Below are 132,308 nucleotides of genomic sequence, written 5' to 3'. Positions count from 1 at the left end.
GGTAAGGAGAGTGGGGACGAGAAGAGAAGGAAAGAAAATTATCAATAAGACAGGGGAAAAAAGAGGGAGAAGGGCAGAAAGGCTGGAGAGAAGGGAGAGGTGTGACCAAGTGAGGAAACAAGGAAAGAAAAACATAATTCTAATGAGGAGAGAGTGGGAATATAGAAGGGAAACTGAAGATTCGCTTTGGCAAAGGAGAAGAGAAAGGTAGAAGAGACACGAGGGATGGGCCAAGAAATGTAAAACACAGCAAAGTGTATGAGGAAATGTTAAAATTAAACAGGGAGAGGACTCATACTGAGGAAAGAGGGATGTAGCCATTTTCTTCTGTGGAAAATGTGATAGTAATAACTGTTAAAATATGTCAAAACACTAAAACATATAAATATATAAGTTACTCAGTAGGTTAGATTTGTACCCAATCATGCTGGGCTCTCTCTTCAACTGAAAACATGTCCCCTCTGGCAGGCACCTGCCATTGCCCTGTTCCCAACATCCAGATGGAAGGGTAACTTGATCACAAAAACATCAATGAAAGGGGCATGTAAGTGAAAGCAAAGATGCAAAATATTCCACTCTCCACCCCTGCCATCTCTCATCTTCAATCTCATCTTTGGAGAAAATTTCTCACTATGAAAGACTGGTTGTGTAGGGTGGAATTCATCTCACATGACTTTAGATGTCCATGAGGTAGATGTCACCCTAGACTACCTTTTTTCCTAGTGAGAGAAACAGACACTTTTAAGGAAAAAAATCACTAGACCTATTTTAGGAGCTGCTGTAGGGTTACAATAAATCATTAATGGTGAAAGAATTGTAACACTTGTTCAGACCTAAATGTTGGGATCTGTGGTCAGATGAATCCCATCCATGAGGACTACCAGTGTGGCAGGGTGGCTGCAAAAGCACAGGGGCAAAGCCTGGGACTTCGGTCCCTAGGTTGCATATGTAATACTACCAGCATCAGAGGATTCAGGGAAAGTTGTCTTCATTACTGACTCACAGCTAGTGAAAATCTTAAAAAAGCCCATAGAGTGGTCTCAGGCAAATAAATTTCATTACAGTACAAATGGCAAAAAGGAGGGAAACTGAGCTGAACCCACTGAACCCAATGCCCCAGACTTGAACTGACATCAGTGGCAACAGCATTTCACTATGTTTTAGGTGGTGGTCCTTCAGCCCCAAGGAAAAGGAACAAAATAAGTCTCAGACAATCTTCAGACAGGGCAAAGGCACAAGGTCGAATGGCATTTAAATTATTTAAAGAATTAAATTTAGAACAACTTGAAGACCCTCAGCAATTTGCACTGACAGCTGGGGCATCTGGGGGGGATCTGCCAGCTTATGCAGAGAGTTAAGATGCAAATAAGGAAACTTCGTAATGACACTTAAGATGAAGGTCCCCCTAAGTCTCATATCCTGGTTGGTTGGAGTTTTTACAGACTCTTACTCTATAATATCTCTAAGGTACCACCTTTCCCATCCTCACATAGCTAACGCTCACATTTGGGCTCAACATCCTTCATTTTGATTCTGCTTTTCTCTGATTTTGCCTGGCTCATAGCCCTCCAGGGCGATGTGCAAGGCTCACCTCTGTAGTTTCTCATCTGCACTGTGTTCCCAGCACTATATATTCCTTTACTGACCTTTTTAAGTTTCTTCTCTTCACCTTCCAAAGCCTATGCCATAGGTCTACCATACTTCATCTATCACTTATCATTTAGTGCCTAGACTGGATACCTAGAATTGGTTGCGTTTCTTAATCTCAAATACCTCTCAGTGCCCTTCCCCACTGTATGCTTAATAGTTTTTCAAGCAAGCGCACAATAAGTAGAACTGATATTGTATTAGTTTTATGCTTTTCTATTTGCCTACAGCAATCTGTTGTCTTTTCTTCTACTACATAGATTTTAAACTGTTTGGGACATGTTCAGTGGTTTCATCTGTGTTTGTGCAACACTTCACACTCAGGGGCTTAACCGATGACTAGTGCTTCTAGCCATTACAGAAAAATAAAAATACTGGTAAACTATATTAAACATAATTCTCTTACCGCTTCAAGAAAATATTTAGATTTGCTGTTGCTGAGCAGGATCTCTATTCAGTTTTGGATGAGAACTGAACTAAATTCTTTTGAAGAGTACAGGAGGCTTCAGTACTTGTGAGATTTAATGAGATTTCACAGTACTGTAAAATTATGACCAAGGGAAGAGCTTATTTCTCATTCCTGAATAGGATCTTGTTGGTTCATTCTGAAATGCAGACTTCTGAGTGCAAATGATGCCACTCAGCCTCTGGGATTTTGAACCAATGCTCTGGCCTGAAATACTGCTCATTGTGAGGTGCAGAAGGAATGACCAAAAAAAGAGCACAATAAAAGCCTGTATAAACTCCAGAGAGCCTAATTCCTATCTGTTTTTCTGAAGTGAAGTCCTAAGAAATGAAGAAAAAAAAAACAAACCAAAACCAAAAACTAGAAGCCATAAAATACTTAGAAAAACTGAATTTTGACTCTGAAGTGCTTAGTGGCTAAGCTGAGTGTATACGATTGTGTACATCTATTTTTCCCCCTGCAATATTGATTTTGAAGGCAATGAAAGCATTTTGTGTTCCACTGATCAATGCCTCCTGATTATATTGACTTACTGTACATCAGCTCTAGTCTTCCTTTTATTTCTATCTTTTTAGCCATAAACTCTTTATTAATTTTCCATTTACACGTAGTAGCACGGGTACTGAGAGAGGAAATGTAAATATGCGAAAAGTCCTGTTCATCACGCTAGAAATGAAAAGCATTCCAGCCCCTACAGTTTCCCTGGGTGGTGCAATGTGCGAGTTAGAAACTGAAGAATTACAGCCCCGTGCAGGTTTTTGAAGGGCATATTTGACTGCCCACTTACTCTATTAATAGATCTGCCCCATTTGGAGTGCAGCTGCAGTGTGCTGATGAGAAAATGCCCTTTTTGCTGTTGATACCCTGTGTAAAAAGGATCCAGGCAGCTCTGCTCTCATTTATTCTAGTAGAAATCTCAAGTGGTTCCTCTGAAGTCAAAGCTTTATTCCAAGTACACAGTGATACTCCACTCAATTTAATTTATTCCACTTTGGCACCATGACACAAATTAGCTCTTGCTGCTGACACTTTGTTGTTAATGTTTTCTTCAACTGAGGGAAAGGGAGGTTGATTTTCCTGAGGAAGAATCAGGAAGCAAACTGCTTTTAAGAGGCTTTTTCCGAGATGAGCTGGCTCTGAGAAGGTTCATGAGCTTGGGCATTGCAGATAACCTGCCCCGGAGCCCCAGCTGGCGCTCCCTGCTCTTGCAGCGGGTACCTAGGTTAACGTGGCTGCCTGTATCCAGGAGCGTGTGGATGCCCTGTTAAGGTAGAAACAGCAAGGTGGAAACAGCAGTACCAGTGTAAATCAGGTTTTCCTTTATCCGGAGTATCCCAGACCCACATAAGCCCAGCCAACATCGAGATGATCATATGGCAAGAGCATCGAGGAAGATGAGGAGCAGCTCGATGCAAAAAGGCTCAAGTCTTCAATCAGATCAGAGCGCGCCATAAAAAAACCCATTGAATAATTGAGTGGTGCAGGTTATGGTGCTTATATTAAGGATATATATGAGTCTGAAGAGGTGGAATGGAAGTTGTTCTGGACCAAGTTTGAAATAGGTTTTCTGCACTCTTTGGAGGTATATTCGCTGCATGGTACCATCACACACTTGTGGTCCTAACACACAGCTTGTTCTGGATGTGCACTTCACAGACACAACAGCTTAAATATCACACAGATGGATCTTCTATTTTACCTATTTTTCTGATATTTTTTCCTATTCCTTTTCCCTTGTATCTCCTTTTTATGCACAACTCCCTCTCCTACATCCTTAGGCTCTCCCTCCTCCCTGAGATGACATCCAGAGTCTTTGCTGAGCAGTTTCCCCCCTCTGATGAGGGTGCACACATCGTTGACTCTGGGACACTAGTGCCACCAGAAAGAGACAGCCCTTTAGGAATAAACCCCATGGTTATCAGTGACTCTGTGACCCGAGGGTACCGCAGGGTTGCACAGCCAGTGTTCTGCAGAAGCACCTTCTGGGATGAGGGGGAATGGTGCCAGAACAACACCCAGCAAGCTCTGTCCATCCAGCAAAGTATTACCCGCTGCTTGCTTGTGCGTATGTATGTTCATCCGATTTATCGCAAAGCTCATTTTATTTAATTATCTGAGTGTTTTGTCCAGGGACAGCACTGTGCCAGGCCCACTGTTTTATAAAATGACAATGAACCATGACCTGTGGCCAAGGGTTGTTTGTGCTCCTAACACAGAACAACACTGTCACTATCCAATATTAAAATAATTAGAGGTTTGTGCTTTCATTTTGCTGGTTTCATGCAACACTTCTTTCTGGTTTTGGCTGAAAGGCATTTCTCATACTTGTGTTTTGTCACTGGGGTTTGTCCAAGTACGTGCTCAGGGTGAAGGTGAATTAGGAGCTAAAAGCAGTACCCACTGGAAGATGCCCCTATTTACCTGACCAAATGGGAGAAATGTTATTTCTTCTGGTGATCCTTCTTCTCCCTTCCTAGCTCACCCTGAACTGCCCTGGGTCTCTCAGGAAGCCTTCAGTAATGAAGTGCAAATATTTGGAATATACTGAAGAAATATGGGTTTTGTCAAAAAATGCTCATTGCATTTTTTAGAGCTGTTTGACATTGTCTGTAGTCCAGGGTGGTGTTTTTGGTCAGACTGAGAGACACGTGGCTTGGCTGGGTAACCTGTGAGAGATTAAAAACTCCCATGTGAGGCTGAGGCACCTGGAGCAGCGACTCCCACCAGAATGAAAGAAGAGGGCAGCAGCCGAGAGGTTAGCAGCGATCATTGAGTGTTTTGTTATTGCAAGAGGGACCGTCCTCTCATTAACCATGTTTTGTGCCAAAAGAAAAAAAAAAGAAAAATCAATATTAGTTGTGCGTGCAATGTTTCAAACATGTACATGAGGCCAGGTTTGTAGCCATAATTACTGCTTGCTAGTAAAAGTACTTACTACTCACTTTGCCTGTATTGCAGAAACTGATATATGTGGAAAAATTGGCTAAGCCTTTGGAAATACAGCTGGTCTTCAGATCCTGAGGTCTGTCTGTTTTTTCCAGCTGGTGCTGGCTGGTTGAAGAGAGGACAATCCATCCCCTTGCTGGGGATGGCCGACTGTTTGGAACAGAATAGTATTTTAAATCTGCACGTATCTTATGCAGCAGAAGGACCTGAGGCAATTAGGGCAATATTTCCCAAAGTGGGAAGTGCCTTTGGACAGTTCTTAGCACTGCTTGAGTTTCTGAAAGTGATTCTCTGCTTGCACAGACAACTGCATCACAAAATTTTCCCAGAAATGAAGGAATCCCCATCTTCAAACTATTTATACTTTTCTGCTCCTATGTCCACTGGAAGGCAGTTTCAAGGCTTTTTTGAGGATGAGGGGATGTTGAGGAAGGTGGACGGCAGGCACTTTTGTTTGTTGTCTAAATTTAGGTATCAAAAGGAGACATAATTAAAGGTCTTTTCTGAAAAGGTGTGAACTGTGTCTCCATCCTTGGAGATATATCATCTCCATCCTTGGAAATATTCGAAAGTCATCTGGGCACAGTCCTGGGCAGCCTTCTCCAGGTGGCCTTGCTTGAGCAGGGGGGTTGGACCAGATGACCTCCAGAGGTCCCTGCCAGCCTCAGCTGCTCTGTGATCGTGTGGCTCTGTGAAGGACTGTGATATATCAGAGAGGGATAGCAGCACAGTGCTGGCGTGGCTCAGGGCCAGCTGCACTGCCCTTTGCACTGAGCACCGTGGTCACGTTAGCAGCAGTGGCACTGTGCTGCCGTGGGCTTTGGTCCCTGGTCCCTGTAGCACAGCTGGCTTGGGTCCGCAGCTCCTCCACAGCTGGCATGAGGAAGACTTCAAAAAGTTGGGCTTAAAAAGATGTGCAAACTGTCTGGCATATGCTGCTGTCATTCCTCGGTGGTGTAATCCCCTCTTTATATTAGGGTGTGTTCCCAAGTTGAGCTAAGGGCAGGACGTGCATTAACCCTGCGATGACAACAGGTCTCCAGAGGCTGACGAGAAAGGTAAGAACCCCAGGAAGTGTTAAGAGGGAAGATACTGGGTGGAGACAGGATCATAAAAGAGCTAGGTGAGAGATGAACACTCACACATTAAAAAAATAAAAACCTGGAGGGCCTCCTCCAGTAGGCACATCTCTCCCTGTGCAATGCCGGGGCTTCGTGCAGCACAAGGAGGCAACGAAATACAGTGTCTGTGGCCATTAGAGGGAGCTTGGTGAGAGCCCAGGGATGAAATGCAGACCTGGAAAGTCAAAGCAGTGCATGGAGGACAGTTGGTTCAGCTTTTTAAACTTATTTTCGTTATCCTTATAATGCTCATAGTACTGGGTATGGTTATTACGAGATAAGGATACACTTCCCTATGACCTGCCAGAAACACTGCTGCCTTTTCCTCACAAGAATTGCTTTTTGAAAGCGGCTGGGATCCTTTCAAGAGTAGTTTACTAGTTTTATAACAGCTTGCATCAGGCATCCTTATCCTGCCATAAGCTCACCAAAACATGCAGCTGATGTCCCAAGCCTGTTCACCAGCTGACATTAAATGAACTGGATGTTTTTACTTGGGAAAAAGCAAACAAGAAAACCATATGGATTCATACAGCAGTCAGAGGAAGGTTCAGCAGTTGCTGCATTCACCCAGGACATTGTGGATCCAGCTACAACCTCCTTCCGCTGGTGGGCTGAAGGTGTCTCTGAAGGAGGTGAGGGACACAGATGCCCAACTGCTGGGATATCCTCGTACTCCCTGGCCCAGGATCTGCCTCTGTGAGCCTTCTCGCTCTGAAGGAAAGGTGGGATGGCTCAGATCAATGCATCTCACCCCAGAGGATCCCAGTCCCGCTACACCGCTGGCCTCGGTCGTGCTTCCCACCCCTCCGCTGAGCCAGCGCCAGCCCTTTCGCAGCCACCCGTGAGAGGTTTCAGCATCTGGCTGGGAGCCACTTGGTTTTTTTGCTCCTCTATCGTCTGCCTGTCTAGTCAGGCATTAGATAAAGGAACAAATTACTGCGGAGCATCTCATTGCTGCATGTAAACTGCTCTGTGGTGTGCACCCAGACCCTGGCAGCCTGGGGAGAATGAAAACTAATTGTGAGAGACTCACCGGGCGCCTGGGAGGGAAGAGTGATGAGCTGCCACCAAGCCCACACTCACCTCCTTCCTGCTGAGCAGCTGATTGACAGCAACCTGTTACCGCCAGGACTCTGTCTTACATATCCAAATACTTCAACTTGTTCTTTGAGAATTTTGACTTTTTTTTTTAATGAGTGAAATATTTTCAGTCCTTGTGGCTGCAGAGAAAAAAAAGAAGTTCAAAGCTTGATCTGCTAAAAAATCAGAGGCCAAATAAGGAGAAATAGCATTTATTATCTTTTGTAAAAAGCATTTCCTTTTTTGAGAGCCTGACTTGCGATTTTTAAATACCCCAGAATAGTGATATTTTGCTTTTTGGCTAACAGGACACTTTTAAAAAGCAGCTATTGCAAAAAAAACCCTGTGTGTGGTAAGTCATTACATGTATTGCTTTTCTCAGGATTTGTGCTCCTTTCCTCGCTCTTTGTCTGGTTTATCTGGCTGGTAAGATTAGGAGCACTGCAGGGCAGGGAGGATCCCTGTCTGTGTATTTGCACTGTGTCTTGACACTTGTAAAGGAAGAGAGTAATCATCACCCTTGGTGCTTTCATGTCTACTTGCACAATAGAAATTAATAGTAATAGCAATGCTTTGCCTATCTGCGGCTCCTTTAATCTGAAAACCTTAAAATGCTTGACAAGCATTAACTAAATTAGCTTCCAAATACCTGGAGAGGGAGTCAGATATAATGATCCCCACTTTGCAGATGAGCACACATGAGAAGAGAAGACTAACTGAGTGCTTACAGTTAGTCAGCTGAAACCATGTTTTCTCCATTGAGGGAGGTTGCTCAGCACTTCTTGAGGCTCAAGCTGTTTTCTCAGGTGCCCAAAGGTGGCTTTTGATGTCCACTCTTTTACTTCCAAAACATACAGACTGTGGACCTGCGTGATCTGCCCCAAATCCTGCAGGAGCTGGAGGATGCATTTCAGGCACGGTGATTCGTGAATTTTCCATTCGAACTACTAGCCTGGCCTGGGAAAGAAGGAAGCTCTGCTTACACCATGTTGGCATCACTGTGAGTAGGCACAGCCAGGGTGACTCTGTTTGAGTTAGTCCCGGTTTCAGAAATGTAAGTGGACTCTGGTGCAGAAACACTCCAGCACGGCCCCAGGGGTGGTGCAGCCACGTTTGCATCATGCTGCCTTTCACTTCATAACCCTTTCAGAGACGGAATTGCATCTGAGTTGGCAAATTTGCCCAGTCTTGTATGCATGGTGTGGGCTTACCAGGCTGCATCCCTGCCACGGTGTTCACAAGCCCTTACTTGCAAAGAAAGATGCCAAGAGCCGTGACCCAACTCCAGGGTCTTAATCCACAGTCATCTTGTCTACTGTGTGTCTCTGTTAAACCAAGGGTGCTCTGTTCCTCCCAGGATTGCACCCAGCAGGGGAAAGGAGAGACTAGGCAAGAGCTGGGCAGAGGACAGAAGAAATCCTCAGCAGGGACTATATAAGATTCAGTTCTAACTCGGAATGACAGAACAAAGGCAAATGATGTTTTGGAAGACCACAGCAGGCTCTTAAATGTGATAACTGGGTTGACGTAAGGGAGAAGGTTTTTTCCATAGACTGTGGAATTTCTAATTCTGGAGAAATTATTTTCCTTTTTAATACCAGACCTGAAATGTTTCCACTCCATCCAATGGCACTCTGGCTGTAATATAGGCTTCTTCAAATAGGAAGCAAGAGAGTCACTGAAGAGCGGCAGGGCTGCAAAGATTGTAGACACAGATGAAAGACACTAAAACTGTTGGCAGCCATCTGCAGATCCCATAAATCACATTGTTTCACTGTGGGCAGCCATCCAGACTTCCACAAGGTCACCACATTTTCCCCACTTGCTCCTTTTCAGGTAGAGAAACTGGACAGAAGAAGTTGTCTGGACAGCAGGTAACTTCTGTTAGCTCCTCCGCTGCACCCAACACCCTCCCATTTAATCAGCAGACCCCAAGCAAAGTGTCACAAGCCTGCTGGGAATTTGGAGGTTTATAACAGTCTTGGGAATGGCTTGCCTGGCAGAGGTGAATTTGCAACAGTTTGGAAGCCACTTGTGCACATGCAATCACATCACTTTTTTCTTTTCTTCCCGCAATGCTCGATACCTTCCTTCCTGCTACCTGCTTTAAATAGTCCTGGTTAGTTTTCCAGTGCTGGAGCTTCTTACCACAACTCCCCTATTTACCCAGAGAGAAAATGGGGCAATGATGTCATAGGAGGAAAACAAAAGGGCCACATTTCCTCTAGAGTTAGTAAGTAGGTCAGTGCTGTGAAACGTGATGGAAGAGGATCCCATGATGCCCACGGGGCGGCTGGAGGAGGCTGGGCAGGCAGCGGAGCGGCTCGGGAGAGAGCCGAGTGGCCCTTGGTGCCGGCACTCCTGTAAGCAGGCAGCAAAGGTGGGTATGAAAGGGTTTCACCATACGACCGGGTCACAGCATCACTCCCGCAGAGAGTGGCAGCCCAGCGAGACCCCGGTCTCCACCACCCTCGTGCAGAGAGGAAGGTGGTGGGGCAGGAGGGCTGTCGCCTTGCTTCCACCGCTGGATGGGAAGCCAGGAGACCGGGCTGCCTTCCTGCGTGAGTGCCTGGAAGTTACCTAGCCTTCCTCTTTTCTCATTTGTATAATAGGGTTAATAAACACGCTCTGCCCCACAGTGATGATGTAAAGTTAACCTCTTTCATGTTTGTTAGGTGCTACAATGGGCAGCACTATAGAAACCCATAAATAATGTACCTTGAAGTTCTGTCGAGGTATTAGCCTTGTTTTAACAGTGCAGATATTACATGAGTTACCACATGCAAGAAGCTTCTCTTAATTAGGATCAAAACTTCCTTTTTTTAGCCTTGCTGCAATGGCTTTTGAGGCTGAACACATTACACTTGCCCAGTCTATTTCAATTTATTATAATCTCTTCAAACCTGCAGCTCCTTTTGGTACACTGTTAAACACCTTCCTTCTCATTGTTGCATCCCTTTACAATCTTTGAATTTAAGTTTCTTTTTTTTCAATGTATAATTAATTTCTCTAAAGTCTAAATTCAGCTAAGGTATTGTCCTTTGTCATCGGTGTGGCAGATATAGGATTTGGCTCAAACCCATGATGGAAAAGAAAGGATCTGTGGGATGCTTCTGATATAACAGGAGCCCTCTTTTCCATTTCACACCTTGGCTTAAGATTTGTCCACAGCTGGTAACGTACCAAAGCAGCTGTTCTGCAAGGACAGTGTCTGCACAGAGATGTACAGAGAAAATTATTCTGCCCTAATGATCTCCAGACAACCATTGTGGTGAATGCCAAGTGTGACCCTGAGCTGGGTGCGTGGACTGAGCCCAAATGGCTGGACGGCAACAGTGGGGAGCTGTGCGGGCTCTGACGTGGGAATCTGGAGGGCTGGGTTCAGTCTCTGTCCTGCCACAAGGACTTCTGGGCAGACATCAGCAGCTTTTTTGTCCTTCTGTCTCCAACTGTTTCAGTGCTTAGACTTGGAGTGCTCCTGGGAAGTGCTGTATATGACAAGGAATCCTTTCACACCAAGGTCCTATCCAGAATTGCAAATAGAAGTGGTGGAAGCCTTCAGGGCAGATGGTTTTTGAGATTTCCAACCTACCAGCGTGAACTCAAAAGATTCCACTAATTCAGATACACCTGGTGTGACTATCCAAGACTATAACATGAGGTTTACCTTCTGCTCACTACTGCTGCAACTCAGAAAATGATTAGAAAGTGCAAGTGAAATTGTTTTCCACAGGTGTACTATGAGGCTTTTGTATTTAATATGTGTTCGTGGCTGGAGAGTGTGGGAAAACCGAGGAAGGGGAAGGATGGCTTGGTTAAAAGAGTGGTGTGAAACTTGGGAAGGTGTAACTCAGCTCCCACTTTTTGTCACCTTGGGATGCTCACTGCAGGCACAGCTCCAGGTCTGGTGGCAATACCAGCTGAGGGTAGTCTTATGCTAGAAACAGGCAGACTAATTCCCCAACCTGGATTGCAATGCAGACACAAACCAACATAGCAGAGGGACCAGGAACAAGAGTGTACGAATGGGAACTCTACTGCTATCAAGAAGAAGCAGAGGGAACAGGGTAGTCAATCTGCTCGAACATCAGCTCATCATCTGCTCAATGGAGAATGCAAGCTGGGTCTCACTAGTAGGCAGGCTGAATACAGTGCTCATCTCTGAACTCATGTTGCCTAATTTCAAGGAACAGAGGTATAGTCAATGCAGAAGAGCAGCACATCCAGCATCTCTCTTCATTGACCTTATGGCCATCTCCAGGTTAACTTAGGTATTCTAGTTAATTCATTAACATTAGTTGGCACAAGTCTGGTTTGTATTGGATTAACTTAAGCTAATTATTGCAATCATTCCTGATGTACTTAAAAAGAAAGCTCCACTGGTGATGTTTCAGGGCTCATTCACAAACTGGTACTCAAGATGTTCATGCTTCAGACCTATGAAGATTATTCCTCATTACAAAACTTCGAAACCCAGCCATACACTAATTTTAGCCTTCAGAGGGACAGAACGTCTCAGAGGAACCAGTATCCAACCCTTTTGCTGAAAGGATTCTGAACAAAGGGACAAACTTAATCCCATTACCTCACTGCCGGAGGGGAGCTTCCCAGAAATTCCCCTGATGCAAGGGCAAAACAGCTGTTCTTTCATCTTTTTTCTGAGTCATGTCCACAGCACCTCTCCGGAATGTGAATGTGCCTGGTTTCATGATGTGACAAGGCAATTAAGTGTTAATATGTGGATGCAAAGGGTATACAAGTTGCCAGATCAAGTAAATGCTGAAGCCAAGCTAAGGCGTTTACCAGACTTGCAACACATTGCTGATATAGGGTGCTAATGTCCACACATTATTCCTGTTACACAAATAATTTTTAAGGTAAAGACAAAGAAATGAACTTTGTATTTGAATTTTGAATAGGTATTCTAGCAAGAAAGCAGCCAGGAGCCAATCCTGGGCACATGAGAAGCAATAGAAAAACTAGGACATAGCACTATTATTATGTAAATGACTGTAGTGCAGTCAGGTGCCAGCTCAGAACTGGACACTCCCCCTTGCTATTCCCCATTAGCTCAATGTACTTAAGTTATAGGAGTCCACATATATATAGAATTATGTTAAACAGACAACAGAATTCTTTAGTTACAAAAAAGCAAATAGACAGAAGGTCATAGCAAAACTGTACCTGGTCTTTAAATATGTCTAATACCATGCAAATGGCTGATTTAAGCAATTGATCTCTACACAATCTCATTCAAAGTGTGTGTTATCCTCTAAATAAACATATTTCCTATTCAAATGCAAATGCTCATATGTTATAAGAATGAATATTTGCATAACAGGCACCCAGTTCTGTAAACTCAGGTGCTTGAGTGGCAGGAGATGAAGCTCGTAGTTTGTTTTGGCTCAGGACAGCTGCTCTGGGCAAGGAAAGTATCCACTGCAGGAGGCTGCAGGCTCCCAGGCCCTGTGCGAAGATCACAGTGGCAATCTGCTAACGTGTTAAAAGGCCACCTTGGCCTTTTCACAGCTTCATAGCCCACCAGCTGGCCCGTTGGTCCCACCACAGTTGTATGTTTGATAGCTGTGCCACCGGCTGGCAAAGCCTCTGCCTGTCCTGCAGTCATTGTCTTTTCTTTTGCTTTCTAATTATGTCTTTTAGATTCACAGTGCTATTAGGCGGCATTGTTTGAGTAACTGAGTGGCACAACAAAGCGGTGGAAGAGGAAGATGATTTTTAACTATTGGTATTTTGGAAGAAAGGACATAGATTGACATGAGATGCCAAGAGGCTGGGCAGTGTGTGGTTTGCAGCAGAAGAATGAAGAGATGAGCGAGGTCTTCAAAGTTATCAAGAAGTCTGTGAGTGCCGCTTCTGAGGATCAGGATCTCCGTTTGTACACCACCTGTATTGTCCTATCACTTCTCCTTCTCGTTCATCAGTTAACTGATTTGAGAAAATGAACATCATCATGCATCAGAGAGCAGCTTACAGCAGAGGGACTCTTGCTTTTACAGCTATGTCAAGATGACTATTTGCAACTGTCTGACTGTCCTTACCCACGTATACTTGGCTTTCAGTCCTCGCAGCTAAAGAGATGCAATGAATAACCTAAAGAAAACGAAAGCTTCTTTAGCAAGATACTCTGTGTGTCTGTGTGCCTTGTGTCTGAATTTAGATGAGACTCACCACGGTCCAGGTGGCTGGAGGCTGGGGTGCTGTGAACCCTACCTGCTTTTTGAATTCTGCGTGTGACTTGAGAGCCGCCTCTACACCAGTGATGGCGAGAAGCGGTCAGCACAGCTGACTGCACGTGTAGCTGTCGCTGTCGCATGCCAGGGGGTGAACCTCATGCGGCTGCCGCATAAAAACATTCACGGCACTGAGCTAGGTTTTGACTGATGAAGTTAAACCTGTGGCTACCAAATTTATTTGAGAAGCCTCTTACACCCCTAGCCATGAGTAACCATTAGCTTCAACAGGAAGAGGTCAGATGGTTCTGGAGCTGAAAGGGGAATTTCACAACTGTTAAACCTGGCAATGAGTCTCAAGTCTAATGGTGTATTCCAGAATTGCAACTTTTTAATGTCTTTAGTCAGTTAAAAATGAGTAAGAGAGCAGTATGATTTTGCAGAGTGTCTTGCCACCTAGGGGATGTTACCTAAATGGTTTAGAATATCCTATCAATCCATACTTATACAGGTTTACACTTCGCTTTGCCAAGATGGTAACAGAGATGTTCTCTTAGAGGAAGTTAAGCTATAAAGTGAGGCACTGATTTTCTAGAGAGCTATGTGGGCATGTTAATTACCAGGTTTAATAAAAGGGTGATCTTTTTGTGTCTCAATTCTTAGGTGTCCAAATGGAAAGACTTTACAAGGGCTCTAATTTCCAGAAATGTTTGTAAAATGGGGCCTCATTTTGGGCACTCTAAAACTGCATATATTCAGATCACTTGCCATCTTAATAAACGGGTCAGAAAATTCTAGATATTGAAGAGGTACTGGAGAATTCTCTTTCTCTCTGATAATGCTGGATTGTAAACTGGTGTTATGCCATTGAAAAAACCCAACGAAGGGAGCAACATGCTAGCTTTAGAAATCTCAGACATGATAAAGGAGTAAAATTAAAAGTAAAAAAAAAGGGTTTTGACAGGGATGGCGAAAAGACCGACAAAAAGCTGCTCCAATATGCCATACCACCTAGTCTGGAAAAAGGAGGACAAAAAAGCATCCAAACTTCCAAAAGCCACCAACTGGCTCTAGCCTGGACAGGTAAGTGAGCAATTCATGCATTCACTGAAGGACTGGCAAAGATCCTGCCATGGCAGCAACCTCCTCCCTAGCCCTGCTCTGCATAACCAGGCTTTCTACCTATCCCAGTCCTACCTGCTGAAAAGGAGGAGCTTTGCTTTGTCCATTCCTTATTTATAACTTGTCGAGAGCTGGGAGGGAGGGGTGAGCTCTCTGTGGTGCATCCTGCTGCTGCCTGCCCGCTGCCAGACTCGCAATCACAACTACAAATGCCTCCCACGCAGAGTGGTGGCTGCCTTCGTGCTCTAGGGTTCCTCTGGCTGTTTGCAGTGGTAGAAGCAAAGACCAGAACCTATTACCTCGGGATTGTGGAAGAGAACTGGGACTATGCACCGTCTGGGAAGAACCTGATCACGGGACAAAACCTCTTAGAGGACAAGTAAGTCACTGGGGTCTCTGATAAATTGGAGATGTATTGACAGCTCCAAAGAAAATTGAGTAATGTGCTTAATGTTGCTGTAAATGTCTTAAGATGGCCTTTTTCTTGTTTTTCTTCCAGTGATGTTGTCATAGGCAGGATTTCAGCTTCAAGGCAAGAGTAGACTTTGGTTGACTTCTCTTCCATTGTGGTTGATTAAGCAACGTGATAGTTAGTGTGTATTTGAAGGTGATGTTAAGGAACTGGTATTTCTCAAAAAGTGTCAGGTAGTGGGTTCAAAATCCCCTGTGTGTGTTTCATGGAGATGCAGGTATTTCTGTGACTTGTTGTCCAAAGGCAAATGGCAACTTCGCCATAATCAAGCACAGCTCTTTGCAATAAGACGTAGAACTCTCTTTAACTGGCAAAAGATTGTAAGTTTTTTCCCTGTGAGATGATAAAAGTTGGGGGGCTTGGTACGACATTGCAGAATTCAGATGTGTATAGTACCTACGAATGAGATATAAGTAGATGGTCCATATATCCCTGCAATGTATGCAACTGTGGAGACCTACATTTAGGAAATCTATTTAGATAAGTGCTTAAATATAAAATGTCAAATGGTCACACTGAAGTCCCAGTGATTATCCGTGCTGAAACTGGAGTGTGTAGGTAAGCCTTGTAATGAATTGTGCCTCAGCCAGTGGAAAACAGGCATCCGTTCTCATGCCCGCACGGCTGGGGTTGCCTGCGTGTCCCTCCCACACCAGGAGAGCTGGCCTGGACTTTGGATGGGGATGGCACAGACCCTTGGTGCCTCTCTACAGCATGGGCTTCAAACATGTGTGGGAATATTTTTAAGATTTTATTGATATCTTTGACACCCTAGAGATAGTTTGGGGGTCCTTCCTCTGAGTCTAGGCTTGGGGTTGGGGTGGGAGCTGTGAGCTAGTGAGGAGGTCCTGGTGTCCATAGCAGGTCTGGGGGCACACTGGGAGCTGGGTGCTGTGTCCCAGGAGTTAGAAATGGAAATGTCCTTTCTGCCTTTTCAGGAAATCCCAAGCAATGCCGGACTTTTCTCTAGTGGCCAGTAATTTCAGAATCACTCTCAGTTGGATTTCATAAAGGAAATTATTTTGCCACAAGCAGGAGGCAAGAAGGAGTTTTATTTTTCAACACAAATTTATGCTTATGCTCTCAACAACTAGAGGTCCCAGATAGCATCCAAGTCAATAGGTGTTACCTTTATGGGTAGAATTTGTTTGTTCCCAGCTCATGAAAACAAGCTTTGCTGGAAAGGTTATTCTTCAGTTGTGTTAAACACTTGAATTTCTCACTTCCCTACCCTTTTTAGCAGAGTATAACTTTCTCCACTCCCTAAACTGGAAGACCTCTCACAAAAATAGTTCAGCTTTAAATGAAGGGCAGCTATTTGTAAAATCACTCCAATACCATAGAGAGATTGGAATCTGTTCTGTAAATTGTACTTTCAAGGCTGTCTGCGCTTTGTGCTCCCTGAACATCAAGTGGCACGTTTACTTTAAAGTCCGTGACATAAATGCGATGCCTTTTACATGGCATGACAGGGAGGGAAGATAGCTTATGTCTTCAGTCATTGCTGTAATGTAATAATTACAGAATGTTAATTCCAAAGGGTTTACACACAGAGGATTTTAATGTAGACTATACATTCAAAGCTAGCGAGCTGTTTGCAATGAACTCCCTCCGTGCAGAATAATAAAGTGATTCTTGTAACTAGTTTACTCCATTTCCAAACTAAATAGTGAACCACTAATAGCTATTTTGACTATTTAGCTCTTTAGGATAACCTCTAATGTAAATTTAAAGCAGTATATTAATGGGTTACTTTTCAGCTAATTAATTGGTTCCTATGGATATTATTAAAAAAGCCGTTCCATCAACAAAGTTCAAGGATCAGTTCCTAGGTAGGGACAGGAATGTGTTTTGAGCCAGCTGTGTTCTGCAAGCAGCAACGCTCAGGCTCACTGAGCCTAGCACTTCTCACCTTGTGATGCATCGCCACAGCATCCATCCGATGGGGCACTATCCCAGTTTTATTGATAAGGAAGTGAAGATAAGGAGGTTGCAGACAAGCTGATTATCTTTAAAAGAGTTGGTGCATACACATAAAGGAATGTTCCCTTTGATTCCAGCTAGCCCACAGAGATACAATCAAAACCACTTATTCTTCACTACTTAATAAAAATGCTGAATTAGCAAATGTGTAATGGGAAGTGTTACATTACCTGGATCAGATAGTGAGATTCAAGAGATTATTTTCAATGTTGCTGTGCCAAAGTCAATAATACCTTCCTCAGCCTTTAGTTTTTAGCAGTAAAGAGGAGAAAGGAGATTTTGGTAGCTGAGGCATGGGGCTGGAAATCAGGTGAGTTGGTTCTGGCACCAGGCACGGCTACGCTGCTCAGTTCCCGCTGTGCTGGTGCTGAGTGAGCTGCCTCCCGAGCCAGGAGCCGTAGAGCTACATCAGCACCTCCCTGGGTGTGAGCTGAAAAGACTGCCTCTCCTCAAAGCTGATTAACCCAAACGCAGCCCTGTGTTAACGTAACTATTCTGTTTGGATGCTAATTTTTATTATGCCTTGTGTTGCTGCAGTGCTCAAGGGCTAGCCTGTTGCTTGCACAGAGCAAGTATCTTGCTGTTCATCAGTGCTTCTTATGTAAAGAGAGTAATAAGGCTGTTTGCCTCTGCCATCTGTCTTGTCTACTTGAAGCCTCAAGCTGTTCCACTAATTCTCATAATTTGGAGTGTTATGAATGAAACCAAGTCATTTCACTCTCGGTTCTCCCTTTGAAAATTAAGCTGACATTTTCTGAAGCACACAGGACTTTGGAAATCACAGATCCAAATTATGACCACTGAGTATAGGTGAGCTGGGAAGGTGTTCAGCATCCCCTCCCACCTGATATAACTGGTGGAAGAGTTGACATCATTAAACCATGGTGGACTGGACACACAGGGTGCAAGGTGCTGTCAGTGCTGCCTGGGCATGTTGCAGATCCCATTAGAGATTTTGTCGGTTAGGGCATGAATATTGCTGCAGTAGGAGGGTGAGCTCAGACATTGCGTGCTCCCTTTAATGGTCACATAGGCAACGGCCTTTCAAGAGAAAAATACACCTAGGTGTTGTGGCTTGACATACATCAGTCTTTCCCTCCCTATTGTGTCTCAGCCCTCAGGATCAGAGTTTGGATGATAATCCCTTTAAATTAATTTTGTACTAGTTTATATGATGGACACTTAAATTTTGCTCTGCTGGTGGTAGATGTTAAGTTTTGCCTACTCATCCCTTCTCTTTAGGCCACCAATCCTACATTTATCTGGGCCAAGTCTTGCACCCACCAACACTAACGGGTGTTTTTTGTTACCACAGCATCAAACACAGTTTGTGCAACTTGCCTATGAGGAGATCCCACCCAGATAAATGACAGCAAAACTGTCGTCACAGATGCTAAACTAATGGCTGACTCATCATGTGGCCAAATGACCCAATTGCGTCAGCGGAGATGATCATTGTGGGAAGGGTCAACATCAAAAGGGCATTCGAGGTGAAATCCTGGCTCTAATGAAGCCTGAGAGGAGTTTTTGTTATTGACTTCAGGGGAAGCAGAAGTTTATTCTAAGAGAGAAACCATTATAGCCACACTTAACCTCAGAGCTTTATCTCAGATTTTATGTGTTTGATTGACCTCCTCCGTGGCTTGTGTGGGTCAGAAAAGGCCTAAAACATCCTTTAAGGACATTGTGTCTCTCTCTTTTGAGGGCACACGACTTATTTTGTTGTTTGATGCTTTCTGGTCAGGGTACCATCTACAAATGTGAGCTGGCACCACTGGTCCCCTCCACTGGCCATCCCTCCAGCACAGACATTGCATTGGCCTTAGCACAGGAGTCACCGTTTGGCAGAGGGTTATGCTGAACAGGTTACATGACCCAGGGGTTAAAATGACTGGGGCAGCCTGGAGCCATGGGCACTGTGCTGACTTACTCCAGCCACAGGAAAAATGGGGAACTCTGAGAAAAAAAACCTGTTATAAATGCAGCCATAGAGTATTTGAAGAGGGTGGAGAGTAAGGAAGGTCTCACCACCAACAGATTTTAGGGAACAAACCCATAAAGATAGTTGTTTAAATGGTTGCCAGTGTAAAATCTATGGGACTTCAGTGGAACAATGGTAATAAAAGAAAGTTTGCATTTGCCTACAGTTGCACCCAGGAGTGTACAGTGGCTATCATCGGGCATATTAACCACAGAAGAAAGTCTGGGACTCCACATCTGGTAGTTATTCGAAGTGCTGATTTTTCAGTGGTGATTACAGCAGCAAACAAATGCAGCAGGCTTCGAAATTGTATCAGCAAGGGATCTGGCTCCAGTCTACTGAGGAGCTGTTTGTTTGGCTACGTGACATGTAGCTCTTTCTGTTTCTTACTGTACACTGAAAAAAATAACCTCTGTTAGGTTGTAGCTCTGTTTCTTAAGATCAAAGGTAACATAAACATGGCAAAAATGTTGGCAAAATACTTTTTCTGTATGATAAAAGAAATCAGTGTAGAAATTACGCTTAACTCATGGTCCTACCCTGAGATGGCAGATTATCTGCATGTCTAGTCTTGATTTGAAGTAGAATCTACATGACACTCTTCTTTTACTCTTTCTCTCATTTAGAAGAGTCATAGTGCTCATCATTGCAGGGAGACGGATGTCTTATGTTAACACTTATTTTAAGGAATTAGAGTTAATTCTTGTTGTGGTTTAACCTCAGCCAGCAACTAAGCATCACACAGCTGCCCGCTCACTCTCCCCCTCCTGATGGGATGAGGGAGAGAATTGGAAGGGCAAAAGTAAGAAAACTTGTGGGCTGAGATAAGAACAGTTTAATAATCAAAATAAAATAAAATAAAATAAAATAAAATAAAATAAAATAAAATAAAATAAAATAAAATAATAACAATGATAAAAAAATGTAATAAAAAGGAAAACAACAACAACAAAGAGAGGAACAAAACCCAGGAAAAACAAAAGCTGCAACCGCTCACCACCTGCCAACCAACACCAAGCCCGTCCCCGAGCAGTGATCGATACCGCCCAGCCAGCTCCCCCCAGTTTATATACTGGGCATGACGTCATATGGTATGGAACAGCCCTGTGGCCAATCTGGGCCAGCTGTCCTGGCTGCGCCCCCTCCCAGCTTCTTGTGCACTTGGCAGAGCATGGGAAGCTGGAAAGTCCTTGACCAGTGTAAGCACTACTGAGCAACAACTAAACCATCAGTCTGTTATCAACATTATTCTCATCCTAAATCCAAAACACAGCACTACAGCAGCTACTAGGAAGAAAATTAACTCTATCATCCCAGCCAAAACCAGGACAATTCTCTATTAATAACTCCCTGTCCCACTCATGTGCGTTGCCAACTTTTCTTGGAGCTTAAGAACTGTTGAGAGTGGTCAACTGGCAAAACGAAACCAGGCACAGAAATAAAGGCAGGATTTTCATGGTTTTCTTAGTCTGAACAAGATTTTTTATGCCCTGATTCACAAGCCTGCCAACATCTATATGTAACCTCAAGACTGGCCTGAATGGAGGAGGTGAAGGAGGGAATTTAGGAAGCTTGCATGGGTACAGCTCCAGAGGATGGAGTATTCCCCTTTCCTGGAAGAAGTGGGACTGGCTGACCATCACAACTTTCTGCACATGAAGTGCAGGCTGACAACTGAGTTGGAGGGACACAGTAAAAATTTAGAAGAGCAGCTCTTACATCTGCAGATATAAGACCAGAAAGATGGAAGAGGATCAGGTAGCAATATCACAAAGTCACCAGGAGGACGAAGCAGTTTGAAGTGAGCAGGGGAGTATGAAGAAGGAGGGAGAAGGTTTGTCTTCTTGTGACAAGAGAAGAATGACAGACAGGAGACATTCTGGCAGGTGTGCCCAGTAGAATAGGCACACTGTGACCACTGGAAGAAAGAGCCAAAGGCAGATTCAGAGAATTGGGTGTGTTTAACCATTACAGCATTTGGAGAAGCCACTGCTGCAATAACACCCATGTATCCTTTCTATGAGCTTCCTATGGCTGATACCATTAGCTCCAGCGTGGGCAGTCTTTCTGCAAAGGACTTTAAGCACTGTAATGTGCAGCACAGCAACACTTGTAAAGAGGCAAAGAGCTACCAGCTACTTGCAAGGCTGAGGTGGGCACCCAAAAGTCCTCCTGGAGGAAATGGGGCAGCCTGGCACCTTGATCGGGACTCACAACAACCAGTGTGCTCTGTTCTTGGGTCAACCAAAAGGCCAACCAAAAGGATGTGCTGAAAATACATGTGTCTGTACAGGTAGAAGAATGGTGCTCTGCCCCTCCCAAACAGAAGAAGGAGTAAGGCTGAAGTGTCTGCACTCCAAGAAACTCCCCACCATCAGGCCATTCTGGGTAGGAAACTCTTCTGCCCTTTGGAGAGTGTGGATCTAGAAGGAAAGGAAGCTGTGAAAGAGCCTGAGCCTGTAACGCAACAGCAAGGGCATCAGTGGCATGCAGGATTTGTCTTCCAGAGTTGATTGGTTGTTTTCTTTTGGATGATGATTAAACAAAACCCATAATTAACCAGGGCCAAGAGTCCAGGTTGCTCCTTTCATGCTGTGATCCCTTTCTTGCTCCATGACTCTTGCATTGCTTGATGCCCTGCATGGAAGAGAACCACCTGCATTGTGACTGGCTGCAGCTGATACCCATTGCACTGACAGTGGGCTCTGAACAGGTGAAGGATTCGAATGGGCCTTCTTTCAGAAAGCTGGCACTAAAAAGACTTATTTTCCTGACTCCTAGATGGCTTTAAGTAGGAGACAGGCACAGATCTAGCCAACAGAGATGCTACAGAATAGCTTTAGGCACTGAGGAAGTGCCTAAACCTACAGGGTTTTCTGAGGGTGATTTCTTGAACCTCAATATCTAACTGGATTTTGGGATCCCTGATCTATGCATTTAAAGGAGTTAGGCTCATATCAAGTATTTGACAAAGCCTGATCAAGAAGTGCGTTTTTGTGGAGTACAGTTCTCCTTCTGCAGGAGAGACAGTATATCGCAGGGGTGTGGAGTTATACGAGAGTGTGCAATGTTGTCTGTTTAGAAAGCCAAGGACATGAGGGCACTGTCATCATGGGGAAAGCACGGTGCCACTGCAGCACTTCCCTTAAAATATTTAGTGGCTGATGAAAATGGAAAAAATTCTGCTGAACAATATCTCCTGAAAATAAGTACTTTCTGAAAAAAATCTATTTGATTTTTTTCTAGAGAAAATTTCTTATAAACCATATTCTGAATCAATTTATAATTCGAAGTAGGACATAGCCACATGAATACATTGCCATGAGGTAAGGAAGCATGTGCATTTACACTGCACTACTACTGACACCACCTACTACTCTGTGGTAAGGGCTCTTGTAGCAGCTCTTCCCTCCAGGCAGCGGAAGGTATCTTCTCCTCAGTGAGCGTGGTGTGACTTGCCAGGTCTTGCTGTGCACACAGTTACTGCAGATCTGCTAATTCACTGAAAATCCAGACTTCTTGGCAACTCGTTCCTTAACCATGCTTTTGGGGTGTATTTATCTGACATACGCTATTCTGTGAAGAAGCAGACTGAGAAGCTTCTGTCCTTCTCCCTCCATCCCAGCCAACTGTTTCTGCCACAGCAGATCATTGGCAACATTTTCATTTGTGCCAAAATAGCTCTCGGCTTGTTATAAAGCACAATTTTCAAATGAAACAGCATTCTTTTTGGAGGCTTTTATATCTGGATCACTTCAGGGGTCTGGTTCAGACAGTGGCCACGGAGGTGTAATGACCACAGATGGGGGATGTTGTGAGTTATGGTGTCAAGCAGAGATGGCTTGAAAAGGGAAAGCAGTGGATCTTATGGTGAAGAAATTATAGCAAATCATACCTTTCAACTCATATGACATCCAACACTTAGGTTGCTGGCACTGCACAAAAGCACCTAAACAAAATGGGTTCAAGCAGGTGAGCTGGCCAGTCACAAAAACTCTCCATAAATATGAAATTGCTGTATTTCTGCCAGTGAGACTTCAGGAAAATTTAGCTCAGCTTTTTTATGAGTTTGTTAGGAATTGTGAAAGTTCAAACAATCTTCAGGGGATGCCAACACTCATGGATCAGTCAACTATGGTGAAACTGGTCATACAGTGCAATGCTGGTTGTGTAGCAAAGGGGTTCATTTCTACCCTCTTTGTGTGGGATATTTAGGGATGAAGAATGTGTATCATACTTGTCAGCTGTAACCTGGAGAGAGGTAAAAAAAGATTTTTCTATCATAACAGAAAGGATGAACATAGCTTGCCAGTATGATGTTATAGTTAAGAGGGCAAAACTAATTTCCAGTTGTGTAAGAAATATTGATTGGGAGCACCTCTGGCCTTAGCTGGAATATTACTGGCCTATTCTGTTAAATTCTTGTGTTCAGACTTCAAAAGAGATAGAGAAATATTGGAAGGCTTTCAGAAAAGAGCTTCGGGAAAGATTTGTGGCATAAAGAATGTCAGTGTACTTGGTTTGTCCAGAAGAAGGGTAGGAGGCAATTTAGTCAAGCAATGCAAGTGCCTGCATAGAAAAGAAACTCTTGATGGTATGTGGCTTCTTTGATCTGAGAGAGGGCTTGATGGGAACCAGTGGTTGGAGTGTGGAGCTAGATGATATTATACTACAAATGCAATTCAGGATTCGAAGGGAGCAGGTATTTAATAGCTATGATATGTCAACCACTGACCATATGGTGGGTTCTCCATCACTTGAAGTTGCTATAAACATAGACTCTGGAATGTAGAAATGATGCATTTCATGCAAAAAATATTTCATGCTGTTCTTCTGAGGTGTCAAACTAGTTGATTAGAATTGCTTTTGTTGGCTTTTGAAAAAACTTAATTTGGCTTTCTTTTCCTTCTGAACAGTCATGCTTTCAGATGTGAGGTTTCAAACCTTCAAAAGAGGGAGAAGCTGCTAAAACTGTACAGAAAGGCCTGAGTAGCTGGTCCTCAAGTGAAGACTTGTAGTAACTGTACTAAAGACCAGACCTGCAAGTAGGATGACTGCTGCTGTACAGAAAGGGGCTTGGACCCTGCTAGCACTGTCCAGGTTTACTCCTCAGCTTTTATTCCACCAGCTATGGGATATGTCCCAGGGAACTATTTATCTGCGCTGCAAGCACCAGTTATTTGATCAACTCTTAAAGGAGTTTTTTTGTCTCTAAATTATTTTCCCTTCCCAACACTAGGTTTGCAAGTGTGTATGCGACAAGAGGAGCCAACCGGATAGGACGTGTGTACAAAAAGGCTATTTTTAGGCAATTCACAGATGACACTTACTCCCGGGAGATCCCTAAAGCAGCCTGGCTGGGCTTCCTTGGGCCAGTCCTGAAGGCAGAAGAAGAGGATGTCTTTATCATCCATCTAAAAAACTTTGCTTCCCGCCCATACTCTGTGCATCCGCATGGGGTCTTCTATGACAAGGACTCTGAAGGTAAAAGCTGGTTTGCCTTTTCCTCTCCTTTTCCCCTGGAGTAGCTAATATGACGGCTAAAAGTTTGTCCAAGTATTTATTGTTCTGGCCATTGACATCAGAGGACTTTAGATCATCCTCTCATAAACTCAGTAATTGCAGCTGATGACTAAAAACAGGAACAGCCTCGTCTCTTAAAACTTTTTGCCACAGACCTTCCACGCCTGGGATAAATCCAGTATGAAACAGGTTAGGTGGGTCTTTTTTCCTGAATTATTTTCCTGAATTATAAGTCATCGAAGCATCTTCCCTCCTTCCTTCTACTTCTAGCCTGTTTGAATGGATGGTGTTCTTGTAAGTAAATGTTTTCCTCTCTATAGGGCTATAACAGGAATGATTACTTTTTCAGAATCCCAAACCTATGCATGTGTGTTTTGGTTAGAGGACTGTATGGATTTGCCTACATTCATTACTCTCATCAGTTTTCTGCGAGAAGACACACGTTAGCTGACAAAATGTGTAGGTGACTGGTGACAGTAAAGAGCCAAGGAAAATTAGAGCCTGTCAATGCATTTTTAAAGCTTCATCTACTAATAAAGAACGTATTTTAACTCACAGCATTTTTTTCACAGTTTTGCCAGAACTTCTGAATTTTTTCAATTTCTCAGTGATTCTGTGTTTGTGAGTGTGGTTATTATTTTATAAATCCATGATAAAACAGGACAAATTACACATTTATTTAAAGAAAAGAGTTAAGGGGGGACTAAAAGCTTCTTTTCTCTTTTTAACATATTAGGAGCACTTTACCCTGATGGAACTGGCGGTAAAAGCAAAGAGGATGACTTTGTTGTTCCTGGTGGAAATTACACGTACACATGGCCAGTAAGGAAAGATTATTCCCCAACTTTGGCAGACTCAAACTGCTTGACTTGGATTTACCATTCTCACATTGACACACCAAGAGATATTGCATCTGGTTTAATTGGGCCACTGCTGGTTTGTAAAAAAGGTACTGAGCTAGAAACACTGATAAAGCAAGCCCCTCTGCCAAGCTTGGCATCTTAACCGTCATTTTTGCTTACAGGTATAAACATGATGGTCTAGAGTCTATCCCTACATAGCCCATAAAAAGGGGCAAGGAATAGCTGGGCCATTCCAGGAGCATCCCAGGGTAGGTATTGTAGCTCTGGGACAACCCCCTTCCTGCTCCCCTTTGGCTTCACGAGAGATTTGCCTCGGCTGGTGGAGGGACTGCAGCATGCTCTGTGGCCAGCCGGTCATGGCCGAGACCAAAAATAAGTTTTCCCAAACTAGGATCATTTCAGGATGAGCAAAGGACTCGTTGCCCAGGAAATGAAATTAGGGCTGGGTGGGTGACTTCAGCACTGCCATTTACATATTTGAAACCCCAATGATCTTTGTCATTTTTTCCCCATATGGATTATATATTTATTTTTGCTCACAAGTTGTATATCACAACCATATGGGAATGTACGCTGAGCGGCTGAGGGGACAGCCTGTCCCATGTACTTCATAGTCTGCTAATTTTGTACGGGAGCCATCAAGGACCATGTACCAGCCCTCTCCCCTCTATCAGCTGAGCCATCACCCCCTCTCCCCCTAAGACACATACAGCTCTGCCACCTCTTCCCAGTACCTCCTGCAGTACAAAACCAGCCCTGATTTTATATACAGAACATACAAGTGAAGCAGTTTTATATATGAAGAAGATAAAGACTTCAATGTGAAAAGGACAGACCTGGTCTCCAGCTTAACTCACACAATTAAAATGTCTCAGACTTTTATTCTCTCGGAGAGCCTTTGAAATCTGCAGAACTACTTGCATATGTGGAACTAAGCTGATAACTATGGGATAATACATGAAGCTAGGAGATAGCACATGCAAAACAATCCTAGCCTGAGAGGCCAGGTTATCTGCGGGTTCGGTCTTGAATTCATCAAGGTGGATATCTGCATGATGCTACTGCTGTAGTCCTCTGTCCAACAGTGGTGGGTTGCTCCTTACAGGACTGACAGCAAGGCTCTGGGGCTCCCTCCCGTAGCATACAGGGGAAGCAAAAGTTTTCATGGGTTCAGAAGGAGATGGGACAATTAGATGAAGTCTAAACCTGCCAACAGTTAATAATAGACTACTTAATATTGCCACTCCTATAGTCTCAGGTTCTTCCCTAAATGGTCACTCAGATAATGATACTGAACTTAACCTGAATAGATTATATTCATCCTGCCTTCAGCCTTTTAAAATTTAATTTTAAATAGATAATTGTCAAGGCTTCCTCATTAGTCTGTGGAGAGTGAGCCACATTTAGACGGCCATTCTGAGGGTATGGTTCACCAGTCGCTTCACTGCAACAGAAATGCAGGCTACCACTTGCTGCTCCTTAATTCCTGGTAAAAAAAAAGAAGTCACTGGTTTCTGACTGGATCAAGCCCATGACCTGGCTCACTGTGTAGGCACACAGATGCTAACACTGACTAAAAGGCAGGTTGAGTGCAGTGGGCCAAAGACGGGGAAAATGGGACCGCAGATACTGGCAGGTACTTGTGCTTATGTCAAATCAAAGAGATCCTGAAATACCAGCTTGACTTAGACGAGATGAACTGCCTTCTGGAGGCACTTGTCCATTCAAAGGCTGTTGGAGGAGGGTCAAGATGTCTTAGAAGAGCAAAACTGGGTGAGATTCATCCTGCCCTATAGATCACGGGCAGAGCGTTTTATTTCCTTGAGTGCTCCAAAGTTATTGTCACTTTTAAATTCAATCCCCTCCAAGGCTTTTTTTATCACTTTCCTTTTCGTTTGCAATTTAGGAACTGCAGATGAGACCTCAATAGAAGGGACTGGTGCTGCTAATGCTTTTGCCCTGATGTTTAGCATTGTAGATGAAAACTTCAGCTGGTACCTTGACGAGAATATAAATACCTTCTGCTTAGAACCAGCCACAGTTGACAAAGAGGATGAAGGTTTCCAGACCAGCAACCGAATGCATGGTGAGCAGGACTCTTGAGCAAATGGTGACCTACAGAGGTAGCCAGGATTTTTTCATTTCAGTAGGACTTTCTGTCCCTTGTGATGTCTCTCCTTTATCTGTGTCAGCAAGGAATGGGTCAGGATGTTGAAGAACTGTGTTGATAAAAAGCCTCTCCCTAAACACAGCACAACACGGTGGTTTGCAGAAAGGAGATTTAGCTTTCATGCCCAGCTCTGCCACTTGTTTAGCATTTTATCTTAGGCAACAGATTTAAGCCATCTGGTGACTGTTTGACCAGCTGTGAAAAGAGAAAAGCAAGCTGCAGAGCACTTTGAGATGTGTGTATTGGAAGAGTCCAGCATTTCTCAAAGGGCCTTGTGAATAGTGAGCTGGCTGGTGCAGCCACTCCTGCCCTTCGGAGATCCATTGGCCAATAGTAGTTTGTGCCATTTGGAGGTCTGGTGTAAGAAGTTAAATCCAGATATTTCTCTGTATTTTGGTTGTTCCATGGAGCCTAGGAGCTAAAATATTTTGCAAAATATGAGTCTCATTCTCCTAGTGTCATTGTCAGGTGTGGAAGCTGAGGAAGAGAGAGCTGACTAGTCTGATTTGACTGATATCATAATTTTCAAATCTAAATTGCTTAAGCCTGACATATAATGGTATATTTATGACTCAGAATAAGAGGAAATAGATTTCAGACATGCAAAATAGCTGCAGAACAAGTTAACTTCATTATCAGGCCTTTTTGGTGATGACTTGGCCTTTGCAACATCTTGATATCACCCAGGAAGTTTTCCACAGACCCAACCAGAGAATTTGGGCCATTTGATCATCTGGAGCTATAAGCTGTATGTTCAAAATGTTACTCTTCATCAAGGAGCCTGTGAGGGCCTTATTCAGTGTGGACATTCAGACAGTTTCTTTTGTGGGCCAGGAGAGAATCATCCTTAGAAATGGGGTCAAAGGCACTTGGCACTTCTCCTTCACCTCTCATAAAGTCTCATACTTTTGTTTTTAGCTATTAACGGTTATATTTATGGCAATCTCCCCGGCTTGGAGATGTGTGCTGACACTTCCATGTCCTGGCACTTGTTTGGCATGGGAAGTGAGATAGATATCCACGCTGCATATTTCTACGGCCACACGTTCACTACCAGAGACCAGAGGGCAGATGTCGTCGGTCTGTTCCCAGCAACGTTCATCACAGCAGAGATGACTCCCGGGAACCCCGGGAGGTGGCTGATAACGTGCCAGGTTAATGAGCACTTACGAGGTATGCTGCTATAGATCTCCCTGATCCTTTCAGAAGTTCCAGCCTCTGTTATGCTTGGAAAAGAAAACAGAGAGATGTTTCCAGGGGAAGCAGAATTTTACACTTTTTTTGTGGCTAACTGAACACCTTGGAACTATTTCACCAGATAAACATCATGAATATGAGTTTAGTCACCAGTAGAAACATGTTGGGCCAAATCTTCAGCTAGTACAAATGACTTAGCTGTGTAATTCATATGAGGAAGGCTTGCTAGACCCAGCGCTGACACCACGCTTTCTATGTAAACTGGAGATTTTGATGAGCAATGAGAGGAGCCTTCATCATCACTTTTTGTTGTAGATAAGTACTTACACATAAGGAAAAATCGTGCCAGCTGAACACTTCATAGCTTTTTCCTTTACAGAAATGAAACAAAAATTGGCAGTGTTTTCAGAAACCTTTATGTGAAGGAATTTGATGGTGATGTTGTGATATTTGTGTCATGCGAGAGCCTGAAGGCACATATCATAAACTAGGACTCATGACAGCAGGCAATGTATAATTATCATATCAGAGATGAGTTGGGAGAATTTTTACTTTTAAGAACTTGCACACTGATTTCAGTGGGATTTGCATCAGGCAAAACAGACTTGATTCTGGCAAACAACAAATATCTTTAGTATGGTAATAACCAGCCTCTCTATTTCAATGAAAGTCAAGGGGAGATGATGCCATTTTGCACACTTCAGGAGGCAATCTGACCTCCAAAATCATTCTACCATCCTTACCCAGGTTAAGGAATTGAGTAAAAACCCCCATTAAAGAGCATCATTGATGTCAGTGGGTTTCACCGGTGGCATAAAGTACCACCTTGCAAGAGAAGGGTGCTAGCATCTGGCTCAGTGTCAGCAGAGGAAGTCTTTAAAAATAGAAATTTACCCTAGTAATTGTTTCCAATCCATGTAGCTCCTAGAGAGTTTTGAATGTGCATTTGTATTCATGAGATTGCTGACTCTGCAGCTGGCCAAGGGCTGTCTCCAGACTCTTTCTTCTCCCAGGTGGCATGGAGGCACTGTATGATGTTCAGATCTGCCAAAAAAACCTGTCTCGGCCTTCACCACTCAGTCACAAGAGAAGATATTATATCGCTGCTGAAGAAGTGCTCTGGAATTATGGACCTGACGGTTATGATAAATTCACTGGGCAGGGTTTAAATGCCACTGGCAGGTAAGCTTTCTTGTCTGCTCCTGTTGTGCTTTAATTTCAGGAGTCTGTGTGAGACTTCCTCAGTGATTCACCAGGGCTAGGTCCTGCACTGTTATTAATTTTAATTGAAAGGGGCAGGGATTTAAACAACCTTGTCAGGAAGTTAGATTTGTAACTGCGATGCTCAGAGTTGCCTTCTGGAAGCACTTATCTTGCTCCATTAAATCCATGGAGAAAGTGAGCCCTGGTGAGGTATGCAAAGTTCAACAGAGTTAATGACCCTACGCCGAGACTCCTCAGGCAACTTTCACACTTACAATCGGTGCATCTCAGAGGTGCCATAATGGTAGATTTTTTCCCCCTGTTGTTACTGATGAAGATGAGTTGTATTACAGTATCTCCTAGGAAAGCTAACCAGGATTAGAGACACATTGTGCACAGGTAATGGCACAGGTCTTGCCCTAAGGTAGTTAGAGATAAGTTAATATAGATGTCTCCCGAAGTAAATTGGGGTTAAACACATGAAAGTCTAATGCACAATGAATGCCCATTTATTAACTAATTTATAACTGTAATTTAGACCAGCAATGTCTCCCTTTGTCTGCTAGAAAAGTGTATGCAAGCTAGTATCTTGGGGGGTCATTTCTCCTGTGTCTGGAGTAATGACTTTTTCCGAAATGCAGGGTCCTGCCTGAACGTCCAATTATTTAACCAGTCCGATTTGTTAATTCCACAGTGAATCTGCAATATATTTCACACAAGGGACTGACAGAATAGGAGGGCAATACTGGAAAGTTCGTTATGTGGAATATACTGACGCAACGTTCAGTGAGAAGAAGATTTGGCCAGAGAACATGAAGCACCTGGGAATACTTGGTACAGTGACTATTTTCCCCTCCTGTCATTACATTAGGTTTGAATGCGGATCCACTTGGATCCAGAGGGGAATTTTGTGCATGCAGCTGCCAGTCAGTCCTCTCTTGTTTAGATAGAAATATGTTAGAGGGTAGTTGTTCTAATACCTTCCCTCACTCTCTTTTTTTAAGGCCCCGTTATAAAAGCTGAAGTGGGAGATACAGTGCTAGTTACTTTTGCCAACAAAGCCAAAAGAAGCTATAGCATTATGGCCCATGGCGTAAGCTTCAGCAAGCTGTCGGAAGGTGCTCCCTACTTAGATGGTAAGTTTTGACTGTATTGCTGTATCGTCACACCCAGAATACCTGAGTCTAAAGATCTTCTGTGGCTCTGCAGGTTTGCTCTTTTTGTGGATGCTAAGGCACATGGAGGGATGATTCAATTAGTTTGTATCTATCTACCCTACATGTCATAATCCATGGGACTCCCCAGACTGCCAATGTGCTGGTTCTTCCCCTTGGACATGAGCCAGACAAGGCGTCTAAAACTAGCTGAGGTCCATGTTGAGCAAAAGTCACAAGCACAACCCAATTTATATTAGTTCTAATCTAATATCGCTCAACTGCAGTCAGTGGATCTCCTCTGGACATGCTCCAGAATTATGAAGCTTAGGATCTGGCATGATGCATCTGCTGAGTCTTTGGATATAGCTATCCACATGATCTGGGTTGCTTCATTCCTGATTCTCTAATCCAGGTCGGGCATTGCCCTTGCTTCACTGTCAGGATAGTCAGTGTCGGAGGCAGCTTTTATCTGATTGACCTGGAATGTGAAGCAGCGATAATCCTTATTAATCCTCATAAATATGTAAATGCTGAAATGGAGCATTTACCAAAGGCTTCCTCTCATTTTGTGCAAGGACAGGATCTTTATCACCTAAGTTTAATCATTAAACGTTAAATGTCTTGTTTAATTGGTAGGCACCTTTTTCAGCCAGTGACAAGAAACAAGCCCTTCAGAGGGTGAGAAGTCCCATTTACTTTGAACACCTATTTTAGGAGACGGTACGTCACCCTCTGGAGACATGTTTCTGTCTCCATCAACTACAGAAGAAGCCTAGATTTTGGGTTAGGGACTAAGCTTTAGATAGCTCAAGTAAGGTAAGCTGAATCCCATCCACAGTGTCTACAGAGATAATATTATGGTCTCTGAAAAAGTTTTTGCTGCATTTGCAGCACTGAAAAGAAAGCTAGGTTTCTTGTTGTCTAAATTGCTTTGTTTCCACTACAAGACATCAGAGAGAAACTCATGGGACATAATCCCTCTTTTGAGAACTGTGCCAAGAGAATTAGGTCAACATGTAAAACTCATCATACAATAAAATCAATACAAAAGGCTTCATTACATTCTGTTGTCTCTAGTTGCTGACCTTGCAACACAACAAATTCACCAGCAGTCCCCAATGAAACAACTGGCTTGACTTCAGCCTTGAAGTTATCTGCACACATCCTAATGCCTCCCATGTCAGATGTAGTTCCCTGATGGAAGTGCAGCTTCCCTCTGCTCACAGTCCTGTCGTGCTTTCGTTTAACATTCCCCAGTAACAGTGCCCATCAGCATTGCACGCTTTGGTGTGGAGCAAAATCATACCAAATCCTACAATTCAGCAGCAGAGCGTGCTGCACACCTCTGGGTCTTTGGAGAGGAACCTGACTCCTGATTCATCAACAATCTTTCTGCCCCTTCTCTCCTTGTAACCCTTGTGTCTTGGATTTCCATCACACCTATCTACAAGTGTACACATGTAGAGGCCCCACAGGGGCTGTAGGTTTACACTGAAGGTAAATGATTTTTCAAAGGCTGTGCATTGTCTGAGTGCAGCTTATTAATGTGAAAATACTGTACATAAATGTACCTACAGACATCTACAGATGTCTGCAGACATCTTTTTTCAATTGTACTCTCAGGAAATACTCTTCCATGTTGCATTTGACATTTGCCCAATCTCACAGGGTTTTTAACTCCAAATCAACGATCTCCTCATTGAGCACTGTTGCGGGATGAATCCAGTAGTATCAGATACTGTCGAAGCAGTACTCTACTTTGTATTGCGATTTGGGGCAAATAGTATGTGTTCATATGTAATACTGCTATTTTCACTCGTGTCTAAGTTTTCAAGAGGATTCTCTTGGAGTATTAGAGAGGAGTATCAGATCGGTGCAGTCTGCTGCTGCCAGTTACATTTGACCGTTATTAAACAAAATTTCTGATTTGATCTGATTTGATCTTCCTCATAGCAAAGACCAGAAAGGCTACTTAGCACTTTTTTTCTACAAAGGGTGCAGGGCTGACCCTTTTTCCCAACTTTCCTTTCAAGTCCCTTTTGTAAGTCCTCTCTGAGTTGGATACCAACACCGCTTTTCAGTGGCTAAATTACACAAGCGGTGCTACATCCACCCTATGCAGAGCAGCAGACAATGGCCCAAATCCTTTAAAAACAGCTTCCAAAAAAAGTAATAGCAACCGCCCTCTGGAGACTCTGGCAGAGGTTCCTGTGCATTGCTACAAAATCAAAAAGAAACAATTACCAGGATCAGATTTGTTCTGAATTTCTAAAGAGCCACAGCTGCAACTCCACTCACTGATGTAATTGCTTTGTTGGTGCTTAATAAAAAGCCAGAGTCTGTGTTTGTGCTGCAGATGAATCTCATGATAGGGCAGGTAAGCTACAAACATTAGAAGAAGTCATTTAAGCACAAGGATGAGCTCTGCGTGTCTTGTCTGACTGAGTCCAGATAATCCGGATAGCATTGGAAGGTGTCTGGGTGAAGCAGCTAAACTTGTTCTGCAGGGAACGGGCCTGCCCCCATGGCACAGGACTCCAGTGAGATGTCCCCATGGCATAAATGCCCAGACTATGGGATGGTGCTCGAGCTGTGACTGCAAGGGGGAGCTTGCCTGCAGGAATCAGCAGCTAGGTCTGACTCCCAGCTAACGCCTGTATTCAGGAAGACAAAACTTTCCTGTAACCATGGTGCTTCTCAATTTTCTCTCTGCAGGCTATCTGAAGCCAGGAGCCCATGTTAAGCCAGGTGAAACCTTCACATACAAATGGAGGGTGCCTGAAAATGGAGGTCCAACAGAGAGTGACCCCCCATGCCTGACCTATCTGTACTACTCAGCCACCGATGCCGTCAAGGACACCAACTCGGGCCTCGTGGGGCCTTTGCTGGTCTGTCGGAAGAACGCGCTGAATCACGACGGGACGCAGGTGCCCAATATGGACATCTGCTTGTCCCTAACAGCAGGGTGGTGCACTGGGGGGGTTCCCATACGGGCCAATTTGCCCAGTTCCCAGCTCAGTTTTAAGAGATTAAACAAATGTCATTCCTCAGGGTAAAAGCTGACCTAAGGGGATGGTTAGGAAGATGAAACTGTCATTCCCCAGTATTCTGGCTTGTCCCTAGGTTTTCCATCTTTTCCATGCACTTATTAGCAATGAATGCATCTTTCCATCCTAAGTAAGTAATGGACACTTTATTTATCCTTCTGGCTGATGGGAAAGTGCCAATCCCTGTCTCCACAAGGACATAAGAAGGCAGCTGCAATTTTCCAGGGAAAGAAAGCTTTGTTAAAAAAAAAAAAAAAAAAAAAAAAGTTTACTTGGGTAATTCTGCAAAGACTTTTTTTTAATGTCTTGGCTTCCTTCTTGGCTACAGAAAGGAATAGACAGAGAATTTTATCTCCTCTTTTCGATCTTCGATGAGAATGACAGCTGGTATCTGAACAAGAATATCGAAGCATTTACTGGAGACCCTTCAAAAGTAGACGAAAATGATGCAGATTTCAAGGAATCCAACAAAATGCATGGTATGAAATATCTAATATCTGTTAATGATACCTTTTCTTCAATCATATTAGGAAGATGAGTTGGCAGATTTTATCATCATTCATAGCCGAGTGCAGTGCACTGGCAGGTGAGGTGGAAAGCTGTCAGTCAGCTTATGGCCAGCTCCTGATGCCCTTGGAATGCAAGTTGAAACCCCAGTCATATTAGCAATGAATGCATCCACCTACTGACTACACGTGGAGAAAGGGAACAGAGTGTAGCTTTTAGATGCAACACTTGCATCTATAAAAAGGCATAATGCCAGAGCCAGGCACCAACTGCAGAACAGGCCAATGTTCACTGGTGATTTAAATTTCACTGCTGGCCTTGGCACTGACTCAGACAATGAAGGTCCACCTGCTCTGCTCTGCCAGCTCCCACTTGGGCAGTGACCACCTCTGGAAGAGGAGAGGCAAAGACTAGGGGAATGGCCAATAATATTTTAAAACATCACTTCTGGATGTAAGTACCTGACTTCAGCACGGACGTCCTCCAAGCTATTCCTGACATGACAGACTTGAGCAAATCACATAACTTCTCTTTGCTTTAGTTTTCTGAAGAGCACTGAGAATATATATTGTTAGAGAGCCTCGGGGCTTTCTGGACCCATCTATTTTATTCTTCTGTTATGAGGTGGTATCTCATACTAAAGTTTTGTTCTGCCATAGTATCTTTCACCCAGTGATCACAGAGAGCATTTGAGCATTAGGGAGTTTAGCCTCATAAGACCCTTGTGAAAGAAAGAGATACATTTTGGAAGTAAAAGTGAAAATCAAAGGTAAAAATCACATAAAAAGGCTCCATCAGAACTGAATTTATAACTTAGATGCTTTATGGCCCATTCCATGGCCTTAATGGTCCAGTTATACATTCTCCAGACTGAAAGGAGGTACCTAATTTATAAACTTAACTCATGTCTCTGAGGCACCCTGAAAAGCTCAGAGGAGAAGTGCCATATCACTGCAAAGGGCTATTAAAAGTTTTCACAGGCTAAAAAAAAAAGGTAGAAGCTCAGAGTTTATAGGAATAGCATTTAGATATTAATCTGGTGTCATCCAGTGCTACCTTTGCTTCACAAAATGCCCCTTTAATTAATGTTGCGACTTTCTGAGCCGGGAAGGTGGTAGGAGGCTCTGTGATGAGTTTCCATCGACCTGCTGCCAACCAGGCTCTTTCCTTCTCCTCCAGCTGTCAACGGCTACTTGTTTGGTAATCTGCCAGGCCTGGCCATGTGCAAGGACGACAAGGTCTCCTGGCACCTCATCGGGCTGGGCAGTCACTACGACATGCACGGGGTTCATTTCCAAGGAAACACCATTGACCTGAGAGGGACGACGAGGGACGGGCTGGCCTTGTTTCCTCATTTATCAGGGACGGCACTGATGCAGCCAGATCGCGTGGGTATGTTCTTAAACTTATCTTGGTGGTTTGGCACGTGCAGAAATCAGGCAGCCAAAATAACAGTCGGTGAGATGCTCTGCTCTGCACAAGGGAGCCTGAAAGCGTGGAGACTGCGGGGACCTGGCATAGCTGAGAATTCAGGCTGGTCTGCTCTTCTGGGAAGGTGCTATAAATCAAATATGTACGTGCACCAAAGAGCAGAGGCTTTGATGACCTTGGGATCGGCAGAGCAGCAGGCAGAGAGATCACTAACAGGATGCTCACAGAATTTCCGTAACTCTCAAAACAGGCTTTTTTTAGCAAAGATAAAATTCACTGCTATGTAGGTAGTCAGCATCATTTAAGGTATTTTAGGACTTCAATAATAGTTTTTCAATAATAGTTAGTCTTTAGGAGTTTCTTCAGGAGCGTATACATTAAAGACACTTTTAATTCTCATGTATAACCCAGTGATACATTCTTTAAACTCAGAGCCGGTGAACTGTTTGTTGGAGACACCAGATAAGCTTAATGACAAAGAGTGCAATGCTACTCTTTTTTACATTGGTGCAACTCTGTTTAAATCAACAGAGTCATCAGAGTTGCGCAAGGCTATGCCAAGGGTTAGACCTCTGGTGCTGGTGTCTATAAGACAGCAGATTCTTTTCTTATGCATATCCCATACGTTTCCAACACCTGTCATGAAACTGCACTGCAGGACTCACACTAAACAATATATTATAGGAGATTATTAATTTTTGCCAGCTAACCTTCTACTGGCAATGAGGGAAACTGAATGAACTATCAGATCTTTACAATCACTAACGCATGTGATTTTCTTTAACTGCATGTTATTTTACCTTTTTCACCACTTTTGCCCTAGAAGCACAAGGAACAGACGGAGACCCAGTCTGGACAGAGCTATGCTTCTAATTTTGGTTCCGTCACTGATTCACATACAAAGCAGTTGTGAAAGTGCTTTCCTCCTTCACAAGAGTGCTAGCAGGTGGAGCTACACAGGACTACACTGTGGTCAGCTTCTGCTTGAGTAAACGGGAAGGAGAGTGCAAATGTTAAAATCTGCCCATGGACATGCCAAAAGATGCTCCCACTGTCGCTGCAGCCTTTAACTATCAGAGCTACAAAAAAAATGGCTCATGGTGGTCTGGCCTTTCATGGAGGGAGAGCAAAGGGTCAGAAAGTTGCAGTTTAACTCAAGTGGTTTTATACCATATAGGTGCATATAAACAAATGTCTATAAGCAGCATCTCCCTGTTTGTTAGAGGCACTCTTGTATAATGGGTCTGTATCTGTATTGCAAAGCCTCTAAGAGGCCTCCATTAGCCTGATTACACCCAAGGCTGGCACAGCGGCTCTGTGCTCAGGGACAAGGAAACAGCGTCTCTGAAACACTCACCGTTTCTCTGTGCCTTTATTGCAATGCACACTCCTCCTACATCTTCTGCATGGGCAGTGCTGGTGAAGGCTTACTGGCAAGCTTGTTCCTGCTGCTGGACACCTAATCAATTGCTTTTCAGAGCTCCCTTGGCTACGCTAGTCTAACTCAAATGGTTAGAAGTAATTTCTGGAGATTTTTGAGTGAAGATGGAGCAGGCTAGTGTTTCCTACAGAGCAAAAAGTTACTTGCTGACTTATGGATCCCCATTTGTGTCTGCATTCACATTTCACTTTTAGTTGAAGAACCTGTTGTAATGTAGGAGTTACAGGCCACAAGCCTGCCGTGTCTTATGTGCATGTTTACTCTTGAGTGTGTGAATGTCAGTCTGAATCCCCATCCTCTTACATCTTGGGACCATAGAGCATGTGGTGAGTAAAGGAGATGATTGGCACATATCCATTTAATCAACTAGTTTCTCCTTCAGTCCCCTTAATTTTTCAAAGCCAGTGAGCTCCGAGTGATATAAGCGTCCCCTCACTTGGCTTTCCATACAGCATCACAGATTAATAAAGTTTGTTTCAGGACAGATCAGAGATGTACAAGGCACAGGACCTAATTTGCCAAGCTGCTTTTTAAACTTTTTTAAATTGCCTAAATCTCATGCACTTTCCTTTCCAGGCACATTCAAAGTGGTTTGCAGGACTTTTGATCATTTTGTCGGTGGGATGAAACATCTCTACGAGGTCAGCAGCTGCCGTAATACCACCCGAGCCCAGCAGCAGCATGGAGCCATGAGGCTCTACTACATCGCTGCGGAGGAGGTGGAGTGGGATTATGCCTCAAATAAGAGCTCGGCACCGAAGATTTACAACATCAGCAGCAATGAGGAAAGGTACCAAAGGAAAAAATGCTTGGACATGGGGCACCCTTATAGTGGAGGGGGAACTTTGAAGCATCCTTTCATGAAGCCAGCCTCGTACTTTTTAGGAGGCACTCTTTGCCAAACAAACTAAGAGAAAATGTATTTATAAAGTGACAGCCTCTCAGACTAGACTAGTTCATAGGCAGCATTTTCAAATGTTTTCATCTCAGAGTGTCTTGTAATGCTGTTGAACCCAAGAAGGCTTCCAAGTCCCTAAATCCATGTGTGTCTTCCAGCCCTGGCTCAACCCTACAATGATGCCCCCCATCTCCCTCCTCTCCCTTCCTCCCTCTCCCCAGTCTCCCCATCCCAGTGCTCTGGTTTTCACAGAGAAGAAACCCAGGTACCTGTCCCAGATGTGAGCCCCTGCAAGCAGTGCAGGTGCATTAGGGAGGTGCTGAGCCTGCTTCACTGCAGCGTGGTGGCCCCTGGCTCCCCTGGAAAAGTCGGAACGCAGTAACAGCCACAGGCGAATCACATCCACACTGCACTGTGCTAAGGAATAAAAAGCATGTGCAGAAGATACGCATTCCAGATCATATTGCACAGGGAGGTCTCTGAGACCACTTTGGTGAAAACAAAAGGGAGCATATTTAAAGAATAAACCTGAGAAAAGTGGCTGGGAAGCTGCACCCTATAAAGAGGAAGAGTATGGTGGAGTCAGTAGAAAATACACCTGAAAAATCACAGGTGATGAAGCGTGTTTAAAGAAAATAGTAACTCCAATATTGTCAAAGGCTGCTGTTGCACACGCAGCATATTACTACAGTAGGCAGTATTCCTGGGGCATTTTTTTCTTTTATTTAGTATGTTGTGAGCCAACCTCGCAACTCCCCTGCCAGGGGCACCTTGGAGAGGAGCTGCCAGGAGACAGAGCTGCTCTCAGAAGAGGGTGAACACTCCCCTCCGCAGCTGGTGGCGAGTGTCCTCTGCTGGCGAGCCGGCCCTCCGGGGTCCCACAGGAGCAGCACCAAACTGTGGGTGACTGCACAGCCCTGGAGGGCACAGAAAAGCATCCTCTGCCAGGTGCAGAAGGGAAAATACATTTCTCACTTTATCTTCATGCTGGGAAAGCATCCAGCCCTGGGCAGTACACAGCAGCAGGAGGGCAGGGTAAAGCAGCCCCCTCTTATCTCAGATGATGGCATTTGCTTTTGCAAGTATAGGCTTCGGTTTTCATCTTCCTGCGGCTGACTAATAGCCAAGATAGTGAAAGCAGCCATCGTGATAAGAGGATTCAGGTTTGCAGGGACAGGCAATATCTTTTATCGGAGCGGAGGATGCAGCTGGAGGGAGTGGCCAAACCCTCTCTTAGCTTGAATTTCATCTCTGCTCTGACAGCTGTGGTGAAGGATTTGTGTTCCCAAAAGTTTGTGGTGAGTGCAACACATCCTCAGCTTTACCTGTTTGAAGAGGGTGTGCATTTAGTCGGGATTATCACTGTTGTTATTTGCTGTCAAAAATCTCTTGCAGGATGCAGGGCTTCACATCAATCAGCATGTTGGACCAAGCCATATGTTCTTATCACATCTACTGTGAATAACACAACAGCTACTAGCCTTTAGATATATAAGGTTTAGAGCTTTTAATTTTTGCCTTTTTATTTTGCAGCTATGGGCATGTTTTCCTGAGCCAAGCAGAAGATCTAATTGGCTCAAAATACAAGAAGGTGGTTTACAGGGAGTACACAAACAGCAACTTCACGCAGCGCAAAGTGAGGACGGAGGAGGAGGAACACTTGGAAATCCTGGGCAAGTAGCTCTCGTGGCTTACAGACCGAGCCTGATAAGTGAGAGGATTGCTTTCCAAAACCAAAGCGTTTTCCCAGCTTTGTTTACATGGAATAAGGAGTTTCTTAAGGAGTACCAACAGGGAGGATGCAAAAATGGCAATTCCAGGATTCACCTTAACATCAGAGCATGTAACATGGTGGGGGCTCTTGTAGGTGCATTAAGTCAATATTAAGGGGCTGGATTTGTATCCGAAATTGGGCAAGACAAAATGTTGCGCGTGTCATAAAATAACCATGAGCTCATGTTTTTTATGGGACAAGAAGGGGGCAACAACTGGTCATAAAGTGGTTAACACCCTCTAGGAATTTCCTTTTTTGCAGTGCAAAACTAAAAAAATAGTTAAAAAACAGAGCCCTTAGCAGTTTAAGAAATAAAATTTTGAGAGTTACAAAAGCTATCCACAAAAGTTTTCCTTAAAAACGAGCTGTCCAAAGACCTGTTTCCACATGAACAGTTCTTCTCATTGACTGAAAAGAAAAAAGATTATTTATATATATGGAGCTTTTAATCAGCTGACATAACAGACCAGTTTTGATGGCTTCACTGAAAGAACAGAAAAGCCTGAGGGTTTTGAGAAAGACCATGGCTCCTTTCCTAGGCCAAGCTATTGAAAATCTGTTAAAATTAAGAAAAGCAGCATTAATCACCAGCATCTCCTGTTTTAATTTAGGGCCGTTACTCCATGCTGAGGTTGGTGACTCTGTTCTGGTTGTATTTAAGAACAAAGCCAGCAGGCCTTATTCGATAAGTGCACATGGTATAGAAGAAGTGGGTTGTGAAGAACAACCTGAGACACCAATTACCCTCCCCGGTAAGGATGTTGTTTTTTTTTTTTTAATTTGAGCTACAAAGGCCATACGTAAAAGCATTTTAACACACGAATGGTAATCCCTGTTTCAAGCTAACACATACCTGTATGTCCTTCCAGACGTAACACGCTCAGCGTTTATTCAGATACGATTCTGTGTTGTTATACATGTAGGTTCTTGATCAAGTGAGCATGTCTGGGCAGAGAGTGAACCTTTGTTCTATCAAGGATAGAAACAGGAATGTAATATCACTGGACAACCTCCAAAAAAGGCAGAAGCAGGCCCATAATCATGGCAAGAGAAGTGTAAGCCAGCACTGTATTTGCCCCAGATTGACACTCTAACATTTTAAAAACTGAGAAATTCAGTGGTAGTGTTGTAGTTGGCAATGTTAACTCTGCCTCTCTGTTAATGTAAACAGAATTGGCATCTGCATTCAGAGCTGGTGCATAACATGCAAAATGTCACTGTCACGTGATTCAAAAATCGTTGAAGAAGCGTACCAAATATGCTTCAGTTTCTACAGAGGAAAATAGTTCTCACAGCACTGAAATTTTTCATATAGAAAAATCCCTGCTAAAATTTTTGTACTTCAATTTTTATCTTGGGTTTTATATTTTAGTAGGAAGCTAAACTCAAACCCAGGCGTTATAGTCAATCCAAAATGTACATACCTTTTCTTTCCATCAGGCATGCAATTTTTTTCATGGTATTTGTGAGCTTCAGTGTGAAACTAAATGAAAAGAAATTCTGATGTACTAAACCTCTCTGGAAGCTGAAATCTCTTTCTTGTAGGTAGCTGTATCGATACAGTACAATCACACACAAATTCATGGCCAAATGTGAGGCAGCACCTGCCTTGCTGGGGTATGATGAATGAATACTTGTGGTTAATATATGAAAAAAAAAAAGGAGCTGATTTATATGATTCCCTTGTTTTGTTATTTGCTCCATGATGTTGTCGATGCTGTTTTGTTGTCAGTCAAGGTGTTAAGACTGGGAACACTATTGCCATGTCTCCTGTGTCCACATGGGAGCAGGCTTGGGATGAGTTAGACGAGGGAAGGTGTCAAGGTGTCTGCGTTTGACACTAAGCCAAAGGAAAGGACTCTTCAGCAAGATCTAAAGACAGACTTTTCCTCAGGAGTTTGGAAGCAGCAGTTAACATGGAAAACAAGAACAAGAATAATTCCTGGGCACTTCAGTTCCCACCACCATCATCTTGAAATACTTGCTGTCTCTCTTCCTAGGCCAGGATGGACTGCTCACCCCAAGCTCCCCAGAGCCCATCTAGTTCTACTAAATCCTGAACCAGTCATCAGTCAGATTTATATCCTGCTAAATTGTGCTCCCAAGAGCACTGCCAGCTCCTACAGAGACTGTGGGTGGCATGGTAAAGAGATGTAGAGAGCAGATCCATAGCAGCTTAGGCCAAAACAGCTCTCAGCTGCCACAGCTTTGTCCTCTCCCTGTCCATTCCTCCATTTACCCAGCAGCAAAAAGGGAGAAAACATCCATTTTCCTCTTGTTTATCAGTCTTTTCAGCGGTTATGCTTCATTTGCATTTCAAAGATAGGTCTTTGATGCCATCTGAAGCGTCTCAGGTTTTAAGTAGAGTGGAGATTTTTCCATCTACACCCTCCAAACGTCCTGAAGTGAGGAGTAAAAAGCAAGGAAGTGGTGAAGGACCATGGCCAGGATCTCTTCTCATGTCATGCCCTCTAAGAAGGGGTGATGACATGTAGGTTAGCTAGAGGTGGATGGCAAACCCTGGTGTATGTCTCCATGGCATGAATGCTTCTGATACTGAGGGGTTTCTTGTTCATGTTTTCTGTCCTATTAGCGTAGTGTTGTGTCTTGAAAGCTGTTCTGATCTCTGATTAAGTGCATAAACCCATGCTGTAAAGAACAGAAGGTGCTTGTCATGTAAGATTAAATGATATTGCAACATTTACGTGAGACTCATCTCATATAGTATGGTATTTGAGAGTCACCATTTCTTTTTTTGTACTTATTGTTGTACAATAAAACCCACTATTACATGATCCATCAAAACAGCGTAGTGACTCAGTGACACAAAACTAGGCTCCGTCACTTCACAACCATTTAAGCTTGAAAACTCTCCTTTGCCCTGATGCCCACAGCTGTTGGGTTGTGGCTGTACTAAGACCATGGCCAAGAGCTCTGTGATTTCCTTGTGTTCCCCTGACTCATAGTATGTCCCCAGCTGTTCTTGGCTTTTGTCACCCTGGAAGACTTTTGGGCCAGAGACTGCCTGGTTCAACATTTCTCCACCACTTAAAAGGGCAAGGTTTTGACCACATCTTGGTCTCCTACCCTTTCCTGCAGTACCAGCAAAAAAACAAAGCATGGAAACGCAGCACAGGCAGTTCATCTGAACGTAGGTGTGGGTGTGTGTTCAGTGTAGAGAACTGATCCTCACCCAAATAGATAATTTCCCCATCAGATTGGGTTTTTTTAGTCAAATCAGATGTCAGGAAATGTCTGCTCAGGAAGGATGTGGCAGAGGTGATGGCTTTTGGGAAGGGACAGGGCTTCTTCAGTAACTGCTGAGGAGAGGGGACTTAGCTGGAAGAGGGAAGGACTCTCTTGTTGCTCCCGGTCAGCAGGTCAGTACGTACTCAATTCTCCTCTGCTGGCCCAGAGCTGATACACTGCTGCAGCACACTCTGCAAAATCCCAGGGGCAACTGCCACATCTCTGTGCCCCTTTCAACAGAGAAAGTGATGGAAATATTTGCTGGAGCTTGGCTCCTGACACCTTCAGCTGACCTTAAGCATCGGCATCCAAGATCATCAACCTGCTACAAGTTTTGCCCATGGAGAAAGATGAAAAGTCCTATGTCCAAACTTCCCTCTGGGGGATGCCACTGTTGCCACCATCATTTGCAGACCTCCTTTTCTGGGGGCTATCTGCCTTTGGTTACACCACTGGAACCTCACTGACCTCCTGGAAGGCAGAATCATGTCCACACCCCATTGCTGCATGCTTACACAGATAGTTTTGATACAGATCATTTTTTGATGAGGAGGGTATCAGATCTCAGTTACATACTATTCAAAGCCTCTAATACCCAGCTGCTCTTGGTAAAACTGTTCTCTCTGTTTCAGGGGAAATAAACACGTACAGGTGGAACGTCCCAGAACGATCTGGTCCTGGTAAAACAGATCCAAACTGTATCACTTGGGTTTATTATTCAACTGTGAATTTTGTAAAGGTAACCAAGAAATGGTCACTAAAGATTACACTGCTCTGGATAAAGCATCCTGCCTTGCATAATGTTTCTGAAAGGATCCTGCTTCTCATTTATGCGAGGACCACAGGCTGGAGGAATGATTTACAGAGCTAGATGCTTTGTTGTCTTTGATAACAGTTGCACATGCCTGGGTAATTTAATCTACTGAAATCCCCAGGGATACACCATGGTAATGTGATTCCTTCCTTAAAGAATAGTTGAAAGGATTTTGGGTGAAGGCAAAACATTACTTTGGTACATTAACATAGGGACATGTAGGGAAAGATATCTAATCAGACAGAGTCATGATTTTTTCTCATCTGATAGGAAAATGGCATTTCATCTTTAGTTAATCTGTATCTATTTCATAACCGAAGGAACTAGAAAATTTATAATGCATATATTTGTTTTATTTCAGGACACATACAGCGGTCTGATTGGGCCTCTCGTAGTTTGCAGAAAAGGAATTCTAGATGAAAGAGGCCTAAGGAAAGACATTGATCGTGAATTTACCCTTCTGTTTATGGTGTTCGATGAAAATGAATCCTGGTATTTGAAAGAAAATATCGAAACATACCTTCATAAGAATCCTGATGATTTTAATTCCACTGAGAACTTTGTAGAAGGCAACAGCATGCATGGTATGTAGGACTCGGTGGCAGCAGCCAAGAGGACAGAGGTTTATTTTTCACAGCCCTTTTAGGAAGGCATTGCACTTAGCCTGCAATTACCCAACCATGTGACAACTTTATAAGCTGCAACTCTGGAAACAAAAAGATTTCATGAGGCCCAGCCAGGATATTTTTCTAACAAGATAGTTTAATCTAATACTCATGGGAAGAGGCTGCCCTGCCAGACTTCCCTTGTCATTTGGGAACTGCGTTCCTTGCAGGCTTGTTTTGTAGGAGCGTAAGGGTGACATTTTAAAACCATGGCTGTAGTAACAACCAGCCCAGGAGCCAGGCAGACCAGACTGACGGGGGCAGGAACAGCCCTGGCAAAGCAAACTTCTCTTTCTACAGATGGTACTCATTTTCGGCAACAACTCTATTCCCTCTTTTTCCATGTAGCTTCTCAGCATAAATCCTGATTGTTCAAGACACTGATCCCAACCAGTAAAAAACCTATCATCTCATGCTTTTGAAGACAGAAAAGATAGGTGCTTCTGTGCACTTAGATGATTTGGAAACTGAAACACAAATGTGACTGTCTCCTGGCAGTGGCAGTGGTCACTATGGAGAGCTCCTGCCCTGGCCACGCGTGTGTGTCCTCTCTCTGCCTGGGCACCCCTTCTCCCTGGAGAGAAAGTGCAAAGGGTGCCTGAAGTGGAGGTTATCATCACCCGTACCCTGGCCAATTATTAATCCGTCCTATTTTGTCATTCTTCCAGCAATCAATGGGAAGATTTATAACAGTCTCCTGGGTCTAACGATGAATGAAGGTGATAGGACCAACTGGTATTTGATTGGAATGGGCAATGAAGTGGATATACATACAGTCCACTTCCATGCAGAGACCTTCATCTTTAAGGTTGGTAAAATTAATCAAGGTAAAACCTTTACAGTGTGACAGGAAATTTCTGCAAAAAAAGTCCAGGTTCTAGCCTAGTTTTGCAGCTTGGGCCTGGAGCCTTGGGCTGATGCTGAGATTGGTGGGAGTTTTGCACATGAAGGAAATACAATGAGATCCGTGCAAAGCTTCTATCACTCTGAGCCTGTTATGACACATGAATAAATGTCACTATTAGAGGACATGGTTAGGTGGGTTAAAATATATATTTACCCATGGGTATATGGGAAGATACAGGGAGGAAATCAGAGAGAGTTATGCCTGCTTACAGCATGGTTTTATGTTGTGACAGCTTGACACTGGCAGGACTATCTGTCTTGCAAAGAAATACCTATGCTCAAACAGCACTTGAAGTCCTGAGGAGGGGTCTCCTGTTGTTAATTAATTAATTGATTAAGTGAGGGATGTCTACAGACCTCAGTTTCCCTGTGTGAGGCACACTAGAGAAGCATAACAAGAAGCATTTGATCTGCCTTGAGGAGCTGAAAGTCTAACTGGAGTATTTCAGTGCCCATGGAGGGTATTTGAGGCAAGAGTCTGACGATGCTGGTTTTGCCTTGCCACAGACAGATAAGGACCACAGAGGAGACGTATACGACCTTTTTCCTGGGACTTTCCAGACAGTTGAACTCATAGCAGAAAACCCTGGAACGTGGCTTCTGCACTGCCACGTGGCTGATCACATCCACGCTGGCATGGAAACAACCTACACCATCAATAAATCAGGTGCAGTATCAGAAACAGTCCTAGGACTGGGAGGCGGTACCGCAGCAGATTGGATGGAAGGCAGGGAGGAAAGGAGGAAAGCTAATGCCAATGCTACAACCTGCACGCTGGTGGGAAGCACCTGTAAATTACTGCCGTGGCCAGTTAGCATCGTCTAGGGACAGGACAAACACCCCTAATGACATGGCAAAGACAGTAATCTTTGCTGCAGTCTGCAACTTAAAAACAGTTGGTGCTTCACAAGAGCCCCTCTAAGACAGTGGCAGCCATTAGTCACCCGCAGGTGGTGCAGAAAACAACTGCAAAGCTATTTTTTAGCCTTGCTGCCACGTGATGTGCTGGAGGGTCTGCAGACTGGCAGGGTGCTGCTCCTCCCTGCGATCACTGCCAGCTCACGGCGCTGTCTGAGCTCCTTTCTGCACGGGCAGAGACCAGCTCTGATGGTGATGACCAGATACAAGATGCTCCAGAAAATGACTGTTCACCCTCTCCAAGAAATAGGTGATCTTTTGACTAAGAAAAGTTGGTAAAATTTGTGAGTGGTGCTGGTCCCTTCCACCACTTGTGAGTGAAGTCAGAAGTGCTTTGTCAGCCTCTCCACATCACAAAATTTCACTTAACATCTGGGTCCAGCATCTCCTGCCCGGGTCTCTGCTGTGCTTGCCAGCTCCGCAGGGGCTGCAACAGTGCCAGCAGGCACACCTTGTACCTGTAACCCTGTAGTAGCAGGATGACAAACGTAATGCCAAACACAGCCAAGATACTCCTTTCTTGGACAAGGTGAATTTGTTTTATAACACATGTTTGTTCAGGCTGTGAAACTTCAAATGAACAAGCAAATGCAGAACTGAATCATAGTATCATAGAATGGTTTGGGTTGGAAAGGACCTTTAAAGATCATCTAGTCCAAACCCCCTGCCATGGGCAGGAGCATCTTCACGAGATGAGGTTGCTCAAAGCCCCCGTCCAACCTGACCTTGAACACTTCTAGGGATGGGGCATCCACAACTTCTCTGGGCAACCTGTGCCAGTGCCTCATCACGCTCATCATAAAAAATTTCTTCCTTACGTCCAATCTAAATCAACCCTCTTTCAGTTTAAAACTGTTATGCCTTGTCCTATCGCTACATTACTTATGTAATGAAGTAACAAAGATGCCTATAGAGAAGGGGGACGTTGCCCACGGAGCTGCCCAGAGCAACAGCTGTGCTGATCTAATAATGATTTCTGTTCAGATCAACAAGGTAGAAGGAATTAAATAAAATCAAGGCTACTTTTCCAGAAGACAAAAAAGTGTTTATTAAGGTTTTTATCTTAACTATGGTTTCTCTCTCTCCTCACAGACCGGGAAGCTCCTTCAGAAGGAGGACTCACAACTGGAGCATACGACACAACTACTGCAAAAAATAAGACCATTGCAAAGGGTAAGGATTTCTTAAAATGTCATTTAAAACTCTTCAGATTAATGCATAGATTTCTCATTAACTACTTCTCTTTTAACAGATTATGACAGCAAAGGGAGCAATTTTTTTGGCAAAACTTTGAGTTCTGGAGAAGCCAGCCTGATACTTGCAGCCTTTTTTTTCATTGGACTTGTTCTGCTGTCAACAGTATTAACCTTCTTCTGCCTCGTCACCCGCCAGGGAAGCAAGATCCATTACACGGCTCTGCATGACAAAAGTGCACTTCTATCAGATTCCCTGTAAATCCCCACTTTTAGCATCATTCACAGAGCCGCACTGGATTTCATGACATGCTGCTAATAAAACTGGAGCAAGACATGCTGATAGTCCTACCCCGTAGCCAGTGCTCGCAAGAGTGAACATGAGCTGCAGGGTTCAGCTCCGAGAGCCACGTACCACCCATCACCGTTTCCACTCCTCTGGAGTTCAGCTGAGCTTTGCCCAAGATCAAATTTGGCAGACGAGCAGAGCAGCACACCTCTCGGCATCCACACCAGCCGCAAAGGACTTACACGGGAGTGAGGAGCGGGCAGCACGGCATCCATGTGCTCTGTGCAGAAATACGGGCTTCCCACTAGGGAATAAATACCACCAGGGACTGTTTTAAGCATGCCGGCTTCTGAAGGAGCAGGTGTCAATGTGGAAGTCTCCACGGTTTCCCAAAGTCCGGCTCAATGAATTCACTGACATTTAAGCGATTCCCCTTTTTTTGGCCTGTTAAATGAGGAAACTGTGCACTGGGGACAGATTTTTAAAGGCATTTAGGGACATACCAATATATTTCAGCACCTGATGGAGTTCAGCAGTGCCCCTGCTGTTAGTTTCTAACAGCTTTTGTTAATCCCTTTAAAAATCTAGCCCTGAGCAACCTCCGAGAAAATTAGGTGACTTTGCAACTGCTGCTCGTTGTGGTCCTGATTCTGTACCTCTTCTTTACACCGCGTAGCACCTCACTCCCTACCTGTAATGAAGCCATCAGGAGGCTGAGCCCTGCGCTCTGCAAGGAAGACAGGCAGAATCAGGCCGTGTTTAGCGATACTTGAATATTTGTAGCTCATTTTTAATTAGATTGTGCTCACCCTTGGCTGCTCACATCAGCTACAGCTCTTGCAGAGGAACTCCAGAACAAACACGTCCGTGAAACTGTTTATCCAAATTTTGGTTTTGAATGTAAATTCAAGTTGCTGGTTTTTTTTTAACTTTATTTTTCCCACTTCTGTATTTTGAAGTATATTCAAATGTAGGAAACTTTACTGCCCATCACTCTTGTTGTAGCTTAATGGTGTCCTGGATTGATGTCCAGTTAACCAACATGTTGAAGTTTCTTGGATGTTTCTCAGTTATTTCTTGATCCTTTGTTTTCCCCAGTCATTCAAGAGCACACACGTGAGGTAGAACTGCAAGACTGAGCCCACATATGAGTTATACCACAGCAATAAACACTTTCAGACTCCTTCTGTAAATCTTCCCTTTGAGCTGACAAAAACAAATACTCTAAGCCCTTTCATCTTTCTGTTTTGTAAACATTAAAATTGAGGTCTCCTGTTCTGTGCAAAACCACTGTCTGTCTGTGCAGAACATTCGCTCTCTGTTTACATACAAAATTAAAGCCTTTCACCTAAACATACACTGTTAATAAAATAAATTCTTTGGTACTTCCCTTTTAAAGTAGCTAATGCATCTGACCTTTTAGAAACACAATCAGAAATATATTTTGACCGTAGAAAATAGCCAGCCAAAGTGATTACAACAATAATAAAAATCCGGTTATTTGTATGAACCTTTTGGCACAGTTCACTTCATCTGTCACGCTTCTCAGTGGGATGGTGGCTGTGAAAGAGGAACGAAGCCTCCAAAGGTCCTCAGGGCCTCAGGACGGCACGGCTGCTTGCCCAGGCGACACAGCCGGCCACAGAGAGCGTGAAGCATCACCGAAAGCGCAAAGCGTTGCATTTCACATTGCCTGCCTGGCGCAGGCAGCCCCGCGGCCAGCTGTGCCCCGGCACCCGTGTTGGAGGACAGCATCTGCGTTGGGCTGAAGGACCAGCGGGAACAGGGAGCAAAGCAACAGAATGAACAACGGAAGAAAACGAACAGGTCACCAGGACAGGTGTGTTCTCCAGAGAGCCCTCCAGGCCCTCCAGTACAAAGAATTTGGATTACTAACTTGGGTAGCAGCTGCTACCTGTCCTAGCACCAAAAGCTCAAAAGGTGACAAATGCGAGATCAACCTTTCAAAACTTCCCAGAGGAATAAGCAGCTCCGACCTCCACACAACGCAAGCTGGTAGAAACTGTTCTAAAAAAGCCCAGAAAAGTGGCCAAAGGAACAAAACAGATCACGGAAGAATCAATACTTTTTTTTTCCTTAAAGAAAATTGTGCCACAGCGAGGTTTTGAAGGATTCAACACGTAGATAAGAGACCTGGATGAATATAGCCTGCTTACATTTCCGTAAGACATTTGAGAAGGTCCTTAGTTAAAGCTTCTTAAAGAAATGAAATCACCATGGGATGAGAGGAAGGGTCCACAGAGGCTAAATAATGGGTCAAAGGACAGAAATAAGTGGCCAGATTTCACAGGGGAAGTCACTCATGGGGTGCTGCAAGGACCCTTGCTCTTCACGGTTTTCTGTAAGGGTTGAGTTTCAAGTTGAGTGACAATCCTAAGTATGTGTAGCGTGAAAAACAAGTGATAAAAATATAAAATTTAGTACTGCTACATTTACAGTAGTACTTGTGGGAAAAAGCAATCCTAACCCTATGTTCATCATACTGCCTAAGCAACCCAGAAATGGGATCTTATTTGCCATAGTTTAATGACAACATGAGCTCAAGTACTCTTTAGTGGGCAGAAAGGCAACTGAATGTTAGGAAGCAGCAGGAATTTAAGAACCGAGCAAACCAGAAAACAGCTTAGTTCCATTATATGAATGTCTGGGACACCTGGGTCTTGAATGCAGTGTGAGTCACATCCCCTGGCCCCGTCCAGGAGAGGACCCAGCAGCACAAGAACAGCACAGAAAGAAGGAAGGGAATCAGGGTTGTAGAACAGTTTCCATATGAGGGATGATTTCCTTGGATTGGGGCTTGGAAAAGTAGAAAGGACAACTGAAAGCAGATAGGATAGAGGTTTGATAAAGGGAGAGCTGAGTGGCAGAAGCAGCCTGAGCTAGGGGAGCGCTAAGTGCAAAGCACCGCATGGGAGGCGGCTCTTCACGGGGTGGACGGTCACCTCCGTAACTCCTGGTCTGAGGGGGCTGAGGAGGATGCTCCGAGCTTACACAGGTTCAGAAAGCAACTGGAAAAATATAAGGGGGAAAATAAATTCGGGGCGATTAAAGGTGAAGGCACGCCACTGACTCCCACAAAAAGTGACTTGAGATGTGGCGGTGGCGACCAAACACGTTGAAATGCCACAGCACACGGTGCGAGGTGCATTAAGGGCTTGGAGCATCTGCCAGAGGCGGTGGGGAGAGAGCTGGGGCGGCTCAGCCTGGAGGAGGAAGAGACGACTCGGGGGGATGCCACCCGTGCCCGCAGACACCTGAGGGGGTGCGGGGCAGGCGGGGCCAGGCTCCGTCTTTGGGGACACCCCGAGGAGCCCCTGCACGACCCCACCTCCTGCTCTCCCCCACCCTCCGGGCGGGGGGGCCCAGCCCACGCCCCGGCACAGCCCCCCCGCCCGCCGGCCGGAGCCGCCCGGGGCCGGGCCGGGCCGCGGGGGCGCTGCCGAGCCGCGGCGGGCGGAGCCGAGCCGAGCCCAGCCCAGCCGAGCCAAGCCCAGCCTAGCCGGGCGGAGCCGAGCCGAGCCGAGCCGAGCCGAGCCCAGCCCAGCGTGCCGGGCCGTGCCGCGCTCGCCATGGCCATCGCGCACATCGCCACCGAGTACGTCTTCTCCGACTTCTTGCTGAAGGAGCCGCCGGAGACGCGCTACAAGGGGCTGCGGCTGGAGCTGGCGCTGGACAAGATCGTCACCTGCATCGCCGTGGGGCTGCCGCTGCTCCTCATCTCCCTCGCCTTCGCCCAGGAGGTCTCCATCGGTAACCGGCCTCCCCGGCAGCGCCCCCCCCCCCCCCCCCCCCGGCGGACAAAAGGCTCGGCGGGGCGGGGGGCGGCGGAGCGGCGCGGAGCTCCGGGGCGGGGGGCAGCGCTCCGCGGGGGCTCGGCTGGCAGCTGCCGTGGGGTGGGGGGGTTCCGCTCGGGGGCAGGGGACGAGGCGCCTTCGGGCCGTGGGCAGCGCGCAGGAGGGGGGGCAGCTCTCCCGGAGAGCATCCCTGGCGGCGGGCGGTGCCTCCCCCCGGCCTTGCCCAGGTACGCTGGGCATCCCGGCTGGCCTTCCCCGCTCTTCCCCATGCCCTCCTCCTCCTCGGGGCATTCCCTGACCCCTGTCATCCTCTAACACCTCCTGAGCGAGAGCCCTGTCAGCTCAGCTGCTGCACCTTCTCCCGTGGGTATGATTTGGAGAGCGATGGAGCCACGCCGCTCTTTGTTTCCCAGTGCTGCTCAGCCTTGAGCCTGAGCTGTGCCTTGAAAACCGCCCGGCTGCTGCGGTTCCTGGCGCTTGGAGTATTTTGCAATAAGATCTCGCTGTCATTCAGCAGCTGTCAGGGGTAGGTGCCAAGGAAAAGGGGTCTCAGACCTCTGCGCTTGGACTGCGGGTGGCTCGGTTGTACTTCGAGGCTGGTCACCTGCTCCTGGGGTGTGAGGCTCCCCAAAGCTGTCCCCTGCTCGCCTGCGCTTCTGCGACTGTTCCAGTTCAGCTTCTGCTGTGACTCGGTAGATGAAGCTATGCTTTACAAGAGAAGGGCCAAGTTTCCTAATTATTTTGCTATCTTTTTTTTTTCCCATTCTCAAGTTACAGAAGTGCCTGTGCGGCAGCCTGGCAGCCAGCCCTTTTCAGAGTCTGAAATGATGAGGAGACTTTTAAATCCAAATGACACGGACTTGTAACTTGGGGGCTCACTTATAAAATCTGTTTGCTTGTAAGAATTGCTCTGCATTTAAGTAGCACTATATGAATGAAGATTTTACAGGTGAATAAGCAGTACTGACCATTTTGAGACAGGGGTGAATCCACCCTTTCAGAAATAGTCTGATTTACTGCATGTACCTGTTTATTGGCATTCAGTGTTGTATACCTGAGATACATCATCTGTAGGTTTGAGTCAAGTGAATGTCAAGAGAGTGGAAGCTGGCATGGGACTGTGAATTAGTGGTGAATCTGTGCAAAAACATCATGAATAGCATTAATCAGGTACCAGACTGCTTAAGAGATAAGATGCCCCAGACTGCTGTATTTACATCTAGCTACACACCTATTGCGATAGATGTGGGTTTGCCCCAAAGTACTGTGGCCTGCAATAACCGCTCAGAGGGGTCAAGGACAACCAGGCTGGGAATGCCGAGACCAGATCCGAGCCCTGTGGCAGCTGTGGTCAACCAGAGACTGGACAGATACAGCAGTATGTCTGTAATCTAACCTGCCGCTTTTAGTTTTAGATCTGCTACTGATATGTGCACATTTCTTCCTCTTAAAGCAAAGAAAAGGAGGGCTTGCATTTCCATATACTAGCTCATATATGGGCCCCTTAGTTCTTCCTTCTGCTTCTCCTCTAAAAGCTCTGGATCCAGTTTGAAACTGCCTGTGTATCAAGGTCTCTTTTATGAACTCTGCAGAAGTATTTCTTTCATTTTCCTTCCTTAGGTAGAGCTCTATCACGCAGCTGAATTGCAGAATTTGGTAAAGTGTGCCTTCCTTTTGGCTGAGTTAAGTTCTCATCTTTGCTAATCAAACATTTGGGCCTCAGCACATGCTGTATGTAACACATTTCAGTATTAAACTAATTCAAGTTGAATCTGTGACTGCAGTAGATTCATAAAGCAAGAATCAAAATGTTGCTACATCTTGCATGGGCTTTATTTTGCTTATAATCCTAAGAACCTGTTAGAAGAAAACATGGCGTTTAAAACAGAGCTCTTCTATTTGAAAAATAAATATGAAAATAAGTATGAGAAATACGCTAGGCCCCTGGCGTGAATGAAACGGCACCACGTGGTTTCCATACAGAAAGTGATAGTATATCAGCTGTGCTGCTGTTACGGCTGTCACCTATTTCCCGCACCGTCCTTGCAGCTTAGCAGGCTGGCTGCTTATGGGAGATCCCAAAGCTGTTTCCATTAAGGCTTTTTGGGGGATAGAGAGGGTCTTGGGGGCTGGATATGCCCGGTTCTGTGAGCACTAGTGTTCAGCCAGCGATAAAATAGAAAGCAAGTATTGGTTTCAAACGCTTCCTGTTATAATTGTGCTCTGAAACAGCTCAGGAGTGCTAAACCGAGAGAAAATGGTAGGGTCCATTTTGGGTCTGAAGAAGAGCAACTCAGAATCAGAAGTGGTTGTGAAAGCAGTACGTGAGTCACAGCATGGAAATATCTTTGCCTCCGGGTAAAAAAATTGAACACCGTTTCCAAAAATGAATGCTGAGATCCTATTTCTGTTGGGATAATTGCATTCTTCCCACCTAAACTTCTCGTGGCACCTCGAGCCGTCACCTTCCCTCCCCGCTCTGCTTTGCTGTTTCATTGCAGTGCGGTGTCAGCTAACTGCAGTTTGCCTCCTACATGCGGCTGCTGTTAATTGTGCAAAACGATGAAGATGTTTACAAAGGCCGCGGAGGGTTTCTGAAGCCGCCGATTAACTTTTAGTTTTGATAGAAGTTTCAGGAAATAAATGAGATTCCAGTTGGGTATCGCAGAGGATTTCTCTGCCGGAGGCAAGGAAAACCCAGCTGCCGCGCTCAGCCAGCGAGCACTGCTGAAACTCCCGGGGTTAATGCCTGCACCGCACTTCAGCATCCTTCAGGGGCAGGAGGAGAAATAATCTAAGTTTATTCTTGGTTATATTTTAGAAACCCATGGTCAGCTGCAGGTTTGTGATGATTTCAGACTGGTTCTGGTAGTGCTTAGCTGTGATTGAGCTGTTCCCTGCCAGCCCCGGGAAGCTTTGCTGCTTGAAATCCTGCACCTGTTACCTCTTTACAGATAGGCCTTGTTTTCTGTACTTTTCTATAATTTTCATAATTTTATACTGGGAAGTTGAAAATGGGAATAACAATAGGATTATGAGGATTTGAACAGTGTTGTGTATGCTTATATTACTTATGTTACGGCCTCATATTATTTCCTGATATTATTTAGCAGTTCTTAGGGTAAATATACTACAGGTGGTCAGGTAGTACAGTAACAGAAACCATATAAATATGGCTAAATCACCCATCCCTCTTAGAAAAGGGAAAAAAAAAAAAAGATAGGGGCATCCTCAGCAATGTATAAGCCACAGAACCAGTAGAAATTCATCTGTGTCGTTTTTCCATGACCATGTTTTTAATGAGTAGCTTTGAGCCAAGATTGAGATTCCAGTTTTTAAACTCTGTGTATATATTATGATATGCTTTCTTATTGTAAACAACTTAGCTGAAAACATAGATATGTATGACCAAGGCACTGCATATTGCAGGATACTGCAGCCCTAAGCAGGTACAGACAGTTGAGCAGAGGCGAAATCGAAACAAGCTGCTTAATTTTGGCAGAGGCTTGTTTCCAAGTTAGTTCTGGGAAAAATATCAGCGGCTGCCTTGGGTTGCAGCTGAAAGAAAAGCAGATGTGAGAGCTGTCCAGTCGACATCAAATACTGGCATCTTTTCCGGTAGGAAGGGAATTGGGAATTGCTCATACGTGCTTAAGCCCAGCAGCTGCTTGTCACCAAATGATGTCGTTTGACCTTCTCTATACTGCAGGCTTTCGGGCACCGCTGTGCAGCGGGCAGCGCGTGCCGGCTGCCTTCACTGCGGCTTCGCGTGGGAGGTGATGGCTGGGAAGGGAGACGAGGAGGGAGGGAGAGAGCTGGAGAGGAGAGAAGGGAATCTTGTGGTGGCCACCAATAGTCCTTACTACAGGTTCAGTTTGGGCGTTGGCTGTGTATGGCTCAGACATTGCTAGTGTAGAATCATAGAATGACGGAATGGTTTGGGTTCGAAGGGACCTTTAAAGATCATCTGATTCCAACCCCCCTGCCATGGGCAGGGACACCTTCCACTAGACCAGGCTGCTCAAAGCCCCATCCAGCCTGGCCTTGAACACTTCCAGGGATGGGGCATCCACAGCTTCCCTGGGAAACCTGTTCCAGTGTCTCACCACCCCATTCTTCCTAATATCTAATCTAAATCTAACCTCTTTCAGTTTAAAACCATTACCCTTTGCCCTATCACTACACTCCCTGATAAAGATGAATGAATGAATCCTCATGTTTTAGCATCTCTGTTTATTTTCTGATATTACAAATCACCTTGGAAACCTTCCCAGGACCCAGAAACCATCATGTGTTAAGTAATGACACCTAAGAAGCTTGGGTATAATCAGCGTGAAGATCTGGGTAGTGCTATGGGCTTGTCAGTTGTGGCAGGATGGTGGGTTAGGAAGAGCCTGGCCATGGACCAACCCAGAGCATCTGCTTGAATCTGTCAAAATGAAGATTTGCTGCACTAAAAAAGTCTTATTTCCCTCTGATGCTCTCTGATGCATCTTACCTCCTTGCTGGAGGGTGCACAAAGAGGGGGAAGTGGAGTCTTGCCCTGTGCTCTACACACCACGGGGTTATTGTCCCCATTGACCACTTTGGGCTTTCCCAGTGGTGACAATGCTTGCTTGCCCTGCTCAATTTCCACCTGATTTCTGGGAGGGCTTTTTCCCCAGCTTGTTTGTTTTATTTCCCACCCCCCCTCAAGTTGCCTGTGGGATTTGAGGTGCTTTGGCCAGCAGAAAACACAGGGTGAAGGGTGTTAGTGGGGAGCTCTGGGTGCCGCATCCCAGAATTTTCTGTGGGTGCCACTGGGGCAGCAGTACCCACCTGCAGCATCCCTGATGTACGTCCAGCTGGGCTCCTATCTCTCTATGCAGGTTAATCATGTTTCTTGGTCATGAGAATCAAATGTATAGAAAGGGAAAGAAAAGCAATTGTGAGACTAAATCGTAACAAATATACCAAGAAATAGTTTTATCTCTTGGATTAGGCTCCTTTCCTCTCCTGCTACCCTGTTGCTGGCCCTCCCTTGCTCACAAGTTGCTGGGGAGGCTTTTGGGACATAATCCTATCTTGTGACTTCCGTAAGGACTGGGGGCTAAAGTTAAGTTGGGTGTAACTAGGCCAAAGACTATTACTATGGCAGCTGCTGGCTGAGAGCTTGAAAAACATCTCCAAGTGCTGCTGAAGCAGGCAGTATGCTAATAGTTGCCGTTTGCCCATCTTGCATTTAGTTCAGCAGGGTGCTCTGAAACCCGGGGCATTAATGACAGGACTGAGTTAAGAAGTGTGCGGTGGCATCAGTCTGGAGCAGCCAGACAGCCTGTGACCTTCAAAGCATCTTTCGGTAGAGGTGCAGAGCCCAGAGCCCAGCGGCATACGCTGTGCTGCCCTTTGGCATATAAGGAGTGCTCACTAAATAGCAGAAGTTACCAGCATCAGGAACAGGCCCGCCTGGGGAGCCAGGACAAACTTGTAGAAACATTTACTTTCAAGTCTAAATTGTCTTTGGGTGAACATCTTCAACTGTTGGTGAGGAGATTTTTTTCTGTTTAACTTCTGCAGAGCCAGGTTTACATTTCCTACGGAAATGATGGTAAGCTGCTTTTGGTGCCAGAAGTAATTTAAAAACCATCGTGGCCCTCTGGTATTGCCTTATATTTGGGCTACCACCAATGTTGGCAGTGGAGCCAGATGGTCATTGCCACTGTTTCGAGGTGTTTCTCCTTCAGGTAAAAGGAAACTTTTTTTTTGTTTTCCTTAAATCTCACTGGTGGGAATTTCATTCATAAGTTTTTTCCCATGAATCAAAAAGCCTACTGCTCTGAAGGCAATGCTTGATAAACACCCAGCTCTTTTCCCACTGCGTGATTTTGAGACTTCTCTGAGGGATTACTGGCAGCCCTGTGGAGAGGGAAAGATACTTGCTGGCTCCTCTGACCCACTCCACTTAAACATTGCATCACCTGAGCTTTACGTTCTGCTAATACTCCGTTGCCAAAGTAAACCTCAGGAAACAGGTTCTTTTCTCGAGTGCACCCATTTGTGTCTCTCCATACTTCCTTCTTAAACGTAGTGTTTATTCTGTTTCACCCAACCTGCCACTTTCGTCCGTGAGAAGCATCTATAAATCTAATAAAATCATTCCTTCTGGCCCCCTCTTAATACATGTGTGTACACCCACACATACAGTTGTTTCTTCTTTGGCATGCATTGGGACATCTTTTTTCATATTTTAAAATATTTTTTAATGTTGGGGTGGAGGATGTGCATTGGATGGTGCCTGGCAGTCTGTACATTGTGTATGTGTGCCTTGATTTTCTTGTTTGTGGGTTTTTCTTTAGTGGCTGCTAATGTGGGTAATTCTTGCTAGATAAAATCAGGTGTTTGGGTCTTGTGGCTAGTTCATCTTGCCTTGTGGAAAATTATAGTAGTAATTAATGGCTAGGTTTTCATCCAAGCTTAGGCAAATCTTTTTCCAGTGATTGCAGTGTATTAGAAACCAAATAATTACTTACTGAAGGTTTAATCCTGTCAACTACAACCACCTGATCCTGGTTCAGGAAAAATAGTTGAGCATATGATTAACATTGATTCTTGGAAGCACTCTCTGTTAGTTGTAGTTTCTTAATTAGATGTTTAAGTCAGAAGAGGGGGTGTTGAGCCATGGGGGGGGAAACCAGTCCAGCTTGCTGGGTTTATGCTCTCTCTGGTAAGGCATGCAGCCAGAGGATGCTGAGCCCTCTGCACGTCCCGCCTGGCACCCCAGCAAAGCAGCTGGATACTGCACAGGGACTCTCTCCTTCAGATCTGGGATTTTCCTTGGGATTCTGGGAGTTTCTTTCTGTAAGTAGGTTTCTTTTTCGAAAAGCATCTACCGGGGCATTAGGGTGGGAATCACAGAAGTGACTTGTATCCTGCTCATTTAGCATCGATACCAACATTTCCACCTCCGTTTGGGCAAAAGGAGCTGGAATAGGCCCACTGCTTGCATCTCAACTCTGAGAAGTCCCAGCTAGGATTGGGGCATCTTGTTTTAGCCACCTGATGACAGATTCTTTCCCAAATGAGCTTGCAAGACTTAGGCAAAGTGGATGAAAAGGTGTTACCAGGGCACAGGGTCTCCACCTGTAGGCAGCCCCATGCCAGTTTTTACAGTGCTGTATAGGAGCTGCAGAGGAGCTGGTTGCAGAAGAAAAGGATGCTCCTGGTACAGACACGGGGGAGATAGCTGGGGGCTTGTTGGCAGAGCGCACGTGAAGATGTGCCGCAGCTGGGTGAGGCAACAGCTCGGCCTTGCTGCTTGCTGGCTGCGGTAACTCAGGCTTGTGCTCTGCGCTCAGTTGCATGCCTGCAAGTAATTCCTGTGGTCGGTGACCAACTCCGTCTGATAATCTTAGTGTGCATTGTACATGGCTGCACATCTATTGCTGCCTTAAGTTTCTGCAGCTCTTTTGGGTGGGCTCTCTTTAGGGCAGCCATAGTAAGTGGCATTTTTTTATCCTCACTTGTTTCCAAAAGTGTAAGTCAAATCCCTATCATTCCTTCTCCAAAGTTGATTTAGTACCAGGGAATGATTAAAAAAAAAAAAAAAAAGTGTGTTGCCAAGTGTAATGATAACTTGGCCAAAGACTGTTGTGGCAACTGCTTAATGAATGCAGTCATTTATTATTCCTCATCCTTCTCACTGTGGATTTTATCTCCCTGTTGTTGTTATGGGCTTGGCTGCTGCTTTTATTTTTCCCCTTCTATTACTTGTGGGAGCAAAGGATGGGGAATGGCTTCAAGTCACCAAGCCAGGAGGCTGTTCCTTTGATAGCAGAGGACTGTTAGCCTTTCATAAACTAGACCTGCATGTGCATGTGTGCACAGTGCGTCTGTGGAAGGCATTTGGCCCTTTGCCTAATTTTTCCTTTAATAAAAACTACAGATTTTCTTTTTCACTTCTTCCAGAATAGCCCAACATAAAGTAAATTATCTGTATAGATTTATTGCTGTTAGTCCTTTGGAGGGGAGAAGGAAGGAAAAAAAAGATGGAAAATTGTGACCATTTTCAGATACATTTAATAATCTGTGTAGATTGTGCACAAAAGCAACCTGTCCGTTTAAGCCTTAACATTACCATGGTTAGTGCAAAGTTGTAATTTACATTAACAAGTGTTTACAGCCAAGACTGCAATAAGTTAATTAAAAACCAGTGCAATAACTGGTGTCCCCATCTTCTGCTTGATATCAAGCTCTATCTGCTTGGCTCCCAAGTCAAGTTGCCAAAGGTTTCCAACGTCCCTGCTGAAACCCCGGCGATCAGGTTCACTGCTGTGCTGCACCACGGGCATTGCTGTAGCTATTCTGGTATGAAGTTGTGCACATAACTCTTTGGAGAAGGAGGCTGGCTGCCTTTTTCCTCACTAATTTTGGAGAAGGAGGCTGGCTGCCTTTTCCTCACCGACTTAAACACTCCATCACTTTCAGTGGTTTCCCGCCCGTTAACGAGAATGAGCACATGGAATGTGTTTCTTGTTGCAGATACACAGACATGAATAGGACAAAGCATCTTTCTGAACCCTCCTATTGCTCGCCCTTTGAAAGGGTCACTTGTTTGCTGCTTCACAGCAGCAGGAGGTTCGTTAAGTGATGAGAGGGGAGTATAAATGGTCCCTATCCAGTGGAGAACAGACACTCCAACTGCCTGCTCTTTTTTCTTTTTTTTTCCTTTTTTTTTTTTTTTTCTGTAGTATATTATTTCTTGAGCTTCTGCAGCTAATGGAAATTCTCTGGAAAGCAGAAACCCCTGAAGCTCTGGGAGAGTGCAAGTGTTTGTCTGGTGCCAACTTTGCTGAATCACATGAGCTCTGGTCTGATAAACAGTAATTTGTTTTCCATAAGGGAGGCTTGTGACAGGTCAAACCATGTCCTTATGATACTACAGTCTTAGAAATAATTATAATAGTGGCTGGTAAGGAAAGGCTTTTATTCATAATGCTCCTTGACTATGCTACGTTGTAAAAAGGCTATACAAGTTACAAGGCAACTGCAGTCAGCTCCTGTTACAAAAGATATTCTTAGAATAAGAAAAGCTAAACGAGCAAAAAGGCACAAATGATACAGTCTTATAGAAAATACTTTTTCCCTATAAAGCACACAACGATGCCATGAGCGCTAATTTTGATGAATATATTAATATATCTGTATATATTAAGAAAAAAAAAGTAACAGTATTTCCTCCTCTGCTCTTTTGATATTGGTGTTGTGTTGGAGAAAGCATTGGAGGTTGAGGCATCTCCACTTTGTGTAATTGTTTGGTGAAACAGCTATCCTGTTTCAACATTTAGGAAAGCCTGCTGGGAACGTGTGGGTTTTTTGCTTTTACTACGAAAGCTTCAGAAAGAAAAATCAAAACCCCTCATCCTGGTTTACTAGCTGTCATCCAAGGAGCCATGGATACTCCACATCTAATAACCACTCTTCCTTACTTACCTGGAGGTATGCTGCAGTAAGACTCTACTGGTGCCTGTAGCTGGTCAGAGCAGAATTTGACCCTAGGGCTGAGGCTGGCTAAATAGTTGCTCTTGCTGTCAATTAGTGCCCTGATCTTAATTTGAAGCTTCCGAGCAGCTGGAGAGGTGCTGGGAGTGACTGGAGATGATGGTGGTACGCCTGATCCTGGGCACAGCATGTCACTGTGCTGGTGAGGAGGGCTCCAGCACCCTTTGGAGGTGTCTGGAGGCCACGATTGCTCTGCCAGAAGTTACATGAGGAAATCCTTGTTTTCACATGTGTAACTTGAACCCCGCAAAACTCAGGCGCAGTCTCAGAGGCAGAAGAAGTGGCAGCACCCTGGGCCAAACTGGCCCTTGCATCACTGCAAGGACTGCTGGGCTGCGGGAATGGTGCTTGAGGTCTTGTTTCAATAAACGTGTAAGCGGTAGGTTGTGCATTTGGGAGACACAGCGGCATGATGGTACGTGATGGTAGCTGTTTCCTCGGGAAACCAGCCTTAGCTGACCACACTTTGTATCTGCTGGTTCCCCTTTGGCCAACCTGAGTCAAGCTCAAGTGAGAGAGATGGGTCTTGGAGGTCATGTTCCCCCCAAAACTTAAGAAAATAGGCCTAAAAGACAGGTGCTTCTAATATACCGTCTCAACCCTTAAGAGACACCAGAGAGTCCCTGTGGGAGTTTAACCCTTTGAGTGCAGTGGGAATTCAGTGACTCACCTCCCTGCAGAGCTGCTGTGTTTCGTTCGATCACTTATCCTAATAGCTTTGGATACCGCGAAATCCCGAGTGTGAGCTTTTCTTCCTAAACTTGATTTATTTTTTTTTTTAATCTTCCGAGGACATGATAACTTTTGCTTTGTTTTCCCAGGTGCTCAGATAAGCTGTTTTGCACCCAGCTCCTTCTCCTGGCGACAAGCTGCGTACGTGGACTCCTACTGCTGGGCAGCTGTGCAGCAGAAGCAACCATCCCAGAACAACTTAGAAAACATTCCCCTATGGCTGCATAAAGTACGTACAGATCTCTTTCTCCTGGAAAAATTGTCCCCACATAGAGGCCTGCCTTTACCTCACTTTTCTTGCTCTTCTTCTCTGCTGTAGTCCTTGGCTTTCTTAACTCTCTGTTTTTAGAGAGAATGTTTTCTTTCCTTTACTTCCAAAGAGTACTAGAGAAGGTATTTTCTGCTTTTAAATAAAGGGTCTGTCGTGCTATAATAACAAATATCACCAGTTATCTGGCACAAGAGTAATGTTAATGTTGCTGTGTTGCCCTGGAGCTGAACTATTTTAAAATCAGGATACAAGACACAACAACTGCCCTAATGCTTGTATCAAAAGCTTACTTTAGGAAAACAGGATAGTAAAAACATTTCCTATTTGTGTTGTATTACCCTTGGCCAGTTTTGCATGGAGAGGAACTCACTTTGGGAGAGATGAAATTCATCACTGGTACCAACAGGTTTAACCTTGTCTTCAGTATGCTCTTCCGAGCTTCCGCAGGCTGTTCCCTTGCAAACCGTGAGCTGGCTTTCACCGCTCCAGGTAAAGCATCACTATACTGAATGCACAGTAAGAGACTTATTTTATGGGTAAAAAGTGCATTAGGTACTAAGATACTTGAGCTGGCTCAAAGCGGCTAGCTGAGCTTTGGCAGGAGTTACAGACTCTGAGTAAATGCCGTGCCAATGCCTGGAGCTGACTCAACTCGAGAGGCAGTGTCGCCCTGCTTGGGCAGTGCTGATGCCAAAGTAAGAAATGCTGTTGGAGCTCTGCAAATTTGGGGTGTTGTGTGCTGCCTTCCCCAGCCCTTTTATTACTTGCCCCAGCAAATAACCCCCCTGGCACCTGGGAGCGGAGGAGAACCTGGTGTTAGAAGGAGCTCAGGTCTGGGACCTGCAGCACCTGTATTTCTGGGGTTTGCTGGTATGTCCCGTACCTCAGCTTTTATTATCCAGTCAGCTAGTGGTATCTCCTCTGAAAGACTATTCAGGGCTGTCTCTGATTCGTTTGCTGACTTAAATCACTAACTGTAAGGATTTATTACTGCCTTCTCCAGTTAGCTCCACTCATAACCTTGACCCAACGGTCTTGCATTTCATGAATATGAAAGGCAGACTTGTTGGTTTCTAGCCTGAACTCTTCCTTGCTCAGTTAGTGTTCCACTTCACTTCAGCCAGACCTTCTACAGAGGCCAATCGAAGCTGCTGGGACATCTTGCAATGCAGGTGGCTTGTGTGGGTGGAAACTGCACCTGCCAACCTGGATACGTTGCTGCCCCTTTCTCTTCAGGGCATGAGTTCTTGTTACCCGGTTTCTTTACGTTGAATTTTATACCATAGTCACCTGCTGATAGCTGTAAGTCTCCTAGTTTGCCAGCCATGACTAATAGCTTAAGTAATCATACTTTTATGATGCAACCCATGTTAATTTGCTGACTGGTGCTGTCTCAGGAATTGATGCAGGGCCCTTCTTCCCATAGTTCCTCCGTGATAGCTCAATGGTATGTGTTGCTTCCTTATAAATACCCTACAGACTGGCTGCAAGAAGTATGTCTGAACAGCGGTGTCAGAGCTTGTAGCAGAGGCTGGATGCCTCGTCTTGACCTCCTAAATCCATGTTTAGTCACCTACCCATCCACTGAGCCAGGCACTAGGAGCTGCAGATGCTGTTTCGTGGCCAGTATTAATTAATATCCTTCTTCTGGTGGTTCATCAACTTCCATGCTTAACAAGCTTCCAGAGAAGGAGCCGTGTTCCAGCTATTAACACTGACCTTTGGTTCCCACCATGGCGGGAACATCTGAAGGTGTTTGGCTGTTGTTTGCACCCAGGGCCAAGAGCTGCTGGCTGCACTGCTGGGTGGTTTGCCATGGGAGCCCATCGCTTCTACAGGAAAAAAGGCGTACAACCTCATTGCTCTGCAGATTTTGGCTAGATAACCGTTTTTAAAGTGGGCAGAGCAGAGCCTTTGTGGGACCACAGTGATGTTAATTCGACAAGGGAGCCTTCCTAAGCTTAGGTGAGAGAAGATTTGACTCCGCAGTGCAAGGGCAGCGATGCACGTAGAGGGACAGCAGGGATCGTTAGGCCCAATTTCTCTTAAGACAACACTTGAGGCTTTTTTTCTGCTTTCTGAGCAGCAGCGCAAAGCATCTCAGGTTTTTTCTAATACTCTGACTCACTTAGCATCTCGCTATATTGGTGTGCTATAAGGCTCTGTAAGAAATGCTTAAGGCAGCATTAGATTACAGGTTTGGGGGATTGAAATTGTAGGCCCCAATTCCTGATTGAAATGGATGGATTTCCTTATGGCACACTCCCTGTGCTCTGTCAGAAGTGCTGTCAAAGGTTTGCATCCTAGGACAGTGCTCATCATGATATAGAATGGAAGTAGGACCATCTAGCTCTTGGTGAAGAAGCCAGCTTGCAGCAGCTTGCCCCACTTTTGTTCTAGGCATCTGGTTGCTCTGAAGGATTATCAAAACCAGGTTGCATTACAGAAAAACTGAAGCCTTCCTATTTTCCTCCTATTTCAGAGTACAAGTTTGCACTGAGATTTTTGGGGTTTTGATCAGTAAAATGTATGTTTCAATTTTGGGCAATCCCCGAAGCTTGGCCACCTTTACCTGATGTCTTTTCTGCTCTGGGAAATCTCTCCCAACACTTGAATATATCAATTTGGAAACTTGTTTTGGAGTGGAGAGGAGGAGCGTACTGCAGCTTTCTGGGTTCCCTGCCTCTCTAGTGGTCTGGGCACTCCCAGAGGGTCCCCAGGGCCTCTCTCCTTGGAGAACAGGATTTTTGAAATTTCCAGTGGTCCTGGAATAACTTTTCACACTGGATAACCCTTAGCAGAAATCAAAATGAGTTGTGTACTCAAATGCACAATTCAATTCTGCAGACAGATAAATGGAAAGAAGAGACTATGGTACGGCCTGCATATATTCTTAGTTTAACACTAAGATTTCCTCCTCTTTAGTCAGTGAAGAAGCTGACAAAATGCTTATGTGGTTGAGTCCTCTGACAAGACTCATCTTCAGGTTTGTCATTGATGAGACTTAGTCTAGTCAGGCTTTGCTCTTTTGTTGTCTCTGTTTTCTTCTGGCGTTTTCCATTCAGGGTTAATTCCTTCAAGAGGTTTCTTGTGTCTGAAGTGCCAGAACAGAGATATAGGTTCCTAAAGGTGAGTGGGAAAGAGAGACAGACAGTGTTGATGTGGGATGGAAGAGTCATGTATTTGCTCCCTCTCTGCAGGGAGTTTGCTTCTTGTCTCTAAAGATGAGTGCTCCACCTGACAACTTATTTTGATAAAACTTAGCTTGATCTTTAACTGGAATAGAAACAAGCTTTTGGCCACTGTGAGTGGGCAGTCCTTGCAGTCCAGTGGAAGAGGAGACTGCACTGCAAAGCGTTTTTAATCCGTAGTGCACAGAGAACTTTTTAAAGTTTTCAAGGTGTATCAAAGCAAAGTAAGTAACAGCTGGGGTAAAAAAGGTCATGTGTGGTTTGAGATTCACTTTCAGGTCAGGAGGCAGGATAATATCTCAACCTCATGGCAACCTTCAGAATGATGAGTGATTTATAGCTCATGTTTCTGCCCTGAAAACCAATGAAATATCTCCCATCGACTCAAACAGGAATAGGATTGTATCCAGAGGGAGCTTAATACCTTTGCTTCTGGAAACATGTCGTTGCTGTCATTAGCCTGTTTGGGGGCTGGTGCCTTTGCTTAGGCTCTTCACGATGGCGTATAGAAATTTGGAACTGAAGAAGCAGACACTTCACTGTGACCTTATTTTTTAATGACAAATATTTTCATCTCAAGTGAGTGAAAACACTTCAGTGCTTCCTTCTTTGTTGAGCACTGTATGCCAATGAATTTTCTCAAGGCTGTAATTCAAACCTGTGCAGCGTAACAGCTTTGTGCTATGTACTTAAAGTTAGTGTTTGGGTGCTGTTAGGTATCGTAGAAGTCTGAATGCTTGCAGTCACTTTAATAATGTTTTCCCAGAAGAAATAAGACTGAAGATGCAGTAAAATTAGAAAACCGTTGTTTTCTAAATGTTGCTAAGGTGGTTCTCGTCTTCTGCCAGCCATCTTTGTCCAGACCTTGGCAAGCTCTCTGTAGATTAGGTCCTTGAAAATGCCTTTTGGGTCACACCACCCTTGGCAGCCATATTTTCTTTGGATGAAAAAAAACATTTGAGCTTGTGAAGAAGTTTTTAAAATGCCCTTTTAACTTATTTTCTGGGTATTTGCTGGTTCATGCCATTCTGAGTATTCATCTGAATGTAGATGTTCACAAATTCTGGTAATACAGAAGTGTTTTGGAAAATATACATTCAGTTTGTGCAGGTAATCTTCATGAGAGGAGCAAATGCAGGCACTTGAATAAATGGTCATGACTTCAGAAGAGTTCAGTGTGTTAAATAGATAATTTCTAGAGTTTAGACTGCATGCATGCAGGTTATTTTTCTTCTCCATTCATAGTAGCTAGTATTGATTTAAAATTGCTCAACCTGTTCATGGTCAGTGATGTAAGAAAACAGCACCTATCTATGAAGTGTAAGTGTTTTGATGTGCATAAATTATTTGCTTTGACGATAATATTTGTGTCTGCTTTTGCAAGTGTAGAACGCAAGACTGAAAACAATGTGTTGTGCTGAGATGGAGGGTCAGGGCTTTGCATCGTAACACTCCTGGACATCCTATTTCCTAAGCTCTTGCTGTCCAGAAAGATCATGCCTTCTGTATTACAGGGCTTGGTGAAGTGTTGTGCCACAAGCTACCAAACAGCCGGTGTCAGATCTGGTCCTCTTTTTGTCTTTGACTGTCCTGTGGGATGTGTTACTCCTGGAGTACAGCTGTGAGATACAGAGAGGCAATAATTCTGCAGTTCCCATTTCAGTTACTTGTTGAAGAGCAGTGATGTTGACCACACATGTCTTTAGCCCGGAGGAAGGAATCCTTCTCTGCACAGATTTCTGCTCAGATAAGGCTTGGATTTCAGTGCCTCCTCAATACCGGTTAACATGGGCTTCGGCGTTTTCTGGTGCTGAGTTGTCAGACTTAATCCTGCTCAGGTATCAAGTGCTCTTGGTTTTCAGGAGGAGTAAGGGTATAGCCTGTAATGTATGCAGTGCTCAAAGGTTTGCCAAGTGAAATGAGCTGCAGCAGTTCAAAACAAGGGGCAGTTGACCTCTTGGCTTCCTTGGGAGCTGGCTGTCCCACCCAGCATGCCATCAGACTAAGGGACAAGCAAGGCAGGTGAACCTGCTTCCATCATCTTTAGCTTTCAGGAGCTCAGCAATACTTAGCAGAAAACATATAGGGGACTCTAGTTTGAGTCCTGGTGCATGCGCTACTAGTATTTTTTGTCTCATGCTGAATACTAATCATAAAGTATCTATGCCTAGTACTTTCCAGAAACTTGGATTAGCCTAGCTGAAGCTCTGCTATTCTGTTTTTGACTGGCAAACTTGTTGGGTCTTTGTCTGTCCTTTTCTCCTTGCAGCTGGGTGGAAATGAAGGCTCAGGGCATCCAGGTTGAAGCATGGTGGTGTAGCCCTCAATGCACTTTCACTAATAAAGTTCAGAAAGGAGCATTTTTCACCATAGAATATTGTATCTGTTTTAATGTACCTGTTCTAATCTGCTTTTGGAGGACCTTTCTTCAGTTACGCAATCTCATACCATCTTAGATCCAACATTATGAACTTGCCGTTGAAAAGGGACTTGATAAATAGACAGCAAAGGAAAAAATGAGTTTTACTTTAAGACAATATCTTTCTCTGGCATATCTTTGGCCGTATAGTTCTTGAAGCCAGTGACACTTCCCATTTAACATAAATACTAACTATCCAAGACTGAAGTAGCATTTCCTCCTTGTGTATTCGGTGCCTTGGAAGTAAATACATAAACCATAAAAGAAAGGCGTATGGCACGTACTCATCTATGTATGAATACCACAGAGTCCTCTTCTTAAAATGGGAAGTCATTACGTGTGACTGTAAAATGTAGTCAGATGAGCTGGACAATCCGAGTCTGTGGCTCTGAAACCTAGGACTCGTGCCAGATGACTTTGCATTTTCACTTCTGCCTGTCGGTTCAAGGCCTTAAATTTTAATGATTCAAAACAATTTGCTAGTTATCTAAGCCTACTGTTAACAAATAGAACAAGCGTATCTTTCATTTTTAAAAAAGCCAGAATCCGAGAAGGATGGAGTTGTGTGTCAAGTGCTGTGGAAGGGCTGACAAATACAGGCTTTTGTTTCCAAACAAAAAGAGCTGGACTAATGGTCACGCTGCTGCTCTGGTTTTGAGACCATTCAGAAAAGAGCTGCATAGTGTTTTATCATGCTGCCATAAGCTACAGCTTTGGGAGAGATGAGAGCCTGGCGAGGCAAAGCCCAGTAAATACGTGGCAAATGTGCCTTTGCCCCAGTGGTGTGATGCTTCTGGGTGAAAAGGCAGTGGTGAAGGAGTTGGGGATAGGAGGAGGTGCAAGGGAAGATGGCAGAGGCTGGTCTTCATAAGACAACAGTCTGTAATGAGGCAGGGGAGATGGGTGGGATTGGAGAAGGTCTGGGGTAGAGCAACAGGGCTGATGCAATGTGCTACACAAGTGCAGAACGTGCCCACAGAGTCTTTTTCCAGGTATAAAGGAAGAGATGGGGACTGGGACAATGGAGGTTTTGGGCTGTGACTTCAGTGTGTCAACTATCTTGCCTCTTGCCACACGTCCTGTAGGCCTCAGGGTAAAGAGATCCACACGTCCTGTAGGCCTCAAGGATTAATTGGATACTGCTGGTGGTGTTTCCAGTTTTGAGGGTCAGAAAGGGAATACATAAATTCTCTGATGCCTGTAAGATTTCAAGTAAGTGAATAGTAAAGCTAAGTGGTCTAAACCAATGTAAGAAGCTTTGGCCGTTCCTTACTAAATCAGATATTTCCTTGTTTCTTTCCCCACCTGGCACCAGTGGAAGCGTGCTAAGAGGTGTACGACACGAGAGTAAGTGAAGTCAAACAGGCTTTGCAGAAATCTTGTACAAGCTGGCATTTGTTAAGGCCTATGGAAAAGGTGTTGCAGCAGCTTAGAGGTGCTTAGATAAGTTTAAGCCGTGTTCATAGATAGATAATTTCTATTTCTACATAATACAGAATTCAGAGGACTGAAAGAGCCTGGCCATGAAACCATAAAGCTTTGAGTAGACCAAGGCATCCAGGACTTTGACCTGAGAGACCCAGTGGCATTGTCCACAGAGATAAATATGAAAGGCAGATTCTTGAGCTGTTGGGTTTGAGTTGACAAGATGTCTACAAAAACACATTGGACACGGCAGAGCTTTACCTCTCAATTAGAAAGGATAGATCTGGGAAAAAAACAGATAATCTGGGGTTATCTGCTGTGTCGAAAGAGGGAAGAGAAGAGGCAGTGAGGGCAGAGCTCTACACAGTTTCTACAGGCTGCTGGGGGTAGGGGAAAGATCATGTCAAGGGTGCAGCGAGTAGAGCTGAGAGCTGGGAGATGACAGCCACTAAGGAACTGTGTTTGAGAGAATGAGTTTGCTCAGTTCGGCCAAAAGTGGTTAGCAGTTCAGAAAGAAGAGCAGCACCCATACCCAAGGGCTGTCTTGACTGCTGGCGTAAGTAAGAGTTCTGGAGGGAAGAAATTCCTGATGGTGACTGTAGACAATCTATTTGGTAAGCATGGTTTAGTGGTGCAGAAGATAGTATGGATTCAGTGGAAGTACTGGGTAGATTAGCAGTCCCCAGCAATTTCAGGAGATCAGAAGGAATCCCCTGGATCCCTCTGGCCTGTGAGGTCAGTCCCCTTCAGTGGAGAGGGGACAGGCTCTGCTCTGCCCACTTTAAAAATGGTTATCTAGCCAAAATCTGCAGAGCAATGAGGTTGTAGGTACCTTGCAGCACACAGCCTGCACCAGGAGGTGCAGCCCTGCTGTGATATAGCAGTACGGGGGTTGATGCTCGTTCCTTGCTGGTGAGGAAGAGCTACCTCTAGTGGGATGTACAGTATAATTACAGTGAACTCTGCTTTGTTAACTAGGTTTCTGAAACAATATCTTGTTACTGGTTAGCCCATCCCTGCAGGATTTCTGTTGCAGTTTTAAAGATGAGCCTTTCCTGAAGTTTTCTTTCTTGAAACTTAAGTAGAGACTGAAGTAGCAATTTTGGCCAAGTTCAATTATGTTGCTACTAAACAGAAATGGTTAAAGTATGAATTTATAAGAAGGGTTGCAAGGGAAAGCTGACCTTTAAATACAGCATTCTCTGTTTTCTGTGGCTATTCGGTGCTTTTCATGCCTTTGTCTTACTGCGTGTCACAAATTTCTGATGTGACTCCTATGTAGAGAACACGCACATCCAGGATGATGGTTTGTATTACGGTCTCCAGTTGCTGATACAGTTCCTTTAAGAAGTCAAGTTTTATTTATGTGCTAATACGTCATATGCATTCCCAGTACTACTAATAACATAGGATTTTGCTTTAATGGTAAGTGATATTAGAAGCAGCTTTCCTGGATAAAATGTTCAATAACATCAAATTATTTATTTTGTGCATGCAAAACTTTAATCTCTCTTGATTAATGCAAACACAAATTAACATGTTAATATTAGATCCAGATTCTCATCTTGTTAAATATCTACAAATGCAAGCGGAGCTGTTCCACTTGCACTGATTAATGACTTCAGTCCAAGTTTCCTCTAAAATTCTCCATTGGCTTTTTCAATGAATGTGCATGTGTGCGTGGCTGTAACGTTTAAGATGCCTTAAATCTGTTTCAAATTTGTTTACAACTAATTTAAAATTCCATAGGAACTGATGCTGGATTTGAGTTGTGTGCTTACTATCAAAAGTTGAATGTAATGAATTAGAGATTAGCCAGATTTGCAGTACATTTTGTTAACTAACTGCTTGTCTAACTAGATCTTACATCACGTCTCTGTAAGGGTAATGTTATGTATGAATGTACACCTTGAATATAATGTCACAGTAGATAGAAAATGCCTTCTTTCCAGCAGCTGGAGGGAATTGAGGTGAAATCTCACGGTGAAAAACTCCTGCTCATTGATGACTAGAATAAAGACGGAAAGACTTCACGCTGTTGTATTTTATACCTGCTTCAGCCCTTTCCCTAACCAGTGGGGACTGTGTAAGGACTGACTTCTCAGCGCTGCATTAACACCAGACCATTCTGATGCCATGTGTTGGTTTCCATTTAGGAGTTGTCCAAAAATATTTAAATACCCTTAAATATTACAACCATAGTTATATCCTTTACAGTCTCTGTAAGTCAGGCACTCAGAACAGACATGTGTCTTTGCGGGCAGATGCAGTGCTATAAATGGTCTATCCATTAACCTCCTGCCAGCTAATGGAGAGCAGGAGAGATTTTCCTGGTGTTTGGAGCATTTTAGTTGCTATGAACAGCAGCGACACATTTGGGAGGCAGAGTTATGTGACACTAACCTCTTCTTCCAGCCAGCCTCTCTGGTAGCTGCTTTGTTGCCTTTGCGATTTGTTGTTCCCCAGGTTAATGCTGCCTCTCTCAATTTCAGCTCCAGCAGTGGAGTTCTGAATATGCAATGAAAATGTTATCAGGATATCAGGATCATGGTAACTTTATTCTACCTTTTTTTTTTTTTTTTTTGTGCAAGCTCTAAACAGTAGCAAGGTTGGAGCTGTCTGGAAAGAGAATTTGCTTCCCTGCATATCCCCAATAATCATAAAAGTGGGTTTTACTAAAAGCATTTAAATAAAATTATAGGGAATTTAATAGGCTTATAGGGAATTTAATACACTTATAGGGAATGATGGTGACTGGCTGACACTCTATATACAGGTGGAGCCTAATCTGAATTTTTTCTCCCTTTAGTTCTTCCCATACATCCTTCTGCTCGTTGCTATCCTGCTGTATCTACCATGTTTGTTCTGGCGCTTCACTGCAGCACCTCACCTTTCTTCAGACCTGAAATTTATTATGGAAGAACTTGACAAAGCCTATAACAGGGCAATCAAAGCTGCTAATAGCATCCACAGCGGAGACCCCAGGGACCCTGCTGACTTGGTTCCAGCTGTTAATGAGAACTTGACACAGAGGTAAGATGCTGGGGCTTGGCTTTCTTTGCTCTTTTCCTTAAGCTCTTAACAGATGTGACACCTGCGCCCTCTTAGAAATTTATTGAAAAGGTTTGAATGGTGACTTGACAGACTTTTAAATTTGGCTAAAAAAAAAGAAGATACCTGAAATCATTACTGTGGGCACTTGGAGCTGGAACTTATGACTTTCTTTTTTCAAATAAACTATCTGATGAGCTCTTCAGATTACTAATTACCTGAGATGTCCTGATTTCTTTAGATGCAGGTGTTAATTAGTTTTACCCACCACAGCATAAGAAAACGGGGATGGCTGCAGTCCTCACTTCTCAATGGTCTTGACAGTTGCTTTCACACTGTGAGCAAAGTCTGTTACTTGTCATCTCCTCTCCTTCCAGATCTAGGTCTGCAAAGCTTCTATTTAAATTAAAAAAAAAACAAAAAAAACCAAAAAAAACCAACCCACCAAAACGAGCAAAAGCCCCCTCTCTGATCAAATTGGTGCACTGTTCTAACCAGATCCAGTTTCTGCTTCATCCTAGGTCAGGGTAACTGTTTCTCCTTGCATGTGGGGGTACGAGCAATGCAGTGGAGACTTAGGTCTGTTCTTTAAAATGTGGAATTAGGTCTTGAGAAATGAAAAGCCTTCCAGTGTGCTATTACTGAACAAATGCTTGGGAAGTCTGCTTTTTCTCATGGATGTGCTTATTATACCTGTTTTGTATTGGAAAAGAACAAAAATATTTTTTTGCTGCGAGGGCAATACTTTTTTTCCATTTTCCAGTGTTTGAGCTCTTTTGTCTCTTAAGTGGCTTTTCTGTATTAGAGTGTCAGTAGTCTTCACTTATGTGCTATTCTGTTGTTTTTCTATTGACTTCAATAAAACTAGCCTTGATTTACCCCAGTAAGAGTGAATCCAATCTTGTATCTATTTTAGAGTTCTAGGTTTCTTTGAAATTTGAGGCAGGTGAGTGCTGCAGCATCTGATCTGTGTGATTTGTTGTTTTTTTTTTTCTCTCTCTTTCAGTTTGTGGGAAATATCTGAAAGCCACTTTAAATACCCAATTGTGGAGCAGTACCTGAAGACGAAGAAGAATTCCAGATGCCTAATAATTAAATACATTATCTGCCGTTTACTCACTCTAGTAATTATCTTCGTTGCATGCCTCTACCTGGGCTACTACATTAGCCTCTCCTCTTTGAGTGATGAGTTTCTCTGCACTATCAAAACTGGGATCTTAAAGAATGACACAACTGTTCCAGAAGTGGTTCAGTGCAAGCTTATTGCTGTTGGTGTCTTCAAGGTACTCAGCTATATTAACCTGCTAGTCTATCTTCTAGTGATGCCACTGGTAGTGTATGCAATGTTTGTTCCGTGGAGGTGGAATTCTAGTATTCTCAAAGTGTATGAAATCCTGCCAACTTTCGATGTCCTGAAACTCAAGTCAAAGTGTTTTGATGACTTAAGCCTTTACCTCCTCTTTCTTGATGAAAACGTGAGTGAACTTAAATCATTTAAATGCCTCAAAGTGCTGGAGAACATTGCAGTTTCTGAGAAGTTTGATGTCATGCAACTTTTGGTAAACCTTGGTACTATTAAGACAGATACCGTGGATGGGAAGCCAGGGACAGCTGTGTTGGAGAAGCCTGAAGAAACAACTACAGAAGAGCTGGAAAAAAATGCGACAGAGCTACAAGGTAAGGTGACCTGCTCTTTTTCTAAAAAGAAAAAGCAAAGAAAGAAACACCACAAAAACACAACATCCACACCTGTTGGTATAGAGAGATAAGGAATCCATTAAATCAAAACTTCATTCATGCAAAACAAAGCAGGTTTCATGTCGATGTGTATTCCTACTGAAAACATTTTAATATATTCTACGAGAAAATGAACCTGCTTAGACCTTGCTATAACTTCACATATGCACCAGAAGTTTGTGGTGCTGCAAGTCAGTGGCACAGGCTAGACGCTGAAGTGTCTGTTAAGTTGGTGGTCCCTGCTGACATCTCTGCTCTAGCAGTAAGAGGCTTCAGCTGTCTGAACTTGAACTCCTTAAGACCACCTCCACAGTAGAAGAGCACTAGATTGGTCGGCAGTAGGTTGCACTTGAAGGACGTCCAGTGAGAAAGCTGGTGATTTCAGGACATCTGTTTTTCAGAGATTAGCTCAAAAGAGTAGTTAACTGCTGCTTCTGCTTTTCATTCAGGCTTTGGCAAAAATCTTAGGTGAATGTAAAAATAAGTCTGATGCTCAGAAATGCCACTGGTAGAGGAACAGAAAATGACCAAAGAAGGGAAGTGGGACTGGGGCCAGTGAACATGCTCCTGTTCCTTCTTACACAAAGAGAAAGGAAGATCGACTGTAAAGGGATTTTTGCCAAAACGGTCTGAGTCGATCTGGATTGGTGCAGCTGTTCTCTGAATACTCCCACCAGTTCCCAGACGTGATCAGCTCTGAGCAATCACTGTTATATGAGATGTAGTCTTAGATTCTGTGCTAAAAAATGTGGTATATCTTAAATGTGATTCCAGTTCCCTCCTCAAGTGCAGAATTAGAGAAGAGAAGCCAAATATCCAGGGAGAGGCATAAAGGGATGGAAAAGCTTTCTTCCCATTCGATGTGAGCGTGGCCGCAGTCGTAGCTGTCCCCACAGAAGCAGCAGGACACCAGTGCCTACATCCCCTGGATGAAGTGGTTCAGACTCCGTGGACTGCCTCTTCACAAAGTCCTTCGCTCATGGAAGTGAAGATGCTTTAAAACATTTAGCAGCTGACCTGAGTAGGCGAGCACAATGCTGAGGGCAAATTAAAGAACTGTTTCAAAGGCAGGAAAAAATTAAATCTGCTTTCTCTTCAGAAAGCTATGCCCTGTGCTTAATAAAAAAGAAGGAGCAGCACCCGGAGGGTAACTGTTCCTCTGTGCTTTGGTCAAGCAGTTCTGGTAGGCTGAGGTTTGGAGGAGAAGTCGATTTATACAACAGGGGAATTCAGAACAAGCAAGCAGAGTTATTTTCAAACTAGAAGCAGCACTTGTGGCAGCCAGCTCTAGTACAGCAGTTTGGAGTAGCTCTGACAGAGAATAGTTTTCCTCTTAAATGTGACCATTTTGAAATGACAGGTGGGTGGGTTTTGGTAGGAGAATTCGAGAGCCCAAGGTGGACGTCTCTGCTCAAGGAGCTGAAAAAGCTAATAGAAAATCTCACTCATTTCTATCTGAAATCAGAATTTTTGAGACTGTTTTCATCTGACAAAAACACTTCAAAGACTTGTTTTCCTCCGGAGCAGAAGCTTGAAGCTCTGTTAAAATGCACTGCAGAAAGAAGCTGCCATTTCATGGCCAGCTCCGGCTGGTGCAGCCCTCTCCTTCTGCCTGGCTGCAGCTGCAGACTTCACCGCCCGTCAACAAGCTGCGCCCGTGGCTCATCGTCTTTTCTTCTGTCACTAGTGGCATCAGCATGTTGTAATTAGTAACCGTGTTAACAGAGCAGTTGTAGATGCTGACTCTGGACCATAAGGGCAGGAGAGGCTGCAGGGCTGGGTGCCGCATCCGCACAGCGCAGGACAGCCAGCCTTGCAGCGCTGTCGTGGTGGCAGTGCCTTTGTAAACGAGAATATGTCGAGTGGTTTGATGGCCCTTTCACTTCTAAAGGTTTATTTTCTCTTTAGTTTTGACAGACCGTGATGCAAGTGGCAGCGCGAGTCCGAGAGAAGATAAAAAACTTCGCCAAAGACTTATAGATTCATCATGCTGATGCTTCCCTGCTGCAGCAGGCGGGAGCTTTGTACTGCAGCAGGGCTTCTCCTCCGCCTTCGCTGCGCTCAACGCAAGGTGCTGCTCTTTGAATGCAACTGTCTCAATAGCCTGACAATTCCTCAGAGGCCAAACTGGTTTACAGACTACTTATTGTATAATCATCAGCAATCACGTACCTGAAAAAGCATGTTGTAGACTTTCATTATTTATTTAAAAAAACAAACACACAAGGAACAACAAGAACAAAAAATGTCATCACGAGCAGCAAGTGACATGACTGAATGCAATTGAAGCTGGCAGCAGGAAAGAGCTAGCGCTATACCGTACAGGGGTGGGAAACATAACCCTGTAGGTAACAAAAAGAGATGGCCACGTTGCATTCTGAAGTGTTGCTCTGCTGGGAGCAGCCATCTCAGTTCTGGGGTTTAAGTGAGGCATCTTGGGGCTCTCTGCCCTGGAAAAGCCGGGGGTGGGGTGGGGGTGGTGTTTGTTCTTTTTTTAACGAGTCTGGTTAATCTGTACCAGGTGGTGGCTGGCCACTGGTATTGGCTGTGTCTTCACAGGAAAAACAGAGGTTGCTCTGTTCAGCCTGAGATGTCTTGGTTAGCCATCTCAACATTGATGTCTGGGATTAATTACTTGGCACTGATAGAAAAGAAACTCCGAACAGGCTTAGTATAAGGGGGTACTGTAAATGTTAGCGATTTTCAATTTTCTATGTATTCATAAATTAATAATGTCTTAACACTTATTTTACAAAATGTAATGATATGTAAGCTAAATGTTAGTTTAATTTCTATTTCGCAGTTGTTTTTGTCTAAGTGACTAACAAATCTGCCTTGGAGTTTGGACTGAAGATCAATGAAGTTGGTTCCATTTTTGTGATGGTTGGTAGAAGTTGCTTTGTAATGCTTGTATGTGTGGAGTTTGTTTCAAGATGTTTGTAGTATCAAATGCACTATTACTTGTGCTGTTTTCCAAACCCTACTTGAGACGACTTTATTTGTGTTACAGTAGCACCTGAGTGCCCCAGCAGAGCCAAGCACCCAAGAGCCAAAGTGAGGTAGATGTAAATACGATGAAGGGTTGTTCTCCCCACACACCCTGTGACTTAATTTTAATTAAAGATAAGATGCTGAAATGGATTGGAACAGACAAAAGAAGGGGCAGCGTTTGTAAATTGGAGAACTGTCCTGGTTTATTATTGGACTGTTTTGGAAGAGTAGCATTCAGTTTTAATGTCGTCCCCCCTGCCCAGGACCTCTACCTTCGATGAACATTAAAATGACCTTTGTCTTGAATTTTAGGTACAAGGTGAGGTGGGTGGGGGTTTAAGCACCACAGTGGCAGTATGTATCTTTCACAAATGTTATATGCTCACTTGTTTTTCCGTATTATCCATGTAGCTGAAATGTTGTGCCCGTCACCTCTTCCAAGTTGTCTTTTTAGACAAAGTAGGACCTTTTTTATAGCTAGGTAGGCCTTCCATTTTCCGGTTCATCTGTGTCACCTGCTGTTGTGTTCTTGACTGTTGGTATTCTCCATGTGTCTGAGGATGAGGGGGAAAAAGAAGTAATCGGAGTTACCATCTTTGCACAGAACTGTTTATGTGCTGCAGCAGATTTCAAAGAGAGAGTGCACCTACTTGAATTTGGCAGCTGTTGTTAAACAAGTGGATCCCAAAGTGCTGCCATACTATACTTTGGGCTAGTATTACCAGAACTCTTCATTTATTATTTGGCTTTCAGCTAAGACAAGCCTTATTTAAAAGAAAGTCTTTAAAGCCATAGTATTATGCTACCTCTGCATAGGACAGTAGCACAGCTGCAGTCCTAATGTCTGTTGCATTACCAGCAAGAAACAGGGCTTGTGTTGGATTCTGGTGGTCCACGCTGCTCGATTTTACTGCAATACTTCTCCCAGCAAACCTACAACCCCTCTGACCTTTTCTAGATTGCTTCTGTCTGTGTGCTGATGCGTTGCTGATGGTCCTTTAGATGCGGGTAACGCAGACGTGCGTTGTGCTTTGTGTGTTTTGAACAAGGAGCTATAGTGCAATACTAGGATTTTGTGATGTGGATGTGTTTGAACCGTTTGATGTAAGTAGAGTTCTCAGTCTTTAAAACTCGAAGTTCCTGAAAGAAACATGTTCATGTTTCATGTTGGATATGAACCTAACTTTTTACTAATTCCCCTTTCATATTTAAAAATATGACTTGCTGCAGTGAATCTCTCATTGTCTTCTAAAGTGCTCAATAAAATATGTATCAGTTCTTCTTGGTTATTTAAATAAAATCAGTTTTGTGAACTACAGCAGCATAAGTGACTGAAGGTTCTAGGAGCAGTTGCATGTCGCCATCTGAAAACCCGTAGTGCCGTACATATGGTCTGATGCTAAACCCTGAGCCAACTTTTTGGACAGTCATTATAATTGTATTCTTTTAATATTTGTTCTCATAAAATTGTCAGAGCAACATGAATTGGTTCAAAATCTATTTAACCTGTAAAAACTGTTGAGAAAACATCAGCCCATGATAAATAGCCTATGTATTGTGTGAGCTACTATCTAAAAAATGGCCCCAGTCTCAGCACGTTTGGGCTTTTCAGCTGTATCTTGCTGTTTTGAGATGTGTTTCTGCAACTGCCCAGCTCAGTTCTACTTATATTTTAGTGGCACTGCTCCTGCTGTATTTTGCCATTTTCAAAAGGTGGGCTAAATTCCAACTTAGGTCCTAAGGAAAAGAGTCCATCTTATAACACCATTCAATGGCTCTTAGTTACCTTGTGAGATTTAAAACTTGTGATATAAACTGCATTACACAGAGAGAGAGAGTAAAAATATTTATTCCAGTAGAAGATGGTGTGCCTCTGAAAGCAGCTGTACCCCACTGCTTTTCCTCCTCTGGGTGTTGTCAGTCACTTTCAGAGTGAAGAGTATACTTCAGGTCCATGTTTTGTTTCTCTCATTGGGAGCAGTGGGTGTTTTTTTAGTAGGAGTTTTGATGACAAGTTTAGGGCCCAGGCCTAGAGCCCTATTTAATCAGCCTACGAGCAAAGGACATCCTGGCTGTACTTTGTGAACGTGAAGATAGCAACTAGGTCATGAGTGGTTTTCTGAAGATGGAGGTGGTAAGAGGGATTTAACCCCCACCACTGCCACTGTCCGCTGTCTATGGTGGCTTCTGTCTGAGTTAAAACTTTCTAAGAAGGAAGGCACTTGGTGTAAATCTTTATTTTTCAATAATGGGTGTCATGTTGCTGATATGAATAATCAAAATTATACTGTTGTGCCCTATGGACTAATCAGTAATCTAACCTTATCATACCTGTATCAGCTAGGCTCCCTCAGCAGTGTGCACAAGCCACAGGAAGCTGATTGCTCATTATTCTTCTTCACTGAGTTCCCATTAAGACATGTAAGCTGATTTTAGGATGGTGGGGACTGGTTTGGTTTTTAGATCGCCTGAAGAGAAAATGGCATCGAAGCCACGCGCAGCCACCCGCTCTAGCAGGGACAGCGGTAAAGCCGGGAGCGGTGTATCTCAGCACCACCACCTTGCCCACGGGCTGGCTGCGGACGGGGACACCGGCAGACGCACGGAGATGTGCGCAGGAGTGCAGGGAGGCTGTGCCATGTGGACACGGGAGGATCCTGAGCTGGATCACCAGTCTCTAACTGTTCTATTGAGCTTTCTGTGGGTGTCCCAAGAAAGTGACCTGCTCAGAAATGTGGAACTGGCCTTTTTGGTGACTATGTAAGCTGGATGTGTGGCCCAAAATGACGGGAGGAGACTAAGGAAAGGACTGGAGAAGTCTTGTGCAGATGCTTTATCCCATGCTAACTGCTCTCAACTCACATTGTGTACAACGCTTGAAACTTTCACAGTGCTATGATTTATTCCCTGCCCAACTTAAACTCTGCAGGCATCAAAGTCTGAATTGTCCAAATTGTAGTAAGGGATTTTATTAATTATAATTTACCTTGATCCAAAGGAAATATATATCATATATTCTTCTAACAATGATGTTAAAGAAATCTCTATGCACTGTGCGTAAAAAGCAGATGTCTCCACTGAACGGCTTCTGCTATCATGGAAATGCAGTATATTCTAAAGTACTGAAGGAAATTAGGGATAGTTTGGACTTTACATACACCAAAAGGATTTTGTCGACTCGCCTTTCAGGTTTTTTTCTGCACCTAGGCTTGTACTGTAGACTCGCTCTCAAAGGCTCACAGGAACAGCCTCGTTTCTAACCTGTGGATCAAAGCAATTACTGTGTTCTAAAAGGTAGGTGAAGTTTTAATGTCTGTCTTAAGGAAGTTTGTAATTCTGTTTTTAATGAAGTTTAGACTGTGTTCACCTCAATGAGTGGTTGTCATCACTATGCAGGTGTTTTCATGCTGCTGTGACCTTGCTCCAAGATCTGGATTGCTGCAAACAGAACAAGAGCAGATGAAACAACTCAACAGTAAGTACTCCCAATGTCTGTGTTGTGCTTAAGACTATCTTGCTCCACTAAGGTTTGTATTGAGGTCCTTGGCATTTACTCCTGTAGTAAGAGTTAAACAAATGCTAGGAGGAGTACATGGTAACCTTTACACGGTCTGTGAAGTGAGCCAAAGAATTAGACACTTGTTCAGGAGTACTCTTTGTACTTGAAGGTTTGAAAAAGAAGTCCAGGGTTTGGGTTTTTTTCTGGTGGTACCACGAAAATAAAAAAACAAAACAGCATAGCTTCCTGCTAAGTACCAAGAAGCACTATGGAAGGGACCTGCTAGATGAACCCACCACAACCACTTCTTGGCTTGTGAGAAAATTTTAAAAAATGATCTGTCTGAAGATTTTATGTAACCTGTTTGGTCAGTGGCCAGCTCAGAAGACTTCTTGCCTCAGGGGGTGATGGGGTAGAGTCACCTAAGTGATGAAGGCGACAAAATCCTGGTGGAAATCAGAAGGGTGACAACTGAGGCAACAGAAGTGCCCTAGGAAGGACAACACATTGGGAAGAGCAGACAGAGCTTTTGTGGTGGCAGTATGTCCTAGATGTGTGCAATTAGCAAAAGCCCTGGTCTATGAAATGGCTTAATACAGAATAAAACGTGAAGATGCTATTGTTCAGAAGTGCAGCCAGCAGGGAGTGAATATCTGCATTAAAATCAAGGCCAACAACGCTCCCGTGGCGCCTCTCATTCACCACTGAAGACCCTTTTTCCCACGGACCCAGCACAGTCTTGTAGAGCAACATGCCCTTAACTGAGCCATTTCCAGACACAATGGGACCCTCAGATAGAAACTACTTCCAGAGGAGTCTCACATAAGCACTTCTACCAACCACAGTTCTTACAAAAACCTGAAAGGCGGGTCGACAAAATCCTTTTGGTGTATGTAAAGTCCAAACTATCCCTAATTTCCTTCAGTAAAACTCTCAACACCCATAATTCCTAACAGCAAGGAGCTCCACAGCTTGATTAAATGTCATGCAAAGAACTATCTCCTTTGGTGTTTTCAGACTACCAGTTAACACCTTGGTGGCCTGAACTAAAATGGCTTAACCCCAATTTCTACCAATTGAAATCGGTAACACCAAGAAAATTAGCTGAGGTGACCTTTCCTCATGCTTTAGTGTCCCACAACATGCTACTCAGATACCTGCAGATACTCCACCACCAAAAGTCTCTTACACCTTTACTAAGCCCAGCCAGCACTGATACGCTAGTTCAGATGTTCCCAGCTGAAAAATGGACTGGGTTATTTCTTTGTGGATGTTTGATTATAACTCCCTGGTGGAACTCCCTCAGAGAAAATTTCTAAGAATTCTAAGTCAGTATTTCTGCAGTAGGGCTACTAAATATTTTAACCTAATTTTATGGAAAATCCACCTGTTCCCAAAGACTGTTAAATTAAAGCTGAAATTAAAAAAAGGTTTGTACGTCATTCTAGCCAGCAGGGAAATATGGTCAGAAATCAGAGCCTTTCAGTGCTCTTTTAGCTTGAAGTCCTGTGAATGCTCACGTTGTAATGCTTCTTCCTCTTCACAGATCAGGCAGTGAAATGCCACAAAACTGGGCTTCCGTCATTCGAGGGAAGCAGTGTTGTTCCCACACTCTGAATGAACATTTGTGTCTTTAGAACTGCACCAAAAGATGGGGGGAAAGGTAATGTAAAAAGGCATTAGCAACAATGTAGTTGTCCCAAGCTACAGCACTATGCTCCTTAGGGTTGTTGTGGTTTAACCCCAGCCGGCAACTAAGCCCCACCCAGCCGCTCACTCACTCCCCCCTGGTGGGATGGGGGAGAGAATTGGAAGGGTAAAAGGGAGAAAACTTGTGGGTTGTGAAAAAGACAGTTTAATACGTAAAGCAAAAATGGCGCACACAAGCAAAGCAAAACAAGGAATTCATTCACTGCTTCCCATCGGCAGGCAGGTGTTCAGCCGTCTCCAGGAAAGCAGGGCTCCGTCACGCGTAATGGTTACTTGGGAAGACAAAACACCATCACTCCAAACGTCCCCCACTTCCTCCTTCTTCCCCCAGCTTTATATCCTGAGCATGACGTCATATGGTATGGAACATCCCTTTGGTCAGTCGGGGTCAGCTGTCCCAGCTGTGTCCCCTCCCAGCTCCTTGTGCACCCCCAGCCTCCTCGCTGGTGGGGTGAGAAGTAGAAAAAGCCTTGACTCTGTGTAAGCACTGCTCAGCAATAACAAAAACATCCCTGTGTTATTAACACTGTTTTCAGCACAAATCCAAAACATAGCCCCATACTAGCTACTATGAAGAAAATCAACTCTATCCCAGCCAAAACCAGCACAGGGTTTAATCAGGATTTTGAATTCAAGGATAAGGTATGAAATGTCCTGAGATACCTTCATTGCAATGCTGAGCTGTTTCTTTCCTCGTCCTCTTCCTCCCCACTACACCTTCTCCTCCCCCAAGGCTTGTTGCAGGATGCTATATGGTAGATGGCCACTGATGTCCTTCCAGACTACAGTAGCCTCCCAAGCTTCAGACATTGTCTCTATGTTGTCAAGGATGTTCAGAGCAGCGAATGATGAGGCAGCCATGATCTCATAGCCCTTGGATTCAGCACTGAGCACCTCAGGGGACAGGGAAGAGTACCTTCTCCTGGTTCTCAGGGAGTGTAACAGCAAAGCAAGAGGTGGAGGTTGCTGGACCATTGCTGGTAGCAAGTTTGCTGAAGGTAATGAAGACAAACTCCTCAGAGATTTCCTCTGGGGGTTCATATGACCTTGCAGCTCACAAATGACATATTTGAAGTGACAGTGCGCTAGAGACGGATGTCACTAGAAGCTCATCTTAATTCTTCTGCTACAACCTAAAAAGAAACGTGAAAGAAAGCAACAAACAGAAGAAAGCCTGAGGCAGCAGGTCAGGAGTGACTGCTTGTCACTTGTCATCTCCATGTCTGAGGTAACAGGGAGACAAGTCTCATCTCTCCTGAGAGACCCGCCAGTTACAAATATTCCCTGAGTTGGTTAGCTGTCGCCACTTTGACCCTTTGGTGAAGGTAAGCAATTCGGTAGTCATTAAATTGCCAGTTAATTTGCCCCATTTGCGGTTCTGTGGTATTCTCTTCCAAGAAGGCTAAACCAACAAGCCCTCTCTAGAGGAGCGGTCAGCTGGGACATTCGGTGCAGCAGGGGAGGGACTGACAGTTTACAGGCAGGTAAAAAAGAAGGGAATGGAATGCAATTGTCCGTCATTTAGGAGCAACTGAAATTCCTTCCCGCTGCATGGGCCTTGAGTGCTCTTCAAGAAGGGCTTGTTCACTGCAGAAACCTTGAGCCTGCTTGTCCCTGTTGCAGGAAAAGCCGTAGACACATTCTGCACGTGCTCAAGAACTGCGCAGGGTACGGCCTTTTCTTTAAGGAGGAAGCTCCACTGCGGAAGGGTTACAGCAGGATCTGGGAGCCACTGTCAGCTCGTAATACTAGAGAGAAACCTTTGAAGATGTTTTGTATTTTGAAAAAAAAAAAAAAAACACCCCAAAACAGGGCTTTTTAAAATTCAAATAAGACAAGGTCACCTGGACTGTTCTCATGCCCCTTGAGGTTAATGTTATTAAGCTGCTGATGTAAGCAACCTCTGCAGGGAGATGACAACCATTTGGAGAACAATAAAGGAGGCCTGGGAGATATTCTGGCACATTTCTATTTGAAAAGCTCAAATTGTTCTCCTCATTACTTTGAAGATGAAATTTTATATAGACTCAGGAATGGGCTTTGTGCAAGGGCTGTGTTTTTAAGCCTTTTAAAAAGATTATACTTTTCTTGTGCACAGGAAGGCTGGAGAAGCAGATGAAGAAATTCTGTGGGGAAAAAAACAGCCTTTGCTGGATGAGGGCAAAATGACTGCAACAAAGAGTCTGAGGAATGGAGAACTGGCTTGATGAAACACTAGAGCAGGTTGTCCACAGAGGTGGTAGATGCCCCATCCTTGGAAATATTCAAGGCCAGGCTGGATGGGGCTCTGAGCAACCTGATCTGGTTGTAGATGTCCCTGCCAATTGCAGGGGGGCTGGACTAGATGGCCTTTAAAGGTCCCTTCCATCCCAAAGCATTCCACAATTCTATGAATGGGAAGCCAAAACTTGGAGAAGACAACACTTGCAGAAGAAGAAGATGGAAAAGGTGTAATCCCTTCCAATTTCTCTGCTGTTACCAAACATTCAAATCCATTGGCAAAAGTTCCCAATTTTGCCCTGTTTGTTAACTACATGTGAAGGACATCATCCTGCCTTGTTCTCAGATAGCTGGATTAGAAGAGGTGATTATAATGAATCAGTGTTTCCAGCCTTTCTGAGAATATATCCAGGCATCAATAAGACGACACACAAAAGAATTTTTACTTGTTTCCGTGCATGTTTTTGAATGACGTTGCTCTCAGACTCAGTTCCAGGCCTCCTGAATACAAGATGCATTTGCTCTTCTCTCTCTGTCTCAGTTCCCATTTTATAAAATAGGGGTGATAACACCACGTCATCAAATAGGGGCATTCTAAAAATATGTTAAGTGTCAGAATATGCAAATGCTTTCTTAATGTCATTGAGTGCTACAAAAAACACTCTGAAGAAAGTGCTCTGAAGAAATTAATTCCCTATTCAGAGCAGAGCTTGAAAAAGATACCTACCCATAGTCAATAGAGAGGAGAACGAAAATATTAAACAACTGCTTTTGAACACTGTCCTCCTGTAAACCAGATAAGGCAGGGCATCATGAAAAACTGACAGGTAATCCCATAACTGAAAGTTGTGTCGTTCATGTACACAGTGGGAAGCAAAATTAAGAGTGAAATGGTAGTTTCACTTCATAATATTACTGTTCTTTTAAAAGCTGTGTCTATTGTAATGTTACACAACATTGACTTTCCATCAGTATCAGAAATATTGACTCCAGAGAAACACAGTGAGAGAAATGTTCATTTTTCGATCCTTGTGTTTTAGTATTGGGAACTGTAACAGGGCATGAGATTTCAAGCAGGCTACAGTTGCCCAAAACATATTTGAATTTTAAGCTGAGATGTAAGTTCCTGTATGGAAATTTTCCAAAAGTTTTAATCCATGAGGTTTTTCTCAAAATACATCAGCATTGTTACAAACCCAGCCAGTTTTAGTATATGTTTCATAAGTGAATTAAAAAAACCTTCTGTTTTTAAAATTCTGCATATTTGAGTAGCTAAGACATCTTTTCAGCCATGTAAAAACAGGAAATAGAGGATGAAAGATGACTTTTTCTTTTATGTGATATTCTTCTGAAACAAGTCCAGAGAGCTCCCAGGCCAACCAGCCTGGAGAAACATGACTGCAGGTTCATTATTGTCTTTTGAGGAATATCCTATTTGCTTATTTTTCTCTGTAGGTAGCAGAAGATCAACCAGCCAACATGGACTATGATATGCTGCAGACACAGGCACGGATGCACAGAAAAGCAAATAAAAAAGTTATGAAGTCAGCAAGAATAACATTTTACTGATTTTATTTCCACTGTGTTTTTTGCTACCCACATCTCCTTTCTCCAGCTTGTCAATTTGGGGATTAATCCACATATTGTGAAGAGTTAAGACACTTGCTACCAGCTGCTCAATGCAAGGCTGTGGGTCCAGAGGAGGCAGGACACTGTGTATGTGCCAGCAGCGGTGAGCAGACCCCTTCCCACGCAGGCCGGCTCTCCTGCAGGATGGTTGCTCTGGAAGTCACGGTGCTGAGGCTCTCCAAAGTGGAGAAACTCACTGGAAGGAAAGAAAAGGGCTGGGTGCGGACCATTCCAAACAAGACCTCAGCCCTTCAGATTTGCATTCCTTCCTGCAGCTGGATGCTCCTGGGGAGCGTTGGTCTGCTCTAAGGGCGAATGCTGCTTAAAGTAATGTGGTGAAACCTGAAACTCTGTCTGTGGTTGCTCCAGGAACATCTGCAACATCATGGTTTTCACATGGCAGGTAAAATCCTGGCATTTGTTTAACTATTTTTTCCTAAGGGATTTCTTGAAGTGTTTCAAGGATTGTCATCCTTGCATACAAATGGTGTCCTTACTGTTGCCCTGTGAAGTGACTAACACTTAGTCACACCTCAGGAGATTATCATCTGGTTTGACAAGCATGCAGCCCACGGAGTTATGTGATCTAGCTAGTACAATGACGTACCAAGACTATAACATCTGGAAATGCAATTGCTGGTGGTAAAGCTGTCCAAAAGTTAGTTATTTCTCTCAGATTTCCTCCAGAAGGAGATACTCTTTGGGAAAGAACTGAGTAGGTTTCGGGGTGAGGCAGAATTTGGGAACCAAAATGTGTTCTTTAGAGGAACATAATAGACGATACTAGATAGCTTGAGGAAGCAGAGATCTTCTGGACATCGTTGCACTTGTAAGGCAATCACATCGCAGCCAACTGGGTGGCTGAGAAAGAAGTTATCAAAGCATTAGATTGGAATTTGGCTGTTTTTTCCTCATGATGGAATATTTGACTGAATATACTATATTGCTAGTATAATTTTTAAAAGTAACTACTCTATTAAACACTAAAAAAGTATATTTCTGAAGTGACACAATGTAATGAAAAGAATAAATCTATTATGGCTTTATATCATTAAATATTCACACATTCATTTGCTTCAAAACATTTTCATGTTATCGGCCTTCCCCTGAAGGACTGTGACACAGGACTCACATTATAACACTTGATTTATTTTTTTTAGGTAGTAAAATTTGCATCCTCTCTTTTGTTTCTTCAGAGTTTTTGCTGTGAGTTGCCTCGCCTGTTTACAAACTCTTTATATCATTCAGATTAACCAAACACCTTCATATAAATGAAATTGCTTGCCTATGAACAAACTCCCACCCAACTCAGGTGTCTGCTGAATTAGTCCTCTAAAGTCACAGCCTTGCTTCCCTACATGGTCCAGGGCAAGTGGTAAGAGCCTTTGAAGGCATTTCAACAGGTAACCAGTCCAGGGATGAAAATAGCCTGGCTTACTGTGTTTGTGCTATGGTTTTAACTGCTTTAGCTCTTGCACACTTAAAAACTTCATGTACCTAAACCAAGGGAAGTGAAATCTCTCAATCAGCAACAAAAGAATTGGGGTTTTTTTGTTTGCTTTTTACCTCTTACTTGTGCAAAATTAGGATGAGAGACTCATGTGATGCTGCAGACTTCAGAACAACGCCTCTGTGCCGGGAGCCTGAGCTGCAGGATGAGAAACAGACCCGAGGGCTACTTGTCTGTTTGACATCTAGGAATGTGTTTGCACTGCCAAAGAGGAGTGCCAGGGACCCAGCTGAAGGTTTTGGTGGTATAAGGAAGATCAGGAAATAAGAGAGCAAGCTACCCAGTCGTGACGTACCAGACAGCGGCTGTGGGAAGGTAGGAGCTCTCAGCCAGGCCGCCAAGAGCTGTGACATCATGTCGGTGCCTCCGCGGGTGCAGACTGTCACAGCCCGCTGGCTTCGACGCAAGGCTGGCGGACTGCGTCAGCAGCAGAGCTGGCTATGCACCCTCGCCAGCACTCGAGAGGTTTATGAATAGGGCGGTTGTGAGTAACAGTTATTCTCAGTCTCCTGGGAAACTGCTATTCTAAAGCTCTGTCTGTGTCCACATACAGTTTCTAGGTCAGTCTGTTTAGGGGGATACAACATTCCTGAAGCTCTTGAAACACTTTTCCACTACCTGACACTTTATAGTAGCTGTGTGCTGCTTCTTTTTAAGTCCATGAAGGTCTAATTTTACTGGGAATACCCGCCCACGGCCCTGTGATGACTGTACTTGTAGCACACAAGTACAGAAAACAGAGCTGAAACTCATCTGGTCAGTCCACACATGGGCCATGGCTCAGTGCTGTGCAGATGTATCTACTCATGTCCAAAAGCTGTATAGCTTCATCCAGCTGCTGCTGAGCTCAGCATGAGCTCCCAGCTCAGCAGCTTCACTGCACAAATGTAGCGTGGAGCAAGCTGGGGAGTCTCTGCTTTCACAGAGCAGAGAAGTCCGTAACTGGCAAAGATCTTAGGGTATTGCACTGCGGTCCATTAATGACTTCTATGCAGGACATCATAGCCAGACAGTTTTAATCATGGCCTGCCCAAAATACATCAAAAAACATCTTGAAGTTTCACATTCAATATGCAAATGCTTAAGCCTCTCAGTAGTTGAATGATGGGGGTCAGTAACTGCTCTCTCTTTGTGGTACCAAAATGTAGACAATAGTATCAAACTTTGTTAAGTGCTTTGAGCTCCAGAGATAAAAATCATGTTTGTACTAGCTAGTAGTGGCTGGTTAAATACATTCATTAAGGAAATTAGGAAGAGGTTTATGCTTATGAGAAAACTGTGATTCTGAAATCTCTGGAACCTCCCAGTATTTTTCCCATAAAAGCAGGGGATGTAAAGATAGTTTGGAGATCATAGAATCGTAGAATGCTTTGGGATGGAAGGGACCTTTAAAGGCCATCTAGTCCAGCCCCCCCTGCAATTGGCAGGGACGTCTACAACCAGATCAGGTTGCTCAGAGCCCCATCCAGCCTGGCCTTGAATGCTTCCAAGGATGGGGCATCTACCACCTCTCTGGGCAACCTGTTCCAGTGTTTCACCACCCTCATTGTGAAAATTTTTTTCTTGTGTTCAGTCTAAATCTACCCTCCTTTAGTTTAAAACCATTACTCCTTGCCCTGTCACAGCAGGCCTTGCTAAAAGGACTATCCCCATCTTTCTTGTAGGCCCCCTTTATATATTGAAAGGCTGCAATAAGGTCTCCCTGGAGCCTTCTCTTCCCCAGGCTGAACAACCCCAACTCTCTCAGCCTTTCCTCATAGGAGAGGTGTTCCATCCTTCCGATCATTTTTGTGGCCCTCCTCCGGACCCTCTCCATCAGGCCCATGTCCTTCCTGTGCTGAGGACCCCAGAGCTGGATGCAGTGCTGCAGGTGGGGTCTCACCAGAGCAGAGCAGAGGGGCAGAATCACCTCCCTCAACCTGCTGGCCACGCTGCTTTTGATGCAGCCCAGGATACGGTTGGCTTTCTGGGCTGTGAGAGCACATTGCCGGCTCATGTCCAGTTTTTCATCCACCAGTACCGCCAAGTCCTTCTCCTCAGGGCTGCTCTCAATCCCTTCATCCCGCAGCCTGTACTGATACTGGGGGTTGCCCCAACCCAGGTGCAGGACCTTGCACTTGGCCTTGTTGAACCTCATGAAGTTCACACAGGCCCATTTCTCCAGCTTGTACAGGTCCCTCTGGATGGCATCAACTGCACCACTCAGCTTGGTGTCATCTGCAAACTTGCTGAGGATGCACTCAATCCCACTGTCTGTCATTGATGAAGATATTAAATAGTATTGGTCACAGTACCAATTCTTGTGGCGTCTGCTGAATGCTGAGAAGATACATGTCAGCATCATAGTATTACCTACTTGTTCATTCCATGCTGAAGTGGCTGAAAATAAGTTGCATTTGGGTTTCTAAAACAGCTTTTATGCTTTTGAAAATCCTGTGCTTCTCTGCTCCCAAGTGGCAAAAACACAAGGGTGGTTATTACTTAACAGAACTGTATTGAACATTTTATTCAGCCTAAATTTTAGGTTTAAATGCTCCTGAGAGTCCTTTTTAATATCCATGTTTGTCTTTTCTGATTCAAACACTTAGTTATCATACCTCTGTATTTCTCACTCTTGAAATGATGACAACTAACTCCTCTCCTTTCCATTTCTTAGCTACCCTTCTACTGTAACACCTTTTTTAAGGTGTTTAAGAGAGATTTTCCCTACCTGCTAAGAATCTGTAAGTGAAGTGCTGGTGTAAAAAACACAGCACCAGCTGCATTTTCACTGAACCAAGATTTGGAGGAAGGCTGCCTGAGAAGAAGCTCAGATGTTCAGCCTGCGGTAGGAGCTGCTTCTGCGGAGGAGAACGATCCCTTCGCAGCAGCTCCACAGGAGGACAGCTAGACATCTGTACCTGGTAAGTCCACACCTATCAAGCTACATGCTAAAGCAACTACCCAAATCAGAAGTGCCCATACATCCCTGTCAGCACAGCCACAGTCCAGTTGACATACAGGAGGCTGCTTCTGCTCCATCTACTACTTCACCACACCATGTTATACCTCCTGTACCAGCCATTTTACACCAGGGCTGGGACTTCCCTCCTTCTCATTCATACATCCAGATTTATCAGTTATGCAGGCTCTCTGGGGCGGTGTGCTTCACATCTGTGACCCGTGGTTTGCAATGGGTCACAGATGCCGTGTCCTCTGTTGCTGCTCTGCCAAGGCTGCCTCACAGCCAAGCTCCAACCCATGGGCATTGCCCTGCTTGCACCTGCCTTCCAAACAGTGCAGCTGCAGGCAACGTGGTTGGACCCCAACATGGGGTATACTAGAGAAGGTATAAATGCTAGGTACCAAACGAATACGAGTGTCACAAAGATAAAAATAAATTATTATAGGAATAAACACCAAGTTGGGTGGGAGTGTCGATCTGCTGGAGGGTAGGAAGGCCCTACAGAGGGACCTGGACAGGCTGGACCGATGGGCCGGGGCCAACTGTATGAGATTCAACAAGGCTCAGTGCCGGGTCCTGCACTTGGGTCACAACAACCCCATGCAACGCTACAGGCTGGGGGAGGAGTGGCTGAAGAGCTGCCTGGCAGAAAAGGACCTGGGGGTGTTGGTTGACAGCTGCCTGAACATGAGCCAGCAGTGTGCCCAGGTGGCCAAGAGGGCCAACGGCATCCTGGCCTGTATCAGGAATAGTGTGGCCAGCAGGACCAGGGAGGTGATAGTGCCCCTGTACTCAGCACTGGTGAGGCTGCACCTCGAGTACTGTGTTCAGTGTTGGGCCCCTCACTACAAGAAGGACATCGAGGTGCTGGAGCGTGTCCAGAGAAGGGCAACGAAGCTGGTGAAGGGCCTAGAGCACAAGTCTTATGAGGAGCGGCTGAGGGAGCTGAGGTTGTTTAGTCTGGAGAAGAGGAGGCTGAGGGGAGACCTTATTGCTTTCTACAACTACTTGAAAGGAGGCTGTAGCGAGGTGGGGGTCGGCCTCTTCTCCCAAGCAACAAGCGATAGGATGAGAAGAAACGGCCTCAAGCTGCACCAGGGGAAGTTTAGGTTGGATATTAGGCAAAACTTCTTCACTGAAAGGGTAGTCAGGCACTGGAACAGGCTGCCCAGGGAAGTGGTTGAGTCTCCATCCCTATAGGTATTTAAAGAATGGATAGATGTGGTGCTCGAGGACATGGTTTAATGATGGACTTGGCAGTGCTGGGTTAATGGTTGGACTCGATGATCTTAAGGGTCTTTTCCAACCTTGGCAATTCTGATTCTATGATTCTAAATAATAATAAGTTATATATTATTCTTAATAATAAATCTTTTCCCATTGTCTTGTCCTGTCTCTACAGTCTCACAGTTACTGTATCTATACTTCAGGGAGGTTGTCTCCAGGGAGATTAACTGGTTTTTTTTCCAGCCCAGGAAAGCCAAAGGCCCCGGACGCTAGCGGTGCATGCAGCAAAACCCAGCAAAAGGGCAATGTGGGCTAATCCAGTAGCTGCACCAGCACCAAGGGCTTCTCAAACAAAACCAATCATTCGTTGGTCTTGGTGAGTCATTGCCCCCTTCCTCTCCTCAGGCCAGAGACAGGGAAGGGGTTGTGGGGCTGCAGGGAGCAGACTTGTGCTTCTCCTGTCCATCTTACATTTACGTCTGGGGATAACTGCAGCACTTCAGCTAGCAAAGTTATAGACCTGTTCTGCAGGAGTCACATTGCACTTTCAGTCTCCATCATGACTAGATATGCTTTTATGACACCCTGGAAATGACACATAAGAGGCCAGCCCTGAGTGACCACTGGATGCTCGGCACTGGCATCAACTGGTGCCCCTGGGACTCATAGGAAAGAGTAGTGTCAGCAAGCAATTCCCTTTCCCTTCCTTCCCTCCCTGTTCTGTTTTTACAGGGGAATCCCAGATGGAGTTTATATTTCATCAGTCAAAACCAAAGTAGAAGCAACTGATCTACAGGCAATTTAGCGTTTTTTCATATCAATTAAGCTTAGAAGGCTTAGAGGCTTAGAAAATGGCATCTGCAAGGGCAAGCTGGAAGAGCTCTGATTTTTGTAGAGGAGAGTGGGGAGAAGTAAGAAAAGTCTTCTCAAAGGAAAAAATAGTGAAATACAGCTCTTCACAAAGGACATGAAAAAGAAGGCACCAAATTCATTTGCAAAAGTGATGATTTAGCTTAAATGCTTAGAAAAGGCTTTACTTGCAAAGCTGTAAAGCCCTGGACTGAGGGTACATTTTATCTTCACAGCACTGATGCTAGAAAGCGTCACAACACCAATAGTGGTGCCATGGGCCACGGGCCTAGGGACAAGAGCCTCAAGGGAGGGAGGGAAGGAGAGAAAGAGGGAGGGAATGAAAAGCTGGAAGCTAAAAACCTCATCTGACATCAACAAGTGCAAGAAAGGCTTCAAGGATTTCTTTTCCCTGAGTGCTATTCAGAATAGCACAAGCTGCCAAATAAGCCTGGCATTGTCTTTGTTCCTTTTCAAGGTCTCTGCATAATTCTACATGGAGAAAATGAATAAAACACTAGGAACATTGTTAGAAACAGAGAATTAACATTCATGAAGTCATAGAACTTGTAAGTTAATTTTCATAGGCCTGTTACCTTATGACATTTTTCAAGGAAATAGAAAAATAAGAAAACAGTATTGTCAATACAAATAATTTCACTTGTGAACAGAAAAAACACAGCACTCTTTAAACCATGAAAGTTGCAGAGCCAGCCAGTCAAGGTTTTGGAGATGCCAGCATTAACTTTATCCGTGTGAACTGAATTCAGTTCCCTTATTCATATGCCAGATGATGCATTCTCTCAATACAATTCTTTTTTCTACAAAACTCCTGTTCTCAGGCTGTGTGGATCTCCTGCAACGAGCAGCTGTTCAGTGCCTTGGGTACTCTGTTATCCAGCAAAAACCGTTCTGCCGTGTTCGCTGCCTGCTCCAGAGGCACGTGTGTGAAAGCTCCAGAGGAAACAACTGAGCCGGGTTCAAAAGAATGACCTACACTGATAACCGAGGACATGGCTGATAGCAGTCAAACTGGTGAGCTCTGGGGAACACACTGCCCCAGGGCCAGAGAGCTATGCTCTGGTAAAGCTGCTAGCAGAAGACCTGTGGTGTGATGACAGGAGGATGGCCACAAGGTCACAGCACATCACCTGTACCATTGCTCTTCCTTCACCCCAGCAGGAGGACAGTCTGTATCTATAAAAACACTGAAAAGGAGGGAAAAAAACCATCAGGCCTTGTCTAAGATTTATGGAAGCAGAAGCAGGCAAGGTTTTGAGGGAAAAGATAACAATAATAATTGTTGAGTCTTGAAGACTATAAAACATCCGTCCAAAATCTAGTTCATCGTTGTCAACAAAAAGGAACCCAAAAGACCTAATGAGGAGTCAGTAGCCTGGCCCAGCCACCTGGACACACACAGAGGTCTTGGTGCTTCGGAGGACGTGGGTATGAGGGTGGGAGTGGGGACGGCTGACTTGCTTAGAAAGTCAGATAAACCAAAATGACCTCCCCTTTCCATAACGCCTCACGTTTAGCTCTGATTCACTATATTCCCAGCTTCTCACACCAAAGTCCCCCACAGGCTTGTTCTTACAGATCTGTCTTTCTAAGGTTAGCTACTAAACCACCTGTTTCAAAGCACTGCACAAGACCAAAATTCAAAAGGTAGCAAGAAGTCCAGCTGCAGCAGGCAAACACACACAAAAGGTAAAATGAAAGAAGATAATCTTCACCTTGTACACATATCTCATTTTACCATCACTCAGACCATCCCTTCACACTCACCGAGGTGGCATCTAAATGCAGTTTACACACCAATGGCTGTATTCACATTTTAAAAGATCTGTTCTGCAACAGAGCCGGGGTAGAATGAAAAAATACCCATGAAGCCTGGATGCCCAATTTAAATTGCCCAGGATGTGATGTTTTGGAATAGTTTGCATCACACTGCCCTTTGTGTGCTCAGAGAACAACCCCCACTGATTTCAGCAGCGCCGAAGAATGCAAAATGTTTCTCCAGAATCCCAGATCAGCTATGAAGAAAATGAAAGATAGCTAATTAGGAAGTGCTCATCAGAAATTGCCCTGTACCACGTTAAGTACATTGTAGCACAGTGTATTATGTACAGTTTTCAAGGGCACCATTTCTAGTGCTTTAATCATGTCCTTCTCCTGCACGTTTCTGTCCTGTTCTCTCTAAAGCTTGTACCTCTGCTGGCCACTGGACACTAACTAGTTCATTCCTGGGCAGGCTCACTGTCCAATCTGCCTCTTCTTTTCTTTTTACCAGGTCCGCCCCTCCTGTTCTCTGTGATTAAATCAAACAGCTTCAGGCACTTCTTACATCCCATCTGTGCCCAGATCCAGAATTGGGCAGAGCCTGGAGGAGAATGGTTTTCCACCCAGCACAGGGGTGCAGGGTCCGGAGCTGTAACTGCAGGGGCCCTGCTCAGACCCACCTGGAGCATTTGACCAGGGATTTGAGGATTTTGTCTACTGGAGTTACAGCAAGGTTCTACACATGTAGCTGTTTGAAGGACGATAACTGCACCCAAAGATGGTGAATCTTACGATCTTCAGCTTCAGAAAGAACATCTTACTGGGTTCAATCTATGAGCACCTGGTCCCAGACAAAGCTAAATACAAGGATCTAGCTGCAGGATCCATTATAACATATGTATGTGCTTGAAAACAACTGCACCGTATTCATTGAAAGGGAAAAAAAGGCCTCCGATGAAAAATATGGCTCAGTCCAAATGGTTCTGGCTCGGCAAAGCTGTATTAAAGCGTTGGGTAGGCAGAGCATCACCTGAGGCTCACCTCTGCTGCCAGGCTGTCCATCAGCTCCAATCGACCATTAACCTGCAACCTCTCTCACACCAAAATCTCCCTCAGATGGAGCTCCCAGTATATCCAGCAAGGCCAGCAGGACCAAGGTCCGTGCACCAGCCATAGTGATGTCCCAGGAGTCCCTAGAATGATGGGATGACAGCTGATGCAAGAGCTACCATGGCAGCGTGTCCTTCTCCGGCAGGGGAACTGAGACTTTTTGCCCTCAAAGTTTTAGGCCCTTCGGTGTCTGATCAGTCTTGTGCTTGGGCGATGCGCAGAGCGTAAACTCCTGCCTGTGTTTGATGATGATGAGTATCACAAATCAAAGACACCATTCAGACAAAACTCTGAAAACACTCTGAAAGCAATGATTTATGGGCAAGAAAGAAACTTTGGACATCTAATTCAATTGAGTCGTTGTCAGACAACAAACAGAATAATCACAACTGAAGTAAGTATTTGTGCTTGAGTTTTTTAAGCTACAGACTCAATGGAAAAAAGAAAAAAAGAAAAGACGTGAGAGAAAAAAACAAAGCGTTAAAGCATAAAAAGATGAATCCAAAATGCAAAAGAAAATTTTTCTCTCTCTTCTTTGATAAGACGGACAACAGCAGAATGACACTTTGAAAATGCCTGGCTTTAGTTTTCTGAGGAGAGTCGCCCAGCCCTGTGCTCACCCAGCTCTCCCCAGCCAGCAGGTGATGCTGAAGGATGGAGCCACAGTAGTGTTGGTCTGATGCCCCCTCCCTGGAAGTGCTCAAGGCCAGGTTGGTTGAGGCTTTGAGGAACCTGGTCTGGTGGAAGGTGTCCCTATCCATGGCAGGAGGGCTGGACCTAGATGAACTTTAAGGTCCCTTCCAACCCAAACCATTCTATGATTCTCTGAGATTTTCTTCTGTTAAGAACATTAAGTTCTGCAAACTACTCCAGACAGCTGCAGCCACATCAGTTTTCTTAGCCACCCCAAGAAGGATGCATCTCACTTGACTTTAAATGCGCCAAAATTGTGCAATCACCAGAGGATATCTCACAGAGAAATGTTCCACTTTTATTACTTGCTATCACAGATATAATCTGTTCTCTCAAAGCAGTTCATTTATGAACTGATTCCAGAGAGCTAACATCTTAGTTGGGATGAAATGTCCCAAATGTCTGACCTGAGAAGTACCCAGGTGCTTTACAAGGTAAGAGAGCAACATTCAAAGGCAAATTAAAAAGTCAAACTGTGGGATCCTTTAGCTGCCACTTGACAATAATGCAGAGATGCTCTGATCAAAAGGTCATAGTCCAAACTCAGAGTAGTGTTTAATTACCCGTTCTCCAACTGTGGATGATATGTCCAACATTCTCCAAAGTAGCTTTTGGGGTTTTAGTTCTCTATTCGAAGAAAAGCTTTCTGAATATTCATGACTTTATCTTAGGAAAGAAAATCTCTGTGTGATTTAGCACTTGCAACGGATGCTGAGCAGACAGGTTGGTGTTTGCCATCTACTTATGTAAAGAATAGGCATCTGTTTTGCTTCAACTCTACCTTAGAAAAAGTGCCTGTGATGTAAGAGACTGCTCTGTTTATCAAGGACCATTTTACCCTCTGCCTCTCTGATGGTATTTCCACAAAAAAATGGATTGTGACATATATCTGTTCATTCATTCTGAACAGACCTTGACCTGTCAGGCCCCAGTTCAGAAGGGATGCCTTCCTATCCAGTTGCACGGGATCTAAGCCAGCAACCTAAAGGTCTACGTCTCGATGATTTCCATGTTGATCCTAAGGGACTTAGACAAGGGGGGAGGGAGGCCCGATGCAATTAGATTGTTGCTTTAGTGTTTAACTACCAGCAAAACACACACACAGCCCCAGTGGTAAAAAGGCTTAGTCATGCAGTTAACAGCAACACACGCGCAGAGAATCTTGTCCTGCAAGCTGATCCGAAGCCAACTTGACAAAGAGAGAGAGTTCCTGGGAAGAGTTTTCTTTCTCCCCGTTAGGGCCTCCACGCCGTTATCATCAGCCTGCATCAAACATCCAGCTCTTTCATGCTGCCTCCCGCAGAACCTCCTTCTTGGTTTTATCATGTGTATTTGCACAGTCCCTAAGTAGACCAGAGCTCCACACCTTCCCACCATTTTAGCTCTAGCCAAATCTGTGTGCAGTCCTTATAGATTTCCCAGGGCCACCGTTTAGCTCACAGCTACTATCGGCTCAACTGCAGAGATGTCTGTCTTTCCTGACTGGATGTTGGAGGCTGATGGAAGGACATGGGAGACCTGCAACCTCGTGAAGTTGCCATTTTCTGGCCAAGCCAGTCGGTAGGATGGGACCGTGGAGGGAAGCCTCTGTTCTGCAGGTCTGGGAGGTTTTCTGCACACGTTGAGCAAAGCCTTCAGTTCTGATCGGAAGCTGTCATTGAGCCAGCAGTAGATGAAGGGGTTGTAGCAGGTGCTGCTCATTGCGAACCAGTGAAAGGCGAAGTACAGGGCATTGTTGGTGTGGATGGTCTGGCTGGAGAGGAGGACGACGTAGCAATTTAAGGGAAACCAGCAGACTGCGAAGAGGATGACAACAAGCATCAGCATCTTTATGGTCTTCTTATTCTTTTTGCGAAGGGCAAAGTACTGCTCAGTGGTGACTTCCCCGATGACGTTGCGCAGCCAGAGCTTCTTGGCCACTGTCACATAGGCAGCAGAGATGATCAGAAGGGGCAGGACATAGAGCAAAATGAAGGTTGTTAAGTCGAGGTATTTCCAAAAGAGGTCAGCAGGCTCGGGGAAATCCGGCAGACACAGGCACCGGGTGACTTCCTCACTGCAAATGGAGATGCCAGACAGGGGGTGAGAGCACGTACGGCCGGGCACTGTGGGACAAGGATATCAGAAACAAGGGGGCAGGAGGGAGAGGGCTCCTGCCGTAAAACCTGGAGGCAGACCCTTCATTTATGCGCACGTGTCACTTAAGCGGACCTCTGCTGTCCAAGGATTTGAGCCATGGAGCAGCCTGTGAACAACTTGGTGATAATTTCTCGTGGGCATTCATGACCTTATGATAATTTTATGAACTTCATCAACTACAAGATTTCCAGCTGCACAGAAGTAGGGTTTTATTCTTTGTCCTTTGACAAACAGAAACACAGTCTCTGCACATACTAAGGACCTTTCCTTCATTAAAGCACTTCCCAAATATTAAGGATCGTGACAGCATGTTATGGAACAAGCAGCTGAGGCAGGTTCTGTCATTATCCCAGGGTTGTTAGGTTTTTCCCCATTCCTGGTCTGCCCAAACAGGTGAGATTGGTACATCATATAAAATGCCAGCATACAGAAATAGAGGGTCCAGGCCAGATCCTCTAACTTCTTAGCCTATTTCATGTGATTAGTGTGACAGAATAAAGATAAAATAATTAAAAACAGAAACAAGAACAGAATATCAGCCATTGCAAAAGGAATCTGATGAAAATTACAGACTAGGTCCATATTTGGCTGACCTCAATGTAAGTTCAGGGCTTTCAGTAGAAGATGTGAAAGTATGGCCACTGAGAGTTTGGCGTCCAGGGAGACTGTGGAGGAAAGCAAAGCGTATCCTTACCTGTATTCAAAGGTAAAGAGTTTTTGGTAGATAGCATGTGGTAGGGAAAAACAAGTTGCCATGATCCAGATTACAGAGATGTAGATAACACCTTTTGCAGTCGATATGCGAGGTTTCAAAGGGTGCATTATAACCTGGGCAAAATAGAACGGTGTTCAGGCTTATGCCATTTCAGGAAATAATTGTATCATTTTTTCATGTAATCTTCCAGCCTTAAATCTATTACTTAAAGTGGAAATTTAGCATGCAAGTAGTACTGTCTTCACCCAGCTCCCATTGACTATAAGCTGTACATGAAAGCCTGGATTTTTCCACCACGCAAATGGGTGAAGTCAGATCCCAGTCCTACCCTCTCATTTCAGTATTTGCACCTAGGTGGGGAGAACTGGGTACTGGCGGGTCTTGCACACATGTTCATTTCCAGGTTCAATTTACTTAATAGCAAAAGAAAAAAAAAAAAAAAAAAGAGAAAATAGTCTCAGACTCTTCAGTATTGGTGACCTGAAGAGCCATGGGTTTGTGATTTAACTAGACCTCCCTGGGGATGCTTCTGACAGCCAGAGCATTTTCTGGAAACTTAGAAGCTTTCTAGCAGAAAATGTCAACTGTACTGCCCTGTTTTGCGTGGTGGTTGCGTGGTGGTTGGGTGGCTCCAAACTGAAAATGCCTGAGTGTCCTCAGTTTTGAGCCCATTACCAACAGCAAGCCACAGCTCTGCCTGTGACGAACACCAGTGTGGTGCAGCCAGCTCTCCAGTATTTGGGGTAACAAGGGGTGAGACATCCCAGAGCAAAGGGAGACAGAGCTGCGGAAGGTAACCGGGACGTCCCTGCGTCCATGACCCTGTTCCTCCATGGGCCAGACAGACCACCCCAGCGGAGGGCTGCCCACATGAATTCCTATCAGGATCTTGGACTTTCTCCTCATTTGAGAGCTACTGGATTACCCACTGCAGAAAAGCTCCCATTCCCCAGCTGGAAGCGATCGCAAGGCAGTGGACATCTCCAGTCTCACATCTTGCTGTGGGCTTGAAACTATTCTTTCCACCCGACAGCAAGAGCTGCTCCCCTACACTGTCAGCTCCTCATGCATCTTACGTTAATCTGGGAGCTGAGAAGGAAAGGCCATGGGATCATCCCTTCTCATTTTAATTATGCCCTCCCAAGCTTTCCGCCTGTCCGCTTTGGAGAGCTCTCACCTGGTGCCTGTCCACGGCAATGGCTGCGAGGGTCAAGGCAGAGACGTGGAGGGAGCAGTACTGCGCAAACCTGCTGACATGGCACATCCCCTTCCCGAATATCCAGGTACTGTTCACAAAACGAGCCTAAAACCAGATTACCATTAGTTTTGTGCACTCCCCCAACCTCCACATGCTTACAGATATCTGAAACACCTCTGGCACATAATTCCTTGTGCTATGTAAAAGATAGATATTTTTAAAATAGCAGGTTCTTTGTATAATTGTATAATCTTCTGGCTTCTGAACCCTGAAGAGGTAGGTTAGTGCTGCTCAGTGGCGCAGCAATATCCTCCAGGACAATACAGCAGAGCAGTACCAAAGATGCTTGTTCTGTTTTATTCACAGTGTGTCCTTCTGTAGTCTAATTATTGAGACAGTAGATTAATTTTTCCCTTTTTAAGTCCTCCTTACAGGATAGGGCTGCCCTGTACACCTTACCTTACTTCAAAGCAAACTTCAGCTTTTCAACACAGCTTGTAAAATGACGGTGAGCATTAATCTTTTTTTCAAGAGGTTCATAGTATTACCTTGGAAATACTTCAGAGAAGGGAAGGAAAAAAAAGACCAGATGCTACGAAGTACTAAGTAATCACTGTGAGGTTATTATTGTTCAAGTGCTATCAGGGCCACTTTTAACAAATGGAAAATTTCAGATCTTCAACTACATAATAGGAATTAGAGAAGAAAAAGGCACGTGGAGTTTTCCAAAGATAATGCCAATCGCTGTAATTTGGACTATACAGGTACCTGCAGGACGTTCATGCACTGCCTATAGCAGCGTAAAGAAGAACAGGCCACCGCAGTAACTGCGATGCCTTTGTGGCACCTCTGCCGCAGCCTTACCAGTGTGAACGGCGTGTTGAGAAGTGTGATCATGATATCGGCTACAGCCAGGTTCACGATGAACAAGCTGGTGGCGGAGTACACGCGCTTGGTCTTGATGATGACGTGACAGACCAGGACGTTGCCGAAGAGGGAGAAGACGATGATGAAGGAGTACGCTGTGACGAGCAGGGCTTTCACCGTGACGCTCTGCGACTCCGCTCCATACCGGCTCCTGCCCACAAAGCTCTGCCAGTCGGCCAGGCTGTTGTTATCCCAGGAAAAGAAACCCGAGATGTTTGGGATTACAAAAGTCTTCTCCAGGCTCCCGTTGAGGGCTAACTTTCCTGGGCTCGCAAAGGCATTAACCAAGTCGGGGAGGGAGAGCCAGACAAAACAGGACAACATCTCCGAAACGCCGCTATGCTCCTCCAATTTGGAAATAGCAGATTTGCGAGGGAGCAGAGCCCACGCCGTGTGCCGGGAGAGCCGTCCTCCCCTCGCTCAGCCCAGGCGCGCGTTGGGGCTGCAAACACGGCGCGCAGGCAGCAGGAGCGGGCGGACGCTCCTGCCTCCTGCAGCGGGCTTCTCTCCCGCTCGGCTTGCCGCTGCTCTTGCTCCTTCAGACAGCTTTATACCCCCAGGCGAGCCCCGAGCCGGGGTCTCCTGCAGCCATTGGGCTGCATGACATTATCTCTGCTCTGACGCGCTGCTTTTCCACGCAGTCCCGCTCTCTACTCCAAGCTCAGCACATCTGTGAGGAAGGCAAAGCAATCTCTCCAGTCGTCAGCATCCTTTTTCTCTATGAGCAGCCAAGCCCATGCAAATTCTGTGCTGTTTATAAACCAGCAGCGTGTGTGGCAGCTCTGCTCTCTGCCAGGACACAGTTCAAATTTAAGCTCAGTTTTAAAGGTCTGGCAGGCAAGTTTCAGCCTATGTCACAGCACAGAACAGGGGGTAACAGATGAACTGTGACTAACAAGCTGGCTTACTGCACTCACAGTATTTTTCCAAAGACTTTTTGTCCCTCAGAGAGACAGAGAAATACTTAAGCTTTCCCTTGGCAGGGATTTCCTCTTGGCTAAGGGAAGAAAAAGTTTGATGTGAAACTGTGCTTTCTAGGGTTTGTGGAAATAGAGAGGTAATTACGAAGAGGTGGCTATATGGGGCAGAGGACGGGAAGGGATGTCCCAGCGCAGCGAGTCCAGCATCCAAAGCAACAGGCAGCTGTACGCTGGACCCAAGCACTGACGGGACGGCAGCCTGTGTGTTCCCTGTGCCTTCCCCCCAAAAACACAGGAGGAAATCCAAAATCGGTATCAGCAGACCAAGAACCACAAATCCTCAGCAGCAGCAGAAAAAAACGTGCCCCTCCACGAGTACGCAGGTAAGGCGCTGCCCCTCTGCTTGGGGGGTGTCAGCCAACCCCGGCCAGAGCCGGTTTTGTACGTAAAAGGCTTTATTTAACCATCAAAAGACCATTATCTGAAAAGCTTGTAATATAAGCTGGTCACTCACTGGTGAAAACAACACTTGCAGAAGATGCTTGTGACTCTCCCAGTGAACCACTCAGGCTGCTTTCTCCTCGCCGTATTTAGAAAACGTTTGAAATAAAGCTATAGAGCTCATGAATTCAGGTAATCAAAAAAATTCATCAAAAATATCTCTGCAATAGCACTCAACAAAACTACAATAAATTAGAAAACAGGCTTGCTGGAAAAAAAGGTTATAAGAGGAATATAAAAAAAAAATAAATCACCCAGACACACTAAAAAATACAATTTGGAAGCATTCAAAAAAAAGGAATAATGCTTTTTTTCTTTTTAAATACACAGCAGATTGTGCACCACCCCCGCCATTTCCCTGGGAACAATTTTTCTTTCCCTGCCGTGGCTTTGCTGAAATTTCAAGCTTTCCTGAAATTTCGAGCTTTCCTGGGGCAGGTGGATTGGAAATCACATGAGCGAGGAGTGACTTTTCAAAAACTATCCAGTGTGATCTCTGAGAAATAAGGTTGAATTTCTGAGCATCTTACCGCTTTGTGTAAGAAATCACATTAACGATTCAAAGTACCTGTTTATAGTCCAGCCTTTGTACACACGCCAGGTTACATTTTTCCCCCTGAAGTGAAGGATGCCATCTTTATCTTCTATACAAAACAATTTAGCAACTGCTGCACTATAAACAAAGCCGCTGTGAATCTGACAGTTGACTGAAAAAGTTGTGAAAAAGGTAGAAAGAGCCTTTGATAAGATTCCTATTAATCCTATATACTCTGCTAAAATCTTTGGCTAGGATGTGCCTGCAACATTAACAGAGAGAGTCCCCTTCAGACCTTAGTGAAACAAGAAACTAGACAATTTAAGTCTTCATAACAAAACAGGTTTAATTTAGTGTGGCAGGTTGACCTTGGGGGGTTGCCACGTATCCACCAAGCCGCTCATTTGCAGGACAGGGGGAGAAAATTAGAAACATAGAATCGTTAAGGTTGGAAAAGACCCTTAAGATCATCAAGTCCAACTGTTAACCCAGCACTGCCAAGTCCACCACTAAACCATGTCCCTAAGCACCACATCTACTCTTCTTTTAAATACCTCCAGGGATGGGGACTCAACCACTTCCCTGGGCAGCTTGTTCCAGTGCCTGACCACCCTTTCGGTGAAGAAGTTTTTCCTAATATCCAACCTAAACCTGCCCTGGAGCAACTTGAGGCCGTTTCCTCTTGTCCTATCGCTTGTTACTTGGGAGAAGGGATTGACCCCCACCTCGCTACAACCTCCTTTCAGGTAGCTGTAGAGAGCGATAAGGTCTCCCCTCAGCCTCCTCTTCTCCAGCCTAAACAGCCCCAGCTCCCTCAGCCGCTCCTCATAAGACTTGTGCTCCAGACCCTTCACCATATTTGCATTAGATGCAAAACTTGTGGATCGAGATAAAGGCAGTTTAGTGGAAAAAAGCAAAGGTCATGTGTGAAAGCAAAGCATAAACAGAAGATTTATTCTTTATGGTAACGTAATCCCCCCCTCCTCCTTTCCTTTCAGCTGTTATTGCTGAGCACAACATCAGTATCTCTGTCGTCAGCTGAGGTCGGCTGTCCTGGCTGTGTCCCCTCTCAACCCCTCCCCAGCCTACTGGCCTTTGTGGGGGCACTGGAGAGACAGCCTTCATGCTGTGGAGCACTACTCCCCAGTAGCCAAAACTTTGGTGTGGTATCAACACCCTTCTGGCTACAAATGCAGAGCACAGCACTGCATGGGCTGCTACTGAGAAAGTTAACTCTGCCCCAGCCAGACCCAATACATGCAATAGCAACATAAAGCAGCAAAGTGTTTTAAAGATTTCAGTCCATCAGATTCAATGTAGTCCATACAACTGACATTCACGATTTACTTAACAGAAATAGTTTATTTAAAAAAAAAAAAAAAAGTCTAAACCCTCATCTTGAAGGGTATTTACAGCAGCTTGTTAATTGCATAGGTAATATTATAGCCTTGACAGCCTTTAATGAAAGGAAAGAGCCAGACTACCAAATTATTTGCCGATACCTTAAGTGGTCACACTGTTTGGAAGTTGCTACTAAGCTCTACACTAGAAATTTGCAGGTCTTGATCATTTTTATTGAAGTCTTAGGAAGCTCAAGGCTTGTTTGGTTCCTTGCTACAGCAATGGTTGTGTTCAGTGAGAGTCAGAGAAACACAACTGCCCAATCCCACCTCTTTGAAGGAGAAAATGCAAAGGCATGGCTGCAGCTACTCAACATATGCACTGTTTCTCTGACATGCTGAGGTGTTAACTGATGAACTCTTCTGCCCTTTTCCTTGATTAGCTCTAATGGCCATAGCTTTAGAAGAGCAATTTTTGGGGAGTGGGCTGTACAGAGAAGGAAAGAGAGGAGGAAGAAAAGGTCTAGGTCTTGGCTCCTTCAACAGAAGGAGTGGTTCCACCACTGTGAATACAACACTATTTTAAAAGCCTCATTTGGAGAATATTTGGAAAATAGTGATGACATTTTAGGGGGGTTACTGAAGCAGTGGGCTGAGGAAACATACCTGAAAAATGTCAATTAAGAAAAAGCTAAGAGGCAATGTCCTGCCCACTACTGGCTCAATTGCTTTATTCTTCAAGCAGCATTCCTTGTGAAGCTGTAAGGTTCTAGCCCTTACATCTTATTTACAGGGTAACAGCTGACAACGCAATTCAATCTGAAGTCTTTGGCACTTCTTGAATTACAGAGCAGAATTTGTTCCTGTATACTATGACATTTAATAACAGTGCAATATTGGGTTTAGTTCTCCTAGCAGAGTTGAAAATATTAGAACATGTTCCAGCTTCAATACTGAAAACGGTATTTTTGGATCAAACTATTACTCTTCACAGTTTTCAACTGTATCTGTAGAAAACTGAAAATAAGTACAAGTTTTGTTATACTGAGTCCATGTCTATATCCATACTTGCATACTACTATAAATTTACTTCTCTGCAAAATTCAAGCCCAAGAGATGGAGTTTTCTATAAAAGATATGATTGTTATTTACATTAGCATCCCAAAAAGAAAACAGGCTTTTAGAAGTTTTAGAAAGAACTTGCAGTTTCAGGCAATACTTCAGAATATTAGACACTCTAGTCTAATGCATTAAGCAACGCAACACCCAAATGATACCAAATTTGATGCTGCTAAAAAAAAACCCAACCCAAAAATATTTCATAGAAGTGAAAATTGAAAGCAAGCCACCATTTACAGGTAAGTATCATATATAGAATGCCTTGCAAACTGCTTTCCATTTTCTTCGCTATCTTTCACGGTCTCTCTTGTATAGCGAGCCAGAAATCACTTAGTTCTTCTTGATGTTGCAGTGCTTTTGAATGGATCAAATTCATCCTGCAATTTGTAAACAGATACGCATTAGTAGACCTAGGATGGATTCTGAGTCACAAAAAGTAGTCACCTTTGGATTAAAACAGAAAGCCTGGTCACATTATTCCATGTTTTCTGACAGACCTGGTTTTGTTGGTTTTGATATGAAGGAGATTATCCACTGATTTAGAAGTCCAGATCACAAATGTGCAGAGAATAGAAACTGAGTTTACGTCAGTATGATCAGAACAGCTACTTTGAAATAAGGAACAATCTATATTTCAGGTGTGACCTAGGAAAATGTTATCATTATGAGCAGCCCATACCTCAATGAAGTTATGTCCATATACATATCACACATCATAATTTACTGAGATTTGCATGAACCAAGAATACTGTTTCTTTTTGCATGTTCAAGCAAATATCTAGTGTTGTATTTCAGGTACAAGAGGAAGAGATAGCATAGTGGAGAGAAGGGACAAGAATGTAACATTTTCTCTGAAGTGGCCAACACCTGACATTGGCAAGGCTAGGATCCTGACCGTACACAACAGTCTGCTAGTCTGTGAAAACAAACTGCACAGTGCTTGACAGTATAATGGGTATTCTATTCAGTGCAAAACAGTGAATAAAGTTCTACTTGCTTAATTAAGGAAGAAACCATTTCCTAGCAGTTCAAATGCCTACCGCAAGAACAGACATCTTAAACTTGAAGATAGTGTTTTAAGGTTTTTTTAAAGTGTATTTACATAATTTGCAACAATAAAACAATAAAGTGCCCTGGAAAATAGCCATTTTTAAATGCAAAGAAATACAATTCTTCCTTTTTACAAGAATAAAATACATAAACAAATGAAAGGACATAGCCAAGCACTAGAAGAGATTACAGTTACTTTCTTCCCCAGGCAAAATAACCTATTCCACACATTTCAGGAATGACAATTAACTGATTAAGAACTGAAGGGAAAAAGGACTGGATATTTTCCTGAGATCCCTTCTAGCTTTACTTTTGATGATTATGTATATATTCTATGATTATGTATATATTCTAATTAAAGTGGGGGGAAGTCAATTTTACTCTGAAATGCTTTATTCAAATAGCTGTAAAACAGGACGCTATAGAAACGTACACAAAATAAAAAGACCACTATATGCCATACCTCATCTGACTCAAAATCAACTCCTCTAGATGTTTGGCTTTGTGAACCTCTTTTACTAAGTGAAGATGTAGCTGACAACCTTGAAACATACAAAGAGAAAAAAGGGCATCAGCATGCTCTCAATTACCAGACGTTCCAATAACTTTCCCTTCAACTTAGATTTGAACTACCAATACAGAGATCAAGAATGAACAGAAATAACAATAAGTAGAATGATTCAAATTCTCAAGCTACCATATTAATTCTAAAGCTCTGACCTAGCTGATCGCAATCAGTAGACCAATTTATTGTTATAGAAAGATCATCCACATTAATAGGTAAAAATTTATATAAATTCTCTAAGTAGTGTTATGACTTTCTTAAAAATCTGGTTTTTAAGGTAGTGAATTGTGGTGGTGCTGATTGCCAGTCAGAAACAAGATAGTCATGGTAGCATTCTTGACATGAACATACTGACCTTTGATTTACTTTGGAAGTAGGAACAATAGAAATGTCTTCTAGATCAGAGTCATCATAAATAATATCCTGAAAAAAATATATAATTTATAAAACTTTTCCACAGAATTTATTCTTGCGGAGAGATAATGCATAATACCACAGTACCATAGCACAGAACCTTTGGGGCTTTTTCCAACTATATACCTGCTTAGTTATCACACACACTTGACAGGCCTCCAGACTAGAACTGTACAATGTGCAAATACAGCACAAGTTTTGCTCTTCAGATCTTTGATCTTGCAAACCCCCCCCAAATACTCATGTATATACACTCTGTATCTTAGACTATGGTCACAAATAAAACATGGTCTTTGTTTTTCTCAGACGTACCAAAAAAGGATACAAAAGGTCTACAAATGAACATCCAGAAATTTACTGCTGGAACTGATAGCTTGGGAACATCTGCTGGTTTAAGCTAATGTTTTGACCATATATTTTTTTTTCAAATGAGAAGACAGCACAAGGCAGCACAACTTCACTCATGCAAGATGCTTCTTACCTCAGAGTAAGATTTAGATGAATTCAAGGTGGGCTCTGGTTTCAAAGACTTAAAGGCTAGAATAAAACAAATGTAGTATTTTTAAAGTGCTCACACAATAAAATGCAAACAACGTTATATCATTCTTTTTATCGAAGACCTGCTTAGCATGCATTTCCTCTGCAAAATACCCCGTAAAACAAACAAGCAAAACCCACCAAACCCAAACCAAAACATAAATTAAGCCTTTGCTAGAGTCTAACAACCCAGGGAGCTAACCCTCTGTGCAGCAGCAGGTGCTTCCCAGTCTGGCTGAAAACCTTCAGTAACTTTGGTTAAGAGGAAGAGAAAAATATTACTATAATTGATATTCTTGTATGTCTAACAGTTTAGACATCAACATGTCTGCTAAAATTGATTTCTCTGCAGTATTTTAGGTCATTTGCTGACCAATTTAAAATTTAGCAAATTGGTGATTAATTTAAAACTCGCTCTATCTTAGGGTATTTTGTGTGGGACTTAGGTATAGATTTGTGAGCAGTAGTTTTTCTTTAATAGTCAGATTACCTACACTGTTTCCTCAGAGCCTGTCCTCTGCAGCAAGGAACGGCTACTCTCACATATGCGGCTTAAATCGCAAATAAGTTTCTCTTCCCTAGTAAAAACTGGCATTTCTAAAACTTGTTACAATGCAAGACTAAATGGATTTGCATTAAAGCTTACTAACTTGTAAACAGCAGTCAAGTTTAAACTTTTTATCGAGTGAGGAATATTCTGCATAAAGAGATGCTATTAAGTCACATTCCCTCTATGCTTATTCCTTAAGGAACTGCATACAGTAAGATGTTCCCTACTTCCAGTTCTAGTCAGAAGTTCCTGACACATTTCATTTTACCCCGTGACAGTAGGATATCACTATTCTTTTTTTTTTTCCCCCTCCATTTTAATCTCTCTCATCACTGTTAGTTATCCTGTTTCATCAGAACCAAAAGAATCTCTCACAGCTGAACTGGACTAATAGAAATAAAGGCAATTAAGGCACTTCATCATTAAACAAACACCTTCATTACTATTTGAGAGAGCAGATTAGAGTAATGGACAGATTGAAGGCGTACCATCCATGATAGACATATTCTTGGCAGGCACAGATACAGGCTTGTAGGTTCTGCTGCTAGTAGCTGACTCTTGGGTAATGCTTCCTGTAGGAATAATAAACAATGTGCAAATCTGTTCAGTGGTTATTTTTTTCTTCCCTTTAATCTATCATTACTGAGTGGGAAGTCACTTAAAAACCTACATTCCTCTTTACTCCTTCACTTTCTTCCTTGAATCCAAGCCCTCCTTACACGCAGAACCGCTCTGGGTCAAGTGTTCAAAGCTCCACAGACACAGCCTCCTAACACGCACGCCCCTGCTCTGATGGGATCACAACAGGGTTGGAGCGCGTGCTCACAGAGCTAGTTAAAGGCACTAACCAAAGCAGCCCTAAGATGACTGCCTTTATTTCAACTCATCCTGATCTTAGACCTTTGGGCATATTACTGAAACAACTCAAAAGAGTATATTACTGCAAGGCCCCATCTTTTCTTTTTTTACTTTTATATATATTTATATAATATATAAAATACATATTATATATAATAATTATACATATATAATGGAAGTACATATATAATGGAAGTACCGCTATCACTGTAAAGCGCACAATCACACATAGCCAAGGAGCTATTTAATTCATTTTGCTTCGGAAACACTCCCCGTTTTCTCAGTCACTAGAAACAATGAAGTCTCTTGTAAACTGCATTAGGATAGAGATAATCTGTACCTCCTCTCTATATTGATCAAATGCATTACCTTGGGCAGTAACAAAGGTTTATCCATGCACTTCATTGCACAGACCTTCCCAGTAATGCATCTTTTAAGAGTCTACTATGTTTCCACAGCTGGGAAGCAAGATATTTTTCTTTTAATCACCTGTGAAAAAGTCACAACTTAAGCCTTGTAAGGCAGTCAACTGTACATAATATGACACCAAAAATATTTGTAAATAATTTTTCTTCCCAGTAGGTTTCCTTAAGCAACAAATTTCCACTTAATGGAAGCATCAGAAGAGAGTCACCTTTTAAAGAAAAAAGAGTCGGTAACTGCAGTACAAAGAATGTGAAGTTTTTCTTACCTCTTCCCCTTCGAGATGAACCTCTTGCTGTTGAATTTTGTCCTCTTGCCATTGAATTTTGTCCTCTTGCCCTACCTCTTGCTCTTCCTCGTCTTGGTGTTGCAGGAAGGCCATCGTCTGAATCACCAGTGCCTTTCATTCCTGTATCCATGAGTTCTTCATCACTGGAGGCTGCGACAAGAATTGCATCCTCAGATCTGTGGGCTCTAGCCCTGGTCATTGCCTGAAATGGAACAATAAGTGCTATAGGAAAAAGAATCTTAAATGATGAAATGCACCAGTGTTAAATCCTAGTTGTGATATATAGTTCTAAACTATTGAGGCTTAGAAGACTCAAATCCACAGCATTATGGAAGGCAAGTCAAAAAGCAGGGACAGTATTTAGTCTGTTTAATTTAGATGTGTACATATAAAGTAGTTAGCTAAGCTCTGACAACAGAATGGAGCTAGTTAATATTGTACATTGTCAGTGGAGTTTGGTGAACAGTTCAGGTCATCCTACGTCAGCTGTGTAGGAAGCACCCTCTGGGCTCCATTAACTTGATCTTCATTGATGTCAGTGGGTGCTTCAGACAACTAGATCACGTGAAGATATCTTGGATTAGGAGAACTGAATCTCACCCCAGGTGTCCTTTTGCTCAAAATTTCATTCCAGTCCAACATAGCTTGCAAAGACAAAGGAGCACCAATGCTGTCAGCGGTTGGCAATTCTCTTTGGAAAGACATATGCAATCTAGATATGAATCTCTGGGAGATCTAAGACTGAGATCTAAGATTGCTGATGAGGACAATAGTACCTAAAGGTTTACCAATAATACCAATTTGTTCCAGTAATATCACTCAATACAGCCCATCCACATGTTCACTGGTGATGGGAACACAAAGAGTTTAAGCTGACAGATCTCTGAAGATCACCTGTCTGGTCTAACCTCAGTTCAAAGCAAGAACAACTGAAGATTCAGGTTCACAAATTTGCACAAGAAAAGAGATCTCAAAAGCCAAATCCAGGAGTAGCTTAGGCACATATTATACCAAGGAAGGTTTAAAAAAGACTTACTAATTTTCCCGAGGCAGACAGGCACTTTTTGGCAAGGACAACGCTGAAGTATTGCTAAGTGACTTCATTCATATGCAGAAGTCACCATTCCATTCTTCAGCCTATGCTAAAAATTCAAAGGAGTTACCTCACGAACTTCCTCATCCTCTTCTTCGGTATTCTTTTTTCTGCTCTCCCTGAATTTTCGCACCTGAATAAAAAAAAGAATTCCCATCAAAATAACAGTTCATTTCATACAATAATCAAAACACAGTAAGTGAGAAGTCTTGATCACTGAATTATTAAGTCAAGCTCATGTGAGAGGCAAAGAAGAGTGCAAGAATAACTGAACAATTTGTTTAGAGCCTTTTCATGCTGTCCTACAGTTTAAGGATCTCACATTCTCTTAATAACTGGAGCTGCATCACTGGGGAGAAAAAAGCTTGGGACATGATGAAAAGTAGGAGGTAATATGTTCAAGAGAAGGAGAGTATACATAATTTGACAATAAGGGACAGTGAAATATGAACACCGGCAAGTGCTCAAGCCACACGGCCCAAGCCGCAAAGGCAGGGACTGGGCGAATGAAGAACCACCAACCGTAGGAGAAGATCAGGTTCCAGACCACCTAAGGAACCTGAAGGTGCACAGGCCCAGGGGACCTAATGAGATGCATCCATGGGGCCTGAGGGACCTCAGATGAAGTTGCTAAGCCACTACCCATCACATTTGAGAAGCTGTGGCAGTCCAGTGAAGTTCCCACTGACTGGAAAAGGGAAAACGTAACCCCCATTTTTAAAAAGGGAAAAAAGGAAGACCCAGGGAGCTACAGGCCAGTCAGCCTCACCTCTGTGCCCGGCAAGATCATGGAGCAGATCCTCCTGGAAACTATGCTAAGGCACACGGAAAATAAGGAGGTGATTGGTGACAGCCAACATGGCTTCACTAAGGGCAAATTGTGCCTGACAAATTTGGTGGCCTTCTATGACAGGGTTACAGCATTGGTGGATAAGAGAAGAGCAATTGACATCATCTACCTGGACCTGTGCAAAGCATTGGACGTTGTCCCACACGACATCCTTGTCTATAAATTGGAGAGACATGGATTCGACGGATGGACCACTGGGTGGGTAAGGAATTGGCTGGATGGTCACACTCAAAGAGTTGCAGTCAATGGCTCGATGTCCAAGTGGAGACCAGGGACGAGCGGCTTTCCTCAGGGGTCCGTATCGAGACCGGCACTGTTTAACATCTTTGTCGGTGACACAAACAGTGGGATCAAGTGCACCCTCAGCAAGTTTGCAGATGACACCAAGCTGTGTGGTGTGGTTGACACACTGGAGGGAAGGGATGCCATCCAGAGGGACCCTGAAAGGCTGGAGAGGTGGGCCCATGCGAACCTCAGGAAGTTCAAGAAGGCCAAGTGCAAGGTCCTGCACATGGGTCGGGGCAATCCCAAGCACAAATACAGGCTGGGCGGAGAATGTATTGAGAACAGCACAGAGGAGAAGGACTTGGGGATGCTGGTTGATGAGAAACTCAACATGACCTGGCAATGTGCACGTGCAGTCCAGAAAGCCAACCATATCCTGGGCTGCATCAAAAGCAGCGTGGCCAGCAGGTCGAGGGAGGTGATTCTGCCCCTCTACTCTGCTCTGGTGAGACCCCACCTGGAGTACTGCATCCAGCTGTGGGGCACCCAACATAAGAAGGACATGGACCTGTTGAAGCAGGTCCAGAGGAGGGCCACGAAGATGATCAGAGGGATGGAGCACCTCTCCTGTGAGGACAGGCTGAGAGAGTTGGGGTTGTTCACACTGGAGAAGACAAGGCTCCAGGGAGACCTTATTGCAGCCTTCCAGTACCTGACGGGGGCCTACAAGAAAGCTGGAGAGGGGCTTTATACAAGGACCTGTAGCGACAGAACAAGGGGTAATGGCTTTAGACTGAAAGAGGGTAGATGTAGATTAGATATAAGGAAGAAATTCTTCACTATGAGGGTGGTGAGGCACTGGCACAGGTTGCCCAGAGAAGCTGTGGATGCCCCATACTTGGAAGTGTTCAAGGCCAGGCTGGATGGGGCTTTGAGTGGAAGGTGTCCCTGCCCTGCCCCTGCCCCCCTGTCCAGGGGGGCTGGAATCAGATGATCTTTAAGGTCCCTTCCAACCAAAACCATTCTATGATTCTATGAATAACTGGAAAAGAAGGGGCAGAGAAGCAGCAGCAAGATAGAAAACAACGATACCGCCTCTTCGCATGCAACAAATGTTGCTATACTTGTACAACTAAGAAAGCTCAACTTGTCAAGTATGGAAAAAAGATATGATGGGTGAGAGGGAAAGAAGGTATTAGTCCAAAAGACAAACAAAAATATCCCCAAAGTGGTGGCACAGAAAGCCCATAGGCACTGATGGTTTATGGTCTCTTTCAACCCCTCATGAATTAAAGCAATCAGCAAGAAAACGGGTAGGTGCAACCTTCCTCCTCCCACCAAATTATTCTTTACACAGTGCACGGGTAAGCTGCAGAACAACTTGTCACACCATCTTGAATATTACAACTGAATACATGGGCTCACGTGGAAGCTCACTGAGTTGACAGAGAAGTCTATTAAGGGTTACTAGATACACAAACCAAGTTTGTCTCTGGGAGACCCTGAGCTGCAAACTGTTAGAAGCTAGTAGAGCACCTGAAGGATAAGTTTCCTTTATGCTTGCCCTGTTCTTGTACTCTTCCCTAAGCCAACATGAAAAAGCTAAGACATTATATCTACCACCTTTCTCACAGTAGATACATATATAATTCTACATATATTAGAGTGACAGATCTTTTCTATGCATGCGTATGCAAATAAAGTGAGAATCAGTATAAGCATACCTAAACTCCATTTTCAATACAAGCTTTTAAGCTATGTATTTGAAACTTCATCACCATATTTATTAATTCTAGAAAATTGCTAGAGGTGAGTGTTGCACATGCTCCACATACGGGCAAATTGATTAAACCAGGTTTTAGCATTGCTTTTTCTACTGTCTTGACCTCTCCTAAGGAATTAATATTAACAGAATATTACCTCCTCGTCAATTTTTTCTTCCTCTGCATCAGTGCGACGCTCCTTAAGAAACCTCTGTGTTTTTTCTAGTTGAAATTTCACCAACTCTTCTATGGCATCTTTTTCCTCTTTGTCCACAAACTCCTGCACTGCTTCTCCCATTCCTCTTTCAGTTAGAAGTGAAAGCTGTACTTTCTTTATAATTGGGGAAAACATTTTGTTAAGCATCTGCCATTAAAGAAAGCAAGTAATATTCCTGCTGTTCCAGATAAATATTACATTAAGTTGGTTCCAAAACCAGTAACATGCATTGAAGATTTCAGAGAAAAGCACAGCAATAAGCAAACATGTTACTCATCGTAATAGTTACAACCCTTCTGCTACTAGCATGTTATATCTACTTAACAGAGTATTTTCCAGACTCGTCAAAGAAAAAAGTTTCATAAACAGTAAAGAAACGACAGTACTAGTCATATATAAAATAAGTTGTCTGAAATGCATTGCTGAGAGAGGAGAGAAGGTAAATTGTATGCTTTCCTAGTTCCCCTCCCTCTTTTAAACTAAAGTTAGGATCAACTTGCAGAGGCACAAAAACACTATTAAAAACAGGCCCTGAATTATTACAGATACTAAATTACTTAGTTTTACTGTAAAATTCTAACATTAAAAAATGGCAGTTACAGAGCAGGGCAGATTATTGTTATGAAGCATTAAGTGCTATTAAGCAGAAGTCTACTCTATTGAAATGCAATTCTGTAAATACCAATAGTTATCACATGTTCATCAAGTGAGATGATATTCATCAAGATATTCTACATTAAGACATTACTACGGACACTAATTAGTAAAGTAGTAGATGCTACTGGTGGTTGTTTCACAGCCATTCTCTTCTCTACCCTCCTTACCAATACAGTAGGAAGAGACATTCTGAGAATGAAACCACCATATGGACAGTAACGTTTAAATAGCTATGCTGTAAACTACAGCACAGATAATTTCTTAGTAATAAGCATTATATATGCTTATTAATGATTTTTGATCCTTCCTGGTGTCCTTTAGGAACTGTTTTGAGGGTTGCATTAGAAGCATAAAACCTCCCCTGAAATAATGCTGCACAGAGGAATAAATTTTACAGGTATTATAAAATAAGAAGTTTACAAAAAAAACAAGATAAGCACCTCGAAAGAGTGACTGATTGTAATGATGCAGAACATTCACGTTGACTTTGCTACTCTGCTTTAAATATAATGTGGAACTGCACTGTGTCTGAGGGCACAAATACACTGCAAAGTAACAAGTTACTCAAAGTCAGCTGGTAATAGTAAATGGTATGGTCTCACATTGACCCTAGAGTAAATTAAGGTAACTTGTCACTCAGAGCATGCTGTCTCATCTTCCTCCTGTAAGAACATGACATATCACTGTCTCCCACAGCATTCTCCTGGAGAAACTGGCTGCTCATGGCTTGGATGGGTGCACTCTGCGCTGGGTTAAAAACTGGCTGGACGGCCGAGCCCAGAGAGTGGTGGTGAATGGAGTTCAATCCAGTTGGCGGCCGGTCATGAGTGGTGTTCGCCAGGGCTCAGTGTTGGGGCCGGTCCTGTTCAATATCTTTATCGACGATCCAAATGAGGGGACTGAGTGCACCCTCAGTAAGTCTGCAGATGACACCAAGTTGGGTGGGAGTGTCGATCTGCTGGAAAGTAGGAAGGCCCTACAGAGGGACCTGGACAGGCTGGACTGATGGGCCGGGGCCAACTGTATGAGGTTCAACAAGGCTGAGCGCCGAGTCCTGCACTTGGGTCACAACAACCCCATGCAACGCTACAGGCTGGGGGAGGAGTGGCTGGAGAGCTGCCTGGCGGAAAAGGACCTGGGGGTGTTGGTTGACAGCTGCCTGAACATGAGCCAGCAGTGTGCTCAGGTGGCCAAGAGGGCCAATGGCATCCTGGCTTGTATCAGGGATAGTGTGGCCAGCAGGACCAGGGAGGTGATAGTGCCCCTCTACTCGGCACTGGTGAGGCCGCACCTCGAGTACTGTGTTCAGTTTTGGGCCCCTCACTACAAGAAGGACATCGAGGTGCTGGAGCGTGGCCAGAGAAGGGCAACGGAGCTGGTGAAGGGTCTGGAGCACAAGTCTTATGAGGAGCGGCTGAGGGAGCTGAGGTTGTTTAACCTGGAGAAAAGGAAGCTCATGGGAGGCCTTATTGCTCTCTACAACTGCCTGAAAGGAGGTTGTAGCGAGGTGGGGGTCGGTCTCTTCTCCCAAGTAACAAGCGATAGGATGAGAGGAAACGGCCTCAAGCTGCGCCAGGGCAGGTTTAGGTTGGATATTAGGAAAAATTTCTTCACTGAAAGGGTAGTCAGGCACTGGAACAGGCTGCCCAGGGAAGTGGTTGAGTCCCCATCCCTGGAGGTATTTAAAAGGGTAGATGTGGTGCTTAAGAGCATGGTTTAGTGATGGACTTGGCAGTGCTGGGTTAACGGTTGGACCTGATGATCTTAAGGGTCTTTTCCAACCTTAACGATTCTATGATTCTATGGTTTAGTACAGGGCAGATGCTGCAAGTTCACGTGAAGAGTTATCATAATATTCTCAAACCAGTATGTGTTCACATACCCTATAAGACCTATATACAACAGTTACTTCTTAACCTAAGACATATATTTCATACTGGAATTCACATACAGTTATATAGGTAATAAATTCACTTCTTGGTGAACATCAGAGTCTTTTCAGGGTACACTACTTCCATTAAGAAAGTAAAAAAAGATAAAAATACTATATTCCATTAAAAAAAAAATTCATACAAGGTAGAAAGATACCTTCTCCGCTGTCTGAAAATACTGCTTTACAAGGTCTTCTACCCTCAGTGTCATCCCCTCAGAAGCAGGTCTGCCAACCAGTTTTCCAAAATTAAGATCACTGTCTAGAACAGAAAAGCACAGTGGCATGTCACCCATGTTTGCAGCTTTTAATTATTATCATCCCACTGACAAGAATAGGAAAAAAGGTTAATATATGCCTTTTAAGAACTGTGGTGCCTTTTATATGTAAGGGCTTTTTGTTCTAACTGTAGGGTCTATTGTCTGGAAACACAGGTAAACAGAACAGATGCAGTAACTGTACAAGACAACTCCACCTCTAGCAGATACAAAGTGTTCTTCTAACTACCAAACGTCTGGAATTATAAATTGAACGCTAGGTCCTGAAGGTTATTATAATTGAACTCTAGAAGATCGCAAATGGAAGAAAATCAAAGGACCCATCAAAGCACAAAGGCTTTTTTATAAGTAACTCTGTTACTAGAGAAGAAATTTTCCTCCAAAGCACGCTGACCGATTTTCAGTAGAAAGCGTTCATAGCTCATTAAGGCTGCGCCCCACTCTCGGGCAGCAGGACAGGAATGACAGAAGAAAAGGGTAATCAACTGAGGTTACCGTATACCACACACAGCAATATAAAGTGACCACAGACTGCTTCCAGACATCTGCCACATGCAAGCACAAAACATTGTTTTGTTAGCCTTGTTATAGAAGCAGCTATGACAAAAGAAACAATAACAACTTCTAAACTCATGGAGTCTTAACATCACCTGTACTGAACCATAGCATTATGTGTACACGTACTGAGTCTTGACTGCTTTATTAGCCACCTCCCTTGTATTAGAGGATATCCAATAAAGCAATGCAAAGAACCACGGTATTTCTTTTCGCATTCCCTTCTTGAAGCTGTGATGCACGTTAAGTGGGAAAATTAAAATGTATTGATGAAACATGGTGATAGATGTGGTAGCTATCTTGTATTCCAAAAATGTTAATGAGATTACACAACTATTAAAAAAAAAACACAACAAAGCAAAATAAAGCAACATCAATACAGCATAATTAAAAAAACCTCACTAAAAGCAGTTTTTATTCATGAAACGATGTTTTGAACTTTATAAAATGGACAGTGTAAGTAAAAACTGTTAATGGAATTGGAGTACTCAGAATGCACTAATGTGAAATATTAACAGTTCTTTAGCACAGGATGTTCTTGTGCAAGCTGCATCTTCATTAGCAACTATTACAAATCCAGTATTTGGGCAACATCTATTAACCATTTATTAAAAATTCTAGGCACAGTGAGAAATGTTGCAATAGTAACAGCTATTATTTCTTTTGCACAAATGCTTGAATAGAGACATACCTGGAACAGACAAGCCAAGAGCACCTCATACACAAGATTAATTAGGGCAAACAAAATGCTGTCACAGATTCAGACCTTTTTTTTTTTTTTTTTTAAAATATACAAACATCTCTCAAGCCCATCCCCTCCATTACTATTTTAGGTGTAAACAAATGAATTACTACAGCAATAAAATAAAATAAAAAACACCATCAAAAAAACAAAGGGAAAAAGCACAACACCCATCTCTCTTCCTGCAGAGTGCCCAAAACCAACCACCTCATTCTGAGAAGTCTCAGGAGTGAGATGTTTATTGCCTTTCATGGTAATTATCATGGAATCATGGAGTAACTCAGTCTGGTATGGGGCTATATGTATGACTATAAGCAACTCAATAAAGTTTGAGGCCAAAGAAAAAGGAATTATTGATGATTAACTGTCAGAAGCTGCTGTGCTGAATATCAGAATTTTAGACAAACCCAGAAATAGAACAGAAATACTTGTGCAATATATACACTTAAATGAAACTACTCCTCTTTACTCCTCCTATAACACATTAGATGGTAGACACCAAGCCTTTGCAAGTGCTGGGTAACAAAATAAAGGAAGAAGAATGAAAACCAAGGCAAGCCAATGATTCCTTCCTTTATAATTACCATTCTTCTCTTTTTGTTCACGATGCCTGAAAAAGTGTATGATGTCTTTTGGGTTAGCCACCCTATCCATGTACTTCTGGCTAAAACGATGGACACTGAATGGTTCAAAGCCACCTGTATAATCAACCTAAGAGAGGAAAGGAAAAATTTAAATACGAAACAAACAGAAATAGAGAAGGCACACAAATCAAGGAGTTTGTTACCCTTCAAAGGAAAAATTAAGGTAAAAAAAATAAGTCAACCTAAAATTAATGCTTTACTATACTATGCAAAACAGTTAATGGATAATAAGAGCTAATAATATTAACAGAATAGCTAATAACAGCCCAGATTCATAACTTGTTCCTAACTTGTTTCATTTACTCGTCTTCAGGAAAGTTTCCATAAATTAGGTTAGGAACAAACACAGGATAATATGACTTAAGAAAAACTTCTCTGTAAATAGCCACTTCTGATGCCCTTACTCAGACTAGCAGTGAAGTACCCTTATGACCAATATCATCCTTTACCACAGAATACTAGTTAAACCACAGGTAAAAAGAATCATGGTATGCAGGCAATTTACATTCGCCAGTACACAGTAAGAAATTTTATATATTATGTGTTTATACAAAAAGCATGACTCTGCTTTGAAACTTTTCACAGTGACCTTTCAAAACAAAGCAATCCAAACTGAACGATTTCTTACTCGTAATCTTATGAGAGGCTTCTCTGGCTGGCGTGGATTTCCCAAGCGTTCTCTTTCTGCGTTGTCCAGCATCAATTCAACCTGTGAAGCAGAATTAGAAATTCAGTTCCACTTTGTTCTCTTACAGGTGCCTGAACCCTTCAAATATGACTGAAAATACATCCAGCTGCAGGGGGAAGCTCTGAAAATAAATAATTATAGGATGCGCTCTCATTCCTGGACACACACATGTACCAGTATCCAGCCAGAAGGCATACGAATGAATGAGAAAAGAGTCACAATGAAAGGTTTATCACTCAGATATAGCGTAGTCTAGCAGTATCTACATCACTGATCACTCATACTATTTTACTTTATAGCCATTATCCTTTGCTAAGTTTCTAGTTCCAGAGAAAAGCAGGAAGAGACTTATACAGACCTAAGAACCAAGAGCAATTAATGCAGCTGCTTAGTTACTTCTGCCACTTCACACTGCGCAGCCCAGCTCTCAGGGTTCAGGTGCACGTATTTATGCTGGTTCCAAAATGCCCATCCAACACCGGCCTACGCTTAGGCGGGAGTTTTTGTACAGAGATGATGTGGACCCCCATAAAGCAGTTCCAGCCTACTTTAACAGGTCATCCCAGTCAAGGAATCTGGAAGCCAAGGCTGCAGTGAACGTCATGGAATTAGCTTCCTATGGAAACACTGCCTAAGTCCGTCTCAAATAATATGGGGCAAGACACAAGATTTCTCATCTTCCAGTCTCAAAACCAGTCACAGATCCCATTCCCTGTCCATACATTGTTATCCATATTCTGTTAGCATTACAAGTTACCTTTTCCATGCAGAATGCTTGTATTGCCTGAGTTACTTTAGGATTGTCGGGATTAAAAAGATCTGGATGATCAGCTAGAACAATATCCTCCATGTGAAAAGTTCGCACTGTCTCTAGAGCAATCTTCTGCATTTTCATTTTTCTCCCTTTAACGTGCAGCAAACCAATGTGTCTAGAAGGAGAAAGGTAACTTACTAGAAGATAAACTTAAGAGAACTATGGTATAAATATTTGTTTTAAAATCATGTTTACTTTTCAGGGACAAAAGTTTAAAAGCTATAGGAAGTTCTTGGGTCTGTACTTCAGGGTTGGCCCTGCCAAACTTCAGTTCTATTATATTTAGATTGTGCTTGTTCCATATACAAGCATATGTACACAGTTCCTTGCATTCCAATTTATCATGCTGTAACTCCTCTTAGATAAGTTCCATTTGCTTCAAAAGTTAGGTTTAATCCTAAGTAAAGCAAAAGTTATTCTAAGCACTGACTCCATCGTCTTCATTTGTTATGTCACACTCTGAAGCCAATACACACTATAACCCAAGTCCTTTCATACTTAATAGAAGTGTTTTTCCTTTCTCAACACAGCACACGAGAGACATAAGGCAAGGGATAAACAAGAACAAAAAGAAAAGATCACACACTTCTTCACAGCTTCTCCAGGGGACAGAGATGTCACCACTGAACTTCCTGGCTGAGAAACATAGAAACGTTGCTGTTCATTTTGGAATGGAGCTATTTTGCACTCATGTTCATGACCCCACACAACAAGATTAATAAAGTCGTCTAAAAACTGCTCCGGAATGTAGTTGGTAGCTCCATGTTTGCTCCTGTTCAAGAAAAGAAAAAAATAATTAGAAAGTGTACAGTCATGGGTGGGCAAGGGGGGAGTGAAGGAGGAGAAAAACATCAGTGTGATTTAAAGTGATATAAAAACTCCAGCAAAACTATCTGATGTACATTTCATATCAGCTACTCTTCACATTTATTCCTTACGGAATTGTTTAAAGTGTTTGGTTAAACAAAAAGGCAACTTACACAGCTCATTCTTTCCTGCTCCCCTCCTTTTATTTGGATCTCTCTTTTCTTTTTACTTGGCTTGCAAGACTTTAGGTTTTTTTTCCATATGAATGCTTTTATAGCACCTCATGGCCTTTTTTTGTTTGTTCATTTTGGTTTTTGAATGGTGGAGTAAAAACCACTGAATTAAACAGACATGGGACACCTCACCCCCCATCCCTTTCCAGAAGGTAGGGGAGATGGAGAAGTGAGGACACGTGAGGACACGTGAGGACTGCACTCTTATTTAGGAAAAATTATAAAAGGATTGGGAAAACAATTCTGCCTGTTCCTACTACCACTGCTGGGAGAAGTGTGGAGGCAGAAAGGACACATGCTGCCTATCCTCTATTCAAGAGAAACTGTAAAGTATGGCAGTGCAAGTGATGATACGGTACTTGTCAAATTATGATTCAAACAAGGACAGAAAATACAATATGAAGGTTAATGCTCTTTCAGCTCTAACAAGCAGACGTGACTTAATTATATGCATATTACACTACAAACCCTCCACTGCCCCTAACTATAAGAGTTTGGGAAGAGATTTCCCAATGTTCCTAGCTCATTTATTTCAACTCTTTTCCTTTATGATTCTTCTGTAAGAAGAGCTGTAAACCAATGCTTTCATTTGGGAAAATCTTAAGAAAACGGCTACTCACAAGAAGCACCAACTAGCATAGCTCCTTTATCACCTATCCTTTTCAGGGCAGTTTAATGAAGTAACACAATAAGCTTAAAAGTCACTGTAATTCATTCAATAGTGTTACCTATTTTGATGAATCACAAACAAATTAAACCAACTATCTTCATCTTCCTTTGGTCTCAGCATGGTTACTTGTTTATTGACAAACATACGATACAACCTCTCATCTGGAATAGCTCCTGGAGTGGACAAAATGAAACATTAAAGCATTTTTGTGTGGTAAACCAGCTCTTTATTTTATAGCATTTTTATTAGCAACTCTATTAAAAAGAGCATGAAGAACACAACTTTGTGGCAAGATCAGATCTTCATTTTCATGACCTAAGAAGTCTGAGGCATGATTATGAATTTGAACAGATCGAAGTATACATTGGCTATTTTACTAGAGAGGCTTCTGAAAATAAGACATTTTAACATGAAATCTACCTTTAAACCACTGCTAAAAGCAGTTTCATGAACTCCATCTGGTTTAAGACCTCTTGCCAGTTTTCTGTGCCAAACAATTGACCATGGGCAGAATTAAAAATATTAGAAGAGGTGTTTTGTTTCTTGTTGACAGAGTAAGAAGTATATTTTGTTGTAAAGTGGCATCTAAAAACAGATACGATTGAGAAGAGACGGAGTTCTTAAACATACCTTGAAATTCTCTACAAAACAATAGATAAACCATGAATTCTGCAAAGGCTGTGCTTTCCCACACAGCAGGAAAAAGTCTGCAGTACTTCTGAACAGTTTGTCACCGATTATTTCCTTGATGTTTTTAACAAGGGGGGGGAAAAAAACCCCAAACCATCCATACCCAGGGTTCACGATGCATTTCAATAAAATCCCATATGGAGTCTACATATCCTGTATGAGAACAAGTGCTCTCTAAATCAGAGAAAGTCAAGAGGGTATATAATCCTGGCACAAGCTCAGAGAAACATCTCAGGAACATTTTCATGCAGCAACACCCGTATTTTAGAAAGTTGTTGCATTTCCCAGTAATGATTTGGGGTATTATTGTGGTATTAGAACCCTCACTACCAACCCTGAGAACATCTAGCAAGCTTTTGAAGTATCTCATTAAACACATGAAATCATGGCCAACTAGGACTTAACTTATAGCTATAAAAGTTGCTTGGAAATAAGTGTTTAAGCACTCATGACTGGAAATAAAATAAGGGGAAAAAATTAAGATCTTAATAGTTAACTTCTCTAGACAGAAAGCAGTCAAACATAACCATTCTAAGTAAGAAGTGAGGGTAGAGGGCAAGGTAGAGGAGAAAATAGAAAGGGACAAACTGAAGTTGAAAACCCACCACAGAACACCTTTAAAATATGAAATTCTTCATAAGTTTCTTTAAAGAAACTGAGGTCACCTGTGACAGATGTTACTTATGAACCACTTCAGACAGACATACCAGACATTAGGTTTCTGCTCAGACAGTTTACGTCCTTAAATATAACCAAAATGCCACGTGAACATACAGTGTTTAAGTTTTACCTGAACAGGAGGAAATAAGTTTAATACACAACAGTAAGAATTTCAGAGTGTGATTGCCCTGACTTGATACACAGGCACTACCTACGGCTAACTTAAGCAGGGTTCATTTAACACCAATAAAAGTATAGAAATAATGTTATTGAAGGATTTATTTTAAAATTAAAAAATGCAAAGAAAAAAACCTGTCAGCCAGTGACAACGCAGCAGGAGGAGAAACGTGACACTGTCACAGAACTCATACGCTTTAATTTAGCATTACTTAGACCTTCATGTTTGTTGCAGCACTATATGTTTGTTCCAACTTAATTTAGACCTACTGAGCTTCAGCAATACATGAACGGTCTACCCACAGCCTGGCAGACTAATACTTACCCAAGCCGTACAGAGCAATTTTTGTTCTACCCTTACGCAATAAAATGGGACTAATATCTATTTTCTCGACGGAACTTGAACGTCCAAAGTGATTCAACAATCCTGCACAACTTAAAATATCCAACGCACACAGTGCATCTGCCTGTAGAAAAATATTAAGAAACAAATATAAAAACTTTGAACAGAACATTTAGTCTTTACAGTTTAAGTGAAACGGTCTTAAAAGGGAGAGAGAATCTCTTTCCTTAAGTAACTTCTGCAGTTGAAAAACGCTGCCACAGGTATTAGGGTTTTTTTAGTACTCACGGGTACAGAAGCAAATCCCTTTTCCATACAAGTCTTGCTTCATTTGAACAACATGAAATTAAACATTAAATCATTCAGAAAAACAAAACAGAAAAAAAAAAACCAACAAACCGGCCAAAGTCTCTAAACTACTACAGAAAATTATCTGGTTAAGCTAACTACTTCATAGTAGGCCCAAAGTTAAATTTCTGCTGTTAAAACACTCATCTCCATGACACACTGCTATTTGATATAAAATGAAAAATTATTAAATCAATGCACATGCTTTGCTGCTTTCTAAATGTCCTTTTCCTGCTTACTTTTAGTTATTGATTTTTAAATTAGCATTTCATCATTATTAAATTATGTTACTTGAAAATACAGGATGCATATCAATTGTATACGCACAAGTCAAAGTATCAAAATTCCCCTTCTTTAAGAAAAAAGCTTTCAGTCTCTACAGACAGAATTTGTTTTAGAAACTTTCTGAAAGGCTGCCATTTCTTGGCATGAAAAGTGATTCTGTTTTCCATGACAGAAGTCTATGTAAATTAAGAATTTCAACATAGTTCATATGGATCCCTTAACTTCTTTTCATTCTCTTTTTTAATGTCACACTTAACTTGTCACTAATTAACAGAATTCCTAAAGATACACAAAATATTTACATGAAGAGTGGAGCAACTGACTAAAACTAGCCTGTTCTCCAAGAACTGTATTTCTATACAAGTCTATATTTCTATAATATTAATTTTGTAATACAACAGTATAGTACAATTATGACAATAATTACCCCTGTGGGATCATCATGATTGCCATGAATACTAAAAATTGGAATAGAAATGTTGAGATTTCTATCCTGATAATTCACCCATGGAAACCTGAACAAGAAGAGGAAAAAAAAGTTAAACTCTATCTGCAAATTTGTGGACAATTCCCAATATTCTCTTCAAATTAACGTCCTCACAGATACATCACGACAGCACCACAATTGAGTACTAAGTGGCCATGAATAAGCTTAAGCTGCAGAGCGTAAGAAGATTCTTACTCTTGGACTGGAATGGCACTTCCCACTGGGAAGAGGGTAGCAAAAATGTCCTATTTTTTTTGAGCAAGCCTATGAAAAGAATTGTATAACGTGTGTGGTACGTGCAAGAGCAGCAGACTGGGCTGTGCAATCTTTGTTTACACACAAAGAACTCTGCTGGTTTTACCACAGCAATTCTTGAAAATTGGTTTACTTGCATTGTACTTGCAGGATAGAAACTATGTATTGCATAAACATATCAAATGTCACGACACATTCAGAAGTTTCTCAAAAAATTGTGTGCATTCCTTTATAGACTTAAATTATAAAAGATGATAGGTGAAGTCATCCCATAAGCTGTCCCACACAAACAGGCCTAAAACTTCAAGGTTCCAGTCGCGGAGGATATAAATCATGAAAATCACAACACGTTCACCCAATACACAAACCAAACCTTACACCGTAATTTATAGGAACATACTTACTTGCTATAATGAAAATTCACTGCCTGATCACTCAAAATTTCAAACTGAACAGGACGATCACCCATGCAGTATTTTCTTAGTGACTCCAAACAAGAGTGTACTGTTTTTCTGGAAGGTTTGTTTTCATGAAAAAGGTCCCCACCTAATAAAACAAAGTCCACCTGTATGTAACAAAAAGCTCTATTATTTTAATACAACAACATTTTGTATTGCCTTGAGAGACTTCTAAGTACATTCTTTAAACTATTTCTTCTAAGGATTTCCACATACCCCCTCATATCTGGACTTCTAGGTAAAAGGAGCTGGTAGTTGCAGACATGGTATTTCATTTCCTCATGAAACAAACATTAATTAAATTATTCATTAAAACAAAACCAAATCCAAAAAGACCCATTTGTGAAGAGCTATAGGAGAAAACAACTGATAGTGTTGAAAACAATACCAGTGAAGTGTCTTAATAAGGGTCTCCAGATTGGCTCCTGAACATTTTTGTTGACAGGCATGAAGAGATACGTTATCTTTTCATTGCTGTGGTACCTAGTGGGAAGAAATCAGTAGCTTTCGCCACATCACTTTGAGAAGATACTAGTTGCAGTTTCTGTATATATTTAGCTTCTGAAAAAGCTTTAGTGGGGAAAAAAAAAATCATCTTCATCAAAATTACACATAATTTAACTACAAAACATTCAGTCATTAAAAACAGAAACAACATTTTAAAAATTTCTAACTTTTTTTCCTGCTTTCTGAGTTGTCTGAAAACTTTGTATCACTACCTTCACTCTCCCCAATTATTTTCCCTTCCTGAAGTGACAAACACTCTCTAAATACTGCTGGAACTGGTGCAGGCAATCTGAAACCACTCTTAATGCAACCAGGGTCATAATTTAATAAGAACACTCTCAGAAAGGAATAGGCATTTCTTTTACTAAAACAGAAACGTAGCTGGTTACAATAAATAGTTTAGTTTATTCATTTAATTTGATATTAATAAAGATTGCACCAGGACTAAGCTTTATAGCTTCTGGCAGGTTGGAACGTGTTTTCCACGGCCTCACTCCTTCACTTTCCCAAGAGCAGTACTTACTTCATTTTTTTGAGCATGGTCCAGAATTTCATTGAAAGTTACAAATGTATCATTTCCACGCACCGGATCCTTCTCCAAATAGCCAAGATGAATATCAGTAGCAATAAGTATTTTAAAGGTATCTTCGTCATCCCTGAATAAGACAGGAAAATTTGTGTTAGAAAGCAATATACCTCAGAATTTCAACACAGACTTTATTAAGGTAAGCTGTTCTGTCCAAAGTCATTAAATACACAGGAGATTTGTTACAGAACTCCATCAAAATATCATTCCTGCAATATTCTCCAAACATTTCACTACTTTTATTGCAAACAGCACTTCACCAAACCAACCAGGCTGACGATTTGGTTATCCCAATCAGCCCGCTCTAGTAAAGGGCTGCAGCCATCTCAAAGAATCCTTTGTATGTTTTCTGCCTTTAAAAAAACTTGGTGAACAAACATTCAATTTCTCTCTTTGCACTGGTAATCTACATATATCTATGAAAGCAAGTCTGCTGATCCTAAGGACATGAGCGGAAACACAAACATCCAAAGACTTGCTATCTGACATGCCAGAACTGCACAGAGCTGCGGACAAGAGGAGCTTACTGCGAGTTGATGGCGCTCATCTTCGTGCCAAGACTCCTCGCAAAAAGGCTCTGGACACAGCTTATTGCGTCAGGTCAGGAGGTCGGTTAACTCAGTTTCTATCTTCATAGATGCTACGAAAAGCCTAAGAAACACAACCAGAAAGGAAGCAGAATGAAGGGCACAGTGAGCCCAGCCACCAGTTACCCCATCTGTCACTGGTGACCCTCGCCTGCAAAAACCCTCGGGCCAAGGAAAGCCCCGGGCTTGGTTCAACCCTTTGCTACCGCGCAAGAGGCACGGCGACCCCGCGGGGCGCCGCCAGCCCGCCCCCCGGGAAGGGAGCGCTGCTCCTGACGCCTCCCTCCCCGGCCAGGCCACCCGGAGAGACGCGAGGAGCCTGCAGCTCCACGGGAACGGCGGCAAAACGTGAGCGGGCAGGAGGCGGGGCGGATGGGCACGGCGGCACCGGGTCTGCGGGACGAGCACGACCACCATCGGGTTCAGCAGCGGGGCGCTGCCCAGCTCAAAACGGAGGGCGAGGGGGGAGGCCGCAGGCCGCCCCCGGGGGCCCGCGTCCGTCCCGTCCCGTCCCGTCCCTCACCCCGCGGCCTAGCGCGGCCACTGGCCCCCGCGCGCCGTTTCCATGGCGCCGAGAAGGGCGGGGCCCGCCGCCGCCGCCACCCGCCGCTCTCGCGAGAGCTCAACCGCGGGGCCGCCACGATTGGTCAGCCCCGGGCCGGTGCCGGCAGCCGCTGGCGTCACGTCCGGTGGCGGAAGGGCTCGCTGGGCGGGTGGTGGGCGGTCCCGGAGGGTGGCCCCGCCCCCCGGAGCGCGCCCTCGGCGGAGGCGGCCGGTGCGTTGCTTTGCGCGGCGGGTGGCGAGCGAAGCTAAGCGGGGCCGGGCGGGTGGCGAGCGCGGATGGGAGACCGGGGGCGGGCCGGCCTGGCCGCCGGCAGGCAGGGCCGGGGGAGCGGGGGCCGGGGGTGGCGCCGCCCCCCCCCCCCAGCCTCGGGGCGGGCTCCTGCGGGGCGTCGGGGCGGGCGTTGAGGCCCTCCCGGGGCGGTGCGGCGCCCGCGGAGGGGAGCGGGGCCTGGGCCGGCCCGCCCGGCCCCGGCTCGGGGCGCAGGGGCGGCGGGCGGGGCCGGCTCCCCGGGCGGGAGCAGGGCCGCGGCTTTTCTCCCCTGTTTTCCCCGCACCTTTTGTTGGTGAGGGGCGCGGTGCTCGGGGCGCGCTCCGCAGGAGCCCGCTCGGCCTCGCCCCGCCGCTCGGCGGCCCGGTCCCGGCTGGGGCGGCCCGGGGCTGCCCGGGCGCCGACGCTGCCGGGGGCTCCCCGGCAGAGCCCCCTTCGCGGAGGGTCCTCGGCGTCGCCCCGGAGCCCCGCTCCGCGCCGCCCGTCGGGTGCCTTCGCTGGCAATTAACGCACGGACTCTACATGCGGTCGTGTATCTGCTCCGTACAGCTGCAGGCTGAAAATGAATAAAGACAAACAGATCGGCGGGGAAGATGATGACAGCGAGCTGTTCGAGGAGTTTATGGAGAATTTTAACCAGCTGGAGCTGCTGGAGACACACAGGCATTTGATTCCCGTAGGAACTCAGAGCTGTTGGTCAGGGCAGTCTGACGAGGACGATGACGAACAAGAAAGAAGCGAGGAATGGTACGAAATGCAAGAAAAAAAAATGGAAAAAAATCCAGAGAAATTGCTGCTCTGGGCAGCTGAAAATAATCGGGTAAGGCATTTACTCTGTTCATATGTACCGCGGACAAGAATGCTATTCTGAGCAGATATCTACAGTTTCATCCACAAACAAAAACTGACCGGCGCTTTCCTTTCTCTCTCCAAACTCTTTTGATCCGGTTTTGCAAGCCGCTGTATGTAAAACATCTCCCTTTGTAGCCGCCCCCCCCAAATATCTCTGGATCCATTCGCTTTCAGAACAAAAGCTTTGACTGTAGTGCAAAGCGAAAGTAACAGCACTCTTCTCCAGCTTCTATACACTGAAAGCATGGCAGGCTTTCTTCATGGCAAGTAAGCCTTTTACCTGGGGTGGAGAGGGTGTATCCGAAATCTTATTTTCTCAAAAGCTCCGTATGCAGATCATGGGTGACCGCTTTCCTGTCTTTTTATGGAAAGAAAAAAAAGCTTTTTATTCTTGGAAGTGAGGGAGAGACGACCAAGATTCATGTTGCGTGGCTTGTTGCCCCCTTGTGTACATTTATTTTCATTCGTTGCCTTTCTTACGCACGCAAGCTCCATCTGCAGTCCCGTGGAGGTACTTAGGTCTTCACAGTGAATGGGGAGAGGGGGTAAGGGAACGGTACTCCTAAGGCATGGCAACTAGTGTTCATGTTGTATCTCTAAAAACAAAACAAACCCACCCAAAAAAACCCAAACAAGCAAACAACCCACCCCAGTAACAATAACTGGTTTCATTTTAAGATTTCTTGTTGCTCTTCAGCCTTTCTGAGACTGACAGAAATTGCTTTTCCATAAAACTTCAGAACAGTAAAAGCCATACATCTTGCTTGCGGCGTTTCATATTAAATTCCCTGTTTTCTTGAAATAGCTGAGTACAGTGAAGAGGCTCCTTTCCGAAAAGCTGGCTCCCGTTAATGCCCGTGATGAAGATCAGTACACTCCCCTCCATCGCGCTGCCTACAGCGGGCACTTGGACATGGCACATGAATTGGTCGCCCAAGGGGCAGACGTTCACGCGCAGACGGTGGACGGCTGGACGCCTCTGCACAGCGCCTGTAAGTGGAACAATACGAAAGTGGCCGCCTTCTTACTTCAGCAGGGTGCCGACATCAACGCGCAGACAAATGGTTTGCTGACGCCGTTGCATATCGCTGCAGGAAACAAAAACAGTAGAGAAACCCTTGAGCTCTTGCTGATGAATCGCTACGTGAAACCAGACCTGAGGAACAACTTGGATGAGACGGCCCTTGACATTGCTCGGAGGACTGATATATATCACTACCTTTTCGAAATAGTAGAAGACTGCATAAACGCTGTGTCCCCATAAGAGTTGTGGTTAAGCTTGTGAATGTGAGGTTTGCTGCCTCGCGTTTGTGTTTCTGCATGTTCGTCAGTGGCGGTCTGTCTCTTCGCAACGAGGTTTTCATTTGAGATGCTTTAGGATTCTCCTCAGGCGAATTGTCTCTTCTTGCAACACAGCTCCGTGGTCTCGCTCATACTTTGAAGCGTTACTACTGTTATTCACGGTATTCAGAAAGTCTCGGTAATTTCAGCGAGTCTCCGTTTTTAATTAGTGAAAATTTAGAGGGGTTTTTGTAATTGGTCTGTACTGTCAAAGCAGGAGGGAAAACTGGAATATTTACTTGATGAGAAAGAATTCTGGCTTGGTTATGCAGAGTTTATTACAGCTCACTTGAAAATTATTTTTTGAGAAATTTAACTTTTTTAAAACTGCATGAAAGCTCAGAATGAATGTAACTTATTTGGGTGATACACAAAATGTTTAGTGATCTCGGTGTAAGGCTTATTACAAAATAAAATATTTAACCCTCAGTATTTTGTTGTCATATTTTTAATTGAAAGCTCCATTATCAATGCAATTGCCTGTTGAGAAATCAAAAGCATTATTCATAGGATGATAAAGTAGTTTCAGTTTATTTTTTTTCCTGGTACTTTTCAAGGAAATTGCTTTCTATAAAGATCCTCTTTACTTTTCCCTTGCAAATTAAGTTGAGGAGGAAAGTGTTCCTGTCATGGATATGGCATTAGTTAGAACAAGTGAACTTCAACTGTATGAGGATAAACAGCCAACATACTGTTGTGTCCAATTTAGTTACAGCTAATTTAGTGCAGGACACACTCAACAGTGTTTCTCTTCCACTTTTGAATCCCCAGAGGGAATTCCTCATTCCAACTCAAATATTAGGACATCAGCAGAGTTTAAAAACTTTACTGGTATTTTTCCTCAAAATCCCTTAATTTCCAGACCATTCATTTCTTATTTGACACCTTTTTAATTTGCGATAGCTTGTATTACTAATCCTAGGCATTCGCATCCGAGTTGGGCTTCCGAAAGTTCTGGCAGATTTGGCTGCTGTCATTTAACCAAGCTCAGGGGGGTGGGGGTGGGTTGGCTGCTTTGTTTCTTAAGATTTTGAGGCCTTTAGCATGCACTTGCA

At 43.8% G+C, this 132,308-nt stretch overlaps 5 protein-coding genes across 14 annotated transcripts; 3 read left to right on the top strand and 2 right to left on the bottom strand.

Annotated features, from left to right (window-relative positions):
* The first annotated feature begins 14,785 nt into the window (after positions 1-14,785).
* HEPHL1 (hephaestin like 1) lies at positions 14,786-48,230 on the top strand. Its single transcript, XM_009470364.2, has 20 exons — positions 14,786-14,955; positions 24,252-24,496; positions 25,272-25,484; positions 27,305-27,484; positions 28,487-28,741; positions 29,779-29,947; positions 30,663-30,802; positions 30,973-31,104; positions 33,841-34,052; positions 34,501-34,651; positions 35,859-36,071; positions 38,128-38,341; positions 39,983-40,122; positions 40,835-40,975; positions 44,105-44,211; positions 44,648-44,870; positions 45,620-45,759; positions 46,365-46,524; positions 47,868-47,948; positions 48,028-48,230. The coding sequence occupies exons 1-20, from the start codon at positions 14,786-14,788 to the stop codon at positions 48,228-48,230; spliced, it is 3,489 nt and encodes a 1,162-aa protein (XP_009468639.2).
* Positions 48,231-51,793: 3,563 nt separating this feature from the next.
* On the top strand, positions 51,794-78,739 carry PANX1 (pannexin 1). 3 transcript variants are annotated; one of them, XR_015704728.1, is made up of 6 exons: positions 51,798-52,028; positions 62,431-62,570; positions 72,457-72,680; positions 73,705-74,375; positions 76,344-76,779; positions 77,239-78,739. XR_015704728.1 is itself a non-coding variant. In XM_087757548.1 (6 exons), the coding sequence occupies exons 1-6, from the start codon at positions 51,848-51,850 to the stop codon at positions 76,427-76,429; spliced, it is 1,197 nt and encodes a 398-aa protein (XP_087613674.1). In that variant the 5' UTR covers positions 51,798-51,847; the 3' UTR covers positions 76,430-78,739. The 3 variants fall into 3 exon arrangements, 2 of the variants coding, with proteins under 2 accessions (XP_087613675.1, XP_087613674.1); XM_087757548.1 differs by having other exon boundaries at positions 73,705-74,173; positions 74,279-74,375; positions 76,344-78,739; XM_087757549.1 differs by having other exon boundaries at positions 51,794-52,028; positions 76,344-78,739.
* Positions 78,740-93,593: 14,854 nt separating this feature from the next.
* Positions 93,594-104,707, bottom strand: GPR83 (G protein-coupled receptor 83). 2 transcript variants are annotated; one of them, XR_015704448.1, is made up of 5 exons: positions 101,516-104,707; positions 100,631-100,756; positions 99,433-99,566; positions 95,838-98,655; positions 93,594-94,222 (listed from the first exon to the last, which is right to left on the bottom strand). XR_015704448.1 is itself a non-coding variant. In XM_009470363.2 (4 exons), the coding sequence occupies exons 1-4, from the start codon at positions 101,900-101,902 to the stop codon at positions 98,031-98,033; spliced, it is 1,272 nt and encodes a 423-aa protein (XP_009468638.2). In that variant the 5' UTR covers positions 101,903-104,707; the 3' UTR covers positions 95,080-98,030. The 2 variants fall into 2 exon arrangements, 1 of the variants encoding a protein (XP_009468638.2); XM_009470363.2 differs by lacking the exon at positions 93,594-94,222 and having other exon boundaries at positions 95,080-98,655.
* A 233-nt stretch (positions 104,708-104,940) lies between these two features.
* Positions 104,941-128,870, bottom strand: MRE11 (MRE11 double strand break repair nuclease). Of its 7 annotated transcripts, XM_087755975.1 has the most exons (20): positions 128,752-128,870; positions 128,169-128,292; positions 127,579-127,711; positions 126,495-126,655; positions 125,776-125,863; positions 124,698-124,839; positions 122,904-123,018; positions 121,722-121,907; positions 121,079-121,250; positions 120,262-120,342; positions 119,574-119,700; positions 117,573-117,676; positions 114,768-114,941; positions 111,843-111,905; positions 110,659-110,881; positions 109,598-109,681; positions 108,504-108,559; positions 107,964-108,031; positions 107,507-107,585; positions 104,943-106,370 (listed from the first exon to the last, which is right to left on the bottom strand). In XM_087755975.1, the coding sequence occupies exons 2-20, from the start codon at positions 128,186-128,188 to the stop codon at positions 106,320-106,322; spliced, it is 2,127 nt and encodes a 708-aa protein (XP_087612101.1). In that variant the 5' UTR covers positions 128,189-128,292; positions 128,752-128,870; the 3' UTR covers positions 104,943-106,319. The 7 variants fall into 7 exon arrangements, 6 of the variants coding, with proteins under 6 accessions (XP_087612103.1, XP_087612102.1, XP_087612101.1 ...); XM_087755976.1 differs by lacking the exons at positions 128,169-128,292; positions 128,752-128,870 and adding an exon at positions 126,937-127,031 and having other exon boundaries at positions 104,942-106,370; positions 126,495-126,636; positions 127,579-127,690; XM_087755974.1 differs by having other exon boundaries at positions 128,169-128,754.
* Positions 128,871-128,903: 33 nt separating this feature from the next.
* ANKRD49 (ankyrin repeat domain 49) lies at positions 128,904-131,685 on the top strand. Its single transcript, XM_087755981.1, has 3 exons — positions 128,904-129,003; positions 129,610-129,880; positions 130,718-131,685. The coding sequence occupies exons 2-3, from the start codon at positions 129,623-129,625 to the stop codon at positions 131,174-131,176; spliced, it is 717 nt and encodes a 238-aa protein (XP_087612107.1). The 5' UTR covers positions 128,904-129,003; positions 129,610-129,622; the 3' UTR covers positions 131,177-131,685.
* Positions 131,686-132,308: the final 623 nt, after the last annotated feature.

This window comes from Nipponia nippon, unplaced genomic scaffold, assembly GCF_047370975.1.
Source record: "Nipponia nippon isolate SJK-2023a ecotype South Korea unplaced genomic scaffold, ASM4737097v1 scaffold_2, whole genome shotgun sequence".
Classification (NCBI taxonomy): Eukaryota; Metazoa; Chordata; class Aves; order Pelecaniformes; family Threskiornithidae; genus Nipponia; species Nipponia nippon.
This window is presented reverse-complemented; position numbering and strand designations above follow the sequence as displayed.

Excerpts from the sequence above, each read along its gene's own strand:
- GPR83 (XM_009470363.2), bottom strand. The coding sequence starts at position 101,902 with ATGTTGTCCTGTTTTGTCTGGCTCTCCCTCCCCGACTTGGTTAATGCC. Across the intron at positions 100,757-101,515 it reads TCAACACGCCGTTCACACTG|GCTCGTTTTGTGAACAGTAC; the intron begins GTAAGGCTGCGG and ends ATCTGGTTTTAG. Across the intron at positions 99,567-100,630 it reads TTGCCGTGGACAGGCACCAG|GTTATAATGCACCCTTTGAA; the intron begins GTGAGAGCTCTC and ends TATTTTGCCCAG.
- ANKRD49 (XM_087755981.1), top strand. The coding sequence starts at position 129,623 with ATGAATAAAGACAAACAGATCGGCGGGGAAGATGATGACAGCGAGCTG. Across the intron at positions 129,881-130,717 it reads GGGCAGCTGAAAATAATCGG|CTGAGTACAGTGAAGAGGCT; the intron begins GTAAGGCATTTA and ends TTCTTGAAATAG.
- HEPHL1 (XM_009470364.2), top strand. The coding sequence starts at position 14,786 with ATGCCTCCCACGCAGAGTGGTGGCTGCCTTCGTGCTCTAGGGTTCCTC. Across the intron at positions 14,956-24,251 it reads CAAAACCTCTTAGAGGACAA|GTTTGCAAGTGTGTATGCGA; the intron begins GTAAGTCACTGG and ends TCCCAACACTAG. Across the intron at positions 46,525-47,867 it reads CTACACCATCAATAAATCAG|ACCGGGAAGCTCCTTCAGAA; the intron begins GTGCAGTATCAG and ends CTCTCCTCACAG.
- MRE11 (XM_087755975.1), bottom strand. The coding sequence starts at position 128,188 with ATGAGCGCCATCAACTCGCA. Across the intron at positions 121,908-122,903 it reads TTTGTGATTCATCAAAATAG|GAGCAAACATGGAGCTACCA; the intron begins GTAACACTATTG and ends TTTCTTGAACAG. Across the intron at positions 107,586-107,963 it reads ACTTCCAAAGTAAATCAAAG|GTTGTCAGCTACATCTTCAC; the intron begins GTCAGTATGTTC and ends GTATGTTTCAAG.
- PANX1 (XM_087757549.1), top strand. The coding sequence starts at position 51,848 with ATGGCCATCGCGCACATCGCCACCGAGTACGTCTTCTCCGACTTCTTG. Across the intron at positions 52,029-62,430 it reads CGCCCAGGAGGTCTCCATCG|GTGCTCAGATAAGCTGTTTT; the intron begins GTAACCGGCCTC and ends TTGTTTTCCCAG. Across the intron at positions 72,681-73,704 it reads AATGAGAACTTGACACAGAG|TTTGTGGGAAATATCTGAAA; the intron begins GTAAGATGCTGG and ends TCTCTCTTTCAG.